This window comes from Schistocerca cancellata, chromosome 5 (genome assembly GCF_023864275.1).
Source record: "Schistocerca cancellata isolate TAMUIC-IGC-003103 chromosome 5, iqSchCanc2.1, whole genome shotgun sequence".
Lineage (NCBI taxonomy): Eukaryota > Metazoa > Arthropoda > Insecta > Orthoptera > Acrididae > Schistocerca > Schistocerca cancellata.
In genome coordinates, this window is record NC_064630.1 from 523,155,592 (window position 1) to 523,299,770 (window position 144,179).

General features: G+C 41.8%; 1 protein-coding gene across 1 annotated transcript; it reads left to right on the forward strand.

Annotated features, from left to right (window-relative positions):
- Positions 1-8,274: 8,274 nt before the first annotated feature.
- Positions 8,275-69,109, forward strand: LOC126188840 (trypsin alpha-3-like). The gene is made up of 7 exons (XM_049930457.1): positions 8,275-8,320; positions 19,684-19,757; positions 30,061-30,149; positions 53,800-53,941; positions 59,813-59,926; positions 60,086-60,232; positions 68,896-69,109. Exons 4-7 carry the CDS (start codon positions 53,816-53,818, stop codon positions 69,040-69,042), a joined length of 534 nt encoding a protein of 177 aa, XP_049786414.1. The 5' UTR covers positions 8,275-8,320; positions 19,684-19,757; positions 30,061-30,149; positions 53,800-53,815; the 3' UTR covers positions 69,043-69,109.
- Positions 69,110-144,179: the final 75,070 nt, after the last annotated feature.

Consider the following 144,179-nt stretch of genomic DNA (forward strand, 5'->3'; position numbering starts at 1 on the left):
CGAGTTTCAAGCGAAAATATACATATTATTTCTGATCCTTATTGTGAAGCCAGTAGCACCCACAGCAAGAGCCGGCTGCCACAGACGGTAAACCGCAACAGCCAATGAATGGGGCTATGGGGCATTGTTGGTGTTCACATTTGGTGGCATTTTACGTCTTTTGTTGTAGTCTTCAATGATTTTGTGGTTTTTCGTGTGAAATGAAACATGTTCATTACTGTGTTTATCATGATGCATGTTCAAACAATTTAGAAACCAACATATATGAAGTGTTGAGAACTGAACATCACGCACGAGTGAAGTTTACCTTTGCCTTTACGTGTTAAACCACAGCAGAGTCTGGAAAGTACGGAATGATTGGCCACTATACACAAACATTATTAAAAATGTATGCATTTCTTTATAAATTTACTTAAATTTTTCACATATTTGTTGTTGTTTGCATGTGACTAAATGCAAATGTTTGTATTTTTTTCAATGAAATAACGTAAATGTCTGCATTCAGTTATAGAGACTGATTTTTCACATGATATCTCTAAATTGTTTTTGGTGAATACCTGGATCGCTGCTTTACATACACGTAGACTGCTAAATTTTCCTTTCTCAACGTTCAATAATAGACCTAATGCTTGCCATAGTGACTATACTGTGAGCGGTGTATTGTGTTCCAACTCATCAGTATTCGAAAATAAGTTTTATTTTAACAAGTTGGAGAACTGGTCTATACTTCATACCGTGAGTCACTGCAGATGGATTTAGAAATTAGCACGGGACACAGGGGAACGTTTAGGTGACCAAGAATGGTATAAAATCATAGCTTCTGTCCTCTGCTTGCCTGAAAACTGCTGATGGTGAAATTGTTTCAGCTCGTGTAACACTTGTATTTAGATACAAAAACACACCACTATTTTAATGATTTTCTAGGCCTGGCTTACCACTAGAATAGTACCAGTATCTATAGAGAAAAATAATAACCCCATAAATTCAAACTATGTATACAGACATAAATCTCATCCCAAAGAGCTACGAGTGTTCCGAAATGTGAACGCATGCGATATATCTTCTTATACGCGGAACCAAGCGAGTGAATGTTGTAACTAAACGTATGTCACTTCATACTGTGAAGAGAAATAGCTTTACAATCTCTAACAAAACAAAACCAGTAACTTTCAGACATTGACTGTGCTTCCTTTCAATTTAGAAAAACACACATGGTGACGAAAAATGCATTACTTTAGTAGTTCCGTAGACGGTATGAAAACCAACAGTGCATCTATAGGCAAACTTCGGGAGTATGAATTAACATAAATGAATCTGTCATATCGATTGAGCAAGCTGTTGCCCAACAATATAAACCGAAAACAAAGTAAATTAACTGTCTTATACCCAAGCTTGCGAGATCTGTGTCCTTGTTTTCCTGCTTCATCAAAAATGTAATAGGGTAGAAGGTTAGAAGTGATAAAATCCCTCAAGAGACAAACTACAAACCAAAGAAGCAACTGCCAACGCCACAAAAGCTTCTACAACAATCATAATTATGAAAATCGAGATATTCAAACATTAAATAGCTGGAAAATACCGTTGACTCGTATAAGTCATCGTGTGACGTCATCTGTGATTTGTTTTCAGAAATTTAATTCTTATATTAAAAGGAGGATGTATACCTCATAGAAGTCGAAACACCAGAAAACAGTTCAAATACAAATAATTACTGTTAAACAACGCCTACTGTTCCATGCACTATATCTGAGTAGATAATACCCTTGTGTTGTTTAATATTTGTCAAGATTAAAGTATAAATCCATTTATGAAAATGATCTGCTTTAGACCGATTTTCAACACAACACGAACGGCGTTAAGGTGCTAGTTATTGAACAGAGAGAACAGTTACAATAGGTTTCACTGTACGCCAAATAGACCATGTAGCTGATATATTAACTGCCGCTTACAGGTACTGTGTGATAAACACACCAGTGAAAGTGCAGCTTATATAATTGTGTGTTGCTGGCAGAAGACATCTAGATCTTTACCAGAGAAACATGATAATCACGTGTGTGCTGTGAAGTGACACAGTACATGTGTATACATAAAAAAAAAATGGTTCAAATGGCTCTGAGTACTATGAGACTTAACATCTGAGGTCATCAGTCCCCCAGAACTCATAACTACTTAAACCTAACTAACCTAAGGCCATCACACACATCCATGCCCCAGGCAGGATTCGAATCTGCGACCGTAGCGGTCACGCGGTTCCAGACTGAAGCGCCTAGAACCGCACGGCCACACCGGCCGGCTGTGTATACATCACGTGCAAGTGAATACCCTGAACTAATTACATATCATCTGATAGATACACTATGCGATCAAAAGTAACCTACACCTGGCTGAAAATGACTTACAAGATCGTGGCGCCCTCCATCGGTAACGTTGGGATTCAATATGGTGTTGGCCCACCGTTAGCCTTGATGACACCTTCCACTCTCGCAGGTATACGTTCAATCAGGTGGTGGAACGTTTCTTGGGGAACGGCTGCCCACTCTTCACGGAGTGCTGCGCTCAGGAGAGTTATCGATGTCGGTCGGTGAGGCCTGCCACGAAGTCGGCGTTCCAAAACATCGCAAATGTGTTCTATAGGGCTCAGATGAGGAATATGTGCAGGCAAGTCCATTACAGGGATGTTTGTCGTGTAACCACTCCGTCACAGGCCGTGCATTACGAACTGGTGCTCGATAGTGTTGAAAGATGCAGTCACCATCCCCGAATTGTTCAACAGTGGGAAGCAAGAAGGTGCTTAAAGTGCTTAAAACATGGGTTTAGGCCTGTGCTGTGATAGTGCCACGCAAAACAACAACGGTGCAAGACCCCTCCATGAAAATCACGATCAGACCATAACACCACCGCCTCCGAATTTTACTGTTGGCACTGCATACGCTGGGACATCAACCGGGCGTTCACCATACCCACAACCTGCAACCGAATCGCCACATTATGTACTGTGATTCGTCACTCCACATAACGTCTTTCCACTGTTCAATCGTCCAATGCTTACGCACCTTACACCAAGCGAGGCGTCATTTGGCGTTTGCAGGCATGATGAGTGGCTTATGAGCAGCTACTCGACCATTAAATCCAAGTTTTCTCACCTCCCGCTTAACTGTCATAGTACTTGCAGTGGATCCTGATGAAGTCTGAAACTCTTGTGTGATGGTCTGGGTAGATGTCTGCCTATTACACATTACGACCCTCTTCAACTGTCGGCAGTTTCAGTCAGCAGCCGAGGTCGGCTTGTACGCTTTTGTGCTGCTCGTGTCTCTTCACGTTCCCACTTCACTATCACATCGGAAACAGTTGACCAAGGAATGTTTAGGAGTTGTGGAAATCTCGCTTACGGACGTATGACACAAGTGACACCCAGTTACCTGACCACGTTCGAAGTTCGTGAGTTCCAAGGAGCGCCCCATGCTATTCTCTCATGATGTCTAATGACCACTGAGGTCGTTGAAATGGAGTACCTGGCAGTAGGTGGCAGCAGAATGCACCTAATATGGAAAACGTATGTTTTTAGGGGTGTCCGGATAGTTTTGATCACATAATGTAATTAACATTGTGTATTGTTATGTATTGTTAACATGTTATTTATTTCGTCTATAATAACATGTTATCGTAGACTGGTGGTGTCCGATGGGACCGCAGTCTGGTGGTGGATGTATGTTTACCGGCCAGGTAGAATGCTCCACACAAGGGAGTAAGTAGCGAGAGTTAGCTGGCCACCAGAAATTTCAACAGACTGCGCTGACATTTGCTTAGCTAGTTGTAAAAAGAGGTAATGACGCTGTTGAATTGTTTCTTTTAATAGTTCATGACAATACCATTGTGACTGATAAGCGGGTATATATGTTGTAATGGATTGGGTAACTGGCCGAGGGAGCTGCTTGATCCGTGAATAGTCAGGTATAAGATTATGAGGCGGTAAGTCAACCGTGAGGTTTGACTTCGAATTAATTTGAATAGAAGTACCAGTTACAACGAGATTTTCTTGATAGACTTATACAAGATCCTGACCATTAGTTTGATTAAGTCAGTGCTCTGCGATGGAAGGTGACTCTTAGAAAGTCTGTGAGATTGTCCAGAGCTACTATATGATGGAGTAAAAAAAACGTAGTTTCTTGTCTGGTGGAATTTAGCAACGGATAGTTTGTTTGATGAGACGTCATTGGTCTTATTACTGTGTTGTACTGATGATCGATTAAAGTATGCTTGTCTCAGATTTGGTTCAGTAATAGCGAAATGGTGACACTACTCAGAACACTATAAGGTAGACGAGTAATTTTTGGTGTTTTGTTGGATGGTAATACTTCTCAGAACAATTTAAAGTAGTTGAGTGGCTTCTGGTGTTTTGTTGGGTGGTGACACTACTTTTAACACTCTTAAGTTATTTGAGTGATTTCTGGTCAATTGTTAGATGGTAATACTGCTCATAAACCCAAAGGCAGTCGAGTGGTCTCTAGTGTTCTGATGGTTAGTAATTCTGTTCAGCCCACTCTCAGTTAGTCAAGTGGTTTGTGGTGCTTTGTTATGTGTTGTGGTTGATACAGCTCAGAAAACTCGGAGATTGTCTACTGGTTTTGTTGGATTTTAAATACGGATTTGGTACATTATGTCGTCTCGAATGCAAGCTTATCATCTAGCACTAATGCTTCTGTTGTGATTATTAAATATAATGACGGTGAGATATTATTGGTTTATGCAAACAGTGGACGAGTGAACAGTAAAAACTAGTTACAACACGAACCATTAGTTGAAGAATGATTAGCGTCATTTTTCTCTTATGAGGACTAGTTACTGTTGCTGCGTAGCCCAATCTGCGACAACGTTATATGGATTCTGTTCAAATAGACTCCAGTGCCTGAAAATGCTCAGCTTTGTTTCGCATTCTAGATACAGAAATGACGTGGCGGCGGTACTATCTATTTAATTTTGAATAGGACAGATTAGTGAAAGTACATTCGGGAACTCAGGTCCTCAAATATCACAAGTACATCTTGTATGTATAATAGCCAGGTTCTTGTTGACAGAGCGTAGTGACAGAGCATAGTGTTACGTACAGAGAAGAACTAATAAAAAAATTTTCCGACTTGTGATATTTCCCTATATGACGTTCACTCACACTGAAATCATCTTGAGATCATAGAAAGAAAGTAAAATGTGCGAACCACTAGTGGTCAGATACTTTAGTGATTACTAATAATCAGTGGTTTCTATAAAGATCACTACCTTGCCCTCTAATTGAAAAGCTAGGTTAAGTTTAGATATTACACTCAAAGGTGAAAAGGAATATGCAGTAGGGACAAAGCTGAAAATTGTTCTTGTGTAATATGCTAAGTTTAAATCTACAGGTTGTGTTGTTGTAGACACATATTTGTCCAGTTTAGTTGTAAACCTAGAAGCAGAAAGTAGTGAAACCTACTTCATACTAACATACTATGGATAAAACGCGAAAAATGATAACAGAAAGGTTGAAAGTCGAAAAACGTATTAGCTCGCAACGTAAGTGTGACCAACTTGTTTAGGGATTAGTGAGGTAATTGTTATAATCGTAACTTAATATTCACGGCATCTAGAAATTTTGGGTCTTGGGCAGATTGCATAAAATCATTATTTGAAATTAATACCCATATTATTAATATTAATGAAGAATGTAAATCACATTTAAATGTTGATCACCGACATATTGTCACAAGAGCTACCATACTTAGTACTGAGCTGACGAGAAACGGCGGTAGAAAACAGTTATTTTTGTGTCAAATTAATAACAAATGTCTATGGAGACCTATATAAGTTATACTATCTAGAAATATACTAATTATTCAATAAGAAATTTGTGAATAGTATTGCTCTTTAGAAGGAATGGCGTGGTAAACTACATTCATGTAGAAGTTGGACCAAAATACGTTGGTCAGAAGATAACGAGTTTCATTGTCATTCTCTTTCTATTGCCAATAAATGGCTCTGAACACAATGGGACTTAACATCTGAGGTCATGAGCCCCCTAGAACTTAGAACTACTTAAACCTAACTAACCTAAGGACATCACACACATCCATGCCCGAGGCAGGATTCTAACCTGCGACCGGAGCGGTCGCGCGGTTCCAGACTGAAGCGCCTAGAATTACTCCGCCACACCGGCCGGCTTCTATTGCCACCTAACAGTAGATTTCCTCTACCACCTACAATGACGAGCGAAAACATTATGACCACTTGCTTAATTGTTTACTATTCCGGCTTCGGAACGAAATACATTACCGATTCTGCGTTTCAGGGATCCGACAGTTTGTTAGTAGGTTTGTGAAAGTATATGGCGTTAGATGTTTGAGCACTGGTCATGTAATTTGCGTAAATAATGGGCCACTGATTTTCCTACGCGGTGATGGTGCCGATAGTGACCCAGATCGGGTCTATGGGATTTACATCAAGCGAATTTTGTCACTGAGACATCAACCTGAGTTCACTATAATTCTCCTCAAACCACTGTGACATGGTTCTGCCTCTGAGACACTGAGATGTATACTGCTGAAAGATGACATCGCCTTCGGGGAAGACATCAACCGTGAAGGATGCAGGTGGCTCGCTGGTGTCAGCCTGTCTGTGATTACTACCACAGGCCCCATGCAAGCACAGGGATATGTCTCCCATTGCATAATACTGCTCCCCCAGCGTGCGTCCGTGGGCGCTGCACGATTCGAGCTGCAGATCACCTCGATGAAGGCGGTTGTGTCAAAGGCCAACGACCTAGTGTAACGAACACCTGAAGAGCCGACAGGTTATCACCGATCGACAGTCGTATCCCGATGGTCCTGTGCCCACTAAAATCGTAGTTGACGACGTCGTTGGGTCAGGATGTGAACACATCAGGGTGATCCACTGTGGAACTTCATGTTCAGCAATGTACGATGAAGGGTGTGCTGCGATGCACTTGTACGTACACAAGCATAGTGCTTTTTTGACAGAAATGCGACAGATCAAAATCTGTCCTACTCTAGAGAGCAAAGAAGCCTCCGAACCCCACGCTCTGTGATGAGTCTTGGACGTCTAACCATTTAGCAGCTAGTGGTAATTTCATTGCCCTTCTACCTCTTTCCGTAGGTGCTAACGACAGTAGCACCTAAACATTCAACCAGCTTCGCCGTTTTCCAGATACCCGTTCACAGTCTCTGCGTAATAATAATTTGCCTGTCGTCAGAGTGACTTATCTCAATGGATTTCCCGATTTGCAACCCATGTCTTCGTTAGAATGAGCCGCCGATCGTGTCTAATCCGTTTATTAAACTTATGTTACCGCGTCTTTTGTTCTCAACGCTACCAGGCGGCATTCAGCGTCGCAGTGGGCAGGGGCCATAATGTTTTGGCTTATCAATAGAGAGTACTGTGTAATAGGTATAGCACCCAGTCAGATTAAACGTTATCTATACGGACGATATATATAATTGATGATGCAGCATTTCATGTGGAAGCCAATATATAGTTGTTATCTGCTCTCACGATAAAGTGTCAGTATCCATGCAAGACTAACCTAATAGAGCCTCTAACTTTCTGCACGCAACTACGTACGGCAGATAGTGGTGCATTTAAGATAACAGAAAAGTATTTATTTGGACAAAGTTCAGATTTTCCATATACAGGATAGACATTTATTTTCATAGCATTCAATACCTCCTCAATCTACAGCTAATTAATACATGATCTCGGAGTCAATTTTAGATGTTAGTTGTAGCAAAAAATGGTTCAAATGGCTCTGAGCGCTATGGGACTTAACTGCTGAGGTCCTCAGTCCCCTACAACTTAGCACTACTTAAACCTAACTAACCTAAGGACATCACAGACATCCATACCTGAGGCAGGATTCGAACATGCGAACGCAGCGGTCGCGCGGTTCCAAACTGTAGCGCCTAGAACCGCTCGGCCACCCCGGCTGGCGGTGGTTGTAGCATCAAAATATGTGCGCTGAGGGCAAACAACTACGTGCGATCTAGCGCACGATCACAAAACTTTGGGGTCTACGTTTCTGTGTTGCGTAACATCTCACTGTGTGTGTAGATCGTTAATCAACTGACCCCTTATAAAGCACTTTCTAACGCTTGAGACGATGAATAACAACGAAGAACAGATTAGATAAAGAGACTATCGAGGAAGAAAACGTACATACCGCCATATCTTTGACCAGCTGTATATAAATGATACCTACATGAAGTCGTATTACAGCTGTCCATTATGATTTCTTTGATAGTGTGCTTGCTCCTGATTTCAGCCAGCCAGTGCTACGGTAAGAGTCTCAGTAACATAGAATTCCGTGTAACGAAGATGTTGGACTTCATAAATGCCGCAGGATAGCTGTATTTCAACATCTTCTCTATAAAGTAAAATTTTAAATAATATTTTTGAGTCGCAACTTGCATAAAGTCATGGGATACTTCCCAATATCGTGTCAGACCACCTTTTCCCGGCTTACTGCAGCAGCCAGACGTGGCATGGACTACATATGGGTCCGCAGCTCGTGGTCGTGCGGTAGCGTTCTCGCTTCCCACGCCCGGGTTCCCGGGTTCGATTCCCGGCGGGGTCAGGGATTTTCTCTGCCTCGTGATGACTGGGTGTTGTGTGATGTCCTTAGGTTAGTTAGGTTTAAGTAGTTCTAAGTTCTAGGGGACTGATGACCATAGCTGTTAAGTCCCTTAGTGCTCAGAGCCAATGCCTAATGCCTACTACATATGGTACTGGAAGTCAGCTGCGCAAATACTACGCCATGCTGCCTCCATAGCCTCCTCCATAATTGCTGAAGTGCCTCCGGTGCATGGTTTTGTGTGCCTTCTGGCCTTCCGACTGCGTCCCGTAAAAGTTCGATGGGATTGATGTCATGGAATCATGGAGTGGAATCTTGGTGGTCAAACTGTTCGCCCGAATTGTTCAGAATTTTCTGCGTATCAATCGCGAACAATTGTGCCCCAGTGACACGGCAAATTGCCGTCCATAATAATTCCATTACTGTGTGGGAACCTAAAATCCATGCATGGCGGCAAATAGTGTCCCAGCAGCCGAACATCCAGAGGACCAAGTCCATTCCATGCAAACAGACCCCGCACCATTCAGGAACCACGCCAGCTTGCGTAGTGCCTTGTCGACAACCTAGGTGCAAGGCTGCGCCATAATCGAATACCACCATCAGCTCTTACCAAATTAAATTGGGACATATCCGACGAGGCCACGGTATTCCAGTATTTCAGTGTCCAACCGATATAGTCAAGAACCCAGGAGAGGCGCTGAAGCCGATGTCGTGCTGTTAGCAATGACACTCGCTTCGGTCGTCTGCTGCCATAGCGCATGGACTGTCCCAATGGAAACGTTCGACGTACGTCAGACATTAATTTCTTGGGTTATTTCACGCAGGGTAGCTTGTCTGTCAGTATTGATAACATTACGCAAACGCCGCTGCTCTCGGCCTTTAAGTGAAATCCGTCGGATACTGTGGGCCTTTAAGTGAACTTTGTCAGATACTGCGTTCTCCGTGATTAGAGATAATGATTGAAAGTTGGTATTCTTAGCATACTCTTGACACTGAGGATCACGGGGTACTGAATTCCCCAACGATTTCCTAAATGAAATGTCCCATCCATCTAGCACCAAATAACATTCATCGCTCAATGTCTGACAATTCCCATCGTGCTACCTTAAACAGGTCGGAAACCCTTTCCACATGAATCCCTTCAGAACAAAAGACAGCTCCGCCAATGCACCGTCCTTTTATACCTTATGTATGCGATACTACCACAATCTGTATTTATGTGTATCGCTATCCTATGATTTTTGGGACCTTAGTGTAATGTTCGTGTGTAAAGTGGCACGGACAATGAAAAAATACGTGATCTATTTGTCCATTCCAGAATGCATTGTATCTACGGCGTTTTTTTCACGGAATTTCCAGACACTGTAGTATTTTTCCCAATTTCGCGAAATTTGAAACGAAACTTCATATAAAGTAGTTCTAGTTTGACTGTAGTTCTGTCTCCGAGACGTATAGTACCACTCTCGTTACGTCATGATTTATTCGTGTCATACTTACATTTTTATATACGAAACGCAAATATTCTTAACACAAGTCTTTTTGATCTGGAGTCAACAAAAACATAGCGTTCTGAGCATCCTCGTAAGAAAACTTGTTTCAGAGAGCTACGTACCTCGTGAATCCCAGAGTAATCTATAAAGAGTTATGTTTTCTTCGGAAGAAACTTTAATTTATACTGTAACCAACGATTTTGAGCACATGTAGTTCCTCCGGTTCAATTTTTATCTACTCCGCATTGCACTCTTCTAGAGAAAATATGCTCCATCAGAGTACGACGCACCATCTTCACTTTAGCGCCTTTCATCATTGGTAGTTTTTAAATTAGTTCAAAACGTTACAACAATCGTTACTGACAGCCAAATGGCTTAAAACGTTTTTCCATTACTTGGTACAAGTTTACCACACTGATTGATCCTCGTACCTTTGGTATCTACTCCACAATGTTTGTGGAGACATTTCGTTTGCTTTTGGTTTAATAGCCACACACACCATCTTTGAACGAGTTTATTGTTACAGATCATATCAACTGTTGCTGCTTTTGCCCCCTACGTGTCGATGCCACACAGCACACAAAGAGCTGCGTGTCTTTCATAGTGCCTAATTTGTTCTTTTCTGCGGTTTCGTCTCAGCACTCAGAAAATTTCTACCACTCATGCAGTATAAGCTATCAACGTGTTTACGTATTTCCACAATTCATTATACATATGTCTGACACAGAATATGTCTTGCTTCCTTTAACTTACAGTAATTTTGTTGAATACAATTTAGAAGCTGGTAGACTTTCATTCCTTTCGTTTATAAATTTCTGTAGATAAATTTTTAATAAGCGTAACTTTTCTAAGCTGGTTATCGACCGTACTCTGCATGACCAGTGATATTCATATAGTATCGCATGTTATCGTTTGTTCCCATTTGTCTGATAGGTGGAATGGGAGAAGAATTTTTCCTCTTATTTCTCTCTGGGTCTAAGGTTATCTTCAAGGTACGAGTATAAGTCAGAAGAGTAGTTAGGACTCCACGGTAGAAGGCCGTTCTTGGCATTAGCTACAAATGAGATATAGGACATCTTTCTCCGTAAAAAATTTTAATAAATTACGCTATGCGATCAAACGTATCCGGACGCCTGTCTGGAAATGACAGTTCGTGGGGCCCTCCATAGGTAATTCTGGAATTCAGTATGGTGTTGGTCCACCCGTAGCCTCGATAACAGCTTCCATTCTCGCAGGCATACCTTCAATCAGGTGGTGGAACGTCTCTTGGGGAAAGGCAGCCCATTCTTCAAGGAATCCTACGCTGAGGAGAGGTACCGTTGTCCGTCGGTGAGACCTGTCACGAAGTCGACGTTCCAAAACGTCGCAAAGGTGTTCTATAGGATTCAGATCAGGACTATGTGCAGGCCACAGCATTACAGGGATGTTATTGTCGTGCAACCACTCCACCACAGACCGTGCATTATGAACAGGTAGTTGATCGTGTTGAAAGATGCAGTCGTAATCCCCAAATTGTTCTTCAACAGTGGGAAGCAAAAACTAGCTTAAAACATCTATGTAGGCCCGTGCTGTGATAGTGCCACGGAAAACAGCAACGGGTGAAACACTCTCCATGGAAAACTCTATCACACCATAACACCAGTGCCTCCGAAATTTACTGTTGACACTACATACGCTGGCACATAACGTTCACCGGGCATTCGCTATGCCCATACCCTGCCATCAGATCGCCACATTGTGTACCGTGATTCGTCACTGCACACAACGTTTCTCCACTCTTCAAACGACCAGTGTTTACGTTCCTTACACCAAGCGAGGCGTCGTTTGGAATTTACCAGCGTGATGTATGGCTTATGAGCAGCTGCTTGACCGTCAAATCCAAATTTTCTCACCTCCCGCCCTTACTGATACCTTACGACTTATCTTAGAAGAAAGGTTAAGGAAAGGCAAACCTACGTTCCTAGCATTTGTAGACTTAGAGAAAGCTTTTGACAATGTTGACTGGAATACTTTCTTTCAAATTCTGAAGGTGGCAGGGGTAAAATACAGGGAGCGAAAGGCTATTTACAATTTGTACCGAAACCAGATGGCAGTTATAAGAGTCGAGGGACATGAAAGGGAAGCAGTGGTTGGGAAGGGAGTCAGACAGGGTTGTAGCCTCTCCCCGATGTTATTCAATCTGTATATTGAGCAAGAAGTAAAGGAAACAAAAGAAAAATTAGGAGTAGGTATAAAAATCCATGGAGAAGAAATAAAAAGTGTGAGGTTCGCCGATGACATTGTAATTCTGTCAGAGGCAGCAAAGGACTTGGAAGAGCAGTTGAATGGAATGGACAGTGTCTTGAAAGGAGGATATAAGATGAACATCAACAAAAACAAAACGAGGATAATGGAATGTAGTCGAATTATGTCGGGTGATGCTGAGGGAATTAGATTAGGAAATGAGACACTTAAGGTAGTAAAGGAATTGGTCGAAGTAGAGAGGACATAAAATGTAGACTGGCAATGGGAAGGAAAGCGTTTCTGAAGAAGAGAAATACATCGAGTATAGATTTAAGTGTCAGGAAGTATGGAGTGTAGCCATGTATGGAAGTGAAACATGGACGACAAATAGTTTGGACGAGAAGAGAATAGAACCTTTCGAATGTGGTGCTACAGAAGAATGCTGAAGATTAGATAGGTAGATCACATAACTAATGAGGAGGTATTGAATAGAATTGGGGAAAAGAGGTGTTTGTGGCACAACTTGACAAGAAGAAGGGACTGGTTGGTAGGACATGTTCTGAGGCATCAGGGGATCACAAATTTTGCATTGGAGGGCAGCATGGAGGGTAAAAATCGAAGTGGGAGACCAAGAGATGAATACACAAAGCAGATTCAGAAGGATGTAGGTTGCAGTAAGTACTGGGAGATGAAGAAGCTTGCACGGGATAGAGTAGCATGGAGAGCTGCATCAAACCAGTCTCAGGACTGAAGACCACAACAACAACAACAGCCTAACTGTCATAGTACTTGCAGTGGATCCTGATTCCAGTTTCGAATTCCTGTGTGTTGGTCTGAATAGATGTCTGCCTGTTACACATTACGACCCTCTTCAACTGTCGGCGGTTTAAGTCAGCAGCCGAGGTCGGCCTACACGCTTTTGTACAGTACGTTTCCCTTCACGTTTCCACTTCACTGTCATATCGGAAACAGTTGTCCAAGGTATGTTTAGGAGTTGTGGAATTCTCGCGTACGGACGTATGGCCGGCCGGTGTGGCCGAGCGGTTCTAGGCGCTTCAGTCAGGAACTGCGCAGGTTCGAATCCTGCCTTGGGCATGGATGTGTGTGATGTCCTTAGTTTGTTAGATTTAAGTAGTTCTAAGTTCTAGAGGACTGATGACCTCAGATGTTAAGTCCCATAGTGCTCAGAGGCATCTGAACCATTTTGAACGGACGTACGACACAAGTGACACCCAGTCACTTGACCACGATCGAAGTCTTTGAGTTCCGCGGAGCGCGCCATTCTACTCTCTCACGATGTAAAATGACCACTGATGTCGTTGAAATGGAGTACCTGGCAGTAGGTGCCAGGTATATATATATATATACATTGAGCTGCCACCTACTGCCAGGTACTCCATTTCAACGACATCAGTGGTCATTTTACATCGTGAGAGAGTAGAATATATACATATATATATATATCCTAGTACTGGGCGTAAAAGTATTATGTTAGCAGTCTCCATAGAACACATTCAAGAAGTGCGTTCAACAAGTGAAACACATTTTTGTGGGCCTATTTCGGTTCTAAAAATGTGGAATTTGTTGTGAGAGATCATGGAGTAATCCCAATTCAGCTCCAGAAGGTTTCATGAAGTTCCGATTGGCTGCGACAGTATATGTATCCCTGAAAATAGCGTTGTAACGGAGGTGAATTCCAACCAGGGAGATGTCATTGAGTTTATTTTCACGGAAAACCAGAGCATTACTGATATTCACAGGTGCTTGCGGAATGTCTACCGAATCATGGCTGTGAACAAAAGCACGTTGAGTCGTTAGGCGAGGCGTCTGTCGTCGGAACGCGTGGACACTCTCTTTCGAGATGCTCGACGGATGAAAATCAAACACACGCTGAACAACCGGACATATTTGTTGGTGGTGCTACCACACTCGACCACCAGTTGGGGTACTCAAAGCTGTATACCCGTTTGGCTACTTGCCGCCTAACAGAAATCCATGAAGAGCAACGAAGGAGCATCTCTGCTGAATCACTTGCGTGTTACGAGGCTGATAGTGACAATATTTTGTCGAACATCGTCAAAGGCGATGAAATATGGGTTCATCACGTCGAGCCAGAAACCAGACGGTAATCAATGGTGATGTGCCACACCACCTCAGTTACAATGAAATAGCTCAAAGCCGGCATAGCCGTAGAGACGGTCTTTTGGGACTCTGAAGGGTCTATTCTGTTTGAGGTTCTGCTGCATGGTGCAACTATGAACTCTGATTTGTACTGTGCCACCCTCAGAAAACTAAAGACAGGACTTCAGCGCGTTCGTTGGCACAAAAACATAAACGAACCCCTCCTTTCCCACGACAACCCAAAGCCTCACACAAGTCTGTGCACCCGAGAGCATATCACAAAAATTCATTGCGCTTTTCTTTCTCATCCACCCTACAGCTTCGATATCGCAGTTTCCGTCTTCAATATGTTTTTCCTGACTCACGTAAATGATGGAGAATTTGCTGGTTCAGTAAGACGTTGTCTTCGACGTCGACCAGTGCGGGCATACAGGCTTTCTTAATAAGACGGCACAAGGGTGTCGCATTAAACGGAGATTATGTTGAAAGATAGTGTTTTGTAGCAGAACAGTGAGTAATAATAAGCTGTATTGGAACCTGAATAAAACGGACCTGGTTTCAGAAGAAAAGAAATGTGGCATTGGTTATTGGACGCTCCTAGTAAAATGTTCTAGTACACCTGCACTGAATCGTAACCTGTCATTCGCTGTTTCTTCAGTTTATCCTGTTTGACAATTCTACAATTCGTATCCACACATTGATACTTACTGCTATCTGCATGACATGGCTATCTCTGGTGGTGTCACAGTAATACTGTGATCGATGCCTACTGCATTCTTACGTTTGGCAAGAGCATAAATTTAAACTTCTCCCATTTAGCAGCTAATGGTCATTCCTACCATCAGCACAGTGTTTTGCCAGTATTTACCTACAAATGATTACGATTTTACCGTATAAAGCTACTTTACAGTTAACTTATTTATCCGAAAAACTGCAGAGTTTCGAGCTTATATATTCTGGTAACTGTAGAAACGACTTGATTGTAACTGAATAAAGGTACTGTTATGTTTATGCTTTCACTACTATTTTCGATTGTTATTCTTATTATCAGGCGGTATTTGCACTGCAGTTAAAACCATCCGATGCGGACTGAAAGTTGTTATCAGAAATCACTGCCGTAGCAGCACTATATTTAATAATAAGATTATTTGCACCCATACGACGATTGATTACATACGTACATCAATGACATCTTAGTATGTGGTATCATATGGTCTACGTTTGTCAGCACTCCAGTATTAGACCTCGTTATACAGTATTGCGTAAGGAATAGTTTCAAACTTCTACGTAGTCAGTCAGTAAGAAATACATACGACCGAAAATGCAGCAGATAGTTTTACTGTTTCACTTGAAACGCCTGCTTCTGTTTCAAGGCAGTTGAATCCAATCTGCATTACCTGAATGAACGAAATATTTTTGGAAAGAAAAAAATTTTTACAACTTATAACATGCAAGGGTCAATTTAAGAGAATTCTAGTTTCAACTTCTAAGAAAGACATCCGGACGACTAAGGGGAAGCAATAGAAATTTCGTTGCAAGAGAACTGAATACTTCATTTAACTTCAAATAATGTCAAAAAAGAACTATGTAAAACAATTTTCAGTTCAATTTCCTGTTATATTTTGATTTGCCGTACAGCCGCTAACTGAACTTCTTGAGCCACGACATACCAAACACACTTTATTTTTAAGTGGAGTCAGCATTTTGAAAAATATTACAGTAAAAAATAAGGGGCAAGCACGTAGAAAATAGGAAATGATCGAGATTTCATTCATAAAGGCATACTCATAACGGACGTTGAAAACTTAGTAAGTTAGTAAAATTATCGGACATACAGATTACTTACCAATACAAATACTACACTTTGGAACTGTGGTTCTCCTAGTACGTTGACGGGAATTTCTACATTACTGTTATTTAAAATAATGTGAAATAAGTGAACCAGCTTGAATTCCATCTAGGTGGTAGAATTAAGGATTTTGTAAACACATTTTACTTATTTAAGGTTATTGGTTAGTTGATCCTGCAACGCAGTTTTGCACGTTGACTTTTACATCTGTGGTGTTTTCCGATGCGTGGGTGTTAAGCTGTTGTTCGAGACATGTTCCATACCTAGCATTTCGTCTGATAATGAGGAGTTTGCTAATGCCTTTCAAGTCTTTATAGGGTCTCATTATGTCTCCATCGCTAGAAATCAAATGGTTAGGTACAGGCATCTGAGTTAAACCAAATATTTGTTAGTGGTCAGATTGCAGATGATGCAACTGCAGTCATGATAACTGATTTCATTTCACGATAAGAGCATGACATCTACAAGTTGAAAAGCGTTTAAGTGTGTCACTGGTGCAATCTCTCAACCAAAAACACAAGTTATGACTCACAATATCGTATGCACATTTAGCTACTTGCCTAGCAACTTGTTTCGCATATCTGTAAATTGTTACTACCGGCAAATTGTCATCGATTTTTAAGTGTCGACGCGTGATGCTGAACGGCTACTACAAGTCTGTTTGATTACACAAAGTTTTGTTCCTTCAGCCTTATCTGTCAACCTTACAGTATTACTTCTCATTCTTACTCAGAGCAGTGAAATTATTCTCCACGCCTCATTCCTTCTGTTATGCTGTCATACATTTCAGTTATTTCATAGTCACTACTATATCTGCTAGACTGTTATTATTACGGCTATCAATTACTAATCAAGTGCTGTGTAAATATTAACTTCACATTGACGATTATCATGCTTAACGATCTAAATGTGTAAATGAGCAAACAAGAAACATACAAATTGCGAAATGCATTGGGCTCGCGAAGCAAGTTCGTACTTTTATCTGATATGTTGGATCTAGTGGTGCAGGGAGTTCCCATGAAACTACTGTCTACAGGATGCCACCATGAGAACACACTACTAACTCTCTACTTCGGAAACTCACGATAATTAAAGAAGTTGCCGGAACAGCGAACATATAGTGCTGGTTTCACATAAGGAACAGTTTTACTCTTCTAAATGAAAGTCAGGGGTTCAGCAACAAGAATTTCTTGACGAAAACACGAGATAATAAAAAAATCCACGAGCGACATAGCTTGGAATAAAAGGTAAACTGAATTTGCAAAGAAGTAATCATACTGAATTAGTAATGAAAACAATTGAATACATACGTATTTTAGCTAGAATATGTGGAGGAATGTATGGAACGAACAGGGTTGAGGAAATAATTGCAGTCATCTTGCTCATGGGGCAACGATACGAGTTCCAGGACTTCAACTATTAAGATGTGAGACTACTCGATTCACACAATACGAGAAGAAAAACCCAAAGATCTTTAGCTGGAAGCATAGGCTCTGTGGTCCATGTTAATCAATATTAAGGTTACACTAACTCCCACATTGCATAACCTGGACTCTAGCCATTGCAACCCTCGTTACTAAGTTTGACGTTACACACTGTCCTTACCATAGATGGCTTGATGAATATAGCTGCCAAAGACGTGATGCCGCAGCAAGTCGCTTCCTCACTTCGCTCACAATTAGTAGATGCAGGTTGGTTGTTACCGGAATGTGCTTCCATCGGCGATCATTGATGATGTTGAAGGCCATTTCACCGCACAGTGCACGATGGAAGACTTCAGCTGGGAAGTGAAACAAGATACTGATCACTGCGGAAACTGGAATCAGAATCAGAAGACCATGACCACAAATCTAAAAACCGAACGATTGCTGCTGAGTTCGGAATATGAACACAGAATGACTGCTGCCGTCTACGAAATATGGAATAGAAACCTGACCTCAGAGCAGTGAGCCCTTTCCGCCTCACGAGCAATCGTGAGGCAGACGAGAGACGAAGCTCTCAGTCAAAAGGATGGACAATAATAATAACTCCCACCAGCATAATCAGCACAGACGAGCCAGTCGAACGTGCTCCCAACCGTAGCAGATATGCCACCAAATCTCAACCATCCAAGCTCCGGTGCAGGTATCGTTTGCCATTGCTGCACGAAAGCAAGTTAGAAACCAAAGGTGTCTTGTTAAGTGCTGTATGCTTTCGCGAATCTCTGGAGAAGATCTTTTCCGTTGTGTAATTCTCTGCCCCGGCATTCCTTAGGATCATGATTTTTATCGATCAGAGTCTTCTGATGTTTAAGTGTTGTCGGGCTTGGCTAGCACTTCATTTTCCAACTCTGCCGAGTGCTCTTGGAAAGCGGAAGCACTCAGCCCTTGTGAACCCAATTGAGAAGCTACTTCATTCTGAAGTAGCAGCTCCGGTCACGAAAGCTGACAATGGCCGGGGAATTAGTGTGTGTTCCCTCCGTATCCACAACCAGTGACGGCTATCGCCTGAGCATAAGACTTCCGAGGCCAGTTTAGATGGAGTTCAGTTTAGTTCAGAGTCTTCTTATTCCCCTTCAGCCAGCGGACTGGTGCCGAAGACTCACCTTATCACTGTGAGGGTTTTTTGTTTTTGTGTTTTACATGTTCCAGTAATACTGTCGTAAACTCCTTTCTCTCTCCCCCAGCACAGTACATAAAACTTTTGACGAAAGCCAGCCTGCTGCTCAATGAACTACGAGTATAAGCACTTGTGTTATGCCAAATGTTGTGAGAATGGAAGGTGATTAAGTCATCGGAATAACTCAGTACATATGAACCCAGCAGTCACTGATTATCCATTTTCGATTAATTTTATACCAAAATAAGAAGAAACTCATGCGAACTCCGAGAGTAGTTTAGCGAAGTATCGAATGGTGAAGTGGAAACCACGCACGATATGCGTACTATGCACATCTTGGTTTATATGAATCGGTAGTATTGCGTACACTATTAATTTTCACTTGAATTTGAACATGAAAAATATGGCAAATACATTACAGAGCTGAAAGTACTGGAACCAAATAAGTATTAAACTACGATATATGACTTAATACAGGTAAACAACCAATTTGGGAAATTAAATAGCAAAATCCATTGTGGATGAGACGTTCACTGGTTTCCAAGAAATGGGTATTATAAGTGACCCTTTATACAAGCTCAGGCAATCAGCTTAAAAATAAATACGAAAGGAATAGTGCAAGGACGATAAGACAAGGCATTCAGTGGCATCAAGAGTGTATTTAGGATCACAGACAGAAAAAAAATTATTCAAGGACTGTTCCCGAAAATTCAGGAGAGCTGGAAACCGTATGAAAACTCAACAGGAACCTGAATGACAAGAATGTCAGTGTGCCTTTATTGTTTCAGGCGCACCTGGCAGGCTGCGTAGCTCCAGAATTTATGGAGGTTCAGAAGCTGCAGAGGGCGAGTTCCCTTTTGTGGTAAAGTATTACAAAATATTCCATAATACATATTGTAGCCTCATTTCATTTTACCTTCAGTGCTGAAAAATGTTGATACACATGTATTTTAAAACTCAGCATATTACTGCTATCATGAGATGTAAAAGCTACCATATATCAGTAACAATTACGAAATTACATCACCAACGCACAAATTTAGTTGTGAAACTTTTTGTACTTTCTGGATGCCTTTTATAGGGCAGTAAAAGATAATTATTTAGCCATCTGTTCTCAGTCCTTACTAAAATCTCCTTGTAATGAGTATTTCCATTTCTTGTATACCTTCCCAGGTGCAGCACATAGAAGCAGATCAGTACCAGTACAAAGACAGCCTGCATTGTTGTCAGATCTCCACCAACGTCAGGATGAATGTGTCCCCTCACTATCCCCACCCACCCTCGCTCCTCATTGCCATCTTCCTGTCCCTCTCCTCACTACCCGTTTCTCTAGGGTAGTTGTGTGACTTCAACATGGCAGGAAAATTCTACTGGTTGTTGATAGGTGAGCAGCCTGCAAGTTTGTCACATTTATCAGACCTAGTCCACGTGACATTCGTAACAGATTAGGTAGTGCCCAAGCTCAGTGTAAAGATTTACTACAGACGGTTATTTAGAAGCACAATTACATGGGAAGTTACGTTGATTCTGCGAATTACTACAATGGGGGCGACGTTTTCACTGGGTAATGACAATTTGTCGTGCCAGTTATAAAGTTTTTGTTACATGATACACATCTGCACTGTGGTTCAGTTTAGAAAGTACAGTGTGGGGATGTGGTTGGCCAGGAAATGAACAATTTCAAAGGCTTATTTCGTGATACACGTGAGTAAAACATTTACACTGGTTCACTTCAGCAGTTACACTGCAGTGAATGAAGGGTACGTTTAGAAAAGCGTTCCATACTCAAAAACGTTGGTTGTATCTATATTTTGGGGATTGCGGCCAGGGAACACAAGGCCATATGTACACCTCGCCTGTCGATTTCTAGGAACAGAATGAACAACAGTGGAGACGCTGTATCCTCATCCACACGCCACAGCCTCTACAGAACGAACACAAAAAGATGATCCAAGATTCACGTCCCTTGCACTGCAACTGCCACCACTACATCAGATACGATCTAGTTTTCCCAGTGTCTGACATCTCACTTAAATATATATCATTGGAATGTCATACGAACACATTAATTTAAACAATTTATTTGCCAGTGAACAGTGTACCATCTCACTATAAATTATCACCCTATTATGACTATACAGAGTTCTCAAGTTGTATTACATCACTCTGATAGTAACACGCTTTCGGTTTAATGTTTTTCCAAAACGTTCGTGTGATGTCACTATAATTTATTAGTGGTTCTGTAATAATTAACTGTAGGACATGCCTATGTATAAAGTATGCCAACCCTTAAAACAATTGTCGTAAACCACTCCATTGTTGTTTTACAATTGTGAATCCTTATCTATTCCTCCATTATAGTTTGAGCTAACAAAGCGATAAGTCGTGAAGACATATGTCCAACTGAGCAGCGATAATGTGAAATAAAAAGCGAGGTAGGTGAGGAAAAATTGACGATCTATGCAAGAAAATGATTAGATTCCAAGCTAGTAGCACAACTCCACAATGAGGCCATTGTGTATGTTATAATTAGGAATCTGATAAGCGTTTGGCTGGGATCTGATGGAAATGCAGTGTTTAACAATTCTAATGAGTCATTACTATGGCTATACGCTTACATGTGACAACATAATGATATAACAAAAGTTTATTTTGTTATTGTGTGATTAAAAAGTGGTGCAGCTCATATGAGGTATTTTATTTTATCATTGTTTAAGTAAGCAAAGATTATACTGTGATTGTGCTCTTTCATTTTACTTTGGTAACATAAAGAAAGCTGTTCTTTGCATGTGTACAAGTACGCCACACAACCACTTGTGTTATAAAAAGCGACGCGCCAGCGTGATGTATAATGATTTTCCAGTAACACCGCTCTAAATGTTGTTACCTCCACCATACACTGTGTGCTAATATGCGCAACCCGTTTCTGAGCAAGATCTTTCTGGTTTGCTATCCCCTCATCGTATCATACATATCCATTTTCTTATACGGTCATGCTGTAGCATGTGTTCTATTACGACAGGATGGGTATAACTACATTTTTAAGCATGTACCATGCTAACTCCAACACGACTGCCACCGTCCCCACAAGCAGACACCGGACTCTCGAGCAGATGGTGGTTGTTCTCACAGTAGGACTCTACGAGGTCGAAGCCTGCTACATGCTCTCTGAGGTGTTGCGCCAGACCACAGGCCATGCCGGCCGCGGTGGCCGTGCGGTTCTGGCGCTGCAGTCCGGAACCGCGGGGCTGCTACTGTCGCATGTTCGAATCCTGCCTCGGGCATGGGTGTGTGTGATGTCCTTAGGTTAGTTAGGTTTAAGTAGTTCTAAGTTCTAGCGGACTTATGACCTAAGATGTTGAGTCCCATAGTGCTCAGAGCCATTTGAACCATTTTTGAACCACAGGCCATATGCCGGCCCCTTAAAGGCCCTATACCAGCAGGCGCCCTACAGCTCTGTGGACGCCACAAGTGGGGAATGACGGCAGCAGCTATGGACTGACATCAGATGGATGTTGGCACATATGCGACTGCTTAAACTGGCGCCAGCCAACACCGCAACTTTTGTGTGTACTCACGATGGGCACGAGCTTACCTTCAGATGAGTGCACAGACAGAGCAGATATTTCATTCATTTCCACAAAATGTCAACAGCACAATGCAGGGCTCACATAGAAATATTTAGTGTAATGCGCTCTTTTTTTACTTCAGGTGCACAAGCCTCTTAAAATTGCTACACCAAGATGAAATGCAGATGATAAACGGGTATTCATTGGACAAATATATTATATTAGAAATGACATGTGATTACATTTTCACTCAATTTGGGTGCATAGATCCTGAGAAATCAGTAGCCAGAACAACCACCTCTGGCCTTACTAGCGGCCTTGATACACCTGGGCATTGAGTCAAACAGGGCTTGGATGGCGTGTACAGGTACAGCTGCCCATGCAGCTTCAACACGATACCACAGTTCAGCAACAGTAGTGACTGGCGAATTGTGACGAGCCAGTTGCTCGGCCGCCATTGACCAGGCGTTTTCAATTAGTGAGAGATCTGGAGAGTGTGCCGGCCAGGGCAGCAGTCGAACATTTTCTGTATCCAGAAAGGCCCGTACAGGACCTGCAACATGCGGTCGTACATTATCCTGCTGAAATGTGGAGTTTCGCAGGGATCGAATGAAGGGTAGAGCCACGGGTCGTAATACATCTGAAATGTAACGTCCACTGTTCAAAGTGCCGTCAATGCGAACAAGAGGTGACCGAGACGTGTAACCAATGGCACCCCATAATATCGCGCTGGGTGATGCGCCAGTATGGCGATGGCGAATACACGCTCCCAATGTGCGTTCACTGCGATGTCGCCAAACACGGATGCGACCATCATGATGCTGTAAACAGAAACTGGATTCATCCGAGAAAATGACGTTGTGCCATTCGTGCATCCAGGTTCATCGTTGAGTACACCATCGCAGGCACTCCTGTCTGTGATGCAGCGTCAAGGGAAACCGCACTCATGGTCTCCGAGCTCATAGTCGATGCTGCTGCAAACGTCGTCTAACTGCTCGTGCAGATGGTTGTTGTCTTGCAAACATCCCCATCTGTTGAATCAGTGATAGAGACGTGGTTGCACGTTCCGTTACAGCCATGCGGATAAGTTGCCTGTCATCTCGACTGCTAGTGATACGAGGCCGTAGGGTTCCAGCACGGCGTTCCGTATTACCATCCCGAACCCAACGATTCCATATTCTGCTAACAGTCATTGGATCTCGACCCACAAGAGCAGCAATTTCGCGATACGATAAACCGCAATCGCGATAGGCTATAATCCGACCTTTATCAAAATCGGAAACGTGATGGTAGGCATTTCTCCTCCTTACATGAGACATCACAACAACGTTTCAAGAGGCAACGCCGGTCAACTGCTGTTTGTATATGTTGGAAACTTTCCTCATGTCAGCACGTTGTAAGGATCGCCACCGGCGCCAACCTTCTGTGAATGCTCTGAAAAGCTAATCATTTGCATATCGCAGCATCTTCTTCTTGTCGGTTAAATTTCGCGTCTGTAGCACGTCATCTTCGTGGCGCAGCAATTTTAATGGCCAGTAGCGTACTTTTACCTGCGTGTAGGTTCCATCACCAATTATAGATCCTCTCCATTTTTCCACACACTGATGTATCACTTATATTATAGTCTGGTAGGTACAGTACATCGTTGCACAGTAAAGCGTTGGATAATGTACAATACTAGTATACAAGCACGGTTTTGGTGACTGTGATGCCATACAGGAATCACTGACAGATTGTAAAAATGCTCCGATTAGGAAACACATGCTGTCTGGAGGTCTGAGTCACAGATCCATGTTCAGACCATGTAAGACATTCAAAAAATCTGTATAATACCTTTTCCTCACAGTAATCGAAGTAAGCCACATCTGATTTATTACAATTATTCAAAGAGCATTGCAGTCTCTCACAGTTTCCTTGCTTTTAAAAGCTGTTCATGAGCTACTTTAATTTCTGTTTGCTGTCCATGACTCATTTATTTCCAGCAACAGGACCTACATACAGGAAACTCTCTCCACTGCTCTATCCAACCTGCCCACACAGTGCTGGCTGATTTGTACAAGTGCACCCACATTCCATACTCCTACTTGACAGGATTGAGCGAACTCGAAGTCAGCCACCCTACAATAACTCGTTTCAACTTGGCTGCATGTGTATAAACCTACCAGTTCATCTAGCCGTCAGTGCAGTGCTGCTGTTCACATTTTATTTGACCAATTGCAGATCAAAGTCTGTCGATGTTGGAATAGTACTTGATGAAGAATTTGCAGTCGTAACTGAACTAGCGCCTTTACAACAACATAGCAGTATTCAGTGCAGTTACATAATGTGGAAGCATTTGAGTGTCCGTCATACAATGAAAGTCAACTCACCACAGAATACAGCCCAAGTGAGGTGTTTCCTAACAGAGACTGTGTAATACTCATAACGGAGCACATGTTATGGATATACATATAGTTTACAGTTATATTTGACGCTTCAGCAAAAGAGTAAGCCTTAAATTCAGTTATGAAACTGTTTTTAAAAACAACACCTATGGGTTCAAATGAGCTTATTTGTGTTCAAATTCGAGTCTAAATCAATCAGTTTTATGGTAAAATCAGAGCTTTTTGTTACAGAATCGGCAAATTGTGTTCCTAAATCAACAAATTTGTGTAAAACATTAGTCAGTTTTACATAAAAAACAGTGAATTTCGGGTTGAAATCAGTGAATTTTATGACACAATCGCTGATATCTGTAGACGTAGTTTGTTTTTAGGCAGCCAAATGACAATTTTTCTTACTAACGGAATTGAAAGAGATCACGAGAAAGTAAAACGTGTATAATGTTTATTAGCTAACGATGAGGCAAGAATTTTTATAACAATCAGTAAACATAGAGCTTCTTATACACTCTACAAATCCAAGATGTATATAACACATGGAAATTATATTTGAGGACCTGTGCAAGATGTGTGTGGGATGGAGGGATTAGACTGTCCTCATAGGGAAAATCATGAAAGTGAACCATTTTGGAACCACAAATAATTTATAACGGCAGCATGCAAGCTTTTTGGAGAATCAGTAAAGTGATGCAACTGGCCGTCTTGGTAACATTTAGCCCTTGGGGGTGAAAATGGCTTATTTTGTTGACTACATACGTATCAGACTTCAAGGAAAATTATGGATCCCTTAATAAATCATGACAACAGTTTCCATGCTTCTTGGAAATTCATTAATATGAGAACATTTAACCACAAAGTGATACATTATAACCTGAGAACTCCACATAGTCAGAACTGATAGATCTGTTATAGTGACATGGTACGCTGTTGACAGATGACAAATTTCTGTAAAGTCAGCTCTCAGTATAACATTCCCGCAACGTATACCGGGTGATTTTAATGAAAGTGCAGCTACTCACAGAGATCCAGTGTCGGCTGTAATTATCGAATGCTGAACTTGGTAGATATTCTAATGCTTTAATGTGGAAACAGATTACAAAGGAAAAAAAATTATCTACATTTTTGGTCACCAGCTGCAAATCTTGCGCTGTGAGTGCAAGACATACGTATATAAATGTTTGCGTAAGTAATGGATTAGGAAGGGGACAATTGGCAGCAAAGGTCAAACAAGTGAGAAAGGCATAACATTGATTTTATTATTAACCGCCACTAGTACAGTTTGTTCAATATTAGCACCAGAGACGTCGACAGTATGTCACATCCGTATTAATACATGATCAACAGATGCTTGCAGCAGTTACAGTGGAATCTGAGCAACGTGTTTCTGATACTGACCTTAAAATCAGGTAGACACAGAACGTGTCGCCGATAAAAGCGTTTTTTTATATCCTCAGAGAAAAAGGAACATAGATTCTGATCACATGATCTTGCAGCTGATGCATACGGAAAACCTTTGCATATAACACTTTCATGGAAGGTTACATTAAGCAGATCTATCACTGGGAAAACAACATCGATGTTGCCCCATCTTTGCTCTTCCAAAGTAGGAATCACGTGCTGCACAATGGGCTCTCGATAATGTGCAGATGTGGGATGCACTTGAAGGGCCCTCTGGGTGTGTTCTCTTCAAAGAAGAACACGAGACATGTGCTGCATGGTCAGGTACAGCAACAGCAACCTGGTCAATAACCTCCACTGGGATGGGACACCTTCCTCTTCCAGGTGCCACACGAAACTCACGTAATAAAGACTTTGTAAATGTACGCTTCCTTTCCAACCACATCCTCATAGTGTAATTGGTATGAACCACAATGCAAATGTGTATCATGTATCGAATCCTTGTTAATTGTCCTGAAAATTGCTCGCTAAACAGCTTGAAGAATTTCCATCTATTGGATAATGTATAGAGTCATCATAATTACCAGCATAAGTGAGCTTATAAATCATGTAATCCGTTACATCTTGCCTTTCATCTTGGACACAATCTGACTACCTTCGTAGAGGTCAGTTGGACTATGTCCAGATGAAACTGGCAACACTGCACAGTCTCCCCAAGTTCCCAATCAATAGGCTGGCACCCTTTGATTTTTTCAGATTTTGAAGTCACACAACTGACTTAGAGAATCAGGGAGGATTGAGGGGGGGGGGGGCGGTTAGGTGGAAAGGGTGACGGGGAAGGGCAAAGAGCTGCCTGCCTCTTAAAGCGACATTTTTAGTTTCCATTATCAGAAGTTCACAGTTTTCAATATGTTACATTATTTTTTAGTGGAACAGCGCAGCGTTGTTGTTGGCATCGCGTTTCAGTAGTTTTTTGAACACTTAAATTGGTACCCGAGATTTGGTTTTACTGGAAAATTAAAATACGAAAATGACCTGAATGTTACTGGTTCATGATGTATTGCGTGAACGTATAAACTGTCGATTGTGCTGAATTTTCTATCTCTGCACTATCTTTTCAGTTTATATATAGTGGAATGGTCGCAGTGTAATACAACAGGAAGTGTGCTGTGATACGCTTTCAACTACTGTTAAGGTGACTAGCGAGTGTGTCTGTGGAGACGCACGATATGGTGGCTGATCCTTATTTGTTTCCAATACTGAAGTACAGTAGTTAAAAATGGCTGCTAAACACTAATGTGACTTGACTTCAGAAGAACGGGATGATTGCTAGAAGTCGATCAAGGGGAAGAGTAATGTGATTTCTGGAGAAAGGTGGGAATTCGCGAGGCAATAGACACACACACTGCTACTAAGCTTGGACGATAAATTAGAGTCAGGTAAACCAATTTTCATAGCATCTGTTGATTTAGAGAAAACGTTTGACAGTACTAACTCGAATACAGTTTCTGGACATCTCAAGTTATCTGCAATTTGTATAGAAACTAGATTGCATTTCTACGAGTCGATGGACGTGAAAGGGAGACAGAGTCGAGAGGAATGTGAGATGGGACTGAAGCCTATCCTTTGTGTTATTTAGACTAAGCTTGGAAAATCAGTTTAAAGGAGACAAAAGAGAACTTTGGAAAAGGAACTCTGGTTTAGAAATAGGTCTGCCGATGACATTATTATTAGAGACAGGAAAGATTTGTAAAATCATCCATGCAGAAACGACAGTGTCACGAAAATATTTGAACACCAGCGAAAGTCAATCATATCCGATGATGCTGGGGGAAATCGATTAGGGAATTAAACATTATAAGTGCTAGATGAGTTTTGTTATTTGAACAGCAATATAACTGACGACAGCAGAAGTCAAGATGATATGCATACTGACAACAGTAAGAAAAGCATCTCTGAGAAAGAGAAATTTAATTTGGAATAGAATTTGAAGAAATTCCTGAAAGTATTTGAAAAAATTGTATGGAAGCTACTGTGGACATAAATCAGTACAAATGGCAAGAGAAAATAAGCTTATAAATATGGTATTAGAGACGAAAACTGATTTGGTGGTAAGATTCAGTAACTAAGTGTAACTACTAGTTGAATTGAAGAAAAGATGGCTTTAAGGCACAAGTTAGCTAAAAGAAGGCCTAATGAGAATGAAATCAAACAATAGTTAATTTAGTAATGAAGGGAAGTGTGTGACGTAAAAGCAGCTGATGACTTCAGTAAGGATATCGAAGTGGGTGTAGATTTCAGTAAGCATACGAAAATGCACAGTATAGAGAAGTACAGATAGAGTCAATCAAGTGTCCAGGCTCCTATAACAACAACAGTAATTCATGGAACAGAAAAACGAAACGTGAAAGAAAATGAATGTAACTCAACATTTCCCTGCCAACCAGAATTATGCTGCACATTTAAGCACGGAATCAAAGATAGTGAAAAGCTGCCCCCTGACTTCAAGATGCTACTTTGGCTTTGTACTTCAGTTGTGATCATAGTCGTGGTTTCCAGGGCAATAATACTCTACGATCATTTCAGTCCCTCTCTAAACTTTACGATGTAACGTCACAGATACACAATATAATCCTCGAGAGCCTTGCAGTACTGTATATTGCGCTGAAACACGTCATCTTATCCTCCCTAGTCAGCTAACATACTCGGCTTTGTTGAAACACATTTAAATGAAGAGCTTTCTCCATTGACTACACACGTTTCGATTTCTTTATATCTCCTTTCTCGCTTAAATATTAGATATATTTCTTAGTGCTTCACTTGCCCTCAGGCTGAATGAAATTGTCAGCTGCCGTAACAGCCAGGTAAACTACAGTGTGGCCGGATCAGAGTCTGTGCTGGTAATTTCTTCAGTACTACTTAATGTTATTTTCAGGTGGTTACATAACAACTAGGATGAATTTGTATTGCACAAGTATAATTGGAGTACCTTCTTGAATGACATTCGATGATTTCCTTATTCCAGAACGAAATTTCACTGTGCACCTGATGGTACGCTGATACGAAACTTCCTGGCAGATTAAAACTGTTTGCCGCACCGAGACTCCAACAGGGAACCTTTGCCTTTCGCGGGCAACTGCTCTACCACCTGATACCCAAGCACGACTCAAAGGCATCCTCGCAGCTTTACTTCTCCCAGTGCCGCGTCTCCTACCTTCGAATCTTCACAGAAGCTCTCGTGCGAAACTTGCAGTACTAGCACTCCTGGAAGGAAAGGTATAGCGGAGACATGGCTTTGCCACAGAAGAGCTTCTGTGAAGTTTGGAAGGTCGAAGACGAGGTACTGGCAGAAGTATAGATGTGAGGGCGGGTCGTGGTCCTTGCTTGGGAACCTCAGATGGTAGAGCACTTGCCTGCGAAAGGCAAAGGTCTTGATGTTCGGGTCTTGGTCTGGCACATAGTTTTAATCTGCCAGAAAGTTTCAATTTCCTTATCGTTAGAAACTAACTCACCCTTTAATAGTTTCTTCTAAAACATGTTAACACTGTTTCAAACCGTGTATATGTAGACAAAATCTTTTAGTCCCAGCTAAGCTCCACTTATATGATCACAAAGGATTGTTTTGAAGATTGGAGCCTTAGTAGCAGTGTTATAAGTACCTAATGAAATGATTTTCTCACCCCGCTGTGACCTAAGAAGCAGAAAAGCCGAATGAATGAAAGAATTTCTTTTGTATAAAGTAGGTAACATAAAATGTGGCGACTTATAATATTCTCGAAACTCTAACAACAAACATTTTTTTAAAATTTGTTTTCAGGTCTACTACTACTATTACGACTATTTTCATTGCGCTGGAACCATCCTCAACGAAAACTGGGTGATCACAGCTGGTAACTGTGTAAGTGGGTAAGGTTTCCACATTTCAGAAATCATTTTCCTGCTAAATAAATTACAGATTTATCTTATTTTAACAGTATTTCATACAGGTGAGAGTAAAATACACAGTGGAGTAACTCTTGACTTGAATGGTAATGCATTTCCGTTCTCTGTTAAAATTAGCAATTGAGTTGTGCTTCACTGTACAATGGGCCCTTTGACACGATGGTCCCAAGTTTGAGTTGACTGCCTGCATCCAACTACAAACAACTACCAGCTGTTGGGAAAAGTGAATCTACGTATCATCTTGTACCCTCATTTTGACTATCATCCCCTAATGTGCAGTCAAATGAAAATGAGACCAATCAAAATAAAATAAGTAAACTGTTTATTGTTTCAAAGTAGTCACTACAGCTGTTAACACATTTATCTTATTGTCAGACAAGGGAGTCAATGTCTTCATGGATAAATGTTTGCGTTTGCCTATGGATCCATGATTGTACCTAGGCGTGCCTTTTTCGTATGATGCAATTTGATGGTCATGCATGTCTTTCTTCATATCTCCAAAAGTATGGAAATTGGTTGGATAGCGATTGTGGCTGTGTGGAAGATTTTCAGTGGAACTTGTACAGCATACTCGGAACACCTTCGCAACACGTGGTCAAACCCACATATTGCCAAGTCTGTTTAGACTATGCTAGCGAAGTTTCGCTGGTAAGTCCTTGCACTTCCTCCACACAGTCCCAAACTCTCTACCTGCTATTTCCATATTACTGGAACGCTGAAGAAAGACATCTGTGGTCGTCATTTTGCATCGAACAAATAGGTGAACGTATGGCTATAATCATGATTCTGTAAACAGATGCAAGTAATTTTCCATGAAGGCACTAACCGTCTTGTATGACAGATGGATAAATGTTAATTTACTTTTTTCTGTTGTGTACAGCTTTGTGCACAATGGAAAGGAGAAGTGGGCTGCAGAGTGGTAGGCAACTGTCGCAGTAGGAAATCTGGACAGTAGCAGAAATGTTTAGCGATCAAGTTAACGCAGAAAATAAAAGATTGACCTGACTTGTACTTTTCCAAGTGAACGAAGACTCATTACAGATAACGCAGCAACAAACAGAGTCCAGCTATCAAAATTTGATCTCGGATAAGCCTCTCTTTAGTAAGCACAAATCATGGTCTACATAACAGCGTCCTGAAAAGCGAAATGGCTCCTCCTGCGAGTGGGCTGAGTGGCTGTCGCCAGCAGTCCTCTACCGGGAGAGGAGAGGGCGCTCACAGTCCAGAGCCACTGCAGGCGTGGCTCAGCCGGCGGACGCCATTGGGTCCCTCGTATCCCATACGACTGCTGTCGGTATTAGAAGGGAAACTGCAGTTCCGTTGCCAACTGTGACGCTCATGGGGTGGTATCTATACGTGATATCATATTTTCCATTTAACTCGTTTCCGTTTGACTGCGATCATATGTATAATGCGCATTCAGAACGAAACGAACCGGAGCCTGTAAAATAAGTACCACTGCTGAAGAAGTTGTGGTCCCTGTAAGAGAGACAGAGGGATTGGGCCCTCATCCACGACTGAACGAGCACGTGCTCACATCGACCATCCACTGCACACAGTAGTGTTGAAAACAACATATTGATATTTCAAAAGAAGAGAAAACGTTTGTAGTACATTTCCTTACAGCGGTATGAGTGTGCAGAAGGAATATTCATCAAACAATCGCGCAAGTATACAAAGAGTACGGGATGGTCATTGCAAGGGTCGAAGCTTCGCACAAACATTTCAAGGAGGGACTTATGCCGTTGACTGAAAACGCATGATCTGGAACGCCACATGACATTTTCTAGCAGGTAGGTGCTGTCATTAGTGAGGGGAGTAACAGCGGCAGTGGTTGCTCCAAGGTCGGACTGAGCATAGGTAGTCCTGCGAAAATGCAGACCTCTCCGAACAGTGGCGCTATTCTTCAACAAACTGCCGTGCCCCTCTCTTTCCGTTGTAAGGAAAGGCACTATGCCCTCTGCCCTTACTTTAAAGCCTCAATTACTCTCTTTTCGGCGTCACAGTAGTGTGTGCAGTGAACGGTCGACATGTGCACGTGCTCGCTCTGTCGCCAAGCGGGTGTGTGACCATGCCCTGCAGCGGCGAGTTTCGGGCCTCAGCTCTCGTATAGATCAGCACCTGCTTCATTAGGCCAAGGCATTACGATCGGTTCAGCGGTCTTCATTTTACAGCCACCGTCTCGTTTGTTTCTTAATGCTCGTTACGATATTATTCCAGAAGTATCAAAGGTCCCCGGAACTTTACACTGTAGTTTCATGATGACTATTGGTAAAAGAGAGTGCTGTGGATGATAAGTATGAGCAAATTTAAAAATTTTACTTTTACTTGTCTGTGTTCGATAATTACAAGTAAAGGAAATTTTGTTGCTTTTATTTCGCCATAGTGAAATATGTCATATAAAATAGTTATGTGGAGCCAATTACTAGGCAACTGAAGTGAAACGGCATTGCTTTGGTGCAAAAATAACTAGAACAATTTTCTATAAACATGATAATTAATTTAATATGTTGTATTATAACGCCATATGCGTGAATATAGTAAAATTTTTGGAAATTCTGCTACTCAGAACGTCTGTGTAATTAGATCGGCCTGTTTCTACATTCATATTACTGTCTGGAAGTAGATTCTTTCTTGATTGCCTCATTAATTTCAATTAAAAGTGTAATCCTCAGGAAGCATTTTTGAATATTATTTGAGTGACTTGGAAACAATCATTAGTTTTATAGTAAAAATTGAATTCTGCAGTACCGAGTCTTCGCTATATTTTTAAGATTACAATAAGTACATACAGGATGGAAATAATTAAACCTTCGGAATGAGAGAGGGTCCAAAAAAAACTTTTGATCGCAGGATAATGAAACTTTGTGGAAACATTTGCAAGGACATGCAGAAGAGAAATAACAAATAAACCATTGAAAAAAACATATTAACTTACTCATGAGACGGAAACATTTGTAAATTGCGTACCATGTTTCGTTTCAGGTTAGAAATGTGACGATAATCTGCATTCACTCCACTCCTGGCCGGAATATCTCACGTGGGACGCTGGCTATCTCCCTAGTTATAATCATCTTCAAAGACGTACGTGCGTTAGTTTCCCGCTGATAAGTTCCGCCCTTCAGGTAATCTCACGGTCAGAGAGCATACGGGTTCAAATCCAGTGAACTCGATGGCCATGCAGTTTGGAACGATCGGCCAATGATTCGGTTTTCTCCAAATGTGTTACGGAGTTACCGAGTGATCTCACGATCAACGTCAGGTGGAGCTCTATCGTGCATCAAAATAGTTAAGTTCAAAGTATCGTTGTCCCGAAGTGTAGGGTTCACATTTTTACGAAGTAGATTACAGTAACGTGTGACATTCACGCTGCGTGTCCTTCGTCCATGGAATCCATGTTTCTCCTACGTCGCCGCACAAGTACCATCACCTATCCGCAAGTGATTGCATTAACGCTACTAACAACACATATCCTGCAGCGCACTGCCTGAATATCATTCCTATGAACTTGGGTGCTCATATAGTAATAATTATCTCTCTACACTGTCTCAATTAAGGAAATTATTATCGCGCAGTAGTTTCAGTGATACTTGTAACGCCATCTTAAAGATACCCTCACCAACGATCGACACCTGCACGCTTTCGGTGGTTCTGACATCGCTGGTCTTCAAGAGTTTACAGGTGCGAAGGCGCTACACGCCAACGACCAGTAGAGTTCGGAAGTGGACCAAGAGAGTGAGAGTGAGACAGAGAGAGAGAGAAGGATAGAGAGAGAGAGAGAGAAAGAGAGAGACATAGTCTGTTTCCGATCGTGAAATTTCGCCTGCGGCCGTGACTTCAGAGAACAAACTGAGGAAGGAACAGTCCGTGTTATAATAGCGAAGAACTATTGCGGAACACTTACATGCTTCTTCAAGTGTTATAACCGACCTGGGGATGACCTATTACGAGTTTATAACCAGTTGTCATGATATCCAGTTGCAGTCATACATTTCGGGTATGTGCATCAGCCATTGTGGTAAGAGGTAACTCATCTCTTTTCCAGGCGACGGTGTTTGAATTTTGAAAATTGGAAGAAGTCATTAACTATTTCGTGTGAGCAGACAAAATAACTTAAATTCCATGACTTGTAAATTTACGTAAAGAACTAATCTAAATGCAGGGCCGGATCTAGAGTATTTTTCCTCACAATCGACTTATCATTTGGCGCCTCCGCGTCCAGCCATCTTTTGCCTCGTACTCTTACACCCATGTCGGTTTTCGCTTCTTATTGTGATAGATGCTAAACGCAAATCTTGCAACTGGACGCCCCTGGAAATCCTGTCAGTTTCCTGCTCCTAGTGGTCGCTACAATCTTCGATACAGCCTGTAGAGGTATCTTACAGCTGTGGCGCTGCTGGCGCCTCTGTCTGCTTGGGGCTTTTGTCGGTTGTGTAAAAATTTCTGCTGTATGGTATAGCGGACAAGTGGTTATCTGCTGGAGGCTGACGATAGAGTGGGCAAAGAAGGCAGCCAACCAGTTGATCACTCTATTGATGAACATGAGCAGACATGGCTCAGCCCATCTGAATCAGACAGACTGCTCGTGACAGGAGGTGATCCTGGGATCGCAGCACACTCTTACAGGTGTGCCGACAGGTGTTTCCCGTGGACGGTAGCGGCGGCCCTGCTAGCATAGCATGCTGGCAGCTGGTGGCTGACAGCTGCACGGTAGTGGAGCGTCAGCAAGGTGGCGTCCCTGTGGCCAGGTTGGACACTCAGGCAGCGGTCAGATTTATTTTTGTATCCCTAAAGAGGCGGCGTCATAGATGCGGCGGCAACCGGTACAGGCTCTGCATCACTAGACGGCCAGGCGGGACCACTTGCTGACAGACTGGTCCTGCTGCTTTAAAGCCCGTGTCCACGTGCTAACAGTTGCGGAAGGCCCCATGTATCGTTGCCATGTCTAAAAGTCTGGAGCTGGATCAATGGCCTGGTGTGGCGTAATAGGCAGGTCGGTCGCTAAAGCAACGAGAGTGTACATGACATCCGCTCACGCGGAAGCGTGGTTGTGTAAGCCATGTCTACTGGTGCTTCTGAGCTCGCAGGGTATTGGCTGGTAACTACTACAAGGTTGCAGGGCTGCAGTCCCAGCTGTATGTGTTTGAGCCGCTACATTCAATCCATCTTTACAGTAATCTTGTAATCCGGTGGTGTGATGGTAAAAGCGACACTTCCACATGTATCAGTGTTTCTTCGTTGCTTGAACAAGACTTTGGTACGTCATTCTTCTCATTTTATTTTGTACTAGATACAGTATCTGACTCCTACGATGCTTTAGCAGTGAATTTCTGCTCTTCTCACTCCTTTCTTCCCCTCTTTTCGTCCTTCACAATTTATAATATTTCACTGTGGTTGAGTGACTTCTTAAAATTAGTACAGACATGACTACTGTTTGCTGACAGGTGGAAGGGAGGTCAAGAGGCGATTTGGGCAACCCTACATCTGAGATGGCAGTACACGATATTTATTACCCTTAGAATTACACGGACAGGTTATTTACTAGTCCTTACAGTTATGAATCGGTGCATCGTTGATGCTAACGATTTCTGAAGTTATCGAGTAGATGTTCCAGCGTTCCACGACCATTCTGTGTTGCTGTCAGCCGGTCCAGGTGAGCCAGAAGAGTTGAGTTCAATATACCTTTGAGGAAAGTCAGATTTTCTTTGTGCAGGATTTCGAAAGGCAGGACATGGAGCTAAATTAACGAGGAACTGGTGTTTTGAGTTTGTGGCGCGGCAGATGAGAGTCAGATATTCGTTACTTCGTTTTGACATTAAGAAGGGACCCTTAACTTGCCTCTGCATGCTTTTCATCTACGTCGCCGTCTACAACAGCCTGAAACCTGGTTTTGCGGTCAGAAAGAAACCGATGGAGAAAACGCTGACCATGATTTCCAGCCTGCAAGTCCACATTACTCTTTGTGCTCACTGGAAGAAAATGTTCTTATTTGGGATTGACTCATATGAATCAGTAACAATGCCTATAAATAAAAGTTTTGATTCTTAACTCACTGATATGGAAGTTCATATGCACAAAATATAGATCTTAGTATTATAAATATTATTTCTGTCGGAAACAGCGCAATTAACAGTTCACGGGCGATTCTCTTAGGGAAGATCCAAGTAAAATGATCTATCGCTCTGACCCCTAATTACCAAAAGTTAATTGCTCGCCTTAAAAGTGGAAACTAATCTCGCCACTTGCCACACGGTTTTATCAACATTACAGGCTTACGCAATATCTAAGCGAAGCAAGAAAGTGTACCGTCCTCGTGAGTTCGCTTCCTACTTTACCCGAAAACGAAGTCTGCCCAGCTCTGGTTTCATGTGAGGCATAACGCACGCTGGCATTTGATTGACGCAGACAGTTTGTTATCTCAGTACGACATGTGCGCTTCCACTACCTCTATGGTTGTATTTATGTAGGGGCACAGCGGAACACCAAGCACATCATCTGCTATTAACCGTCCAAGGCAGAGGTAGCAATATGTAATTGGCTCCTTTCTCAGACACGTATTGATTAATATCACTTTCGTGTAACTATTTACAATTTTATTAATTTTTATATAAATGGATTAAAGTTTGCTTTACTTACTGAAAAACCTGTACTTAGACTGTACTTGAACTTTGCTGGCTAGGATTTTTAGAATGGAACTACAGTAGGACATGACCTCTGAGCTGCCCCTTTAAGATTCCTTGTAACCACTGTTATGGACAACAGATTATTGAAATTTCCTACAGCTGTATTATTAAATGAATGTAATCTAGTTGTGTAACTGGAGGATTCTATTACATATACAAACGGTATTTAACCTACCATGAATTAGGAAATTTCCGTTTAAAATTTGGTTTTTAGTGAATAACTTGAAAATTGATAAATGTAGCTTACTGGTGTCACATGCATAATGTTTCTACATTAAACTGAACCCAAATACGAAATAACGGATATCTGAGTCTAATAATTGGCAGCCTTAGTTTTTCATAAGCACGCCGATCTTAACCCCAATATCGCTCTCATCAAATTGAGACCTACAGCTTTTAACTGTGACGTACATCAGTGTATTCTGAACTTTTATTATTCAGGGCCACGTATTTTTTTTCTTAAGATAATGCATTTTATCTAACATATTAATTTCATCATTCTGTGACTTTACAATGTTAACATTAGTACACTTAAGCATACACTGAATTTTGGAAAAGTAACTTAAATTTTTAATTTCGCTCTTGAATTACGGTGTGGTCCTTTTTATGTTAAGCACAGACACTTTATGATGACGCTTCGCTGCTATTAGTAACTGACCGGCACACTCGCTCCCATCTGTACATCTTACAATGGTGCGCCAGTTTCGCCTCATGCCTCCATTATTTTTGTGAAAAGCGTACATTTCAACAAAATTATGTGTTACAAGTAAATGATACTAGTATAGCACACAACTTTTAAATGACACTGACGTGAGATAAGTTTCCGTTAATGCTGCATCCAGAAAATAAACCATATAAAACATAACATAGCAGATTTTTACAACTCATGTGCTGAAAGTAACACAGGAACATGAAATAAAATTTTCGATTATTACAGTATTAGTTTTGTGATTCATAGTTGTCAGTATTTACCTGAAAGAGAAACACACAAAAAAATTTCGCTCTCTTATAGTTTTCCGGTACTCATTCATTTCACAACTGTAGGGACTATGGTCTGTGTCCTTATGAACCACTTTCACTAAAATACTTGAGGTAGGTGATGGAAAGTCACTATCGTATGTCTTTCTCGAACAGGTAAAGGTGAGGAGTCACTAGGGTTGGTCTTCTTCCCACTTCCATTTCAATGCAGCTTGTAGGCTGCCTTTCGTGGGGCCTTCGTATGCCTGAGAAATGCTTAATATAGCCTAGGCTTTTGTTTTGAATTTACATCTAATGGAGGACAAAAAATATTCTACACTCTGTTTTCCTTCTATAATTTAAGCAATTAATTGAGAAAACGTCAAAAGCATATTTTATTTATAATATTTTTTACTCGAGAATTTATTATTAACTTTCTCAAAATGCTTATACGCAGTACGCTGCATCATGAAATCGTGACGTTACTCTTGCTGACTTTTAGTAGTTACTTCACTATGAAGCTTGAATCATTAACTTTGCAGGAGTGTGTTTTTTTCTTTACTACATTATGTAAGATGTTGGGTAACTTGGAATCTCGAGTAACCTTTGTGTGCTCTATCTCCATATGGCTCAATTATCGTGTGGATTAGCATGCTAAAGAAGTTATTTATTCAACAGAAGTCAGTTTGCTTCGTTAGATGCACAATTAAACAGCCGTTTTTACTACAGCGTACTACCACTCTACAACCTACATTTTTTTAACACACTCGTTTATCTGTATTGTTGTCTGTATGCGTCGATATTTATCTGTTGATTGACCATCTGCCTTAAATAAGATTTTGTTTTCGTCCAACTGCTGAACACTTTTTTTAAAGTATTTTTTGGTTGTGATCCTCACACCGCTTACACACATCTCCATCAGCTAATAGCAAAACATTTTGGCTTTCCTCTGTTGCACCACGTTATTACTCTCTCTTACTTACAGATCACCATACTTCCACCGTGAAAATTATTAATTTATGCAGACTTTGTTCCTTCAAACTGTAGGAAGTTCCAGCTCCAATTAATTTTTCTTAAGCCAATGTTTCATTGTTTTGTTGTTACAAATACTTTATGTGAATCTTCATTATTGTTCCTTTACATTAGCCATTACTTTCCTGTCACTGATGATCATAAGTTACCCACTGTTATTTTAACACTTAGAATTTGCTATCTAAAACTACATCTCACAATATCTTACAAGTCATCACAGGGGCATATCCAACTCAGGAATTATTCTTACTTAGTAGAAGATATCACAAAGTTCAAATGATTCAAATGGCTCTGTGCACTATGGGACTTATCTTCTGAGGTCATCAGTCCCCTAGAACTTAGAACTACTTTAACCTAACTAACCTAAGGACATCACACACATCCATGCCCGTGGGAGGATTCTAACCTGCGATCGTAGCAGTCTCGCAGTTCCAGACTGAAGCGCCTAGAACCGCTCGGCCACACAGGCCGGCTATCACAAAGTAATTGCATATGTAGGTACTACATTAAGCCTTATATTCCTTACTTACTGTAGACAGAACAGAAGAAGAGAATGAAAATCGAATGGAAAATAAAGTTATTTATGGTTTGTTCATTTTAGCCATTAATTTTCTATTACTGACGCTCGTGGGTTACCCCTTGTTAATGCAACACATAGAAATTAATATTGCCAAATACCTCTCACAGTCTCATTTGGGTTTAGTCGTTTTTGGGAAACATTCTTACTTACTACGAAGATATTACAAAGTAGTGGCGTATGTACAACATGAAAGAATACATTCCTTACTTGCTATAGACAGAATAGGTAAAGGGAATGAAACTTGAAAGTGTATATGCCAAAGAGTGCCTCACTCCATACAGAATATAATAGCTACTGTCAATTTTGAAAGGTGGCCGATCTACTTACACCTCTCTTACTTTTTGTGTATTACAAGAGGCTTACCTATTAATCTGAGTAGTCCCTGATATACATGCATAAACTTCTTTGTTTCCATTGAAATTTTCTTAGATTTTCCTTTTGCTTTGGGTAACACTAGTTCACCAACGCTAAGACTAGTGGGGGCAGATTTTGCGTCATTCCATCTTTCATTAACTTCCTGCAAGGATCCATTATTCCCCATTACTCTAATAGGCAGTTCCTGTGCTTCACTATTTCTACCCACATAGTTTCCTATGAAAGGCACTGTCGTCATTCCAGCATCTAGTAAAGTTTGCACTAAGTGGCGCTGTCTAAGTCAGTCTATTTAGTTAAAAGGTTTGTGTGAATCAGCATTTCGAAAACCATAAAGTGATTGATGTAAATGATCTATTACTGTGTTAATATACCAGCTGATATCAAAGTTTTCTGCGGTTCTAGTATAGAAACGTATCTAGTATCGCCAATTATTCTTAAACCACATATTTTTATGACAGTCTTATTTGGAATAGTATCAAAGAATGCTTGCGACGAAGTTTTTGTTTCACTGCCACTGTCAATACGACAATGCTGTGTTATACCTTTGATGTTAGTTCTTGTTGTGGGGTGAGTTATTCTAGTTCGAATAGGATTCTCACCGAAGTCTTCTAACAAATCTTTTTCAGACTGTCCCCAGCTAATTTCGTATAGTTACAAGTACATTTACACTTAGATTCAAGGGCTCATCAATCTTTACATCTGCAGCAGCCTTTTCCAACCTGTCCACCAATTCTAAATCAAAGCACTTGAAGACTTCTTCTTCTTTCGTTTGCTGCACTTCACCTAAAATATTCTCTAGCTCTGAGCAACTACATTCCTGTGCAACATTGCTATCTATAATAATGTCATCTGCTTTTACACTTTATGGCATGTCAATACTGCTAATAAAATTCCTGACATCATTATTATTCCTACCCCATTCATCCAAAGCCTCTGTCTCCTCAAAACCTTACAAAATCGACTGTACTTGCTCCACTGAAACCAGCGCCTTCAGATTTACATCAGTGTTGAAGATGCAAGCCTTCGAGTCTAATACGTAGCGGTTTTAGTTTTTCATAATCACACCGATTATAACCTAAATATTGCTGTCATCAAGTTGAGACCTATTTTCTTTAATTGTGACATATATTAGTGTATTCTGTACTTTTATTATTCAGAGTCACTTTGTTTCTTAAGGTCATGTATTTTGTCTAACATATTAATTTCATCGTTCTGTGACTTTACAATGCTAACATTAATATACTTCAGCATACATAGAAGAAGTTTGGAAAAGTTTTTCTAATATTTATTTTCACTCTTGGATTGTGGTGCAACCCAACCGTTTGTATGCTAGGCACTGCCACGTTCTGAAGAAGTTTCGCTGGTATTAGTGAACTGGGGTAAACCCCAACACACTCGCTCGTATCTGTACCTCTTAGAACGATACAGCTCTTATTTCACCTTACCGCCCTCTAATACATTTGTGAAAAACATACGTTCAAACGAAATTATGTCTTACAAATAAGTAATATTAGTATAGCAGTCATATTTTAAATGAAATTTATTTGACATAAATTTTCGTTAATACTACTCCCATATGAAACAACTCATGTATATAAAACAATATAGGAAGATGAAATAAAATTTCCGATTAATTCAAAATTAATTTTGCGATTTACAGTTATCGCCATTTACTTGAATGAGAAGCACACAAAAGGATTTCGATCTCTTATAGTTTTTCAGTACACACTCATTCCACAACTGTAGGGGCTATGTTGTGCATCCTTGTAAACCAATTTCGTTAAAACAATTTAGGTAGGGGATTGGAAATCATAGTGGTTGGTGTCCTCGACACTCTGCTACAAAAAGGTAAAGGAGAGGAGTCATTATGGTTGGTCTCCTTCTCACTTTCATTTCCATGCAGCTTGTAAGCTGCCTTTTGTGGAGCCTCTGTATCCATGAGGAACAGTCAATATAGCTGAGGCTTCTGTTCTCAACTTACATGTAATGGAGGGCAAAACACATTGTATATTTTATTTTTCTTCTATAATTTAAGTAATTAATTGAGAAAATGTCAAAAAGCATATATTCTTTAAGAAACTTTTTATTTGAGCAAAAATTACTAACTTTTTCAAAGTAATTATTAACAATACACTGCTTCATAAAATTGTGACGCTACTCTAGCTCACTTTTACTTGTTACTTCGTTCTTAACCTTAAATCACTAACCTTCTTTACTTTATTACCTTAGATGTTGCTTTGCTTATAATCTCGAGTAACTTTTGTATGTTCTATCTCCACATGGCTCAATTATCGTATGGATTGGTATGCTACAGAAGTTATTTGTTCACAGCAGTTACTTTGCTTTCTTACATATATATTTAAAATGCTGTTTTTATCATAAGATGCCAATATTCTTCAACCCGCATTTTGTAAAACACTCGTTTGTCTGTATTGTTGTCTGTATGTGTCAATATTTATCTGTTGACTGACCATCTGCCATAGGTAAGATTACGCGTTTCTCAACCCTGTTTACAAGACGTGAGTGAATTACACATCAATTTTCCATTATTCTACCTTCTACATCAGCATACTGACTTCATTACTCCTATCTCTCCCTATTGCCATTTGTCCATATATTTTAATTTCCTCATTATTTACATTATTTTTCGGGAGTGATCCTCACACCATTTACACACACCTCGATTAAATAAGTGCAAAACGTTTTGGCTTGCCTCTGTTGGCCCCATATTATTGCTCTCTCTCTCTCTCTCTCTTACATAAAGACAACCTTACTTCCATCACGAAAATTATTCATTTATACAGAGTTTATTCTTTCAGATTGTAGAAAGTACCAGCTCCAATTACTTTTCTTAAACAGTATTCAGTATTTTGTTGTTACTAACATTTGGAAGGTATAAGATAAATTATATAAAGGTAAGATAGAGATTTAGGAACCAGGTTTTTAATTGTAAGGCATTTCCAGGGGCAGATGTGGACTCTGACCACAACCGATTGGTTATGAACTGAAGATTAAAACTGAAGAAACTGCAACATGGTGGGAATTTAAGGAGATGTAACTTGGATAAACTGACTAAACCAGAGGTTGTACAGAGTTTCAGGGAGAGCATAAGGGGACAATTGACAGGAATGGGGCAAAGAAATACAGTAGAAGAAGAATGGGTAACTGTGAGGGATGAAGTAGTGAAGGCAGTAGAGGATCAAGTAGGTAAAATGACGAGGACTAATAGAAATCCTTGGGTAACAGAAGAAATATTGAATTTAATTGATGAAAGGAGAAAACATAAACATGCAGTAAATGAAGCAGGCAAAAAGGAATACAAACGTCTCAAAAATGAGATCGACAGGAAGTGCAAGATGGCTAAGCAGGGATGGCTAGAGGACAAATGTAATGATGTAGAGGCTTATCTCACTAGCGGCAAGATAGATACTGTCTACAGGAAAACTAGAGAGACCTTTGGAGAAAAGAGAACCGCTTGTATGAATATCAAGAGCTCAGATGGAAACCCAGTTCTAACCAAAGAAGGAAAAGCAGAAAGGTGGAAGGACTATATAGAGGGTCTATACAAGAGCGATGTACTTGAGGACAATATTATGGTAATAGAAGAGGATGTAGATGAAGATGAAATGGGAGATATGATACTGTGTGAAGAGTTTGATAGAGCACTGAAAGACCTGAGTCGAAACAAGGCCTCAGGAGTAGACAACATTCCATTTGAACTACTGACGGCCTTGGGAGAGCCAGCCCTGACAAACCTCTACCATCTGGTGAGCAAGATGTATGAGACAGGCGAAATACCCCCAGACTTCAAGAAGAATACAATAATGCCAATCCCAAAGAAAGCAGGTGTTGCCAGATGTGAAAATTACTGAACTATCAGTTTAATAAGTCACAGCTGCAAAATACTAACACGAATTCTTTGCAGACGATTGGAAAAACTGGTAGAAGCCGACTTCGGGAAAGATCAGTTTGGATTCCGTAGAAATGTTGGGACACGTGAGGCAATACCGACCTACAAAAAATGGTTCAAATGGCTCTGAGCACTATGGGACTCAACTGCTGTGGTCATAAGTCCCCTAGAACTTAGAACTACTTAAACCTAACTAACCTAAGGACATCACACACATCCATGCCCGAGGCAGGATTTGAACCTGCGACCGTAGCGGTCGTGCGGTTCCAGGCTGTAGCGCCTTTAACCGCTCGGCCACTCCGGCCGGCACCGACCTACAACTTATCTTAGAAAATAGATTAAGGAAAGGTAAACTTACGTTTCTAGCATTTGTAGACTTAGAGAAAGCTTTTGACAGTGTTGACTGGAATACTCTCTTTCAAATTCTAAACGTGACAAGGGGAACATACAGGGACCGAAAGGCTATTTACAATTTGTACAGAAACCAGATGGCAGTTGTAAGAGTCGAGGGGCATGAAAGTCAAGCAGCGGTTGGGAAGGGAATGAGACAGGGTTGTAGCATCTCCCAGATGTTATTGGATCTGTATATTGAGCAAGCATTAAGGGAAACAAAAGAAAAATTCGGAGTAGGCATTAAAATCCATGGAGAAGAAATAAAAACTTTGAGATTCGCCGATGACATTGTAATTCTGGCAGAAACAGCAAAGGACTTGGAAGAGCAATTGAATGGAATGGTTAGTGTCTTGAAAGGTGGATATAAGATGAACATCAACAAAAGCAAAAGTCGAATAAAGTCGGGTGATGCTGAGGAAATTAGATTAGGAAATGAGACACCTAAAGTTGTAAAGGAGTTATGCTATTTGGGGAGCAAAATAACTGATGATGGTCGAAGTAGAGAAAATATAAAATGTAGACTGGCAATGGCAAAGGAAGGCGTTTCTGAAGAAGAGAAATTTGTTAACATAGAGTACAGGTTTAAGTGTCAGAAAGTCGTTTCTAAAAGTATTTGTATGGAGTGTAGCCATGAATGAAAGTGAAACATGGACGATAAACAAGAAGAGAATAGAAGCTTTCAAAATGTGGTGCTACAGAAGATTTCTGAAGATTAGATGGGTAGAGCACATAACTAATGAGGAGGTATTGAATAGAATTGGGGAGGAGTTTCTGGCACAACTTGAAAAGAAGAGACCGGTTGGTAGGAAATGTTCTGAGGCATCGGGGGATAACAAATTTAGCATTGGAAGTCAGCTTGGATGGTAAAAATCGTAGAGGGAGACCAAGAGATGAATACATCAAGCAGATTCAGAAGGACGTAGGTTGCAGTAGGTACTGGGAGATGAAGAAGCTTGTACAGGATAGAGTAGCATGGATAACTGCATCAAACCAGTCTCAAGACTGAAGAACATAACAACAACAACAATATTTATTCTGAATCTTACTTACTATCTTTTTACTTTAGCCGTTTCTTTTATGTCACTGGCGATCGTAAGTTACCCACTGCTATTTTAACACGTAGAACTTACTATTGCAAACTACCTTTCACAATCTCTTACAAGTCGTCACGGGGTCATATCAATTATTCTTACTTACTAGGAAGCTATTAAAAACTAACAGCACATGACTACATGAAGGCATATACTCCTTACTTACTGTGGACAGAACAGAAGAAGAGAATGAAACTTGAAAAGGGAAATACAGTTTGCTCCAACTGGAGAGCATACCAAATAGTGTATCTGCCAAAGAGTGCAGACTCCCTACAGAATATAATAGTTTGTAACCTCACCCCTCCTTCGTAATTCTATCAATTGTCCACATTAAGCAGAATCCTATATAATGATTTGAGAGGTGCGAATATTCCAGTAAACTTTCTAGTTTACTTAGCTTGTCATATTGATTTGGCTCCACACCTTCTTGTTTGGGGACTGATTCTTGAAGATTTAAATGACACATCACATCCTCACGGTTAGTTTGAATTAATAAATAAATTAGAAGATTATTGTTGCAGCATTGTTTTACATAAATACATTTCCTCACATTTTCTTATATCATACAGTATTTTCACTTTTCACATTAACGAAGGCGAAATTACATTGTTCACACAAAAATACGTCCGATCTCATCAGAGGCTTACTTACGCCCGTCACTCTCTGCCTAAGCCACCGTATTCCAAACGGTTTATAATGTTTCGTGACAAATGTATTTCTTCAAGCTTCCAGTACATTATTAATTTCAATTGTTATTTCATAAATGAATCCAGAAATAATGACTGTACAGAATTGTGTCATTAGTAATATAAATGTTAAATGTACCAATAAGTCGTAATTTCAAATTTTTCGTGGGAAAATTATTTTAACTGTACATTCAAAACTGGTACTTGTTGGTTATAACACCGAAACAAAAACGTTTTATTAAGTAATTTATTTTCATAAATTTTAGCTTGAAATATAACATGCTATGCATAAAATTATATGAAGAGTTTGAGAAATGCAACTGAGATAATACTGATCTGTCCAAATTTCGAAAAATAATACTGGTATGCTTTGCAGCCATGTTCTAGGGGTAGCATCTTTGATTCACAATCAAAACGTGTTCAGTCCAGGGTTCAAATCACGCCGCTGCTTAAATTTGGGTTAATAATCAGTATTGGCGGCCGAAGACTTCACACATAAGAAGTCACCCTTATTCTGAAATCGACCTTGTCAAAGAGGGCGTAGGAGCTGACAGAGGTTTAGGGCACTCTCTTGTCCTAGGGATGAGGAAATTGCCACTAAAGGCGGAACAATCAGCAATGATCAACGGCATGAAGATGCAGAAGACAATGGAAGCAACGTAAAGTGTATCCACAAGGCATGTGGCCCGTAATTGAGGAAGTGTCATGATGATCTCTCCATTGGCAAAAGATACCGGAATAGTCCCCCATTCGGTTCTCCGGGATGGGACTGCCAAGGGGGAGATTACCATGAGAAAAAGCTTGAATAATCAACGGAAAGACAATGTTCTACGAGTCGGGGTGTGGAATCAGAAGCTTGAACGTGATAGGGAAATTAGAAAACCTGAAAAGGGAAATGCAAGGGCTCAATGTAGATATAGTAAGGATCAATGAAGTGAACTGGAATGTCAGAAGCTTGAACGTGGTAGATAGAATAGAAAATCTGAAAAGGGAAATGAAAGGCCTCAATACAGATATAGTAGGGGTAAGTGAAGTGAAGTGAAAAGAAGACTAGGATTTCTGGTCAGATGAATATAGGGTAATATCAACAGCAGCTGGAGCAGGATTCGTTATGAATAGGAAGGTAGGGCAGAGAGTGTGTTTTTGTGAACAGTTCAGTGACACGGTCATTCTGATAAGAACTGATAGCAAATCAACACCGACAACGATAGTTCAGGTATACATGCCGACGTCGCAAGACGAAGATGAAGAGATAGGGAAAGCGTATGAGGGTGTTGAAAGGGTAATACAGTATGTAAAGGGCTGTGAAAATATAATAGTCATGGGAGACTGGAATGCAGTTGTAGGGGAAGGAGTAGAAGAAAAAGTTTCAGGAGAATATGGGCGTGGGAGGAGGAATGAGAGAGGAGAAAGACTAACGGAGTTTTGTATCAAGTCTCAGCTAGTAATAGCGAATACTCTGTTCAAGAATCACAAGAGGAGGAGGTATACTTGGAAAAGGTCGAGTGATGCGGGAATATTTCACTTATATTACATCACGGTTAGACAGAGATTCCGCAATCAGATACTGGATTGTAAGGCGTAACACTATTAACAGTTCAGATACGACCTCTAGGGGAAGTCCCAAGTAAAATGGTCTATCGCTCTGATTTTTAATCTCTAAAAGTTAATTGCTCGCCTTAAGAGTCGAAAAAAATCTCGCCACTTCCCACCCGATTTTGTCAATATTGCGGGCGGCACATAAACTGTTACTTACCTGAAATCCAAGCTGTACAGGACGGTGTACAGTCCTCGCGAGCTTACTTGCTACTTTTGCTGATAGCGCATTCAAGTCTGCCCAGCTTTGGCGTCATCCGAGACACAACGAGCGCGGGCATTTGACCGACGCGGAGAGTTTGATATCTCGATGCGACATGTGCCCTGCTACTAGGTCTTTCGCTGTATTTATGCAGGGGCTCAGTGAACCGCCAAACAAATCATCTGCCATCAACCGCCATAGGCGCAGGTATTGGCATGTAAATGGCACCTTTCTCGGATACGTATTAATTGAAAGCTCTGTCGTTTAACAATCTACGATATGTTACTTTTTATGTAAATAGAGTTAAGCTTGCTCGAGTTACTGAAGAAGCTTTAGCTAGACAGCATTGAAACTTGGCCGGCTAGAATTTTTAGAACAGAACAGACTGTAGAGCATTGCCTCTGAATTGCCTCTTTAAAGATTTCTTGTAACCTTTGTTATTTACGGTACAGTCTTGAAACTTGGTACGGCAATATTATTTCATGAAAATAATTGAGTGCTATAAATAGAACAGCCTATTAAAAATACAAATGATACTTAATCTACCATGATTAAGTAAGGACGTTTTCGTCCAAAATTTTGTTTTCAGTAAATAACTTGAAAACTGATAAAGGTAGCTTAGTGGTGTCGTATATTTAAGGTTTTATATGCAACTGAGACTACATAAACATTTTCAGCTTTCTGAGTCTGATATTTAGCGGCTTCAGTTTTTCGTGAAAACTTTTCATTGTGACATACATTTACGTATTCTGATCAGTTCTTAACTTTCCTGTTTTATTATATAGTGTCAATTTTTTCTTGGGATCGTTTATTTTGACTAACATATTCATTTCAACATTCTGAGACTTTAAAATGCTAGCATTAAGATACTTAAGCATACACTGCCGAAGTTTGGAAAAGTTATTTTAACTTTTAATTTCACTCTTGAATCATGGTGCAAACCTTTGCATTTTAAGTACAGGTGCGTTATGACAACGTGGCGCTGGTATTAGTGAACTGAGCTAAGCGTTCGCACACTCGCCGGCTTCTGTATCTCATCGTTTGTTTCGTCTCAGTTTATGGTCCCGATAATTGTGGCAGGTAAACGGAATGTGGGAACTGAAATGTCGTATTGCGTACCGTTCATTAGCAGTCCGTACCTTTCAGGCATATGCGCTCAGCGCTGCCGAAATGTGCTTTGTCTTAGTAGGTGGCAATAGCTGCAATCGATTTTGGTACTGAGTGCAGCCAGTGTACCCCTATCTTACGGAAAAAATCGGTTTCACTTGTAAAAATCTCCCTGTGGCATTTAATTACTGGGTTATCGAAGAGAAACATAGTGTATTCTTGTTACTCATGTCCGGTGTATATTCGCTTTGTGGGGTGAATAGTGAGTTGTCCAGCTCAGCAGTGCTGTAACTCCATAGTGGAGAGTAGTACTTTCCCAAATCTCTCATCATCTTAAGTGACATAACTGACCTAGAAAACGTACGTTATAAGGAATCTCCAACCTTGAAGTTACACCCCAAAGAGTGTCACACATATAGTCAGTCTTTTACTACCAACTTACAAAATACCTTCTTATCTACTTCTGTAATAACATTTTAAACACAGTAATTGACTTGAATTAGACACGCTACTGTTGCATTGATAGTACTCTAACCTACTACCTACAAGCAAATATTCCCTGTGAACCTTTCACACAGAAACCGTAATACGTAATCGCTAATTACTTACAGACATTCAGTCCTTGAAACCACCTTATGCTCTTAGGATGGATGCATGTTGGAACACTCTCAGGTACACTCTGTGTCATTGGCTTATTTATACCTTTCTGTCTTCTACTTCCTTTACCCAGTTCTCTTCCTCCTTTGCAAGGAGCTGCCGACAATTGAGGCAGTGCTTCTGGGTCACCATGAAACTGGTGGATTTTGCTCATATGGACAACAGTGATCTGGATAGGGAGTTATACTTTATCATTAACTGCGGATGTCGTTTAGACTACCTGAGAGGATCTTCGGTTCCGCAGAATCAGCTTCTTAGTTTTCCCGTCCGCTACTTGTTAAGTAGCACAACTTACTGCTTCATATGATGTTTAGGTAATTTTGTTTGTTTATTGTGAACGTTTACCTGTGTTTCTAGAGTATTTGAGTTCATTTTTTTCGCGTGATGTCATATCTCCTCTAGCCATTTAGTAATGTCCTGAAGAGATAATACATCCTACCCTGGAGCACGTTGACATAATTCTAAGGGGGAAGGCATTTATCTTCCAAAACTACCTCGAAAGGTGAAAGACCCGCGTCTTCCTGGAGTTTTAATTACACAAACTCACGATATGTTGTCAGAGCGTGTCATAGTTGTTGCGGCTACTATTCACGTAATGACAGGATTTTGCACAATGTCCTGTGTTCTCTCTCTATTGTTGGCCGTTCGCTAGCGATTGAAGAGTGCTTGTTCGCAACTTCTTAACGCGCAATAGTCGACATAGCTGTTTGAACAGCTCACGTATCAAGTTCTTGACTTGGTCTGTTGTTATTGATTCTGGTGTGACGCACTGTGTCTGCCTGTGGGTTTGGTGTGGCGATCATGGTCAAGTAAAGCGAAAAGTGATCACTTATGTTCAGTACATATTGGTTTCCTGCTGGCGTTGAGTGAAAGGGCCAAGGACGTCGAGGTCAATTAATTGGGAACGTTCCTCTGGATCAGGCTGTCTAGGCAATGATATTCGTTGGCGACTCAGTTCGGGTCTTGAACGCAAGGGATGCAGTTTTTTACGTAGTGCTCAAAGTAGCGTTTCCTCTGTGGAAGCCAGTAATTTTCCACAACCTGGCGGTCCGTGGTTCGTCGTCTGCTGTGCCCAGCTAAGATGAAATCATGGGCTCGCTTCAACACTTCGTTCCGTGAACAGGTTGATACAACTATACAGTAGTACACCGTGTTCGCTTGTAAAGCACTCCGTCATCAGAGCTGAACTTCATGTTTTTTATTAATCGCTGACAATCGGATTGGCGCCCGGAGCTCTGCACCTATCTCCAGGTCAGTTCTTATGGATTCTATGAGATGTACTTTGCGGGTTAACCCGTCAGCGTTAACATGTTCTCCAGGTTATACAATAACACAGAATCCAATATGCTAAGCGTTAAGGCAAAGCGGGTTAGCCTACTAGTTGGATACTTTAATCGTAGAAGACATTTTAGAGCGGCGTGATCGCTTGTGACCTGAGAACACCTGCCACGCAGATAGCAACAAAAATATATGACACCAAAAATTACTGCCAGCGTGTCCTTTCCCGTAGTTGAATAGCTTCTTCCGCATAATTCAGTTGCCTGGAAGCATAGGCTGTGTGGTGTTCAAATGGTTCAAATGGCTCTGAGCACTATGGGACTTAACATCTATGGTCATCAGTCCCCTAGAACTTAGAACTACTTAAACCTAACTAACCTAAGGACATCACACAACACCCAATCATCACGAGACAGGGAAAATCCCTGACTCCGCCGGGAATCGAACCCGGGCGCGGGAAGCGCTTGTGAGCTCAGAAAACAGCTGAGACCATGGCTATTCGAGTCACAGTAAAAGATAAACTGTTTTCGATAGTCTGGAAGAATAAGAACAGAAATTTGTAGTTAGCAATTATTTTAATCACTGAAATACTTCTTCACAACACGGAGTCCAGTTAAATTGTACACATTTTTTTAACAAATGTCCAAGGGGTCTTTCTGCCTCAGGAATCTTGGAATATATTTTCTGCAGAAATTCGCAATCCCAAGATATGATTGTACTTCTTTTATTGCTTGCATAAGCGGAGGGTCAGTACGTACCCCGCCCTGTTCAATAATAGGACCTAGATAGCGGAGCTCCTGCAGTAAAAAGTGAGACTATTCTAACCTGAGGGTCACCCGTGTTTCACGCGACCATTCAAAATACTTTCGGCAGACGCACCATATGCACCTGGATGTCCCTGGAGTGTACTGCTATCTCATCTAGATATACTAGGCAGTGCTTTGGTTTCAGGCCTCTTAGAACTCAGTCTTATTTGCGGTACAAAGTCACTGGCGCTTTTTTCATAACGAAAGGGAACCGACGACACTGCAAGTGTCCAGATGGGACTGAAAATACTGTTATAGGCCGATCCTCTGATGACACTTCTAATTGGTGTCAGCGCTGAGTAAACCTAAGGTGGTAAAGTAATGGCATTGCCCCAGACTGTTTTATGTCTCTGTCATATTAGGCACGGGGTAAGCATCAGTGGCCGTTGAATGATTTATAAATTTACAATTGCAGCAGAACCTATAAGCGCTTTTCTCTCGTCTGAGTATTTCTGAGGCTGACCAGGACACTCAGGCAGCGGTTGTTGACTTTGCGGCCCGGTAGAGACAGTGTCATAGATGCGATGACAACCGACGCAGGCTGTGCATCGGATGGCCCAGCTGTATGACTGGTTCTGCTGGTTTCAGTCTCGTTTCCATGTGCTGAGAGTTGCGGAGGGCGCCCAATATCGACTCGCGTTGAAACACCTGGAGCTGGGTCGATGGCCTGGTGTGGCATAACAGACAGGTCGGCCGCTCGTGCGACGAGAGAACACGCGACGTCCCTCACTTGGAAGCGCCCGCGTACGCTGACACCGCTGAGCCGGCAGCGAGTTGGCCGGTGTTTGAGGCGTTGCACTGGGGCGTTCAACTGGCTCTGACTAAACGGCTAACAAGGAAGTACGTTTGATGAACACGAAAAGAGTGTGACTGTTTAGAATCATGGAGCCAGTTCGAGAATGCTATTGACACATTAGTTACCTGTTGTCTTTCCCACAGGCGCTTGGTGAGTCGTTTAAAAAGAAATGGAAATTGCTTTTTTTCTTTGAAAATAAGTTCTACATTGACAGTCCTCTGTAGAAGTGACAAATTTCTTAATCGCATTGCTGTACTAAGAATTCAAAGAAAAAACTGTTTCCATTCCAGATAATTTGTAAGATTTTTCAAAGCTTTTAGCGAGAGCACAAAGAACTACTTCTATTGTCTTGTTCTAGCTTCAATAAAAATGCACTGTCCGTTAAACTGAAAAGAACAAAAATATACAATTTCGTTAACTTTTAATTTGAATCGGAAATCAGTTGTTGCGTAATTTACAAGTTATAACAATTTCCACGGGAAAATGTTGAACATAAATACAAAAAAGTTATACATACTCATATACTGACACATCAACAACGAAAAAAAATCAACAATATGTAGGTAAATTTCTAGAAATTTACCGTGAAAGTAGTTGAAAATTATTAAAGGTGGTCAAAATTTTTATGTAAGAGTCTGGGAGGGAAATACACATTTTTGTGTAATATGAAATAGGATAATCGTATTAATACAGTCATACAAGGGCGACATGAGTTATGTAAAATGTAACACGCTTGTCCTCTATACTTGGATTGTGTCGTTGCTGCTTGTTTCACTTGGCGTTAAACTGGCCCTACCATTAATGTTCCGCTAACAAGTCGATATAAATGGTACATAACTGAATGACTGTCCTTACTGTGTAACTGTCGCTTATTTGGTTCCATGATATAATAGGTACAGGTGTTTAATTATACGTATCCGATGCAACAACTTTGCTCGCCCAGGGGCTGTAAATTCTGAGTGATCTGTTACTTACATAAATTAGAAGTAGTCGAGTGCATAATACATGGTGCATGAAAACTAGAGTAGCACAAAAACGATACTGGTAAGACTTGTAGTTTGTGACTATAGTGAATATCATATTTTGGAAAACTGAACGGTTTGTGCGCGGTTAGTATAACTATCGTTATGATGCTGTGGAAGTCTCTCTTGATGATTCTATAAGAAGCAGTTAAGTCACTCGCCATCGTATAATTAGCTACGAAAATTTCCCTTATGGCACAGTAGAACATGAAAATACGGGAAATATTCTACATAACGAAGCCTCTGTTTTAGGTATAAACAGCTTCCGTTAGAATATTTGTTTTACCGTCTCTTGAGGCATCGCTAACCTCTGTACGTCTTAAAAGATTTAAAGAAACTATCAACGTTAATTTGACTTGGAAATCTGTTTAAATTTTCGTTTTTGGAAAAGTCAAACAATCCTGTAGCAGCGTAGAGATGCAGACGACTTCTTTTTATTTCAGGTACACCGTGGAGGCCATGTACGTCCACGCCGGCACCACCCAGTCGAGCGCCGACTCTGGCGAGGTGGTGGCAGTAACCGACGTTATCGTTCACGAGGGCTTCGATGAGATGGCCTACACGAACGACATCGCCCTGCTCAAGGTAAACTCTCCCTCTGCGACAACCCTCTTTCGTTCCTGGGATACAGCATACCTCACAGGTTTATTTTTATCATTTCTAAATTGAAAAGAACTGCAGCACCAAGAAGGAGTTGTGCGACAGAAATGAAAATTAGCAGGCTTGTTTCTACATCTGGAAGATGATGCATAATCAGATTCCGCCAGTCCAATGAGGACGCAAATCAGTTTTACTTTAAATATATTCTGTAACGGTCGTGAGCGTTCGTTACCTTTGAGATTGGACATGGTTAGTTGATGTTAGTCAAGAAGGCCTTTAAGGCTACAAAGTCACAACTGTGAACATCTCACCGGCTTTCAACGAGATTCTGCAATAGAGCTACGAGAAGCTGGATGTTTCTTCTGTCATACTGAAGGAAGACTTGGCAATAATATAGCCATTGAACATGAATGCTAACAGCCATGGTCACGGGAATGTAAGGTTACAAGAAGACCGGACTTCGGGCTCTTGTGTTGCGCCATCTAGAGGGAAGAACATTGACTTATGGTTAAGATGCGTCTAACTGCACCTGCAGCAGCAATTTGATCGGCAATTGGCATCACAGTGACAAAACAAACTGTTACAAATCGGTTACTTCAAAGACAACATCGAGCCAGATGCCCTGTAACGTACATTCCTCTGGCCCCAAACAACCTCCTTTGGCGACTTCAGTGGTGTCAAACGAGAGGTCACTGGAGGACAGGATGGAAATCTGTTGTGTTTTCTGATGAAAACTGGCTGTGGAGACCAGATGAGGACCTGAACCCAACCCGTCTGTGTGCTAGACACACTGGACCCACACTCTGAGCTATGGTCTGACGTGCGATTTCAAATGTGAACAGGATAACGCACGACCACATACGCGGTTGTAATCCAATGTGCTCTGCAGTATATAGACACGTTGCCGTGGCTTGCTTGATGGTGTCATCTGTCTCCAATCGAGCACATATGGCACATCATCGGTCGATAGCTCCAGCGTCATCCACAACCAGCATTAACCGTCCCGGTACTGACCGACCAAATGCAACAGGCATGGAACTCCATTCCACAAACTGACAATCGGCACCTGTAATACACAATGCATGCACGTTCGCATGGATGCAGTCAATATTCTGGCGGCTGTAGCTGTTATTACTGTACCAGCATTTCACATTTGCGATAGCTTTTCTTCCGCTTATATTAACCTGCAATCTTGCAATGTTACATACACAAATGTATTTCCGAAACTTGATATACGACATTAACTATTTTTTGGTATCGCGTTGCTTTCCATCAGTGTGATAGTATTATTTTTGTGGTTGTTTGGACCACTACTTAATAGTATGTACTGTGGAGTTCTTTTCAATACTAATTTTGTCTTAATTTAGAATTCTTAACACTTAATACACATCGTCTATGCAACGTGATCTAGGCGTTAGCGGCTTACATTGCATATCCAGTGGTCGTCATATGTCGATTAGTTTCCAGAAAATGAAGAAATATATCATCTATGGCAGTACAAAATTTCCGGTGTAAGAAGTCACCATTATCGTGAGAACGACAGTGTCAATTGAGGGTGGCGGAGCGGATAGACATGCAGAGCACTATCATGCCCTTTGAATGGGAAATGTCCCGGAAGGAGGAAGAATCAACTTTGATCAAGGGGAACTGACGATGAGAAGAAGAACGGAATACCAACGAAAAGGTAACATTCCATGAGTTGGAACATGCAACATCATAAATCTATAAGAGGAAAGTAAATCAGGAAATCTGAAAAGTTAAATGCAGATGATAAAACTAGATATAGCAGGAACGAGCCGAACATGGGGTAACATAAAAAATATCACTGAATGGTATGAAAAAGGAGGATTTCATTCGTGTAGCAAGGGAGGGCAATAAGTGAGTAACTGTGGACAATTCCGCAAAAGGATTATTCTCCCTAGAGTCGAAATCAAATAAGTGCTAACAACAATAGATCAGGTATATGTGCTAACGCTACAAGGAGCAGATGACGAGACAGAGAGAGGTGTGAAGAAAGTGAACGAATAATTTATCATACAAAGGAGATAGAAATCTAATAATCACGGGTATTGGAACCCTGTAGTAGTCTAAGCAGCAGAAGTCACTTACCTTAGAAAAAAGGCTAGATAGTAAGAATGAAAGGAGAGAGAGTTCCTCAACTCCTGCAATACGTTACACTAATATCGGAAAATACAGCTGAAAAGTCATAAGAGGAGGAGGAGGAGGATACGCTGTAAACGTGGTGAGAAACTGGGAGATAAGAGATGCGTTTAATCGTGGTGCAGATATCAGATATTGGAGAAGATATAGACACAGATCATATTTTATGAGGAAGAGTGGGCTGCAATAGAACAGAATTGTTGAGGATAATCAGAGTAAAACAATGTGGAATATTGAACTAGTATCTATGTGCAAGTGAAGCTTTTGCCGTTGTAGATGCTGCAATCATGAATTCCACACTTGGTAATTACGTCAGAGATGTAGGGGCAGCTCTGTAAAGGGTAATCGTCGATGTTGAAAGGATATACGTGGGTGAAAGAAATTGAGAGTAATAGAGAAAGGTATTTAACTGATTGACGAAAGAAGGAAACACAAAATATTTCCAGATAGACAGATAGAAAAGTATATGGCATTATTAGTCACTCAGGAATGAAATGAAGACCAATATAGATGATGGCCGTTCTCCAGGTATTACAAAAAGTGGAGGAAAAATCATAAGGAAAGATCTTGCAGAGCGGCGAAACAAGACAATATCCAAAAACCTACAATTGTGCTGTAAACATTTACTTTATAAAAAAGGAAAGAGAAAGCACAGAAACTACAGACCAGGTAGTCTTTATTTAAGTAATTTAACAGTATCTTCTAACTACACACAAAAGACGTGTTTTATTCTGCCATATTAATAAGTTGACTTTATAAATGGGTAAAGCATTGTGGATGCTTTGATAATTATGAATGAAATTACTCGAGTAATTTTGAGATATCTTTTTACACATCTAACCCAACACGACCTGAGAAACGAAGCACTGATTCAGTTGAAGAAAATAAAGTGAGAAATATGTACGTCGATGCAACAGCTCGCATGCGGCTCCATCACAATTATGAGAAATCACAGTTGAAAATTGACGCTTTATCACAGGTGCTAATCTAAGCAATCCCAGCAGAAGTTCTCAGACTGAGTAAATGAAGAAGGATTACGTCTTAAAATAATATATGTAAAGCAGCCTAGGTTTGCTGGCACACCATTGAGTTTGCATCAGGGGCATAAAAATATCAGTATCCTGTGGTGAGAATTATTAGAAAAAGCAGGCCATTAAACCAGTTATATATTACCAATACATAGAAAATAATGTAATACAGAATGACACAGAAGTTCGGAAAGGGGAATCAATTTTAATAAACCAATGTAGGTTATTATGCCAGCTGCCTTTATTGCACCTTTTTCAGACATCTGTGAATGCTGTAAGAAAAGGACAGTAAACAGATAAGACATATTGCTAAATTTCGTTATGCTTCATATTACAATTGTCGTTAAATTACTCAGATGGTGTTGGTGATGTGTGTATCACATTTAAAACCTGTTTCACTCTTTCGACACAAATGTCGAATGTCATACGTCTTTCATATCACACCGCACTTCAAAGCACAGACTCTACATCATCTCACGGAAGTAAACGCAATAACAGCTATCTTCCTGGTCCTTTCATATTCACTTAACAGCACAATGTGTCTTTTGCTTCGCCCAACATAAAAAACGTGTTGCAGAAACGTGGGAAATGAGCGTCCTACAAAGATTACACTTAACATGACATTTTGCAGAAGTCAGAGATTATCGTGAAGTGAATTATGGAGTGAAAGTCATGTGGCTACAGCACTAAATTTTTAATAAAAATATTACATAATGTAATTTGAAACTACTTGCAGCCATTACTAGTAGAATCAATTATTCGTGAGACTACGCAGATGTTTCGAAGAGTCATTAAACATTTTTTTTTTTTGTTATTGATTATATGCCACTTCTAAATATGATCGATACACACGTCGCCAGTACACTAACCATAAAGCAGCAAAACACAAATCTGTGAACTGTTAAAATTGTTTGGAGATTTGCATAATACTAAAATCATTTACATTCATTATTGCTGTGTATAATAGTCGTCTTAGTAAGACGTTTCTAAAACTGTCTCATAGGTTCGTTTTCTCTAAACTAGTACATTAAAATTAAACAATTTAGTCAGCAGTAGAAGTAAAAAATCCACTCTTGCTTAGAAACACAGTGCTGCTCTGCAAAAAATACCGACTGAATTCATGCACATAAAAACAGTCCCTCATTTTATTCTATTGACACCAAACCAAAACTACGAGTAGTACTGGCGAAAAATCCTTTAAAAGTATTTTACATGTGCGTCTGCTCATTTAACATTTGTGGTAGCCCATTTTGAAACATGTCCTTATATGTCTTGCTCTTCCAATATGTTCATGGTTTCCCCCCAGTGTGTTCAGTGTTTAAGTTTTACTTTATGTCCAATATGTAGTGGCTGTTTCCTCTCTTTGTTTCACTCTTTGTGATGTGTTCTTTAATCTCTCTGTTAAAACTGATCTCCATTTGCCGTGAGTATAATTTATTTCAATCCCCTCCATATCTTTTGCAAATGCCAGTTTTAATGAAAGGCAGTTCATTCAGCATTTTATGATGTATACTGTAATTTAACGAGTTTTCAGTACAGAAACCAACTCGAACCTTAGTATTGTGGGTGCTAAATTATCTGTTTCCTTTCAGATGTATTGCATGACAGTGTATTTTAAATTTTTTTCCCTCGCTAAAGTGATATCGTCATATGTCTAACGGATTAAGCATGAGAAAATAACGTTTGTTGATAGGAAAATACCATGGTCATCATTCTCGGTGACCAATAAAAGAAAAAAGTACATGAATTTTTCATAAGAAAAACCTGACGAGGATGCAACAAATAAATTTAATGCATAAATAAAAAAATGCTTAAATTCAGCTCTATTTTCACGGGAAAAGAAATTAAAGTTTGTGTAATTATAAATCCCGGAACGACAAGACTAAGGGTTGCACCAAAGATATATAAGGAGGAATCAATGATTCGTCCATTATTGAGTGCAAAGTTAGTCCTGAGTATTTAAAAAAAAAATCTTAACAGCTTGATTAATATACGTTTTTGATACTAAATTTATGTTTAGAAACTAGCAAGACTTAGCAAAAGAGATTAAACATCCACACAAACTTCCCATTAGCAGAAGCAATACTCATTTTTAGGAAGAACTGATCAGAATATGGCAAAGCCAGTGTGATCAAAACATATTAGTTGACTGTCACATTACAGTTAGTGCTGTTGTACAATTTCTTTTCAAGTGTAAACGTAAAAAGACAACCTAGCAATAGGAAACTGCCTTATGAGCATACTTGTGAACATCTGTTTTAACTGGATAGAAAAGGATTTTTTTTTTTACTAAATTCAAGCAGAGTGCTGATAAAATCAAAGATTACAGTTGATATGTTGATAACACACGCAGCATCGAAGAAATAGTTTACATACTCAAACAGCTAAACTACATTTATAAGAATTTGAAGATTACCTCTTAATTAGAATTTCAAAAGGGCATTAACTTTCTCGTTGTAAAATCAATGTATTAGGAGTTTCATTGGCATCAGTTCGTTAGTTTTCCATGAAAGCGAAGACACTGCTGCCGCTGACATAGTGACCAGGCCAGGCCAGGCCAGGTCGAAGTATATAATGTATTTGAAGACCGGTTCCATCGCTTTCTACTAATGCACAGAAAAGTTCCCCCAGTGGTTGTTAGCTGACAGTGTGGTCTCATTTCTTGCAGCTGGCGCAACCGCTGTCGTTCTCGTCGACCATACAGGCAGTCTCTCTTCCGTCATCCGGCCAGGAGACTTCTCCCGGCACCACAGCCACCGTGGTCGGCTGGGGAACCACCGAGGTGAGTTCACTAATGTTAGGAGGGTAAGGACGAAGTGAGCCTCAGAACACCCCGAACTGTACTTGACGGTGATGATGGTGATGATGATGACCATGATGATGATGATGATGATGGTAACAGCTGGGAGTGAGACAGTGATGTACACCCTATTTGTTTCAGTCGTCCACATCCGTCGCCAGTGCCCTGCTAAAGGTTGACGTCCCTGTGTGGTCGGACGCAGACTGCGCGGCAACGTATGAGTACTACTTCATGTCCCCGAGGGAGACCAACATCTGTGCTGGAGAAGCCGACAGAGGAGAATGTGGGGTGAGTGGTCGTATTTTCTCTTCTCCGTGTATAAATCTACCTGAAAGTTTCTGACTTAAAAACGTCTGCTGTGTCAGGCAGGTGAACGGTGTTCCCTTGATTTTCACTACGCATTGTCCTTCTTCTTCTTTTATTAACCAACTGGAACCATTCTCCGCGTATAAACTTCAAATCCATGCTAATGTTTTATATGTAACTGACTACAAAAGTTAATGTAAGAAGAAATAGAGTATAGCATCACAAAGCTGAGCAGAGGCAAACCTGTAGTCGTGAATTATATTCGTACTTGTAAACGGGACGAATCAGATGTATCTATATTACTTGTATCCATGTTGTGGTCTTCTGTGCACAGACTGGTTTGATGCAGCTCTCCATGCTACTCTATCCTATACTAGCTTCTTCATCTCCCACTACTTATTGCAACGTACATCCTTCTGAATCTGTTTAGTGTATTCATCTCTTCGTCTCCCTCTACGATTTTTACCCTCCACGCTGTCCTCTAATACTAAACTGGTGATCCCTTGTTGAGTCAGAATATGACCTACCAACCGATCCCTTCTTCTAGTCAAGTTGCGCCACAAATTTCTCTTCTCTCTAGTTCTATTCAGTACCTCATCATTAGTTATGTGATATACCCATCTAATCTGGAGCATTCTTCTGTAGCACCACATTTCGAAAGCTTCTATTCTCTTTTTGTCTAAGCTATTTATCGTCCACGTTTCACATCCATACATGGCTACACTCCATACAAATAATTTTAGAAACGACTTCCTGACACTTAAATCTATACTAGCTGTTAACAAATTTCCCTTCTTCAGAAACGCTTTCCTTGTCATTGCCAGTCTGCATTTTATATCCACTCTACTTCGACCGTCATCAGTTATTTTGCACCCAAAATAGCAAAACTCTTTTACTACTTTAATTGTCTCATTCCCTAATCTAATTCCCTCACCATCACCCGACTTAATTCGACTACATTCCATTAGCCTTGTTTTGCTTTTGTTGATGTTCATCTTATATCCTCCTTTCAACACACTGTCCATTCCGTTCAACTGCTCTTCCAAGTCCTTTGCTGCCTCTCACAGAATTACAATGTCATCGGCGAAACTCAAAGTTTTTATTTCTTCTCCATGGATTTTAATACCTATTCCGAACTTTTCTTTGTTTCGTTTACTACTTGCTCAATACACAGATTGAATAGGATTGGGGAGAGGCTACAACCCTGTCTCACTCTCTTCCCAACCACTGCTTCCCTTTCATGTCCCTCGACTCTTATAACTGCCATCTGGTTTCTGTACAAATTGTAAATAGCCTTTCGCTCCCCGTATTTTACCCCTGCCACCTTCAGAATTTGAAAGAGAGGATTCAAATCAACATTGTCAAAAGCTTTCTCTAAGTCTACAAATGCTAGAAACGTAGGTTTGCCTTTCCTTAATCTTTCTTCTAAGATAAGTGGTAGGGTCAGTATTGCCTCACGTGTTCCAACATTTCTACGGAACCCAAACTGATCTTCCCCGAGGTCGGCTTCTACCAGTTTTTCCATTACTCTGTGAAGAATTCGCATTAGTATTTTGCAGCTGTGACTTAACAAACTGATAGTTCGGTAATTTTAACATCTGTCAACACGTGCTTTCTTTGGGATCGGAATTATTATATTCTCCTTGAAGTCTGAGGATATTTCGCCTGTCTCATACATCTTGGTCAGCAGATAGTAGAGTTTTGTTAGGCGTGGTTCTCCCAAGGATGTCAGTAGTTCAAATGGAATGTTGTCTACCCTAGGGGCCTTGTTTCGACTTAGGTCTTTCAGTGCTCTGTCAAACTCTTCACACAGTATCATATCTCCTATTTCATCTTCATCTACATTCTCTTTCATTTCTATAATATTGTCCTCAAGACCATCGTCCTTGTATTGACCCTCTATATACTCCTTCCACCTTTCTGCTTTTTCTTCTTTGCTTAGAACTGGGTTTCCATCTGAGCTCTTGATATTCATGCAAGTGGTTCTCTTTTCTCCAAAGCTCTCTTTAATTTTCCTGTAGGCAGTGTCTACCTTCCCCTAGTGATATGAGCCTCTACATCCTTACACCTGTCTTCTAGCCATCCCTGCTTAGCCATTTTGCACCTCCTGTCGATATCATTTTTGAGAAATTTCTATTCCTTTTTGGCCTGCTTCATGTACTGCATTTTTATATTTTTTCCTTTCATCAAGTAATTTCAATATCTCTTCTGTTACCCAAGGATTTCTATTAGCCCTCGTCATTTTAACTACTTCATCCTCTACTACCTTCACTATTTCATCTGTCAAAGCTAGCCATTCTTCTTCTACTGTCTTTCTTTCCCCCATTCTTGCCAATCGTTCCCTAATGCTCTCACTGAAACTCTGTACAACCACTGGTTCTTTCAGTTTATCCAGGTCCCACCTCCTCAAATTCCCACATCTTTGCAGTTTCTTCAGTTTTAATCTACAGTTCATAACCAATAGATTGTGGTCAGAGTCCACATCTGCCCCTGGAGATGTCTTACAACTTAAACCTTGTTCCTAACTCTCTGTCTTACCATTATAAAATTTATGTGAGACCTTCCAGTATCGCCAGGCTTCTTCCATGTATATGTCTCCTTTTATGATTCTTAAACCAAGTGTGAACTATGATTACGTTATGCTCTGTGCAAAATTCTACCAGGCGGTTTCCTCTTTCATTCCTTCCTCCCATTCCATGTTCCACTACTACGTTTCCTTCTCTTCCTTTTTCTACTGTCTAGTTCCAGTCACGCATGGCTATTAAATTTTCGTCTCCCTTCACTATCTGAATTATTTATTTTATCTCATCATACATTTCATCCATCTCTTCGTCATATGCGGAGCTAGTTGGCATATAAAATTGTACTACTGTGGTAGGCGTGGACTTCGTATCTATCTTGGCCACAACAATGCGTTCACTATGTTGTTTGTAGTAGCTTACCCGCATTCCTATTTTCCTATTAATTATTAAACCTACTCCTGCATTACCCCTATTTGATTTTGTATTTATAACCCTGTATTCACCTGACCAGAAGTCTTGTTCCTCCTGCCACCGAACTTCACCAATTCCAACTATATCTAACTTTAACCTATCCATTTCCCTTTATAAATTTTCTAATCCACCTTCCCGATTAAGGGATCTGACATTCCACGCCCCGATCCGTAGAACGCCAGTTTCCTTTCTCCTGATAACAACGCCCTCCTGAGTAGTCCCCTCCCGGCGACCCGAGTGGGGGACTATTTTACCTCCGGTATATTTTACCCAAGAGGACGCCATCATCATTTAACCATACAGTAAAGCTGCATGCCCTCGGGAAAAATTACGGCCGTAGATTCCCCTTGCTTTCAGCCGTTCGCAGTACCACCACAGCAAGGCCGTTTTAGTTAGTGTTACAAGACCAGATCAGTCAATCATCCAGACTGTTGCCCCTGCAACTACTGAAAAGGCTGCTGCCCCTCTTCAGGAACCACACGTTTGTCTGGCCTCTCAACATATACCCCTTCGTTGTGGTTGCATCTACGGTACCACTATCTGCATCGCTGAGGCACGCAAGCCTCCCCACCAGCGGCAAGATCCATGGTTCATGTATCCATAGACAAACATAAGAGTGGGATCGGGAGTATAACATGAAATTGACAACGAAGTAAAGAGTCGGGGTTTCCAGTTGTGAAAAATTAAGACGTTGATATATCCATTTATACGACGTAAGAGTTAGCAGCACAAAAAGCCATGCTACGTAATCCTCTATCGAAAATGTAGAAAACATGAAGATGGTGGGGTCTCTTTTTGGTATAGCATTCTGTTTACAGTTTCACATGAAATATGAAAAATGGAATGTGAAAACTCTCACCAGTTTAAAATAAATTAATTTTTACGTAACAGGGAAATGGAGTATATACACTGATGGGAACAAGTCACACCATCAAAAGTAATTAATTTAGAGTCATGAACTTTCGGAAATTCATCTTTCTTTCAGGGAAATATATTTGTGTGATTAGCGTTGCAAGACCACAAGTTAATGTAAGAGCGAGGTAATCCATTGCAATTGTGAAATGGTGGTATATTAACAACCGGTGTAGCCACCAGAATGTTGAATGCAAGCATACATACGCGCATGCATTGTGTCGTACAAATGCAGGAAGTCAGTTTGTAGGATGCAGTTCAATGCCTATTGCACTTGGTAGGCCAGTACGACTATTAATGCTGGAGTTGTCACTCCTTAATGGCCCGTATGTGCTCGATTGGACACAGATCTGGTGATCGTGTACGCCAAGGCAATATGTCAATACTCCGAAGAGCATGTCGGGTTACAACAGCGGCATGCGGGTGAGCGTTATTCGGTTAGAAATACGCCCTGGAATGGTGTTAATGAAGGACAGCACAACAAGTCGAATCAAAAAATGGTTCAAATGGCTCTGAGCACTATGGGACTCAACTGCTGAGGTCATTAGTCCCCTAGAACTTAGAACTAGTTAAACCTAACTAACCTAAGGACATCACAAACATCCATGCCCGAGGCAGGATTCGAACCTGCGACCGTAGCAGCAAGTCGAATCACCAGATTCGAATACAGATCTGAAGTCAGAATGCATGAGGTAACCACAATGGTGATTCTGGTGTTATACAAAATCGCAACCCTGACCAAAACATAGATGTAGGTCAAATGTGTCTAGCACGCTGAGAGGTTGGCTGCAGGCGCTCTACTGGCATCCTTGTTACCAACACTTGGCCATCCCTGGCACTAAGACAGAATCATCTTTCATTAGAAAACACAAAAAATCCTTCATCCTGCCCTCCAATGACATCTCACTTGACAACACTGAAGTCGCGAGTGGAGGTACTTTGTGGTCAATAGAATGCACGCTACGAGGCGTCTGGTTCGGAGCTGTCCTTCAAGTAACAGTTCTTTGTGTCACTGCGGTGCCAACTGTTGCTCAGATGCAGTACGATGCACCAGGGTCATACACGGAACACGATGTTCTTCTCTCTCGATAATACCACGTCACCATCCAGAGCTTAGTCTGCGTGTGACCACACATTATCGTGATCACCGCTGCCGTTAATCATATACATTAGCTACATTCTTGCCTAGCCTGTTTGCAATACCGCAGAAGGAACAACCAGATCCTCATATTATAGGTTCTCGTTCAACTGAGCGAGATGTTGACAATGGCATCTATGTAGCCTTAAAAGGTATTCTTGCTGAGATCCTTAACTTATCACATGAAACCTTAAAGGTGACTAATGCTCACCTCTGTTACAGCCTGTATTTAAAGCAAAGCTGATTTGCATCCTCGTAGTGGCACTACTACCTCCACTCTTACGCGATTGGAGCAAAGAGTGAAAAGGCATCATCTTTCAGATGTACGGACACGTCTACTAAATTCCGCTTTTGCCGCACAGCTCCTTTCTAGTGCTGAGATTTTCATCCCGTTACTGTACAGTAACTTCACTTTAGAGAACTTATAGATGACCTAAAAATAATACTGGTCTTAAGTTTGGCTGTTAAAGAAGAATATTTAAAACTTTATACATATTTGGCAACCACGTAATGAGCGATAGCCTATTTCAATAGAAAAATATTTTCATATTTTGAGGGCAGTATCTCCCAACTTCTGAGACAGGTAATTCCGTTTTAGTATGTTTTTCATTCAGGCAGAAAAATTCACTTACTGAGAGACGGAATTAAGCGAAGGTGACTAAACTGAAAGTATTTTCAACACGGTGATACAGTTCAAATGGTTCAAATGGCTCTGAGCACCATGGGACTTAACTGCTGAGGTCATCAGTCCCCTAGAACTTTGAACAACTTGAACCTAACTAACCTAAGGACATCACATACATCCATGCCCGAGGCAGGATTCCAACCTGCGACCGTAGCGGCAGAGCGGTTCCACACTGTAGCGCCCAGAACCGCTCGGCCACTCCGGCCGGCGGTGATACAGTTTTCAGGAAAGAGAATACACAGAGTCTAATTGTATGTCTCTCTGGGGCGCCGTGGTAAGAGCCAGACACTGTTCTATAAACCACTGACGACCGTACTTCAGCTAGACACAGGGTTGTAGACACTTTCAGGAACAGGTATTTGGACGCTCTAGGCTAGTAATGCATTTGGCCCCAACACCCCATTATAAAATCTTACTGCATCAACAGCTACTTTTCTTACAAGTTGTGAGATTTACCAGAAAACAAAATCAAGAATAGAAACACAACAGGATATTACTGAAGTCTGAGAATTTTAGGAATTTAGTTTTTCAATTTAAGTTACATGCTTTGAAGTAATAGTGTCTATTCTCTCGTCTGTGGTTGTGTAACCTTACGTTCACGGGTTATAACCTAGCCACTACATAATTTTGAATAAAAATCATAGGAAACGGCGGCCTAAGACTTCCGGCATTAGATGTCACCCTCGCTCTGCCAACAGGCTTGTCAAACCGGATGGACGAAAGGACTCAGTGTCAGGGCACTCTCTTGCTCTTTTGGCAGGAAACTGTGTTTAAAATGCTGATGACTCAGCAATAACCAACGTTGTGAGGCTGTAGAAGTCAGTGGGAAACACTACATTAAAAGCGCAGTAGGGATACCCACAGGATGTGTGCCATGTAGTTGAAATAGGGTCATGCTGATCTCTCTATCGGCAAAAGATTCCAGCCCCCCATTCGGATATCGTTGAGGGGACTGCCAAGGGGAGGGGAACATGAGAAGCAGGTGGTACAGCTAATAAACGGATAACACTTTAGGAGTCGCTGCCTGGAGCATTTAAAATTGGAACGTTGAATGTAAACTTGAAAATCTGAAAAGGAAAGCTACATGTACTGGGTGGTCAGTGAAGTGGAATGGAAACAACGTGAGAATTATGGTCTAATGAACATACGATAATATCAGTAGCAGCAGAAAATGCAGTAACGGGAGTAGGATTGGTTATGAATAGGAATATGGGGCATAGAGTGAGTTAATGTGAACGTTTCAGTGGCAGGCCTGTCCTCATCAGATTCAGTAGCAAACCAATATTACGGTATACATATCAATGTCGCAAGCAGAATGGGAGGGTGTACTAGAAGTATATGAGGACACTCGAAGGGTGATTCGATATGTAAAGGAATATGATAATCTAATGGTTATGTGGGTTGGAATGTGGTTGTAGAGGAAGTAGTAGAAGAAAGGGATACGGTAAAATATGGGTTTGGTAGTAGAAATGACGGCGGAGTAAGACTGATTAAGTTCTGTAACAGATTTGAACTAGCTACAGTGCATACACGGTTCAAGAATCACAGGGGGAAGCGGTATATTTGGAAAATACCCGGAGGCAAGGGGAAGTTCCAGCTGGCTTAAATAATGCTCACGCAGAGATTCCAGATTCAGATACTAAATTGTAGAACGTACCGAGGAACAAATACCGACTGTGACCACTATTTTGTATTGACGAAGAGTGAATTCAGTTTTAAGAGAATTGTCTGGAAGAATCAGTTTGAAGTTCATGTGTGTGGTGCGATAAGAAATAACGCAGTAAGCAGTTAAGTTGAAGAAGAGTGGATCCCTCTAAAAACATCAGTTGCAAATGGTGTACAGACAAACGTAGGTATAAGGAAGGTAACTACAGAGAAATCATGCGTAATAGGAGAAATTCTTTAATTGATCGACGTAACAAGGAAGTACAGAAATATTCAGGGGACGTACTGGAATATAGAAACATAAATTTAATTAGGAATGAAATAAATAGGATGTGCGTGGAATACGAGGCGAAATGCCTGGAGGAAATGTCAACAAATCGAAATAGAAATGATCGCGGGAAGGACTGAATTATCATATCGAAATTTCAAAACAACCTTCGGTGTAACGAAAAGCATCCATGGTACTAAAAGGGACTGCAGAAGATAAAAAGTGTGGAAGAATGCAGAGGCCTGAATACGTGCAACAAATACTTAAAGACGTTGGGTGCAAGATCTATTCTCAGATGAACATGTTGGCAAACGAGGGAAATTCGTGACGGGCCACATTTTGTGACTCCTTTGTGATACTTTGTGATTCCTGTTTTGTTCGTAAGGTCACGTATATATGTGAAAGGTGCGAATTTATGTTTCATAAAAATCTACACCAAACATCTGAATGGGGTATGCCTCATTGTTTTTAATTATTTCAGAAATTAGTACAGACTTACTGAGTTTCACTCACACTGAAAAAATTAAAAAGGAATTACATTATACCAGGAATTTGTAATTTAATGTTGAAGATGTGATCTAACCTCAATACTAAAACTTCATCTTCTTCTAAAGCACTGCAGGGCACTAAGTCTTACGGCATTTCATACCTCAGCATAATAGCAACAATTGGACCCCTATTGATTTTGAGTCCTGTTACAGCCAGTATCGTGCTTGTTCTTCGACTGAGATGAGGTGATGAGGATTACGGGTGGGGAACAAGATAGCGAAGTACGAACTAGCTGATAAATTGTTAAACAAGATATAAGCCACGGCAGTCGATGCTTGTCTGCTTGTACCTAGGCATACGCTTGATTGTTTTCTTGGATCAGCCGCTGCCGTGGAGTCTTCAAAAGACGGCATTAGGTTCATTTACAGCGTTCCAGGACAATTTAAGTGTTCTACAATATGTGAATATCTTTAAGAATATTTCTTTCTTTTTCAGGGAGATGGTGGTGGTCCGCTACTGGTGAACGGGCAGCAGGTGGGAATTACCTCCTGGGGTGGTTACGACTGTGCCACTGCAGACTCGCCAGGGGTCTTCACTGAAGTTTCCTATTACGTCGACTGGATCAATCAGAACGCAGTGTGAGGTGGAGAGATTCCTGATTTTTTCGTTCTGTGAACTATAGTAACCACAATAATAAGCCTTAAGAAATAAAATCTACTTTGCTCTCCGCATTGTACGTTTATTTCAGTCTGTGTCTAGAAAGAATCAAACCAACTGTAAAAAATCTATGTACACTGCTCCGTGTCGACTACAATAAGCACTGACAAGAGTCTCAGAGTGACCTACTCCTGAAGATTTTCTTTTGAAGGGTTTTTCAAGGCGAAACCAAAAGGACGGTCTCAAACCCTGGTGTTGCCTGACCATGATTTCCTACATGTTTAATTACTGTACTGCTTATTGTTTCTTTCGGTTTTACTTGTACACGTATTGGTCAGCACCGATATACAACCCATAAAAAGAGTGGCTCACAAACAGTGTGGTTAAGATTTTGATTCAAGTATCCTAAGCAGGCAAAAGGGAACAGAATTTTTAAACTGCAATTAAATACTTCATTAAATGAAATCGATAATTGTTAAATGGAGATTCAATGTGCTACTTGTCTCGAGTTCAGAGCGACGTTGTTTTTCAGCGAAGATCATCGACACGCCTCTAAAAATCCTTGTGAGCTGCGATTGTATATGAGAAACTTGTCTAACACGCACGCACAACGCGAGAAGTCTCAACGACCGTTTCGTTCAACCTGATAAAGAGAAAGTCATGAAATCTTTGAATAATGCAAAATTATAGGTTCTGAATCTCAGAGAGGGAACGAAACAGGTGGCGGCAATCACTGGAGTATAGCATGCCCAATTAATTAACCAATAAATCTGAGGATCAATTTTCACCTCGATAGCTAATTTTTTCGGCAATTGCTAAGAGAGCAATGGCTTCTCAAGATGGGCAACAAAGGAGGAGAGGTGCAAATAATTTTCTGTTTTCTAGAAACTGTATTAGTAACAAAATCGAAAGATGGCGGCCCTGTTGAAAAAATAGCTTCTAGCCTTATCATTCAAAGCCGGTTGACGCTAACGAGTCAGCGGAGGGAGATACATTTCGCGATAGGATCTGTTTGGTGCCTTTTCAGAATGGAAAACGTGATGATGATGTTTGGCTCGTGGGGCTCTCAACTGCGCGGTTATCAACGCCCATACAAATTTTCGATCTTTACTTAGTCCAGCCTCGTCACTTTTATGAATGATGATGAAATGATGAGGACAATACAAACACGCAGTTCTCGGGTGGAGAAAATCTGTAACCCGGTCGGGATCGGACGCGTGACCTCGTGATTTAGACGCAGCAACCCTAGCCACTAAGCCAGCCACGCGCTGCGGACTGAAAAACGTGAAAGCTCCTGCCTTCTTAGTCAGGTTGGAAATGTGTGGAGGTGTTGCGTTTTAGAGTCCACCATAACTTAGGTGGTGGGGGAGATACTGCATGCGCAAGTGTTCGTTATTAGTTGCTATTTCAGTAGCGATGGAGCCCTGCTTTATCGAACGGAGCGTCTTTGTTTACGACACCTTATTGTAAACGGTCTTCGGTAGTGCTGACGCAGCGACGATCTCGCATTCAGTTCAGTGTTGGTCACCACGATGCTGTTCCATCTCGCCCAAAAGTAAAATGATGGTTCAACAACTTCAGGACGAGACGAACGGTGAGATCTGGAACAGCTTGGAGAGGTGTTCGGACTGTTATAACATCAGAAAACATAATGAAATTTCGACAAGCTGACGAGGTCAGCCCTCGATGTACAGCAGTACGAAATGCTCGCGCTTTGTTCATTTGAGACATGTCAGTTGACCTTCACATTCATCCTTTTAAAATCATGGTAGTTCAACAACATATTATGCATATGTTGTGCCAGTTCTGACATGCCTTTGGTAAATATTTTTTCAGTTCACATTGTCCTGTTTGCGAGCAACAATATTTTTGTGCTATGTCTTGCCAACTGCTTTGTAATACGTCTGGCTCAAGTGAAGACATCAAGTTTCATACGATGGCCAAAACAAACACTTTTGGATAATGGATCCTGGTTTTCCACCACGAGATATAAATACACTGTTTGGTTTTACTTTCTTAAGTGGCGGAATATCACTGCTTTCACTGAATGTCTTGTATACTACTACCTCAATGCCATGTAATATCTCCTGCAATACGGGATAGTTGGGTTGAAATAGAGTTTTTGAAAATGTACGTACATGTTCAAAGTGAATCACCATGATACATGTTAACAGAGACAGATTACGACTAGTCTTCCTATACTCAGATGCTCTAACAATCAAGGCACTTATATCATCAGGGTGCAGTGAGACTTTCCTCTCCTCCCCATGGGTTCCGTTATCATTGCAGGATAAATCACTTATCCTTGTGGTGAAGGTGCCTCATACGATCAGTCTTAATAGCAACTGTACATTTACATTGGCATGTGGAGAAATTTATAGGGAAATAAATAACATGTGTATAAATCTTAATCTTTTTCCCCTGCTGTATACGCTACATAGCATTAGCGGTGTGTTGTTGGGAATAGTATCGATCTGCGTTATAGACCTGCTCTGCAAGGCAGCCTACATGTCTGGCCGCTTATAGGCAATCTGGTAGGCAACGCACCAAATGTGGATGTGTTGCCTCCCCCCACCTTAGGCCCACCCAATCCTGTCTTCACGCAGACTTCTGCATACAAAAATGCGTCGTTTCCAAGGTGATTACCATCAGTACATCGCAGAGAGCGCACTGCATGGTTTTCAATTACACACTCAGAGTATGCCCCATGTCATGAAGTTGCTGGACATATTCCGGTTTCTTAGAAATGGCATGTTCCACTGTATTCAGCCAACGTGAAATACCTATGCATCTCCATCCCTGATATTCTTACGTACAAATACTACATTTTGGAAAAGACGACATGGTATAATGACGACAGTGATATGTTCTGACATCAGGCTGGAAGGACACCTACCCTGCAACCCTGAGGGAAGGGTGACACTATAATCCAAGCTACGTAATGTTGTATGATCACCTAAAAGACGTCAGTGTATGTGTACATCCTGACACATTGCCCTAGTATCACAATGTCGATTGGTTGCCTATAAGGGCTGTCCTTCCTACCTGAAACGACACGAAATCTGTAACAAATACTGACAGACAGTGAAATCCTTGACATGCTGCTTTGTGATGTAACCTGTTACATGTCTGCTGAGACAGCGCTCAAAAAGAAAGTATGTTACAATTCCCAATGGAACTCTTGCAGTCACTGGCACTGTCTGGCACTCCATTACGCTGTTTGGCGCTGACGGCAGCACATGCATTATGTCACTGCAAAATCTAAATGTACCAAACTTCACAATGGCATGCAGTTGTGCATGATTGAGACATTAACAAATGTGATAGATGCAACAGTCTTAGCAGGTAGGGCTGCCAGTGAATCAGTGTCCATGTCTCGTATACTGCTAATTCAATAGGGAATCCCAGTACCATTTTGTAGGTTACTTATGCCTTACAATTGACTTTATGTATCTTGGTAGATAAAGCACAAGGGTTAAGTATGGAGGTATGTGGCCTCAAGTTTACAGCACCCTATTTCGTGCATGGCCAGTTGTACATGGCTTGTAGCAGAGTGAGGTAACCCAGCAATTTATATATCATGGTACCTATGAACAGTACACATATTGTATATTAGAGTTACTATTATTAACAAATGTGTCCCTACATATAATCTGTTGTGTTTGCATTTCATTCCTCTATGGATATCTAACAGTCGCTGGTAGTTGGTGGAGTCTGCAGCATGAGGATTATTGCTGGGACGGAGCACCATCACACAAACACAGCTGGGGTATTCAGTGGGTGAGAAGAGGATGGACAGCTGGAGAAGTGAGGAGCTGATGGGTAGAGATGGGAAGGAGGAATAGAGGAGTGGACCTAGAGATGTGCATATTATATGTGACATATATGTACACAGATGTGGCTTAATGACTGTGTGTGTGTATGTGTGTGTAAAGCGGAATGTATCTATGTCTGTACGAGTAAGAACCCTTACTGGGCTCTATACCACTGTGGGACAAATATGACGCACAGATGCCTTGCCTCGAGAGAACTAACATAGTGGGGTTTATAAAACGAAATCTCTAATATTTATGAAGACACAGACATGCCTAATTTTCAGGTCCTGGCATGAAGGCTGCTCTGCAGAACAGTTGTGCTATGTGAGAATGGTATTGACCTGCCACATCAGCCAGCTTTTCAGGACATCCTACACATAAATAGCAAAAAACCGTTCTCCTACTGCCAATGTGTACGTTGGCCAGTAAAACAGGTGTGTTATGTTGGAATAGTATAGGCTTCCTTTGCATGGCTGCCTATACATCATGGGAAATAGAGTTTTCAAAGCCTTGGCATATCGGCTGTGCAGCATTAGAGAGTGTTGTACGTGTACCAACCTGCTTTATTGGCCACTTTTTCAGGGACTACACGTATCGATAGGCACGCCCTGGCAGAAAGTTGAGAGTGATAAAGGAGGAGATGAAGAGAGAGGGAGGGCAGGAGGAGCTGGATAGGGAGGGAGAGGGGCAGCAGGTGAAGAGTAGGGGTAGAGGTGCAAGAGTGAAGATGTAAAGACAGAGAGGGAGGGGTAGATACACAGAGAGATTGGAAGATGAGATGGACAGAAAGAAGGGAGAGGATGGACAGAAAAAGCTGGGAGGATGGCGTGGACCAATAGTGTCAGGGAGGTGATGGGCAGGGAGAGTGAGGGCAGGAGGAGATGGACCAAAAGATGTCCGCATTATATGAGACATAAATACAAGCAAGAACTGCAGTGGGGAAAAGGCTAGTATTTAATAAATTATGTTCAACAGTGCATGGATATTATATACTCAGTTATTTCCTATGGAATAGTAGGAATTGTTTAGTACCAAGAATTTGTTTTTATTCTCTTTTTAGCTGATTTAGATCACTGTCAGGTAGCTATACTCATTTTAATAATCGAATTAAATGGTTGATTTTCAATCACAGAATATATCACGCCAGGTAATGGGTGTGATGTATATGTCGCATCTAATTCAAGTCTGTGTATCTCGTTATGCCAGGTAATGGATTTGATCCATATGCCATATCCAATTCAAGTCTGTGTACCTCGTTTTACCTTGTTATGATTGCTTTTGAAGCTTTCATGTACATTGCGAATTGGTCCCTCGGTTTCTACTCTCTGCCTCGTAGGACTTTGTTCTTCACAAGCAGTTACTAAATATTTGATGATCAGAAAGATGAAAATGATACATTACTTATATTCTTGGACAAAAAAAGTTGTTTTAATTTACTTTAATTTTAACTGTTTGAAATTGACTCATGTGGTCATGATCTGGTAACAGGTTTATAGAAGCATTAATGGTTTTCTTCTGCCTATGCATTTACTAAAATAATACGTTTACCTCCATCACATGCGTTTTGTAATTGAGAGGAAACATGGTCAAAAGTCTATTATAGATTTCAAAACTATTAATTAAAAAGTCGGAACTTGTTTACTTAGAGCAGTTACTTGCCAGGTTTCACGTATGTAGTGATGTGTCGTCGCTTTTAGGATGGGTTCTTTGCCTTTGCAAAGTGCGTAAATTTAAGGGATTGTTGTCATTGTTGATATCTTTCTTTTATTTGCCAATAATGTTGATGCAGTGTTTCTAGGTTTCGTAATTTATTAAACTAGTTGTTTGGTTTAGTATCTAATACCAATGCGATTATTTCCACTGCTCTCCTACCACCACCAGAAGAAACTCATCCGAAAGTTAGGTTGGGGACTTCATGTCTGCCTCATCCACCTCCACAGCTCAATTCGTACAGTAAAATCAGGACTACGAGCACAGAAAAAGGGTTTTTACCAACAGGGAATGCGTACTCTTACACAATGCTCACACATGGCCACAGAAAGAATGCATTTTACGCCTAATAACAAACATAGCGACAGTTAATTTCATATCTAAATTTTTTTAGCACATCAGCATTCAGACAGGGGACGTGTCTCTAATTTGAGCATTACACAGGTGCCTATGCGCCGGAGATGACCAATACTCGAAGAGGGCCTGAAATCGACAGAACACAGGCATGGAATGGTAACTTACTCGCATGTGACTTCACATCAACTTTTGGTATGAACTTGGGGACGTAGCAAACTCCAGTGTAAAACACTCAACTGAAGATGATCGAATAACTGTGAGCTGAAATACGGTTGCAAGAAACCGACGTCATCCGGATGCAGTTCCAGAACTTTTCAGAATGCTAATTACGTCATGAACTTAAAGAGTCACAATATGCGTCTCGTCCAACAGCAGCTGCAGTTCTGGGTCGTGGCTTACTTGGAGCTGTATGATGGCATCATCATACTCTTTTCAAACTGAAGAATTCCTCCTGTTATGGCTGCGAATGTGTGGCGAACGGCCTCTCATTTAATCGCCTTATATTTCAAAATGTTGCTTACGGCAAATCGACTCTTTTCGAGAACTGTTACTGCTCATCTGGCCTCTTGGACTGTATTCTGTATTAACTTTTTCCATTCTATGTTGTTAGTGGAAATTTAAAGAATGTGCAAAGCATGGTATACTTGGAAGTTTCAAAAGCATCAGAGAAGATTTCATGTCTGAAGCATTGTCCATTGTTATGGCTGTGATTTTAAATTTGGCAGTAACTGCCTTTGCCGTATTAGAAATATTTTCGACAGTTCATCTTTCTTCAGACTGGAAGAACTATAGAAACTATTACTTTGATTCTTTTCATGTATACACTCCTGGAAATGGAAAAAAGAACACATTGACACCGGTGTGTCAGACCCACCATACTTGCTCCGGACACTGCGAGAGGGCTGTACAAGCAATGATCACACGCACGGCACAGCGGACACACCAGGAACCGCGGTGTTGGCCGTCGAATGGCGCTAGCTGCGCAGCATTTGTGCACCGCCGCCGTCAGTGTCAGCCAGTTTGCCGTGGCATACGGAGCTCCATCGCAGTCTTTAGCACTGGAAGCATGCCGCGACAGCGTGGACGTGAACCGTATGTGCAGTTGACGGACTTTGAGCGAGGGCGTATAGTGGGCATGCGGGAGGCCGGGTGGACGTACCGCCGAATTGCTCAACACGTGGGGCGTGAGGTCTCCACAGTACATCGATGTTGTCGCCAGTGGTCGGCGGAAGGTGCACGTGCCCGTCGACCTGGGACCGGACCGCAGCGACGCACGGATGCATGCCAAGACCGTAGGATCCTACGCAGTGCCGTAGGGGACCGCACCGCCACTTCCCAGCAAATTAGGGACACTGTTGCTCCTGAAGTATCGGCGAGGACCATTCGCAACCGTCTCCATGAAGCTGGGCTACGGTCCCGCACACCGTTAGGCCGTCTTCCGCTCACGCCCCAACATCGTGCAGCCCGCCTCCAGTGGTGTCGCGACAGGCGTGAATGGAGGGACGAATGGAGACGTGTCGTCTTCAGCGATGAGAGTCGCTTCTGCCTTGGTGCCAATGATGGTCGTATGCGTGTTTGGCGCCGTGCAGGTGAGCGCCACAATCAGGACTGCATACGACCGAGGCACACAGGGCCAACACCCGGCATCATGGTGTGGGGAGCGATCTCCTACACTGGCCGTACACCACTGGTGATCGTCGAGGGGACACTGAATAGTGCACGGTACATCCAAACCGTCATCGAACCCATCGTTCTACCATTCCTAGACCGGCAAGGGAACTTGCTGTTCCAACAGGACAATGCACGTCCGCATGTATCCCGTGCCACCCAACGTGCTCTAGAAGGTGTAAGTCAACTACCCTGGCCAGCAAGATCTCCGGATCTGTCCCCCATTGAGCATGTTTGGGACTGGATGAAGCGTCGTCTCACGCGGTCTGCACGTCCAGCACGAACGCTGGTCCAACTGAGGCGCCAGGTGGAAATGGCATGGCAAGCCGTTCCACAGGACTATATCCAGCATCTCTATGATCGTCTCCATGGGAGAATAGCAGCCTGCATTGCTGCGAAAGGTGGATATACACTGTACTAGTGCCGACATTGTGCATGCTCTGTTGCCTGTGTCTATGTGCCTGTGGTTCTGTCAGTGTGATCATGTGATGTATCTGACCCCAGGAATGTGTCAATAAAGTTTCCCCTTCCTGGGACAATGAATTCACGGTGTTCTTATTTCAATTTCCAGGAGTGTAAAATATACCATGAGTTCGTAGAAAATAATATTGTTTACAGGTGTCAGCCTGTCGTGGCCTATGCAGTTATTTTCAGTTTCTTCAAACAATGGGCGTTATGAATTTTGGTAACGTTTACTAGTTTGTAAATTATAATTTATGCGAAACATAAAAATATGGTGTATCCAACGTCATTATTTTATTTGGTGTGACTTGTCTTATAACATTTTCAAGTCTATGTATGGTAGTATTGCAAACGAAAATCGAGGGCGTCACAAAAGAAAATAAATCAAGCTCTAGTCATGAAATAATGGTTATCTGGATACTGACTGATATTCACTTTGATTTTTTGGAAGAATATTTCATCTAAACTGGAAACTGTCATCACTCAAGACCATTTATGAGAGACATTTTCTGGAATTTCAGCAGTAGATTGTAATACTGATCGGCCTCCTGATCCATACCATTTAATAGGTACTGTTAGATGACTGAACTTTTAGATGTGTCTTCAGTTTTGATGAGGAATGAGAAAAATACGGAGTTTTCTCCTAACAGAAAGGACAATTTACATTTTTTACCCAGTTTTGTAATATACATATACCACATGAACCTACTCTAGTCGAGGTTAACATGGGTATCTTACATCCTCCAAAGATGAAAAATATGTTGTACACAAAAATTAAATACTCGCTACAAAAATGTACTTTTTAAAAACTAGAAACTAGAAGTGAGTGAAATGTACAGGCTATGTGTTCTAAAATATATTTGTGTGTAATATATACATAAAACATAGTAATGCAATACACATACTGTTATTATTACAATGAAAGATATCCATGGTGAGCCAGACTCTAAGGGAGAGCACTGAGTCAAGAAGGAATGAAGTCAAACTTCGATCTGAATCGATGAATGAGCCAAGAGTGCTGACATCTGCTCCACACAGAGTCAGCAGTGGTGTGGAAATGGAGAGTAGTGGGCAGTAGGGAAGCTGAAAGTATTTATCAGTAGAAGAGCAAAGAGCTTTAAACTGTAGGGAAACAGAGAATGGGAAGTGGCGAGTTATGTAGAAACAGAGAACAGTGAGCTGCGATTAGGAGCTGAATCAGGGGATGGGACAAGAGCACAGAGAATGGAGCGACCCCAGATCTCCATTTTGAGCTCCTTCCTGCTCACTCATTCCCAAGAGAGCTGCCATGTTCTTTCTTCCAAGCTTTCCTTTCAAATCAGGAGTGCAAGTAAGAGGCAAGAAAGGGTCATTTGTGTCAATTCGATGTTCTAACGAACTGACATCTCTTCGCTTTCTGTTCGTTCAAGGCTGACAGAAGGTGCTCCTGAAGTGAGGTGCAACAACATAGACATACACTTCACCCCATAGACATACACTTCACCCGTGGTGTATTCTTCTGCAACAAATTCTATGCCATACTGACTAACTCAGCATGTTGCAACGACACTGCTGCAGCAGCACCTCCTAGAGTTTTTGTTCTGCTCGCTTGACGTCCCTCGAGGGACATTTCAGATCTGAACGTTTACTGCTCTTTTTTCTGTGTCACCGATCATTCACTCTGGAAAAGTACATGGTTGTTTGAGTGAGTTTGAGTGTAGATCACTGATCTCTAGAAGACATTCCTACTTGGTAGTCGCCCCTATTTGGTGCCCGTACTTGCTGGCACCAGTTCATATTACAGAACCATCAATCTACCAAAGACCTGTAGACCAGTCGCCAAGTGATGGAACTGCTATGAGGAATGAAAGATGCGTTCCCCACAATGGAACCTAACATGATACTGGTTGTAGCCAGAAGCCCTGGAACCAATTGCAGTACAAATTGTAGTGCTGCTAATAATTACTCTCTTATTTCATCTGTTTTATTCAATAAACTATTGAGAAAACACTATAAATAAGCACTAATAGCATTAGTGGTGGTAGGAGTGGTAGTAATCCCTTTGCGATGGACTGAACACAGGGGAGTAGACGGATGAATCCTGCATCACCATTGTGGCAAGGTGTGAATGGAGGAGGCTGCCATTTACTTCCTCATGAAGTGACAACATCCCTGTCGTGTGGATGTCTGTGATGATTGCTTGTACAGTGTAGTGATGGTTTGGTGCTGTTATGGATGTAAGGAAGGGCGAGTGACAACTTGCCATCAAGAGTGTCACATTGCACTCATTTTATAAAACACTGTGTAGAGGTTTCGAATTAAGTCCTAGACATTAGGGCATTGACTCGTGATCAGGAACTTCGTACCACCACTCCTTGTCACCTGTCAGCCAAATATTGGCAGTGCAAATCTTTCACAGGGATATGAACTGGCGTACCTCTTAGATAAGTCCCATCACACAGCTGTGCTGTAGTGCAGGGGACATGAGGAGTGGTAAATGGTGGGAACTTGTGGTACATGAATACTTGTCAACTTCAGTATTATCTATTAATATTACAACTAAGCTTATCAGACAGCACTGCGTTAAATAACAAAACACGATCTTCACTGGAGCGAAGGCACCCAGGAACCGATGTATGCATGCTGATAGCAAGTAACCACTGGCTGCTAGCTCATGCCTGTACTCCAAATCAAGCTGTCATACTGTTGGTCAAGCAAACTTGCAGCTCCACCTGTACTATCCACACTACTTTCTATGTTGCTACCTTACCGAGTCCTTCTTGATTGGCCCTCCACAAACTGACTCTAAGCTCCTATTCCCCAAGACAACAGTGGCCATCCCATTCTCCACAAGAAGGAGCAGCTACCTCAGGTTTCTGGCAGCCAAGAACCACTCGATTCCCTCAAGCACGTTTTAAAAATTGAAGCCCATATGTTTGTATCTCATGCCATGCCTTTCATCATTAATCATTAATCATTAATCATTAATCATTAAGGTGTAATCAGATGAATAACGAAGACTTCACTTAACGAAGGTTTATTCAGCACTTGCACATACAAAAGCGCGGAACGAACTGCCTCCGGCCAGAACACGTACAGTATACATACAGCTTCAGAACATTTCAGTACTATGATTCTTGACATTTATGGATACATCTAGAAAGTACTCGAACCGAATGTAGAAATTAAAATTGTACAGCCTAGGTGAGTTTTGAAATCACGATCCTCCATGCAACAGTTTAATATAATAACCACTTTTTTTTAATCTCATTTTGTTCGTTTTCGTTCGTTACATCTGCTCTGGGCGGATGTCGTAAGACACCCGTTTCAGTTCGTCGTTGATCCATTAACACAGTTATTTATTACAGAGTGCAGATAACACTCTGACGGAACACGCTGAGTTACCGTACCGGCATCAGCTTCTTCTGCGACATTGCTCCCTCCTTAAGGGAACAGCGTCTCGGTGTTACGTCTTCCTAGTATGGGAACGAGTCATCGGTCCTGCTTACTCCGACTCCCGATGACCAATACTTGCACTGGAGGTGATCTACTCAGAACTTCTTTTGCCGTTACGCTCTTCATCACCTTTCCGCTTGTTGCCTGTCGCTGGAGCTTCGAATTTACCCTGGGTTGCAGGATCCTTGTAGGGCTTCATTAGAAGGACGTGGACCGTATCTCTGACCTTTCGTCGTCTTATGTCGGGGTAGACATCTTCAAAGTAGCGCCTGAGGAGCTTCTCAGAGAAACCAATCTTCCGGACAGGAGTGAAGATCCAGACGAGGTCACCAGGCTGGTAGACAACAGGGCGGTGGCTCGTGTCATACCTTCGGTGATCGTTTTCTTGAGCCTGCAGCGTGCGGGGTCGAGCTAACTGCCGAGCTTCCTCAGCACTGGTTAACACCTGGCCGATTTAGTAGTCGTCCACGTCACCAGGATGTAATGGAAAGACAGTGTCCATCGTCGTAGTCACCTGACTCCCATGCATCAGGAAAAATAGCGTAAATCCTGTGGTATCTTATTTGGCGGTGTTGTAGGCAAACGTCACGAAAGGTAGCACCTCATCCCAGTTGTTCTGCTCAACAATGACAAACATTCATACCATGTCGGCTAAGGTCTTATTGAGGCGTTCAATGAGCCAGTTAGTTTGAAGATGGTAGGCAGCCATCATGTAATGAGTAATTCTGCTCCGACGGCTTATCTGTGTCACAAGATTCGACTGAAAAATTTCCCTCGATCCGTAATTAACAACCTTGGGGCACCGTGTTTTAATACAATGTCTTCCACGATGAATTTGGCTACTTCGGATGCTTCGGCTGTTTTCACGGCTTTTGTAATTACAGAGTGGGTCAGATAATCAGTGCAAACAATAATCCATCTATTGCCACTAGCAAACGTTGGAAATCGTTCGAGGAGGTCAATCCCAACCTGCTGGAAAGGCGTTTCGGCTGGTCGAATTGGTATGAGTCGGCCAAGTGGTTTCTCAGGAACTAACTTTCTCCTCTCGCATTCTCGACAGTGCGACACATAGTGACGGACACTGCTAAATAAACCTGGCCAGAAAAATGTCATGGTTATACTATCGTATGTCGTAATAAACTTGGCCAGAAAAATGTCTTGCTTATAATATCGTATGTCTTAATAATATGTCCGGCCACAGGTGTGTCACGGAATTCCTGTAGAACATCTAAACGCACGTGTTTAGGAATCACTGGTAGCCACCTCTTTCCAAACGAATCAAAGTTTTTCTTGCAAAGCAATCCGTTAACTTCTTTAAATAGTCCTTTCATATCCTCTGACCGCTTTAAGGCAAGCACAATTTGAGATATCTCGGCATCCTTCTTCTGCTCAGCAGAGAGATCCTGGAGTGCAGCGAGACAGTCACTATCTTCCACAAAGTGTTGATGGTCTTGCACAGGGTTTCTTGAGAGACAATCTTGGTGTTTTCTTCCAGCTTTGTACACTATGGTAATGTCATGCTGTTGAAGACGTAGTGCCCACCTGGCGAGTCGACCTATTGGATCCTTAAGACCTGTCAGCCAACAAAGTGGATGAGTCTGTAACAAATATGGATGGCCTTCCATAGAGACACTGTCGAAAATCGCACATGGCCAAGATCACAGCAAGATATTATGTTTCTGTAGTTAAGCAGTTTCTCTCGGCTTTTGTAAATGTCCAAGGAACTTAGGCTATAACTTTCTCTTTTCCATCTGAAACTTGCACCTGAACTGCACAGATCCCATACCCACTGGCATCCGTGTGTATTTCTGTAGGTGCTCCCTAATCATACAGACCAAGTACAGGGTCAGTCGTCAGAGCTTTTCGCAGCACATCGAAAGAATCTTGTTGAGCAACATCTCAGATAAATTTAGCATCAGCTTTTAACAACTCTTGGCGTGACCTGGCTTTGATATAAAATTCTTTGATGAAACGACGGTAATAGGAACATAATCCGAGGAAGCTTATCACATCTCTGATACTTTAAGGAATAGGAAATTCCGTTATACATCTCACCTTTTCTTGGTCTGGCCACACACCTTCGTTTGTCACAAGGTGTCAAAGTATTTTGATTTCTTTTGTCACAAAGAGACACTTTCTTGGATTAAGTTTCAGTCTGCCTTGTTGGGGACACTTAAGAACGGCCCTCAGTCTTTTTATATGTTCATCAAATGTCTCTGAGAACACTATAATGTCATCTAAATAACAAAGACACATCGTCCACTTCAGGTGACGTGGAAGATTATCCATCATCCGTTCAAAAGTTACTGGTGTATTACAGAAACCAAACGGTATCACCGGCCGTTGTGGCCGAGCGGTTCAAGACGCTTCAGTCTGGAACCACGCGACCGCTACGGTCGCAGGTTCGAATCCTGCCTCGGGCATGGATGTGTGTGATGTCCTTAGGTTAGTTAGGTTTAAGTAATTCTAAGTTCTAGGGGACTGATGACCTCAGATGTTAAGTCTCACAATGCTCAGAGCCATTTGTAGCCAAACGGCATTACTTTAAACTAATACAGACCCTCAGGGGTAATGAATTCATTTTTCTCGCGATCAGCGTCATATACTTCGATTAGCCAGTATCCCGAGTACATGGCCATGGTTGAGAAAAACTTAGCCCCCTTCAGACAATCCAGTTTATCGTCAATTCGTGGAAGAGGGTATACGTCCTTTTTATCTATCTTATTAAGCTTCCTGTAATCAACACAAAAGCGCCAACTGCCATCCTTCTTCCTGATGAGGACCACTGGTGACGACCATGGGCTCTGTGAAGGCTGAATTATGTCATTCTTCATCATTTTCTCTACCTCGTCGCGAATTATCCGACGTTCCGTTGCTGACACACGGTATGCTCTCTGGTTTATTGGTTGATGGGCTGCAGTATTAATCAGGTGCTTCACCGTCGATTTTTGTAATTTGCTCTTCACCTGTGGATTGAGGCTTTCACAGAACTTTTGAAGAATGGCAAGTAGCTTCTTCTATTGTTCCTTAGTGAGAGCTGGTGACAGTCGAGCTATAAGATCTTGTCTCGTATTGGTAGCGCTAATTTAGCCCACAGACTCAGCATGGGAGGTTTCTATGACGCTCAGCTGTTCTTCAATTAACGGCTCAGCGTTTGCTACGCACATGCGTCTTGGGAGGATCTGCGGTTCTCGGCGACAGTTCACTACACGATCAATTCTAATGGCTGTGTATGGACAATTATACCCACAGGAATGGTAGGTTTTACATATTTCCCTTTATCCAGCTTCAGAAGAGACATTTTGCTGTCGACGAATACTGTTTTATGCAACTGGCGACGGTACTTCTCCGAAATGACTGAATATGATGCTCCAGAGTCCACAAGAGCTTCGGCTGGTAGGTCATCCATGAGGATATGGACGTAGTTTCCTATCATTTTTGCAGTGATCGACGGCGGAGGATTTTTCTATATTTCTCTTTGGCGGCCCTACCTCCAAGGAAGGTCGCACCCTTTAGTTCTCCGGGTTGCGGCGGCTAGGTGATAGGCTGGAGCTTCTAAACGGCGATTATGACCTTGATCGGCGTGTTGGGGGGCGTCCTCTCCAGCGGCTAGCTTGCGGGATGGTGACCTACGTCGTCCTGAAACAACATCTTCTTCTTATCCCAGCATAGTATGTCGATGATTCTTGGATACGATTCAGCTCCCACTCAGGAGCATCTGCTGAACTCCAGCTCCGAGATGTCATCCAATGAGGCTCTGCATGGGCCCTCTCCCAAGGCTTCCAGTTTTCTTCCTCCAAAACGCGCTTTATGGACTTTTGCCATCAACCCACAGTACACACCAATCCAGAAATGTATTTAGCCGACCAGTGCTAGATACTGCAGCGTAGTCGCAATTTGTGGGCCTTATTTTTGATAAAAAGCTGACGTGGCTGCCTCATATTCGAAACCTTAAGACTACCTGCATGTGGAAGCTTGATGTTCTCTGTCTCCTGGCCTACACATCTTGGGGTGAAGACTCTGCTACTCTTCTCCATCTTTAACACACTCTGGTTTAGTCCAGGCTTGATTATGGTTGTCAGGTTCATGACTCGGTGCCTCCTTCCACTCTGAAACTACTTGATCCTCTTCATCACTATGTAGTGCGTCCAGCTATTGATACCTTTCGCACTTGTCCTCGACAGGCTCCTCGTAGAAGTGGGGATTCCCCCTCTACAAATATGATGGGGCCAACTCCTTGTTTCTTGTGTAATCGCCATTCAACAATTCCCTGACTGTCCCACGTACCACATGCGCTTTGCAAAAGAGGGATTTCTCCTTCCTGGTATCCTCCCCTGGGTGGGACTGCCAGTTGGAAAACGTCTCACTTCCCTCTGTTGGTATCTCCACCTACACTCACTGGAAAATTGCCCATTGTATTTCTTAAACTACCCCCACTGGGATGGTGCCTAGACCACGGTTTAGAGGCCGACCTACTGGGTGGTCCTAAGGTCTCTGTCGCCACTATGATATCCCAGCATCTTGTATGTTCCATCCTTGAAAAAAAATGCAATAATCACGTAGTATGTTCAAAACAGAGTTGCCAGCTACTAACAGAGCCCTCCTTTCTGTTTGTCAAGACTCTCACTAAAGCGTTTCAATATCTAACGATTCAATGAGTCGCTTGTAGGACATAGACCGATGCTATTCTCGTCACCCTATCGTCTCTACTATCCATGACTTTCTCTCTGCTTTGGCGGTGCCGCCTGTTCCGTTGCCTTACTCTAGGCGTCAAGTGATGTGGGCATCCCAGGGAATGAACTGGTTGATCATTTAGCTACAGAGGCGGATATTTACTCCCATCACGTTTCATGATTCCAGGTGGAGACAAGCGGATGCACATCAAATGTCTCTTTGCGAGAAAGAGCAATGACATCTAGTGTGTTACTGCTCTCAGTATGAGCTCCGCACAATCAAGGAGTCTACTGCAGTTTGGCCCCCGTCCTTCCACTCCTTTCGGGAAGAGTCCACTGTCTTATAGTGTCTAAGCATTGGGCATATTATGCCTACTCCGTGTTCTCTCTTGCGTAACAATCGAACTCCACAATTTTCCTCTTGAACCAGACTGACCGTATCCCATATAATCGTGGAATGTCCCTGACTTTTGGCCCTCCTTAGTATGTACAGCCACCCTCACTCCTTGCCTTTAAAGTTAGTAGATGATTCGCGGGTGGTTGACCTGGTTCTCAGTTACCTATGTGATCGTGGTTTTTATCGTCAGTTATAAGGTTTTGCTTTACTGCTCGAGTAGGGTTCGAATGATTGTAGTTGGGACCTTTCTTCGTGTGACTCATGTCCATTCCCTGTGCAAAGACAACTCTTTTATCCCTGTGTTTTTCCAGCTTTTGGATTTGGCATATCCTTTTATGCCTTCTGCTGTGTGTGTTTTAGCTTCCTCGCTATATATTTTGAGCCCTCTGACTAGATCCGCCAACTTTTAGCGGACCCTCTATCTCACGCAATTAACCTTTGAATCGCTGGACTCATGACCTCGCCAATGAGTCCAGTTATCCTCCTCAATCATCCACCCGGTGAATCAGTGTGTTGCATTGTGCACATAGTACTGTTCACCATTAGTATACAGTACCTCAGCCTTTCACAGTTTCACTTTTTCCTTCTCATATTTCCTACCTCGATCTTTATTAAAATCAAAATTAACTTAGTACCACCTTTGACTGAATGGCATGTTCCGCTTCGAAAGTCGCTCATTGTATCCCATCCTCGCGGGAGTCTTCTATAGGTTCCCTGCACAGTTCAAAATTACCACAAAGCTCTTCCCGATGATGACTTCCTCATTGTGTCTTAACATTTCCCATTCCATCCCTTTCTGACCATCATCAGAGAACGTCATCAGGTCAGTTTTAGTGTGACATGTCAGTGTTAGTTGAGAGCTATTCCTCAGATATCTCAACTATTCTTATTGCATGATGCTTGAGGGTTGTAACCTATTTGGCAGAGGCCTCGTGTTTCACGCAGGTATACATGGGCTATTGTTAGTATAACTAATCGGCGACGGGCATCTAAAATCTGGCTGCCACTGGATAGTGTAATCTGGTTGCCAACGTGCGTTATTTCTTCCATTCTGAGAGCCGTTGTACTCCTTGAGTCAACCTATGTCCCTCATTATAATTTCTTTGTCGCATGTCTGAGTGGGCTGGTCTATGAGTATCTTGTTGTCTACTACAGTTTTCGCTTGCAGGATACGGTGCGCCGCCATTGCGACACTTGATTCTGAAATATTCCGGGTTATTATCTATCACACTGATAAGTTTTTCACATACGGGAATCAGTAACGGTTTTCAGCATTCTGAAAACAACGTTGTTCGCTGTTGGTCTTAGCTATATTTCTCTCAAAACATTTCTGATGTCTTCCTTGTTTCGTGCTGCAAATCTCCAGACTAAACATTTATTTTCTCAGTCTTTCTTGAATGCATGTCAACCAATACTTGGCGAAGAATGCCTTCTCAAATTCATTATGTGCTGTACAAGCTTTAACTGCCTCACTTGCCCAGAAGGCTATATCACCCTGGTCATGAGATATAGCAAATTAAATTTTCTGTTTCTCATTCCCCTCAAAGGTTTTATGAATACAACTGGGTGAAGAGATATCCACTCTGGGGAGAACATCTGAAATTATTGGTGTTTTAAGAGGCTTTTCTCTAACAGTACCGGTGTTAAAAGTCAGAGATGCCCCCAGTGATTCGGATGAGTAATCTGCGCATGAACTAGCCTGATATAGTTCTTCCCTGTAAATCCTTTTACAGTGCCTTGCGTTACCAAATACCTCATGTTCAGGTTAAGTATTTCAAAAATCACAACGTTTTCTCCTACACTTGCAGTTTGCGCCTGTTTTTAGACCCAAATGTATTTCTCCTGTATGAGTGGTATATTCTTGTCCCACATCGCGTTTTTGTTTCGCCACATTTTTTTTTCACTTGTCAGGCATTTCATCTTTTTACCGCAAACTTCTAAATTGCCATGACTAGAAACCCCCTCCATGTTAGAATGCAAAAAATATCAACTTTCACAAATGATGCATTCACTACACTGACCTCACAGAAACTGTGAGGATGGTAAAATACATAAAATATCAACAATGCAGTATGTTGTAAGCTGATCGCTTACTGATTGTTATTGATTGATGCAGCTGACGTGTGGTACTGAAAATAGAATGTGGCTTCCAATGTATTACTGAATGGAAAAACAACCCAAGTCCATGGAATTGGGATATTATTTCATTCATTTGAAAACATATTGTGACAGTTTTAGGGGTAATAGCTGGAGTGGGAAACTGCTTCTCGGCAGGGACAGATTAAAAGCGAAAATTGACAAATGATGGACTGGTGATGTTTTTACATCCAGTTCTTCGGTTTCAGTTTGGCATGCATTACCTTACCAACTGTGAATGCAGCAGTATGTTGCAAATTACCAATGTATTTACTATGATGTTACTGCTTGACTTTATCAGCTAAAATTCGGTCCGCAATGTGACGATCTTTATTTGTGGCCTAAGAAGTTGTCCTCCATGTGTACCTCGGTCACTGCGAGCTAGATGCTGTTACAGCTTTATTCCAGGTCCACATATGTTGTATCCAGGAATTTGGGGTAGGTTATCAAGAATACCATCTCCACTTCTGTTGATTCATTTCCGAGTGCTCATGTTATGCTACTGCATGGTCTGAGATTTGCTGGTCCCAGTACATAGTACATTGTGAGCATCCCCCCAAAGTTATAGTTTAACGTGTGGAAGGCGAGCCATTACACTGACGCTTTATCCATGTCTTATGACCTGACCTATTAGGTACACGTCCATTCCAGAACTTTTCCGTAACTCCTCCGTGTAAGCATCCTGCAGTTTCTTCAGGATTGCTGCACTTCACTAAGTTTGTTCTTGAATTTGTGCCTGGCTGTTTGGAAACTGTAAATATTTGCGTGAGCAGTTTCGTAGGTAAGACTTCTGAAACATAGCAGAGGTTGAAAATACCGCTTCAGTTGTAAATTACTTTATTTTCACATAACCGGTTTCGGGCTGTTTTATAAAAATAAAAATAAAATAAAGTAACCATCCTCAGGTGCCTTAGCTGTGCTGTGGTCCCCGAGCGCCGCGTGTACCACGAGCGGTGTGCTCCCTATGAGCGCCGACCAGGGAGCGATATATTTGGGCCAGTAGCAGAACACAGAGCTATGCCCTTATGTCCAGAGACTTGGGCTGGCTGAAGCATAAGCGTCTGTGACATCGGCGCAGTGCAGAGTAACACAGTCTCGACAGCACGTCACATCACTCCACATACATTCGACGATGATGGGCAAGTTCCAGTGTCTTTAAGGGGAGCTAGAATGGAAATTTTTTTTTACATTTTCGTATTTTTATATCATAACAAAATATGTAATTTTCCAAGTAGGATTATATACGAGGCCAAACTGAAGTGTTTTTAAGAAACATGGGTTTTATGGCAATAAATTTTCGAATAAAGGGAAACATTGTGTTGAACATATGAAGTTACAGACAATGAAATGCAAGCATCTAGCGAAACTTCCCATTAGTGCTTCGAAGATTAAAATAAAACGTTTTCTCGAAAAAAAGGTATGTAAATGGTAGGTTATGTTATATTCGGATAGATTTACCCATCCTAACGAGGGTGTTAGATAAATGTGTGTTTTGTAAAATATGTAGACGGCCATTTAGTTTACATGAAGCCAGTGAGGTATCAAATAGACTAGCCAGGAAACTTATCATTGAATGTGCCAGTTATATGTAGTTGTTGTTGTGGTCTTCAGTCCTGAGACTGGTTTGATGCAGCTCTCCATGCTACTCTATCCTGTGCAAGCTTCTTCATCTCCCAGTACCTACTGCAACCTACATCCCTCTGAATCTGCTTGGTGTATTCATCTCTTGCTCTCCCTCTACGATTTTTACCCTCCACGCTGCCCTACAATACTAAATTGGTGATCCCTTGATGCCTCAACACATGTCCTACCAACCGATCCCTTCTTCTAGTCAAGTTGTGCCACAAACTTCTCTTCTCCCCAATCCTATTCAACATCTCCTCATTAGTTATGTGATCTACCCATCTAATCTTCAGCATTCTTCTGTAGCATCACATTTAGAAAGCTTCTATTCTCTTCTTGTCCAAACTATTTACCGTCCATGTTTCACTTCAATACATGGCTACACTCCATACAAATTCTTTCAGAAACGACTTCCTGACACTTAAATCTATACTCGATGTTAACAAATTTCTCTTCTTCAGAAACGCTTTCCTTCCCATTGCCAGTCTACATTTTATATCCTCTCTACTTCGACCATCATCAGTTATTTTGCTCCCCAAATAGCAAATCTCCTTTACTACTTTAAGTGTCTCATTTCCTAATCTAATACCCTCAACATCACCAGACTTAATATGACTACATTCCATTATCCTCGTTTTGCTTTTGTTGATGTTCATCTTATATCCTCCTTTCAAGACACTATCCATTCCATTAAACTGCTCTTCCAAGTCATTTGCTGTCTCTGACAGAATTACAATGTCATCGGCAAACCTCAAAGTTTTTATTTCTTCTCCATGGATTTTAATACGTACCCCGAATTTTTCTTTTGTTTCCTTCACTGCTTGCTCAATATACAGATTAAATAACATCGGGAAGAGGCTACAACCCTGTCTCACTCCCTCAAGTACATCGCCCTTGTATAGACCCTCTATATACTCTTTCCACCTTTCCCTTGTTTGCTTAGAACTGGCATATATATATATATATATATATATATATATATATATATATATATATATATATATATATATATACACACACTCCTGGAAATGGAAAAAAGAACACATTGACACCGGTGTGTCAGACCCACCATACTTGCTCCGGACACTGCGAGAGGGCTGTACAAGCAATGATCACACGCACAGCACAGCGGAGACACCAGGAACCGCGGTGTTGGCCGTCGAATGGCGCTAGCTGCGCAGCATTTGTGCACCGCCGCCGTCAGTGTCAGCCAGTTTGCCATGGCATACGGAGCTCCATCGCAGTCTTTAACACTGGTAGCATGCCGCGACAGCGTGGACGTGAACCGTATGTGCAGTTGACGGACATTGAGCGAGGGCGTATAGTGGGCATGCGGGAGGCCGGGTGGACGTACCGCCGAATTGCTCAACACGTGGGGCGTGAGGTCTCCACGGTACATCGATGTTGTCGCCAGTGGTCGGCGGAAGGTGCACGTGCCCGTCGACCTGGGACCGGACCGCAGCGACGCACGGATGCACGCCAAGACCGTAGGATCCTACGCAGTGCCGTAGGGGACCGCACCGCCACTTCCCAGCAAATTAGGGACACTGTTGCTCCTGGGATATCGGCGAGGACCATTCGCAGCCGTCTCCATGAAGCTGGGCTACGGTCCCGCACACCGTTAGGCCGTCTTCCGCTCACGCCCCAACATCGTGCAGCCCGTCTCCAGTGGTGTCGCGACAGGCGTGAATGGAGGGACGAATGGAGAAGTGTCGTCTTCAGCGATGAGAGTCGCTTCTGCCTTGGTGCCAATGATGGTCGTATGCGTGTTTGGCGCCGTGCAGGTGAGCGCCACAATCAGGACTGCATACGACCGAGGCACACAGGGCCAACACCCGGCATCATGGTGTGGGGAGCGATCTCCTACACTGGCCGTACACCACTGGTGATCGTCGAGGGGACACTGAATAGTGCACGGTACATCCAAACCGTCATCGAACCCATCGTTCTACCATTCCTAGACCGGCAAGGGAACTTGCTGTTCCAACAGGACAATGCACGTCCGCATGTATCCCGTGCCACCCAACGTGCTCTAGAAGGTGTAAGTCAACTACCCTGGCCAGCAAGATCTCCGGATCTGTCCCCCATTGAGCATGTTTGGGACTGGATGAAGCGTCGTCTCACGCGGTCTGCACGTCCAGCACGAACGCTGGTCCAACTGAGGCGCCAGGTGGAAATGGCATGGCAAGCCGTTCCACAGGACTACATCCAGCATCTCTACGATCGTCTCCATGGGAGAATAGCAGCCTGCATTGCTGCGAAAGGTGGATATACACTGTACTAGTGCCGACATTGTGCATGCTCTGTTGCCTGTGTCTATGTGCCTGTGGTTCTGTCAGTGTGATCATGTGATGTATCTGACCCCAGGAATGTGTCAATAAAGTTTCCCCTTCCTGGGACAATGAATTCACGGTGTTCTTATTTCAATTTCCAGGAGTGTATATACATATATATATATATATATATATATATATATATATATATATATATATATATATATATATATATATATATTGTAACAAGCGGCACTATGGTCGGCGTCTGTTCATCAGAGGTGCGGCCGTAATACAAATTCTGGAACTAACCACTCCAGTCTTAACCACTGAGCTTTTCTGAGCTCAACCCTTTGATTCTAAGTACTATTATGGAGCGTTTTAGTAATTACAAAATTACCCCAGGTGGTAACAAATCCTCCGCCATCAGTGGCGCAACTAGTCTATCGGATTCTGGGGAGACTAGGCTGAAACGCTATATCCCAAACCAGAGGAAATCGAAGTCTTTTGACCGACTCATGCCCAAGGTCGAAACATTTTTTGGAACTATCAATATTAACTCTCTCTTGACACCAGGAAAACTCTATAAATTAGGAGACACACTAAAAGAACAAAATATCAAAATTTTAGCCCTGCAAGAAACAAGGTTACCTGATGAGAATACCATGGATTTTGGAAACTACCGATTGTTTAAAAGTAAAACAGACAAAAGAATTCTTAAAAACACTCCGCATCTGGGTGTTGCATTCGCAATTTCGCAAGACATTCTTGGCTCTGTAATCGAAGTAAATCCAGTAAACAACAGACTAATGACAATTTCCATGAAATGTGCAAATAAAATGTACTGTTTAATTAACGCACACATGCCTATCAACCAGGAGAATAAAACAAACCCAGAAAAAGTAAATAAGTCATGGGAAGTGTTAGAGAATACAGTCTCCAAAATTCCTCAAAATTATGTAAAGATTTTAATGGGTGATTTTAATGCACAGTTAGGGAAAGAGAGAAAATTTAGAAAAACGGTCGGTGAATTCCCTGCACATAAATGGACCAATCAAAATGGAAAGAGGCTGGTAGAATTTTGCAGAAATTTCAATCTCAAAATTATGTCAAGTCATTTTAAGAAAAAACCTTCAAAACAAAAGACATGGCGATCACCTAACAAGGACATAGGTGAATTCCAAATTGACCATATTGCAATCTCGTATCCATGTCACAAAGAAATTTTAAATGTTCAAGTTCGTAAAGGCGCCAATATTGACTCAGACCATTACTTAACCCGTGTGAAACTAAAGCTAAAACCCCAAAATTTCAACAAAAGGACACCATTAATCCCCAAATTTGACACCAGTAAAATCCAACCATCATTATTAGCAGACGAATTTGACAAAACAAGTGCACAAAATTGGGAACAACTCAAACACAAGATTATCAAAACAGCTCAAGATCAAATTCCTTTACGAAAACACAAGAAACATGCTTGGTGGAATGAAAACTGTGATCATGCAATCAAAGCCAGACAAGAGACATTTAAAGCATGGAATAGCAACAAGACAGAAGACACATATGATACATTCCTGACAACTAGAAAAGACACTTCAAAACTAATTAGACAAACAAAAAGACAATATGAGAATAGTCAACTCTTAGAAATTGAAGAAGATTTTCAGAAATACAATACCAGAAATTTTTATAAAACTTTTAAAACCAAAATAAAGGGGTACCAACCCCAGAATCTTTGCTTCAAGAAGGAAAATGGACAGTTGGCTCTTAACAACCAAGAAAATTGCAAAGAACTTTCTAAATGTTTTAAGAATCTTCTAAATTGCCCCGAGCCCACAGAAAGATTTCCACCAAAAATTCCCCAACAATGCAATCCAGTTTCACTTGCACCAAATGAAGAGGAAATCATTACAGAAATTCATAGGTTGAAAAACAACAAAGCATCTGGTGAAGATGGAATTGTTGCAGAACTTTTAAAGGCAGCTGGTCCAAAAACCGTTAAAGAAATTACTTCAATCATGCAAAACCTTTGGCAAACTGAAAAAATTCCTGATGAATGGAAAACCGCCTTGATTCACCCACTTCATAAGAAGGGAGACAAAACTGGTGTTAATAATTACAGAGGAATTTCTCTTCTTCCAGTCACATACAAAATCCTCTCTCAATGTCTTCTGAACCGAGCACAACAACAACTTGAATGGAAAATTGGCGAATATCAAGCAGCTTTCAGGCCAAATAGATCTTGCCCAGAACAGATTTTAGTCCTCAAACTAATTCTCAGACATCAAAAAATTTACAATAAAAAACTAGTTTGTACCTTTGTAGATTTTAGAAAGGCTTATGACTCAGTGGATCGTGAATCTCTTTTCCAAATTGTGAAAGAACAAGGCCTGGATCCTAAAACCACGGCAATTATCAGAGACACGCTAACTGGTACAAAATCAAAAGTAAAGTTCAGAGGAGAAATTTCAGAACCCTTTGAAATAAAAACAGGCGTGAGGCAAGGTGATGGACTCTTTCCGTTGCTATTTAACTGCGTTCTAGAAAAAGTAATACAAGAGTGGCGCGAACGAAAATTGGAGTTCAAAATTGACCAACCAGTGAAATTAGGACGAACAAATATTCGAATAGACTGTTTGGCCTTTGCAGACGACTTGGTTATTCTAACGCAGGACATCCAAATTGCTCAGAAAGAAATAGAAATTCTTAAAGAAACAGCAGAAAGAGTAGGTCTCCAAATCTCATTTGAAAAAACACAGTATATGACTAGCAACAAACTGGCACCCAAACTTTTGGAAACTAAGTATGGAAAAATCAAAAGAGTTTCGCAATTCAAATATTTAGGTGAAACAATCTCAGAGACTGGTCTAGAAAAAATTGGAAATGAAATTCGTTGTCAAAAGATGGAGACAGCTTTTAGACTTACAAAAGACATCTACAACAAAAAATGTCTCTCGAGGTACTCTAAACTGAGACATTACAACACGGTCATAAAACCAGAGTGCCTTTATGGGGCTGAAACGCTAATTTTAAACAGAAAAAAGGACATTCAAGAAATCCAAAAAAGAGAAAGAAAAGTAATCAGAAAAATTCTAGGTCCAAAACATACTGAAGAAGGAACATACAGGCTAAGAGCAAATAGTGAAATTCAACAATACACCAGCATATATTCGGATATGAAAAAACACAGATTAAAATTTTATGGGCATATTAAAAGAATGGATGCTACCAGACTAACTAAACAAGTAGTGGAATTCTACGAAAATCAAAGTAAAGCTAAATTTGAGACAATAAAATGGATTGCTGCTATAAAAGAGGACATGAAAGAGGCAGATATAAAACAAGATGAAATTCAAGACAGAAAATTATTTGGGCAAAAAATTCATGACTGGGTAGTTGGTCAAGCTGAAAAACCAAAGAAAACTGGAACCACATGGTCTGATGAAAGGAAAAGAGCTCATTCCGAGAGAATGAAAACAATTTGGGCAGAGAGAAAGTCTAAAAGAAAATAACTGAATGCCCCGTGATTGTACTTCGCATGGTCCAGTAGGGCCCAAACGTGAATAATAATAATATATATAAGAAACTACAGTTAATGCCTACAACAATATCAGGGTGTTGAACAATATAGGTGAATTTTCTTTAGCGCTGTTGACCATTTTTAAAACTCAAGAGACTATGTCTGCAGTGGAAACAGTAATTTCAAGAAAACAAAGAGCTATATCGTTAGAGCAGGTAGAAAGATTATCGAAACTCATGGCTCTGATTTTAGAAATTGCTGTGAAACAGGACGAAATGTCGAACGAATTATCAGTCGAAGCTTTAGAAGTAAGGTTACCACAGGTAAATCTACTATAAACGATGCATAAACTAAGTGATGAAGTCGTAAAAATTAAGTGACCGCTAGCTCTAATCTCTGAAAGTGTTGATAGCTCTGAGGTAGAGCAAAAAATATTACTGAGAACAGAAGAAGTCAGTATTCAAAGAATATCAATTATAAGGATAAAAATTTGTAGATGTATTAGCTTCTTCGACATCCACAAAGAAGACATAGGTCACTGAAATAACAGAGACGAAGGTCCAAGAAGCAAGCGGAAAAATAACAAGTGAAGTCATATCATTCAACCACTCAGGTATAAACCGAATTACAAAATGAAACACAAAAATTAGAGCAATATTTACGACGCAAAGCTCTAAACGAGCGAAACAAAAACGTGAAAAAAAGTACCTGAGGTAAACGAAAACCGACCATTTCTGTAAGGTTCACAAACGTTCTCCCTTCTGGACGAATTTTCAATATCTAACTGGTAGCACAGTGTGGGCGGGTGAGCCAGTGAGTTGGATGTTACACAATTCACTGTATAATATGGCGCTGTGCCACGCTTTTTTCTGTGCTACCAGAGAGTATTTTAAACTGACATTGATAAGTGCAAGTGCTTTTGCCTGATAAAAGAAATATTGAACAATTGTTCATATGAGCATTTTGTGGATCATTGCCATGCTTGTGGTCTGAAACTCAGAAAGTACGTTTTGTGGGTGGTTATATTTAAAGAGAGGCTGTGCTTAGGAATTCAGAGTAAATAAGGATTGGCACATGCATGATGAGTTTCAGAAAAGTCTCCGAGGCAAGTACTGGTCTAAAAGAATATAGTAAAATCACTGTAAGGAGGTTTCCAAAATGGCAACATTTCACATCCATCAGGGTAGCTTGATCAAATATTTTGAAAACTATGTCACTGAAACAAGGTATGAGGATGATCGCATATCACAATGTATTGAGAATGTTAAAGACGAAATTGCTTAAACACAAAAGCAAGAAACTAAGCATTTTACCTTAACCTTTAGGGAAAGATGTGTATACTTGATTAGATTGATCTGATTCAGTAAGGCTTGTAAGCAGAGGTCAATGATTTAAAATTTAATAACAACAGCAGTAAGTCACAGGTACTGACTGGTTCATGAAGCATATCGTACAAGAAACATACTGTGCTGGGAGAACAGTGCAGTAACATTACTAGCAATCACTACCATAATAATAACTATTCAAATGAACGCAAGCATTACTACCATGAAAATAGGTACAGTCCTGTTTATGTAAATAAAGGCATTCATAATCAGTGGCAGAATGGACAACAACATCAAACTGATCAAATCTGGTTCAATTAAGCTACTAACAGAAATGTGACAGATGAAGGCAATCACACATCAAAAAGATAACTGATTGTGACCTCAGTACACCATGAGATGATGGGCACGGTGTGTAGTGAGGGTAGTGACAGATCAATCTAATTGACATGTTAAGATAATTGTCAACATATTGGAGATGACACACTACCATGCCACCATCAGCATTATTGCAAATTTAGGGAATATTCTAACAAAAAAGCAGTAGATGCAGATTCTGCAGTTAACTGATGTCCACTGACTAGTTTAAGAGAATATGTGAAGGTATAAAGGTGCAAACAGTACCCATCAGCAAATGCAAGATTCTGGGAACGATAGGCACCAGGTCTTGTAATGTAAAATTGTTGACCCTTCCATTAAAATGGGAAATGTAGCAACGCATTGCATGTTCCTGTTCGATTCTTCAGTGGAGGACTGTGTTTGAGATATACACTTTTTTTTTCAAGGGAACCAAGAATCTACCTTTCTTCTGGGAATTGCCACTTTTTAATTGATTATCTTGTGGTCGATGTGGAGTTGGGGAAAACAGATGATGGCCTTTATAATTATCACTAAGGCTTGAAAGGCAAGCTGATCGGCAGTGAGAATAACTCTACAAATAGCAACCTGAGATAGGTTAATTATATTAAAGGATTATTTTTTATTATTTCCTCATTACAGAGACTTAACTCCAACATAATAATTTACTCGGAAATTGCTATACATCGAATTATTCCTCCAGGTATTTCGATCTTGTGTGTCCTCTTCCTCTGCGGCCATTCTCCTCATTGTGTGCTGTACATTTTGGAGCCAGATGGTCATAGGTCGTCCTCTTCTTCTTCTTCTCCCCTCCGGTTCCCACTCCAGTATCAATTTTGGTATTCTGGCTTCCTCCATTCGTCGTACGTGCCATTCATTACCACTGTAATTTCTTCCTATCCATTACGTCATATACTCTTTCTTTTATTTCCATTCTCCTTGTTATTTCGGTGTTTCTTATCTTCTCTTTCTTGGAGATTCTTGCTGATCTCCTCCATAAGTCCATCTCTAGAGCCTGTAACTTTTTAATGTGCTTCAGGTTAATTGTGCAGGACTCCGTTCCATACAGAAGAAAGGCCCAGTATAATCCAAGGTAGTCACCTTAAAGTCATCACACTTTAAACCCACCATCTTAATTCTTACTCCGTTCTGTGAGCAATAAGACCTTCTCTCTCTATTGAAATTCATATAGTACTGGATTCGAACGTAATTGAAACACCCATGCGTCCAGTAGGGCATATTGGCCTGGTTATAGATGACAGAGCTATCAATAAAATCACTGTCCAGACCTGACGTGAAAACTATGAGTACAAATGGAATGAATTCCATGCAGTTCAATAGGTGACTAGTATTGATCGCGTTGGCTCCTACTGGCAGTTCGTTGTCTGTGAGGAGTCATAAAAGTATACTGCTTTTATAAACACAGGTAGAAGCTATCAGTTTATGGTGTTGCCCTCCAGCTTGAACATTATTTTGTGTCTATTTATATCACTTCTAGTCTCTGCACTGGCATCAGAGTTATTTGACAGGATAACATTTTTTATTGTCGATCTGTTAATAGTGAAAGAAATGTGTAAAAGACATATTGGTATTATAGAGGGTGTATTACATAAATTTCTGAAGGTTGGCATGAAAGACAACTTGCAAATATCAAAATTTGGGAGCGAGAAGAACAAATTCTATAGAAATTTGATGAGACCTCATATACAACCTCAGGACAATTATAAAAAAACGGTCATAAATAATTTTCCAACACAGTGGACTATGAAACAAAAGCCTTCAACGTGTTGGCCTCATTTTATATAAGATTTGTGCCAGACCAGCTGTTAAACTATGAGACAATGTTGAGTTTTCTAAGAAAACAGGTACCCTGGTAAGCAATCTTTAATAAATTGTAACATGCTACATCACCCAGATCTAAGTCATTTGAATGTCGTCTTGCAAGCGATGCCTCCTCTGTAGGTATTGATGCTAGTCTGTTCCAAGTGTGAGGTACATAAAGCTACGGTTTGTCCCGAAGCGTTCGCAAGTCAGATTTTTTATAACTGCAAGCGCGTATATTCAGCTACTGAGGTAGAAGCGATTACAGTAACTTGGACGTTCAAAAGGTTCCACTACTGCCTCGTAGAGAATCATACCAAATTGTACTGTGACTAGCAAGTACTCAATTTTCTGTTGAGCTATAAGCTGTTATATATTTGTTATTTGGATACTCACTGGCCTTCAGCAGTATGATTTCGTGATTATTTGTGTGAAAAGTAAGAACAGTATAGTAACAGACACTCTGTCTCACCTAACAGAAAGATTAGATGTGACACATTTTAATGAGCAACTTCAGGCTTAATTGGATCTTCGCAAAGGTTAGCCACTGCACCGGAATAAGTCTAATTTAAGTCAGGATGTTTAGAGGATCTTCGAAAATTTGAAATTCTGCTGAGTGTGGTTTTATACTGTGTTGGCTGTAATGGGTTTCATGTGAAGAAATATCGTTCATTTTATGCATGTGGTTTAAATAAAACGTTATATTTTAAGCATTTATTTAGACATAATCGTTATAGTAATGATTTTGTATCGCAACCATGATTTACTTATTAATTTCAGTTATCGAAGCAGATGTGTGTGACATAGTACATTAAAAAACCATGAATTTAAAAAGTAAAGGAACTTTTGAAACATAAAACAAATAATTAGAAGAATAATGAGAGCATAAATATTTTCATTAGGTATGTAGAAAATGTTTTGACAGTAAATTTTAACCGCTTTGGTGTTCCAGAAACCAGCTTTATTACACATGGGTGGATGTGGCGTGACAGCTTCTTTAATTTACATTGTAACAATTTTTTTCTTTTTGAGAATTAACAAAAGGCTGTTAGGTACTATGCAAAATTTCAAATTATTACAAATGTTGATTATAGAGTTTTCAAAAAAGTTAATTTCGTTTCAGCTTCTATATTTTTCATGCTGCATGGTTTAGAAGATATTCCCTCTGAAGTAATATGGTGATTTCATCACTTAAAACTGTGTACTTATGACAAAATACTTATTGCAATATATTCTTTATATGTAACAAGTATCATCAAGGTTGTTTATTTGCACTTTGAAATGTTCCCTTCTTTGCTTTGTGGTCCATAGTATGTCTTATTGAGCCTTTGGTGTAAGTAAGCATGGTAAGAAATAGAATGGGTAATAAAATACATAACACCCTGTATTGTCTAAGCTCTATGCAAAAGAACTATGCAGGCGAAGGTGTGCATAAGACGGGTGAGAAACAAAGGCGCCAAGTTTATCATTCTTCTTTGCAAGTTTATACAATTTATTCATGTTAGTGTGTTATTTAATCGTGCATAGAGTCTGATGTGGCATCTCATGTGGAATGGCAGTTTTTTTTTTAAATTTGTGTCTGCAGTTTGGCAGAATAAACATGGAACACTTAATCTCTTAACTCATTTCTCTGTGATCAGAAATTTTAGCGTGAATGATGGATAATGAACTGCAGCTACTGATGACAGAAACCAATGAATAGCACTACCTTCAAGCAGTAACTCCACTGATGAGGATGAGATCCTCAGATGTGTGATGCGAGTAACCTCACCCATGAACCCCAATTCCAATGTGTTGGCATTACACATTTGAACGATAGTATAACCATACTGCCACTAGCCAACCGATATCGAAATGACAATTATACTTGCCAGACAGTGTTCTCAGTGCGAAACAGTAAGCATCAGACACCTTTATAATATATAAGACATTTCACCATTGCTGCAATTAACTAATTTCGAAGGCGCTATATGAGTGTTTACATCTATATTATATTTACAGGGATACTCTGCAAATCACACTTCAGTGCCTGGCAGAGGATTCAGCGAACCAACTTCACAGTAAGTCTCTATTGTTCCAATCACGAATAGTGCACGGAAAAATCGAACACTTACATCTTTCGCTGCGAGCGCTGATTTCCCTTGTTTTATTATTATGATTGTTTCTCTATATGTAGGCGTCAAAAAATGTTTTTGTATTCGGGAGAGAAAGTTGCTGATCGAAATTTCGTAAGAAGATTCCGCCACAACGAAAAAAGCCTTTGTTGTAATGATGCCCATCCCGAGTCCCGTATCATGTCCGTGACACTCTCTCCCTGTTTCGCGATAATACAACAGGTACTTCACTTTTTTGAACTTTCTCGATGTACTCCGTGAATCCTATCTGGTAAGGATCGCAGATCGCGCAGCAGTACTCCAAAAGATGTTGGACATTTTCCAAGTGTTCTGCCAATAAAACACAATCTTTGGTTTGCCTCCTCCAGATTATTTTCTATGTTTTCTTTCCAATTTAGATTGTCGCAATTCTAATTGCTAGGTATTTAGTTGAATTTGAGGCCTTTAGATGAGACTGATTTATCGTGTAACCAAAGTTTAACGGATTCCCTTTACCGCTCATGGGGAGGGCTTCACACTTTTCGTTATTTAAGGTCAATTACTAATTTCCGCACCATTCAGATATATTTTCTAAATCATTATGCAGTTTTTTTTATCTTGTGGTGAGTTTACTAGACGATAAACGACAGCATCATCTACAAACAACCTAAGACGGCTGCTCAGATTGTCTCCTAAATCATTTATGATGATAAGGTATATCAGAGGTATATAACAGTACGTTGTGCAATGCCGATGGTCATTTCTGTCTTACTCGATGACTTTCCGTAAGTTACTACGAACTGTGACCTCTCTGACAGGAAATCACGAATCCAGTCACATAATTGAGAAGATGTTCCATAAGCACGCAATTTCACTCCAAGCCGCTTGTGTGGTACAGTGTAAAAAACCTTTTGGAAATCTAAAAATACGGAATCAATTTGAAATCCTTTGTCAATAGCACTCAACACTACGTGTGTGTAAAGAGCTAGTTGTGTTTCAGAAGAACGATGTTTTCTGAATCCGTGTTGGCTGTATGTCCTATAGACAGTGTCTTCGAGGTAATTCATAATGTTCGAACACAATGTATGTTCCAAAATTCTGCAGCGTACCGACGTTAGTGACAGGCGCTGTAATTTAGTAGATCCCTTCTATTTCCTGTGTTGAATATAGGTGTGATCGGTGCAACTTTCGAGTCTTTGAGTACGCTTCTTTCGCCGAGCAAGCAGTTTTATATGATTATTAAGTATGGAGCTATTGCAAAAGCATACGCTGAAAGGAACCTAATTAGTATACAATCTGGATCAGAAGACTTGCTTCTATTAAGTTATTTAAGTTGCTTCCTCATTCCGAGACATCTACTTCTAAGTTACTCATGTTGGCAGCTGTTCTTGGTTCGAATCGTCTTCTTTGGTAAAGGAATTTCGAAAGCCTACTTATAGTACCTCTCCTTCGTACTTCAACATGTTTCGGACATTGCTAAACTAATCTGAACTGTAGGCTGTATTGGGAGTCATGAGATGCTGAACAGCGAAATGACCTTGCCAGCAGATATATTATGCTTCCCGTTATCAAATAAGTTGTGCTATAGACTGTTTCTCCCGAATCTTCACGATTCCAGTTCATGTTAGGAAGTTTTCATTAGATGGCATACCTCTTTCACCCGTTTAAGAAATTGTAACGGTTGTCCTGTTTCGCCACCAGAAATCTATTGATATTATACGTCTGTGGAACTCGTACAAATGTTTCTTGGGTTGCTGCCATATAATTCTCGACGACGATTTTATGAGCTGCACCTCTACTCGTCCAGACAGTTTGCAGTGTACCAACTCACTGCAACTCTCCCTGAAAAACTGAGACGTTGTTCTACCGAAGGCAGCTGATGCAACTACCATGAATATTACCAACGTCGACACATTTATAAAACAGCCAAAAATATTAATGTAGCAAACGCCCTGTTAAAATGTATACGAAAGACAGTTGTAAAACTGACAAAAATATTAATATAGAGAACGTCCTGTTAAAATGTATGTGGAAGGCAGTTTAATAGTTCGACGTTCTTCATTCGATAAGTAACTGAAAATCTGGACAATGGTGTTGAAATATACGAAGAAAGTATTTCTACATGGACCTTCTCGAATGGTCGAATAACTGAAAATAACTGTATAAAGACTAGCCAACCAAACAAAAATAGTTACTGTCTGAAAATTCTTACGTACATGGGCAGTGAAAGTTGCTTATCACAATATACGACAATGAAAGCCAATGTCTGTTAAATGATTAAATGTCCCATGAGGTTGAGGCTCCGCAGTTTTCCCTCGTCTCCCATGAGAAGTGACTAGATAGTGCAGCTGCATAAAGAAACTTTTAGTCCAGGATGAAAGATAAAAACCAACGTCACGAGTAGCAAAACAAACAGAGACTGTACTGAGGCTTCATACCTGTTCAAAAACCAAGCAATCTCTAACTTACTGACATATTCAACACATTGAACTTATTGCGCAAGTCCATCTTTATTCTTTCACGTCATGATATCACAATTTACATCGATATCTAATGTTTATATATACATGAGAAAAGATTAACGAAAAACTTTCCGTTCCATGTTAAAGAACGAGAAGAAACAAAGGGAATAAGAAAGAAAACATAAGAAAATAACAACAATAGGCCTCTCATAGAAATATAGATAACTAATTACTGATGAAAGTGAAAACAGATAGGTGACAGACTATTTTACCTAGTAAATAAACTTGTCTCCAGTAGAGCTGTTGAAATAAATCCTATCTAGAAATTGTGATTGGCGATGTTAGTGATCTTTCTAAGTAGCGTAAGTATGTAGAAGCTCTTTTCATGCACAGTTTAAAAACCTTTTGTCGCCCTCCTCTGTCGCTCACTGCGTTACGAGAATTGTGAATTAATACATGGCCGATTTACAATCCATTTGTTTCTGTTGTTCGTTGCAAGATTAACATCTTAAGGTGCATGTTTCGTCTTACCATAATTAAACGACTATTAGCATAATTTTCCAGAGAAATATGTTGGTTTAATTTACAAATGAACCTAAACAGCCATAATATGATTCTGATGAACAATATTTTCGATTCACACGACTACTAGTGAAAAAATATAAGTACTGAAAAGAATTTAAGTACTAAAAGGAATTATAATATGTGAAGTATTTGCTTATATGTCAGGTGCGACAGTAGATCGAGATGTTTAACCCTCATTTTCTCTTGGCGCATTTTCGAACAAGCATCTTTGTGATTTGCTTTAAAGATTTATTCCTCTTGTCGTTTACAAGCATAATGACATGCCTCATACCTATCGGTAGTCAGGTAGAACATTGAAATATTAGATCCTTAATTCTGCATTTAAATACGTTTCACATCATACATTGCTCGATGTGGTACATCAACAGATCACGCGAATCGTGAGCAGTGCTTAAAGAAACTGTAAAAACCTCGCGCCATTGTGAACTGGTGCTTTTGAAAAGATGTGGGGATATCAGAACCCCTTGACGGAAAGACTGTACAAGTAAAGTACCTCACTCTCCTGATTGTACTTCTCTATGTAACGCGTCCTTGTATCTAGGTAGTTGTCTGCCAGACTGAATCTTAGACGATAGCACGAGACCAAACAATTCCACAACTACATATCTCACACAGTTATTCTGTTCTCAGACTTAGAGACCGTTAAACATAACAGCAGTTCCAACACAGCGTTATCATCAAACCGCAACAAACCAGTTTATTCAGCATTTATTTAGTTTCCCATATAAGTGGCACATAATCCTCAATGATAACTACTCTCGAACACTTGTGTAAATTTTCAAATCATTGTTTGCATGTATAGTGTTCGACGTAAAATAATTCCAACGGCAGATTCGAAAGACTTGGTTACACAAGTATGTGTAAGAACAAGCCACTGGAATTTTTTATGAAGATAAAATGAAATTCTGATGTCATCGAAACATTTGAAGTGCCTCATATGTAAATGTTTACCTTGACTCACGTTAAAACCTTGTACCTCCACTTTATCTTTATGTTTGTCATTGTCTGCTCTTGGTATCATTTTAATAACACTCAAAGTGTTCACGATATGTGCATATGCAACTGATAGTATCGGTTTATAGTGATAAGACATCCATTTTGGCTGCTCCACTAGGACTATGTTTGTTCTGGAAGATGATCGTTTGTTAATTCGAATATTTCCGTGTCCCAAAAACGGCGCTTTAAGATGCACGGGTTACAGGACGGTATCGCCCAGTTCTGTATGAAGTATATTAACAGTAGCATGGTGGAAGTGGTCAAAATGACCCCTCTCGTACTATTTTCCTTTATTGTCATATCCAATTTATTTACTTCGTTAATGAAAACATATGTCATTAGTAGTTTATTTTTCTCTTTACGATGATGTATTAGGATTTACAAAATATTTATACGTTTTTCGACATTTCATATAGTATACCTAGGACGGTGTAAGGGGTCAATTTGACCCCCCTGTAATTTCTCTTCTGAATATTCGTAAATTATCCACCAATGAGACAGCAACAGTCAGTGGTCATGCAGAGTAGTTGGTGCTCATTGTTGCATCTTGGTACATGTAAATTTCAATCCACAACAGTCTATATTGTGTAATTCAGCTAACACTCATCTTCCACTAAACACATTCCCGGACGTGTATCGTTAATGTAAACTTTTTGATGATTAACTGTTACATCTCTGAGAGAATTCCGGAGTTGAATCGGATATTGACTTCAGTGATGAAAATGATAATTATGTACAAGAGATAAGTGGAGAGATGAAAGCACTCGGAACAAGGAGCGGTTAGTCGAAGAGGATTCATTCGTTGATCTAAATCAGTCATCAACTCTTCCATCACAGCAGGCAAAGTTGGAAGCGTCTGTATGTTTGTTAAGGATGGAACCGCGTGGGAGACTGTCATTTTATCATCTTCCTGAAGAAGGTCGGCTGTGAACATTGTGAAGGAGAGAGGAGGTCTCACAGCTTACGTTTGCCAACGAGTAGACGACTCTGTCACCAGTAACTTCCGCGTTACTTTTGACGAAGCAGTGCTACGTCTCATGAAGAAATACACAGAATGAATTGCTCGAAAAGTACTAAAAACAATGACTGGAAAGTTTTTTGTTTATTTAAGACGCAATCACATGTTTATGACACAGTCATAACTGGTTTCGGCCATACAGTGACCATCTTCAGATTCTAAAGGCAGCATACACTGAACACAGGTTGATGCGTTACAAGTTACGATTGCGTCTTAAACAAACAAAAAAGTTTTACAAAAGAATGAATCATGCACTCCATAGACAAAATGTCAATTTTTCCAAAAACAATGACTGGACTGTGTCACTGGAGGAACTGGAAAAACTGATAGCCATCATGTATGCCATGAGTGCCATTTGTACAAAATGTCTGTCTGTGGATGATCTCTGACCGCACTCATGGGACCTACTTTTATCAAGGATCTTATGCCAAGAGACAGATTTCAGGGGCTTCTTAAATTTCTCCATTTCGATGAAAAATCAACTCGAGCGTAATGTCTGGCAGGCAACAAATTCACCCTTGTATCCGAAATTTGTTGAAAGTTCACTGAAAACTATATTCGTTCTTCTCACCCTCGAGAAAATATAACCACTGACGAGCGACAATTACCAAACAAAACAAAATATGCGTTCAGTAAATTCATGTCCAAGAAACCAGACAAATTTGATCTCAAACTTTGGTTGGCTGTCGATCTAGCGATTAAGAAAGTATGTAATGTTATCCCATACCTCGGCAAAGAGGACACACACAGAGACAAGCAACCACTTAAAATAAACCGTTCTGTGTCTCATGGAGGTGTTTGTAAATCAAGGAAGAAATCTGACGACAGATAACCGATTTCCCTCTCTTCAACTTACTAAGAAACTCAAAGAAAGGAAAACTTCATTAGATGGTACAACGAACAACATCCGCCGCAAAACCCCGATGAAGTCAGGCTGCCCAATGTTGAAATACACTCCATCACCATGCCGCACCATAGTGGCAACACAGACTGCATCATGACTGTGTACCAAGGAAAGAAGAATAAACATGTCGTTATCCTGAATACACTGCATTCTGAAGTAGCAAAAGCAAGGAAGGGAATAAGAAACATGAAACCATAACATTCTACAGCGGAACAAAGTATGGGGATGAACATGGTTGACCAAATGACCCATAAATATGCTACAAAGGTTGCATGTAGGAGATGGCTAATGTATGTCTTCTATAACATCTTGGACATGGCGGCAGCATATGCAGTGGTCATTTACAAAATAGTAACAAACAAACAACGAAATGGAAAGGAGGAGGTTCATACTTCCACCTCGCGAATGAACTGAGGGGGTACGAAAGAGCAAGAACACCAGAGCAATAGGATACAGGACAGTAAACACCTAAAACGCGGGGGAAGTGCCAAATCAGCCTCTGTAAAAGTAATAAGACCAGCCGAAACTTTGCACAGTTCCACAAAGTCGAGTGCGGGAAATGTTCAAATGGTTCAAATGGCTCTGAGCACTATGGGACTTAACATCTGTGGTCATCAGTCCCCTAGAACTTAGAACTACTTAAACCTAACTAACCTAAGGACATCACACACATCCATGCCCGAGGCAGGATTCGAACTTGCGACCGTAGCAGTCGCGCGGTTCCGGACTGAGCGCCTAGAACCGCTAGACCACCGCGGCCGGCAGCGGGAAATATGCACGTAAAACAAAAACGACCTGTGCTAATGCATCTAACAGATTCCAATGACTTTAGTGAGAAGTAATACAAAGCCGTGTGTAGAACACATTGTTGGAAGCTTGTTAGCATTAGCAAATATAAATTTGTGTGATAATTTGTTGTTGCAATCTATAAATAAATATTAATTATCGTGTTAAATAGTTATTGTGATTACTAGGAAAAATGGTATGGGATAGCTAGCCACTAATTTGTCATGTTGTGTGGTCTTCAGTCCAGATAGTGGTTTGACGCAGCTCTCCATGCTACCCTATCCTGTGCAAGCTTCTTCATCTCCCAGTACTTACTGCAACCTACGTCCTTCTGAATCTGCTTAGTGTATTCATCTCTTGGTCTCCCTGTACGATTTTTACCCTCCAAGCTGCCCTCCAATGCTAAATTTGTGATCCCCTGATGCCTCAGAACATGTCCTACCAACCGGTCCCTTCTTTTTGTCAGGTTGTGCCACAAACTCCTCCCCAATTCTATTCAATAATACAGCATTAGTTATGTGATCTACCCATCTAACCTTTAGCATTCTTCTGTGGCACCACATTTCGAAAGCTTCTATTCTCTTCTTGTCCAAACTATTTATCGTCCATGTTTCACTTCCATACATGGCTACATTCCATACAAATACTTTCAGGAACGACTTCCTGACACTTAAATCTATACTCGATGTTAACAAATTTATCTTCTTCAGAAACGCTTTCCTTGCCATTGTCAGTCTACATTTCGTATCTTCTCTACTTCGGCCATCATCAGTTATTTTTCTCCCCAAATAGCAAAACTCCTTTACTATTTTAAGTGTCTCATTTCCTAATCTAATTCCGTCAGCATCACCCGACTTAATTCGACTACATTCCATTATCCTCGTTTTGATTTTGTTGGTGTTCATCTTATATCCTCCTTTCAAGACACTGTCCATTCCGTTCAATTGCTCTTCCAAGTTCTTTGCTGTCTCTGATAGAATTACAATGTCATCGGCGAACCTCAAAATTTTTCATTTCTTCTCCATGGATTCTAATACCTACTCCGAATTTTTCTTTTGTTTCCTTTACTGCTTGCTCAATATACAGATTGAATAACATCGGGGACAGGCTACAACTCTGTCTCACTCCCTTCCCAACCATTGCTTCCCTTTCATGCCACTCGACTCTTATAACTGTCATCTGGTTTCTGTACAAATTTTAAATAGCCTTTCGCTCCCTGTATTTTACCCCTGCCACCTTTACAATTTGAAAGAGAGTATTCCAGTCAACACTGTCAAAAGCTTTCTCTAAGTCTACAAACGCTAGAAACGTAGATTTGTCTTTCCTTAATCTTTCTTCTAAGATAAGACGTAAGGTCAGTATTGCCTCACGTGTTCCAATATTTCTACGGAATCCAAACTTATCTTCCCCGAGTTCAGCTTCTACCAGTTTTTCCATTCGTCTGTAAAAAATTCGTGTTAGTATTTTGCAGCTGTGACTTATTAAACTGATAGTTCGGTAATTTTCACATCTGTCAACACCTGCTTTCTTTGGGATTGGAATTATTATATTCTTCTAGAAGTCTGAGGGTATTTCACCTGTCTCATATATCTTGCTCACCAAATGGTAAAGTTTTGTCAGCACTGGCTCTCCCAAGGCTGTCAGTAGTTCTAATGGAATGTTGTCTACTCCCGGGGCCTTGTTTCGACTCAGGTCTTTCAGTGCTCTGTCAAACTTTTCACGCAGTGTCGTATATCCCAATTCATCTTCATCTACATCCTCTTCCATTTCCGTAATATTGTCCTCAAGTACATCGCCCTTGTATAGACCCTCTATATACTCCTTCCATCTTTCTGCTTTGCCTTCTTTGCTTAGAACTGTGTTTCCATCTGAGCTCTTGATATTCATACAAGTGGTTCTCTTTTCTCCAAAGGTCTCTTTAATTTTCCTGTAGGCAGTATCTATCTTACCCCTAGTGAGATAAGCATCTACATCCTTACATTTGTCTCTATCCATCCCTGCCTAGCCATTTTGCACTTACTGTCGATCTCATTTTTGAAACGTCTGTATTCCTTTGTCATACATCAAAATATTTTAATTCTTTTTGAGCGGTTGTGCAATATGACAAGAAATATTAAATGAAAACGAAACGTTGCTTTTGGAAGTTCTGTGGACGCCCCAGGTTCTCCACATCCAGCTGTTGGCCATCGAGAGCCATCCTTAGGGGTGGAATGTTCTCCATATTCCTGTCGTATGTGGTCTCGTCTTATCACGCCATCGAGAGTAACACACGACCGAGAGGGAAACTGAACACAGCAGTGAACAATGTTCTCATGGAGGAATACATTTCCGAGGGGCCCTCCACGACCTGGGGCGACTCCAGCTCCAGTGAGCTACACAAGATGGCCATACAGATGGGGATGGCGGAGAGCAGGAGGAGTGGTGGACGACATGTCGCCACCAGCAGCGCGGGTTCTCTCGACAGGGAGTCTGTGTCTGACTTGGTGTATGACGACTCTGTGTCACATGAACTAAACGGGACCAACGAGTGCGCCGACGACAGTGACAGAGAAGTGACGGCATGCTAATTTGGGCTGGTGGAGCAGCTGATCCGCACACACCCAGTCTGATTCCTTTCTGGCATCCAGCAAGCAAGCACCTTCCATCTCTTGTAGGGAAAGGAGAAGGGAACATCATGTTGCGAAGGGAAAGACAGCTGGAAATGGTCGCTATTTTATTTCTCCTTGCAGCAGTCGGCGGGCCCTTAATAGAGCACTATAACATCCTCTCGCTCATCACGAGCTGTTCTCAGTGTTTAGATGGGCTCCCTCTGGAGCTGCCAATACCTCACGCTCTGGTGTGAAACAGGCACCAGCTACGTTCCCTGGAATTGCTAGATTAGGAATTCTTGTGGAAGCCAATGGCCAATCTTCGCCGTCCAGAAGTTTCTGTGCACCAGCAGCAGCATCCTCAGCAGTGGTTGGCACACTAGGCATACTACTTTACAAACAATTAAAACAGAGATAAAACTTGATCGTCTAGTATGTGAGTCATTAGGTTTTACAACGTTTCACACATTTTTTCCATAAACAGAAACAAGAAGTGTGTCCCATTACAGAGGAGAACGGAGAATAAGGCAATGATTATCCATAATCGATTGGGTTATTGTATAAGATGCAGGGCCCACTCTACGAAGTCATCAGTTCCTAATTCGCAAAACAGGCCCATAGAGAATGTCATTTGCTAAGCACTAGTAAAAGCTATTACAATGGCTTATGAAAGGAGAGGCTGGCTAGATCATTGGAGTGCGGAGAATTAAAAGCTCAGGAAATGTGTACTGAGGCTGAAAACTGGTCTGGCTTGCATACCTGAGAGAGCGGTGGTTCTCTAGGCTCATCTGAAGCAAGAGCTGCTGACCATCCACCCCACCGTTCACAGCACCACACATACGAGAGGTTTCATTCATACACTCTTCTGAAGAGACGTAGAGGAATATGTGTGTGTGATAGAGAAAACCACCCCCTTGCGTCTAATATGCACTGTGTTTGACAACTCAATGTAATTTGTCCTTTTCGATCGCCTACCTCTATACCACCTTGAGAATGGGGTATCGTTAAGTGCAGCTACTTGCGAGAAAGCGTTAAACGTAAAATGCATGTTTATTGCATTTCAGCAGAGCATGTTATGTCTTGAATCGAGATCGTAATTACGTGTCTCGTTTACACAGTTCAGTCGATTGACTCAGGTCAAAGTAAGTTTCAAACCTGTAACACGCGCACTGTTACAGTATGCCAAGAAAACCTGCTAGCACGGAAATGTTCTGGATTACCTACACCGACATTCATAGCGTGCCACTGTGAAGCACGTGGTAGAGGGTTCTTCCAACTCTACTGGTTATTAGAACCTCATCCTGTTTCATTCATATACGAAGCATGAAAAGAATGTTTGCCTTAACGTATTGTGCACACTGTAGTTAGTCTAATATTGTCTACGCTATCCGTGCGGGGGTGAAACATATTGGGTTATTGTACAGTGCTAGATTCTTCATTTATAGATGATCCTTGAAATTACATAAGTAGATTTTCAAGGAATGCAGTTAGTAAGTTGGTTAGTTACATTTTCTATACGTCATATGATTCATCCTTCTGTCGAAATTATGTGGAACAAGTCAATTTAGAAGATATGTATACATGATTACGGTTGACATAAATGAAGATATAATTATGTTCAGTTCTACTATGCAACCTTTTTTTCTTTTTGGCTACCAGTTTTTAAATGTAAATTCACAAGCACTGTAGAATATGTTCTCCAAGAAAAATGATTTTAAATCAGATTTAAAATGTGATTCACTACGCACACGCATTTTATGTTATTGGTAAATAATGAACAAAATTTGTGGCAGCATATTGAATTCTTTCTGACCCACTGACAGCTTTAAGAATGGCCAATAAACGTCACTTTTCCCTCTGGTGTGGTAGATATGTACATCACTGTTCTTCTCAAATTGTGATGGATTATGTATGACGAATTTCACTGGCGAATATATGCACTATGTCGGAGCAGTTAAAATAGCTAGCTCCTTGAAACAGTACCTTCGTGACGTCTATGGATGAACAACATACAGTCATAGCCTGTGCGGCTGGTCCCGGTGGATGTTCGAGTCCTCCCTCGGGCATGGGTGTGTGTGTTTGTCCTTAGGATAATTTACGTTAAGTAGTGTGTAAGCTTAGGGACTGATGACCTTATCAGTTAAGTCCCATAAGATTTCACACACATCTGAACATTTTGAACGAACAACACACATTATTCTTCCTTTTCTCCTCTGTGCAATAAGTATTTTCCTTCTAAGTGATGAGTTAACTCAGAAATCATATCCCGTACGACATTTTTAAGAGTAAATATGCTAAATATATAAGGGATTTAATACGTTTGTTTCCGTGGGTAGCAAGTCTACGAAGAGCAAAAGTAGCTGAATTTGATTGCTTGAGAAGCTCAGTTATGTGCTTAACCCAGTTTACGTTTTCATCAATATGTACATGCAAAAAATATGGAGCACCCAAACCCATTTACTGACTGTTGGTATGACTATATTTGATATAGAGCGCGTTTTCCGCTTTTCAAAACTTTGCGTAAATCCATTTTCAGAGAACCACTTCATAATTGCTTGGAAAATGTCATTTAACGTCTCTTCTGTTGCTTTCTCTCCAATGAGACTAATCATAACCCTCGTCTCGTGAGTATCTTCAAGCATCTACCATTTTAACTTTACAGCATCTCCATGATGTTGTCCCAGCGGTCAGACAAATCTGTGGCCAGTCTCGCTGCATTTCTTCGTATATGATCGATAACTCCTGATAGTACCGTGTGGTATGGGTGTCAGACGCTTGAGTTATATTGAGTCACATGAGTGTTTTGTAATTAACGTCTTTCATATACTGATTGCACTTCTTTATTGTCCTACCAATCCGGCGTCACTGGACGTTGGTATCCTTTGGTGCGGCTGATTAACTTCTTCATTGACGCGCTGATTCATCTAAAATCGGAGAGCTGCTGCCGCCTACCAACCCCTCGGCCAGCCTTACGACCGCCAGAACAGCGCTGACGTGGTCAGTTGTGCATGAAGGACGGTAACTGTGCCTCGAGGATCACTTTCAGTGACTCTTAAGGATTTGTCAAATTCCTGATGACTGTCGTAGAGTAGAATGCAGGTGGGTAGGTATTAATTCAGATATGAGACATGCTGTCCTGTGTGTTCAACAGGGAAGTAGGGCGGTCATTTTATGAGCTGGTATCATGCATAGATGTCCGAAATATCTGATGGCTTTTTAAGGTAATTTCATTTCTGTGTACTTTGGAGGCATTCAGACTCATCCCAACTACTGTCCAGTTCTTCAGTCAACATTTCGGCTGTGAGTTCGTCTCAAGACGATAACACAGGAGTACACCGCATCCACATCATGAACACTGCTCTTCACAAGGCAGAAATTAATTATTGAGTGGAATGGTCTGAGGTCTCTTCTTCCTAGCCACCAATCGAGCTTGCTTGGCAACAACTGAAATTTGCAGTGATCTGTCGGAGGGGCCCTTTCCACACACTTGTTGGCCTCAGGAGGGCCACTTCGAAGAGGGAGATAAGCTTGAGGAGGAACGTCATGACCACAATGTGAATATCATGTGATGAAAGGTCCACGCGTACTGCAATGCTGCCGGCCGCGGTGGCCGATTGGTTCTAGGCGCTTCAGTCCGGAACCGCGCGATTGTTACGGTCGCAGGTTCCAATCCTGCCTCGGGAATGGATGTGTGTGATGTCCTTAGGTTAGTTAGGTTTAAGTAGTTCTAAGTTATAGGGGACTGATGACTTCAGATGTTAAGTCCCATAGTGGTCAGAGCCATTTGAACTGCAATGCTTCTGGTGAAGTAACATACTACGAAATGTTATCCAGCAATAGATTTTGATTTCACACACTGGATATCCCTAATGTTACATCACATATTTGCTAATCTACAGCTGATTAAAATTATTTACATCCAAGTCAGTATATCAATTAGCTCCTGAACTCAGTATCCCTATTATATAGTTATTTGACTATCATGATACTGTAGAGAAAAGGAATTATCCAGAAGTAACCCTCTCACGATCACGTGAAAGGTGTATTATTTTCCTTTTTTTGTGCCGTCATCTTCCTGTGAGAGGTTTGCTCAAGCACGGTGCTACGGAGGTGGATGCAGCAAACCTAGCGGATACTGTCCGTGAATATGGGGCGGTGTGGAATTACGACGATCGAATTTGAAGTGCGTGCCAAAATACTGATAAAATTTTATGGACAGAATACAGAAAGCACAAGAAAGGTGCGACTATTGCACATAAAATAGTGGAACAAGATTTATCCGGCAAAGTTCCGAACATGATTCATGACCGTGGTGTTCTTGGTACTAGTCTTGTAGATTAACAGTCGGTGCCGACAAACAAATGAATTATTGTAGATCTCTTATTCCATTTAATTATTTTCCCAGAGGTCATCCACAACAACAGAACGACTCATTCATCCAGAGTCCACCACGATACTGAACGTAAAACAGTGCTCATCAACATACCTTTCCAAATATAGAACGCAGATTACATCAATTTCTGAATAGGAAAACTATGAAATACAGTGCCCAATAATTATATTAGAAGTTGCACATTTCATTTTTGTAAAGAGGTTACATTAAATAAAGAAATAGACCCATTGCGCAAATAAATAGTACACTGACATTTAACAGACATAATCCTTAATGATCCACTCTTGTTGTAACATGTGCAAGGACGTGCACTTATGATCTGACTGGGGAATGAGGAGGGGTTTGTTAATTATCTGGAGCTCCAGGTTTGGGCCAATTATGGAGCCGCTTTTGGAAATAGTGTCCATAGCTTGAAATGGGTACTCAGTATGTCTGTCGTGGGTTCTCATCCGGGAGTTAAAGAAGGCCCTACCTCTATCGACCGAGACTACAGCGTGCAGTCATCTGCAAGTTGTTGCTCATGAAACAAAAAGTGACGCCTACCGTGTGGGTTCTTAGACCTCCCTCAGTTCGTACGGGCGGCTGGCGGCCGTGGCAATGGCTCCTGGCGTTGTTAGCGAGATGCAAGCGGAGCTTGCAGCTGATTTGCTTATAAATGATTTCGGTCATTTGGTTTGGAGCAAAGGGTCCATCGATTCTATGATGATCTGCGCCAATGATTTCTGGATCTGCGCTATGGGATGGAGAGATGTAGTACACTCCTCAATAGATCATGTGAGCGTTAGGCAAAGGATGGACCTGCTTGAATAGGAGAGTGCTTGTCGGATGCATGTGGTTTTTTATTTAGGCTAAGCGATAATTTGAAGTCCTCTGATGAACTCCACCAGTCAATACACAGAGAGCAAAAGAAAATCTCTGACAAGACACTTCGAATGTACAAATTTGAATATAAACTTAGGGGAAATTGATACAACTCATCCCACTCAGAAAATACTTATAACGAAGCAAGACGAGCGATCGAAATCTATTTACTTTCACTTAACAACAAGAGAATGATCGTTGAGTCAGGATACTACCGTCATAGTGAGAATAACAAGCTATATCTGTTACTAGTGGCTAGAGGAAACACGTAAAAGTTTTTGGACAATTTATACGATCTTGCAATTTAAATCACGTCCGGTTATTACAGATCCTTATTTGCTCTAATTAATAGACACAATGCACAAGTACTTAACACAAAGACAAATTTTGTAAAAATCTAGATCGAATTCACACAAAAATAACACTAACTCTGTGGAGAGATACCAAAGAATATGGAAGACCATGTGGAGAAAGTAGTCTTCCTCGCAGACCCATTTGTCCAATACTGTCAATAAAATAATTATGGAATTGTGATAGAAAATTAGACAACACGACCTAGCGCGAGTGTGTGATATTAATGTCACACTGGACGTCGCGAAGACTGCATGGAATTTCATTTCGGCTTTCCAGGGAGCACTTTTGGGCACTGGCCACTGAGGTAAGTTTCGTTTCTCGCGAATATCTCATCGTGCACAAAGTACCAAGTGACTGGAAGTAAGTTAAGCTGAAATCCATCTTACACGAAGGGTAAAAGAACGGACCCACAAAATTACAAATCATCGTCCTTATCGTCTGTTTGCTGTAGAATTCTTGTGTATACACAATAAATTTCCTCGAGGCGGAAAAGCTCCTGTCCACGGATCAACACGGATTTAGAAAGCATCGTTCATGCAAAAAACAGCTTGTTCCTTCCTCGCAAAGTATCCTGTGAACCATGGCTGAAGGGCAACAGGCAGATTTCCGGGAGTTTTTAACACAGTTCGCACTGCACACTGCTAACGAAGGTGCTAGCATACGGAGCAGGTTCCCAGTTATGCAACTGGCTCAAACACAGGCTCCAGTAAGTTTTCCTGGACGGCGAGTGTTCGTTAGAGGCAAGGGTATCGTTAGGAGTGCTTCACGAAATTGTGAAAGTACCTCTCTCGTTCTCTACGCACGTAAACTAGCAAACTAAAGCAGCAAATTGAATCTGTTTGCTGACATAGAGTACGGGAATGTGTTCTCGTAGAGTGGTTGTAAGAGGATACTTGATGACTTCGATAGAACTTACATTGGGTTTGATAATCGGCAGTTTGCTCTGAATACATGAACATGTAAGCTATTGCTGATGAACAGAAAAAACAGTGCTGCAGCGTCAGAATACAGTATTACTGCTGTTCTTCGCGACGCATTCTCATAGGCTAAAGCTGTAGGCGTAACACGGCAAAGCGATATGAAATGGAACGAGCGCATAAGGTGAGTTATAGGGACGATGAATTGTCAACTTCGGTTTATTGGGAGGATTTTAGGAAAATGTGGCTCTTCTATAAAGGAGACCGCGCTTAAAACACTTCTGCGACTCGTTCTTCAGTACTGCTCGAGTGTTTGGGATGACTACCAGGTCGGATTAAAGGAAGACTCCAAACCAAGGTTACGAATAAAAAATTGAAAGAATATTTCAAAGTAGTGGTAACGTAGAAAACATCAGTGAATGCTGAATGACGCTTGGCAGTGGCGAACAACCTACAAACTTCCATATAGTTTCCTCAGGGATGAAGTCGTGTATGTCACTGTATAATAACGTGGGCTTTCGTTAGAATACTGGTTAGTAGTGTGAAAATTGTCTGTGAAAAGTGAAAGATTTTTACTGTTAGGTGTGAAAGAATCTCTCGCATTTAAGTCCTGAGTACTTTTCATTGAAACAGGTATACATAGGAATAGCCCAAAGTGAGTGCATTGAGAAAGTATGTTTGCCTCACGGAGAAAAGTGTCTAGAGAAGAGAGTTTGGCAGATGATGGCTGTGGCGCAGAGGTAGAAAGCAGCCCTCCCGCCGTTTTGGTATTCCCTGCAATGAAAAAATCAAAGGAAGGCGATCTAAAGATGCCAAGTCAGAACGTCGACAGTACTGTGAGTATGTTGTTACACTTGATGGGCAGCGAGACTAGATGTTGTGCAAGTGGGTCGACAGAATTCTGTCACCCGTGGACTCATAGTTATCCTAGAGCATTCACGTGCCAAGAATTTACTGCAAAGAATCAAATACGAATACTTCATATTCTGGAGGTATCCCTTTCACAGCTTTTTGTGAACGCTTACGCGCTCCATCTTCTCGTTCACGAACGTGCCCTGTGCTATTTACACCCTAAATGGAGGACTCATTTGTGAAAAGAACAATGAAGCGGGAGGAAGCTCGTCGGTGGATTGGAAAGGTACTGGGACCACAAATAAAATTTATATAGACAACAGCTTCTTAAAAACAATCGAAATCCCTACGACGAGAAAAAAACACCAAAAGGGTGGTCACAGTAAGCAAAAAATATTTGAAAGTTCAAAAACCCTGCAGCAGAAATAGTTAACGAGTAACAGAAATCAATAAAAACCGAGTAAAACGGCGTAATGGCAAATGAGAACTGATTAGCACAGCAAAGCCAAAAAAAAAACTCGAAATTTTGATTTGCCGCAGTACAATGACTTCCAAATCAAGACCAAGCGAAAATAACCTAAGTACTCGGCAATGCTGCTAAATTGAAACAAGAACACCGTGAATTCATTGTCCCAGGAAGGGGAAACTTTATTGACACATTCCTGGGGTCAGATACATCACATGATCACACTGACAGAACCACAGGCACATAGACACAGGCAACAGAGCATGCACAATGTCGGCACTAGTACAGTGTATATCCACCTTTCGCAGCAATGCAGGCTGCTATTCTCCCATGGAGACGATCGTAGAGATGCTGGATGTAGTCCTGTGGAACGGCTTGCCATGCCATTTCCACCTGGCGCCTCAGTTGGACCAGCGTTCGTGCTGGACGTGCAGACCGCGTGAGACGACGCTTCATCCAGTCCCAAACATGCTCAATGGGGGACAGATCCGGAGATCTTGCTGGCCAGGGTAGTTGACTTACACCTTCTAGAGCACGTTGGGTGGCACGGGATACATGCGGACGTGCATTGTCCTGTTGGAACAGCAAGTTCCCTTGCCGGTCTAGGAATGGTAGAACGATGGGTTCGATGACGGTTTGGATGTACCGTGCACTATTCAGTGTCCCCTCGACGATCACCAGTGGTGTACGGCCAGTGTAGGAGATCGCTCCCCACACCATGATGCCGGGTGTTGGCCCTGTGTGCCTCGGTCGTATGCAGTCCTGATTGTGGCGCTCACCTGCACGGCGCCAAACACGCATACGACCATCATTGGCACCAAGGCAGAAGCGACTCTCATCGCTGAAGACGACACGTCTCCATTCGTCCCTCCATTCACGCCTGTCGCGACACCACTGGAGGCGGGCTGCACGATGTTGGGGCGTGAGCGGAAGACGGCCTAACGGTGTGCGGGACCGTAGCCCAGCTTCATGGAGACGGTTGCGAATGGTCCTCGCCGATACCCCAGGAGCAACAGTGTCCCTAATTTGCTGGGAAGTGGCGGTGCGGTCCCCTACGGCACTGCGTAGGATCCTACGGTCTTGGCGTGCATCCGTGCGTCGCTGCGGTCCGGTCCCAGGTCGACGGGCACGTGCACCTTCCGCCGACCACTGGCGACAACATCGATGTACTGTGGAGACCTCACGCCCCACTTGTTGAGCAATTCGGCTTTACGTCCACCCGGCCTCCCGCATGCCCACTATACGCCCTCGCTCAAAGTCCGTTAACTGCACATACGGTTCACGTCCACGCTGTCGCGGCATGCTACCAGTGTTAAAGACTGCGAGGAGCTCCGTATGCCACGGCAAACTTGCTGACACTGACGGCGGCGGTGCACAAATGCTGCGCAGCTAGCGCCATTCGACGGCCAACACCGCGGTTCCTGGTGTGTCCGCTGTGCCGTGCGTGTGATCATTGCTTGTACAGCCCTCTCACAGTGTCCGGAGCAAGTATGGTGGGTCTGGCACACCGGTGTCAATGTGTTCTTTTTTACATTTCCAGGAGTGTAATTTAAGCTACGGGTACGTTCATTAACGAAGTAACAGTTCAAGGCTTATGCAAAATTATTTTTAGATCCTAGAATGACGGCTTGTGACCCATATTGAAAAGAACGTAACTGCTGGAATGATGGACTGTACTTGGGAATTTCATCAAGCCGCCCACGCTGAACCAAAAACAAAATTTTTACGGTTACTACAAAGTTTTCATACACTGGACTCTAGCAAGAACGTGTGCAAGTTAACTGAAGTAAAGGCCACGCAGACATGGTTTCCGATCGTTGAAGGTGATTTAAGGTTTGCCTGATATTCGCCTAAAGTGCAAGAAATGCATATACTGAGATTTACAGCACAGTGGACAATCCAACAATAAGCATAACTTATATTAAAGAGTGTCTATAGGTGACGTTTCTTAGATTTACTAAAAAAATGAAAAGAAACCATTTTCATAAAACTAGTTGCAATCGAGACAACTGAAAAATTTTAGGAAAGATAAAACTTCAACTTCATGGCGACAGGAGAGCAAACAATGGTAGCAGCCGATCAAATACACAAACAGACTTGGCGAGGACCAGCAAGCAGCAAAGTAAATACAGACGCCATAAATAATATCACAGAAGTGATAGTTCGAAGAGGTAGTAAAGGACAAGTAGTACAGATTTGATGTAACTACCTGGCCACTTCCCTTACCAGAACGGATACCCGCTAATAATCATATTGCAAAGCTATTTTGTAAATGTCGCTGGAATCTTTGAGGCATATAACGAATCTCCTCACAAGCGATTCATTAAATAACGAGTAATCCGTTCTGCAACAGAATTAAACATTGGTCTACTTAAATATAAGCTAATATGCTGGATTTATTTGGCCAAAACGTTAGATAAATTGGATCGTCCCTAAGGACTAAATAATACTTGAATGAAATGTCAAAAGGAGCAGAGGCTGACAACTTTAAATTAACATTCTTTCCTTAAAATTCATGACACTAAGTAACAGAAATTAAACCACAAAGTAAGTTACAGAAAACTCGCGAGCACGACAAATAAGATCACAGCAGGGATTTTACGGAGTGAAATTAACGAAATCTCCTTGAAGACACTCCAAGATGCCAACCCTTTTCAGGTACGTGGCGAGTAGACAAGAAACTTGAGCGAAATAATAAATCAGATCTCAAGTACGATGAAAAGGAGCTAGGATGCAGTTACTGAGCACAAAATTAATCCCATTTATCAAAAGATGTCAGGCTACCCGTGGTCTAGGGGTAGCGTCTTTGATTCATAATCGAAACGTCTTCGGTCCTGGATTCGAACCCCGCCACTGACTAAATTTTGATAAATAATCAGCATTGGCGGCCGAAGCCTACCGGCATAAGAAGTCACCCTCATTCTGCCAACGGCCTTGTCAAAGAGGGCGGAGGAGTGAATAGAGGTTCAGGGCACTCTCTTGTCCTAGGGGTGGGAAATTGCCCCTAAAGGCGGAACAATCAGCAATGATCAAAGACATGAGGATGCAGAAGGCAATGGAAACCACTGCATTAAAGACACGTAACGTGTATCCACAGGACATGTGGCCTGTAATTGAAGAAGTGTCATGATGATCTCTCCATTGGCAAAAGATTCCGGAATAGTCCCCCATTCGGATCTCCGGAAGGGGACTGCCAAGGGGGAGGTTACCATGAGAAAAAGATTGAATAATCAACGAGAGGATAACGTTCTACGAGTCGGGGCGTGGAATGTCAGAAGCTTGAACGTGGTAGGGAAACTAGAAAATCTGAAAAGGGAAATGCAAAGGCACAATCTAGATATAGTAGGGGTCAGTGAAGTGAAGAGGAAGGAAGACTAGGATTTCTGGTCAGATGAGTATCGGGTAATATCAACAGCAGCAGAAAATGGTATAACAGGTGTAGGATTCGTTATGAATAGGAAGGTAGGGCAGAGGGTGTGTTACTGTGAACAGTTCAGTCACCGGGTTGTTCTAATCAGAATCGACAGCAGACCAACACCGACAACGATAGTTCAGGTATACATGCCGACGTCGCAAGCTGGAGATGAACAGATAGAGAAAGTGTATGAGGATATTGAAAGGGTAATGCAGTATGTAAAGGGGGTCGAAAATCTAATAGTCATGGGCAACTGGAATGCAGTTGTAGGGGAAGGAGTAGATGAAAAGGTTACGGGAGAATATGGGCTTGGGACAACTAATGAAAGAGGAGAAAGACTAATTGAGTTCTGCAACAAGTTTCAGCTAGTAATAGCGAATACCCAGCTCAAGAATCACAAGAGGAGGAGGTATATTTGGAAAAGGCCGGGAGATACGGGAAGATTTCAATTACATTACATCATGGTCAGACAGAGATTCCGAAATCAGATACTGGATTGTAAGGCGTACCCAGGAGCAGATATAGACTCAGATGACAATATAGTAGTGATGAAGAGTAGGCTGAAGTTCAAGACATTAGTCAGGAAGAATCAATACGCAAAGAAGTGGGATACGGAAGTACTAAGGAATGACGAGATACGTTTGAAGTTCTCCAACGCTATAGATACAGCAATAAGGAATAGCGCAGTAGCAGTACAGTTGAAGAGGAATGGACGTCTCTAAAAAGGGCCATCACAGAAGTTGGGAAGGAAAACATAGGTACAAAGAAGGTAGGTGCGAAGAAACCATGGGTAACAGAAGAAATACTTCAGCTGATTGATGAAAGAAGGAAGTACAAACATGTTCCGGGAAAATCAGGAATACAGAAATACAAGTCGCTGAGGAATGAAATAAATAGGAAGTGCAGGGAAGCTAAGACGAAATGGCAGCAGGAAAAATGTGAAGACATCGAAAAAGATATGATTGTCGGAAGGACAGACTCAGCATACAGGAAAGTCAAAACAACCTTTGGTGACATTAAAAGCAACGCTGGTAACATTAAGAGTGCAACGGGAATTCCACTGTTAAATGCAGAGGAGAGAGCAGATAGGTGGAAAGAATACATTGAAATCCTCTATGAGGGTGAATATTTGTCTGATGTGATAGAAGAAGAAACAGGAGTCGATTTAGAAGAGATAGGGGATCCAGTATTAGAATCGGAATTTAAAAGAGCTTTGGAGGACTTACGGTCAAATAAGGCAGAAGGGATAGATAACATTCCATCAGAATTTCTACAGTCATTGGGGGAAGTGGCAACAAAACGACTATTCACGTTGGTGTGTAGAATATATGAGTCTGGCGATATACCATCTGACTTTCGGAAAAGTATCATCCACACAATTCCGAAGATGGCAAGAGCTGACAAGTGCGAGAATTATCGCACAATCAGCTTAACAGCTCATGCATCGAAGCTGCTTACAAGAATAATATACAGAAGAATGGAAAAGAAAATTGAGAATGCGCTAGGTGACGATCAGTTTGGCTTTAGGAAAAGTAAAGGGACGAGAGAGGCAATTCTGACGTTACGGCTAATAATGGAAGCAAGGCTAAAGAAAAATCAAAACACTTCCATAGGATTTGTCGACCTGGAAAAAGCGTTCGACAATATGAAATGGTGCAAGCTGTTCGAGATTCTGAAAAAAGTATGGGTAAGCTATAGGGAAAGACGGGTCATATACAATATGTACAACAACCAAGAGGGAATAATAAGAGTGAACGATCAAGAACGAAGTGCTCGTATTAAGAAGGGTGTAAGACAAGGATGTAGCCTTTCGCCGCTACTCTTCAATCTGTACATCGAGGAAGCAATGATGGAAATAAAAGAAAGGTTCAGGAGTGGAATTAAAATACAAGGTGAAAAGATATCAATGATACGATTCGCTGATGACATTGCTATCCTGAGTGAAAGTGAAGAAGAATTAAATGATCTGCTGAACGGAATGAACAGTGTAATGAGTACACAGTATGGTTTGAGAGTAAATCGGAGAAAGACAAAGATAATGAGAAGTAGTAGAAATGAGAACAGCGAGAAACTTAACATCAGGATTGATGGTCACGAAGTCAATGAAGTTAAGGAATTCTGCTACCTAGGCAGTAAAATAACCAATGACTGACGGAGCAAGGAGGCCATCAAAAGCAGACTCGCTATGGCAAAAAAGGCATTTCTGGCCAAGAGAAGTCTACTAATATCAAATACCGGCCTTAATTTGAGGAAGAAATTTCTGAGGATGTACGTCTGGAGTACAGCATTGTATGGTAGTGAAACATGGACTGTAGGAAAACCGGAACAGAAGAGAATCGAAGCATTTGAGATGTGGTGCTATAGACGAATGTTGAAAATTAGGTGGCTGATAAGGTAAGGAATGAGGAGGTTCTACGCAGAATCGGAGAGGAAAGGAATATGTGGAAAACACTGGGAGAAGGGACAGTATGATAGGACATCTGCTAAGACATGAGGGAATGACTTCCATGGTACTAGAGGGAGCTGTAGAGGGCAAAAACTGTAGAGGAAGACATAGATTGGAATACGTCAAGCAAATAATTGAGGACGTAGGTTGCAAGTGCTACTCTGAGATGAAGAGGTTGGAACAGGGAAAGAATTCGTGACGGGCCGCATCAAACCAGTCAGTAGACTGATGACCAAAAAGAAAAAAGTCATCATGGTTCACAATACGAGCAAACTTGCTTCTTCGAGCGGTCGAGTAGACGCCATTTGAACAACAAATTAGAGTGATGGTCCGGAAACACTGCATCGGGGTCGTTGCCGCTCTCCAGCTGTGTTCAGCCAAAAACGAGTGTCCACACGTCCCTTGTAAACGCACATTGTTAACCGTCACCGCTGCCAGACAGTCCCTTACATATTGCTGTACGAGTACGGGCATACATCCCGTCTGCCGCTGCTTACGCGCGCCAAGCTCCTTATGGTCTCCCAGCAACGGGAGAGAAATAAATGTAGCCCATATACAATCAATACTTGTGTCCGTGTGGCACAAACATTCCTCCCTTCGTCAGCATTCGCCTGTAGGAGAGGTATTCATAAGGGTTTCATGTATATGTGGTGTCAGTTCATTCGGACACGTCTGGAAGAACAGACGCCAGATATATGATTAAGGCAAGGTTGGCCTATGATCCCTTCAGCGTAGATACACACCACTCCCGAGTTCTCACAGGAATCGTCGAAATACCGCGAGTAATGAGGATAATGGGCAGCGGCACTACGTCAGTAGCGTGGGTGTGGTGGGAGGAGTGCTAGGATAGTCTGTGCAGCTGTGATGAACACTGTCTTCAGGTGACTGAGTGGTGAGAGTGTCTGCACACTGAGCAAGAGACCTGGCATCGAATCCCGGGCAGGCATGAACTGCCAACTTTCCCCATTGACATAACTAATGCCCACTAGCAGCTAAATGTCATTATTTCCATTTAGTGATAAGGTTTTTAACTAACACATATGAAATAATCAGATTACTATCATGATGTGTAATTTCATTAGTTAGCTTCTGTGCAAATTAACCCTTCAATGCGATTCATTCTTCCCGAAGATAGATTTGCTTTAAATATACGCTCTACCAGTCGTGAGCGTTCATTACCTTTGATATTGGATATGGTGAATTACTGTTAGTCAAGAATGCCTTCAGGGTGACAAAGACATCATTATCAACAACTCACTGCGTTTGATCGAGATCGCGTAATACGGCTACGAGAAGTTGATGTTCCTTCTGCGATATAACAGAAACACTTGACAGGGATGTAGCCACTGCACATGATTACTGGTAGTAATGGTCACGAGAATGTAGGGTCACCAGAAGAATGGAGCCCGACGGCCACGTGGCTCAAACGACAGGGGAATGCCCTCATTGCAGCCCACTCACGTTTAGTGGTAAACTGGGCCACTGGATGCACCGTCAAAAACTTAACACAAATCAAGCTTGGAAATAGGGAGAAGGTATACTGAGCAGGGGAAAAAGAAGAAAAATAGAAACAGTGAAGGTTTAAGTACAAGATGTGCAACATCAAGCAAACTGCGAAGACTATGGTGTCGTGGGTGTGTGGTCATGTTGGACTCCGAAGCAGGTGACCAGCGTTCAAAACTCTCTCGTATCCTATTTCTTTTTCACAGAATTATGAAATTTCCACCAGGTTATTGAGGTTTCTGTTCTCCTTCATTAAGGAAGTGCCAAAAAACTAAAATTTTTCTCTGTAGTCTTAACAGTTTTCACACTATATGTTTGTTACAGAATATGAGTCACGTGGTAAGGATATATTACCGCCGCGAGTAAATGTGATGCACAGTGAGATCAAGCGAGATGCCACACAGAACTTTCACATAAATAAAATCAACAAATAAACGGATGTGATCCGTGTTATAACAAACGAATTAGTCAAAACTTCCCTAACAGAACACACGACACATATCATGTCGTGCTTATATGGAAGAAATAGGAGTTACGTACGTCCGCAGGTCCCTTCCTTATACCTCGCTGTTGAAAACGGACGACACACCACAACACAGACTAAAATTTCAGTACAGCGAACAGACATGGCCATGTCTGGACAGACAGTTCATAATTTTCTGAAAAAATAAATATATGGGACACGAGGGATGTTTTCATTCGCAACCCGACGTCTGATAGGCACCATGTCCCGTTTCCATTCCCCAGGAAACCAGGAAAACCTAGGCAACATGGAATAGAGGTACAGTACAATGAACTCGACTTTTTTTAAAATTTTTACCTTAATACCACGGTGAAGAGCAAGAAACCGACGTCGTTGAGAGGGATACACGGCAAGACGTCAGACATAGTGAGACTATCGACAGATATGTGGAACACCCAGCTCTATGGTGGCTTAAGGAAGACACTACAAAAATAATTGAGAAAAATTGTTTCTATTTGGGATTGCGGACAACTGCACAGTGGCGTTTATTAAGGAAGCGCCAAACCTCAAAGATTTTTCTCGCCATCAGCAAACAAGAAGTGAACTACGAGTCCAGTAATCCACTTCACGAGATTCGTCTTCGCTAGCGGGGAATATTCCGCATCCGAGAAGAGGAGCGGTTGAGTACATATCTGATGGGGAGTCATACGGGTAATTACTGCCAGCATCTGTTGCACTAAGTTCCAGACACCTCTTGCCGATCCGCGCACCGGGCGATGCTCGTCCGTGTCCAAAATGACGCAGGCGACACACAACGGGATGTCTGCGAGGTGAAGGCGTGACGGGCATACTTGCTTCCCATAGACGGTAAAGAAGTCTTCGAGGATGTAAATTGTTGGCAATATTGCAGTAGGGGTGTAGCTCAGTTCGAGGAAAGAGTGGCGGAAGTAAAAGAAGGGTGGAGGGACGTTCGAAAGCGGGATAGGTGCTCAGTGAGACTATGGTGCAAGGGTTTCCAGCAATCGGATGCTAAGACACATAGGAAAACGGCGCCACAGCACCATGTGAGAGCCAACGAAGAGGGCTATCGCTCTGTCAGGGACAAGATAGAGACCTAAACCACCTCTGTACGGCTAGAGTGTAAGGGTCTCGTACCTCATCTTCAACAGGAAATCGTGGCAATAATGTGAACCCAACGCCGCTACCATGAAGAGGGCACAGGCGGCGGTAGACGAAGTGTATGTGCCACATGGGGGATACTTGACGCCAAATACACGTTTACATGTTTTGTCGGTTGCAAAAAATCGAGTGCTCGTAAACGGTGATCTAAGAGTCCAGTTCGTAGAGTGAACAGTAGTCACCTGCAGTTGAGGGCAATTGTGCGCCGCAGATCATTTGCGAAATCGAGGCCTAAGCATAGTATACTTTCAGTTACACGCAAAGGAGCAGCGCTGTCCACAGGAAGCCTCACACCTGTAGAAATGGCGTTCGATTTGTGGACGGTGAGGTAGCTACAAAGAGCTTCTCCGTAGGTGGTAACCCATTCCAGTGATTCCATGACCTCAGCACTGCTGTCCATCATCAGTCACAAGAACATTAATCAAAGGCCTCCGACGATGCCGCCGTCCGCTATCAGATGATATTTTGATGGACACCGCTGCACTAACCCATCGTGTGTGCCTGCGTTGACCATAGCTCCCTCAAGTTGACTGTGAGAGAGGGACGTGAGCTGTGTCTTGGCAAAAGTCAACATCACCTAACGCTCTGGAGAATACGTCACTATACACCAATGGAGAACGGTGACATACAATTGCTAGGTTCGTTGCCGCCACGCTGCGACCTCCGTTCTGTAAGGAACCGTGGTCTTGTGGAAGGCAGGCCTTGCGCGGAGCACCCAGCATGACAGGGCAGATTGATATCCATCACGGCGTCGACGACAGGCTGTTCACATAGCCTCGATAAATTTCCAGCGGTCGGGTGACATAGCTGTTGAGTTACCATGGTACCCTTCGGAGGCAGAGACTGATTGTACAGGTACATGCATCATGGTCAGAGAACGAAACAAGCTAGTCCTCAGTAACCTTCATCCTACTGACAGTATCTTGGGAGATGTAGAAACAATCGAAGCAGTTGGAAGAACGGCCAGTGAAATGCGTAAGCTCTACAGGAGAGCTGTAAATCAGGAAAAAATTAGCATGATTATATACCACAGAGATGATCAGACAGTGGCCCAGAGAGCATCCCAGAGTGCCCCAGAGTGCCCCAGAGAGCATCCCAGAGTGCCCCAGTGAACTAAAACACCAAGAAGAATCGCTTCCCGGCTTTTGACAAGATCAATGTGTAGTAATATGTTGTATATGATAAACTAAGAAAATAATAACCCACCCACCTCCCTAGGAGTCGGAACTCCTGCAGCCATATGATGGATAAATAAAGGTAAATATGTGATTGCAATGATTAATGATAAACGAGAAAGCTGCATGGCTGTGTAAACCATGCTGTTGCCTCTAGTTAAATGAAATGATGTTGCGTCGTTATATACGAGCACTATTTTATTGTTCAATTTACAGTTGCGAAGCATCCTTATCTATCCCGTGCGATTTTTTTTAAAGACCTAAAATATTAATTATCTATAATCTAATTTCATATATATATATCATTCTTAATGATGTGATGGGTGCGGGAGTTCCGACTCCTGGGGAGGTGGGTGGGTGTTATATCATGGCTGTGTGCGCCACCATCTTGGCGGGTGACCTTGAACCGGACTTAGCCGCAGCACGAGGCGCCGCGCAGGATCGCGCTGGAGTTTTAACTAAGCGCGATCCGCAGAATTGCTGAGTTTCCGCTGCCGCCATTGCGCTACTGAGCGGGCTTACTTCCTGCCACGCCCAGATAAGCTTATCGCAGTGACGTATTGGGGTGCTCTTATCAGTACTTGCAGACTGCTACTGCATGTTTGGACGACTTGTAGTGCTCGTATATAACGACGCAACAGCATTTCATTTAACTCGAGGCAACAGCATGGTTTACACAGCCATGCAGCTTTCTCGTTTATCATTAATCATTGCATTCCTTGAACGAGCTTCGCTCGGCCGCCGGAAGGGCGCGCAGGATCGCGCTAGAGTTTTAACTAAGCGCGATCCGCAGAATTGCTGCGTTTCCGCTGCCGCCATTGCGCTACTGAGCGGGCTTACTTCCTGCCACGCCCGTATAATCTTATCGCTATGACGTAACGGGACTCTATATCTCGCTCGTGAGGCAACAGTACGCTCATTCGACTCGAGGCAGCCGCACGCAGCACACAGCCATGCCGTACAGGAGGAGGACGTATAGAAGGAAGAACAGGATGCCTGTCTACAAGAGTGTGGCCAGTTTTTCTATTACTCCAAATGAGACTGCACAACAAGAACTTCTTCAAGGACCTATTACATTTGTTGGTTGCAAGATTCAATTTTCTTGTACTACTACAGAGGTTGTTAGTGGCAATTCGTGGTTGACGATTGCTGTATTACGTGGAGGTGATTCACCACTTGGAGGTGCTCCCAAGGATCCAGAAGGCTGAAGTCCAGGAGAGTTCTCACTTGCGTCGCGCACAGAGATGGACGTGGTAGTGGCTCTTTGTGGGCCTGGGTTGCACTTGAAATCGTCTCCCATGGTGAATACATCCTGCCGACCCACGAAAAGTGGCATAACTGTATCGGAACTGAATCGTTCACGGTGGCGAATCGAACTAGATGACTCATAGACGTTGATGATCCTGACGCCACAGAACTTGAGAGCATCAGGCAGACAGGCCACTGTATCAGCGAGGATCCCGTCACGTAGGAGGATCGCCACCCCACAACCAGTAGAGCAAGCATGGGAGACATGTGCTGTAAAACCACGGGTAGGACAAAACGTCGCAATGTGTACCTCCTGATGCAAAGCAACATCAATCTCCACAGGATACAGTATTTCCTCGAATAAAGCTAGATTGCAGCGTACGAGAATGGTATTGACACTGATCGTGGCTGCACGATAAATCTGAAAAGTTGCCATCGCCGGTAGGACAGGCAATTCAAACAGTGGGAAAGCATGAGGAGTTCTCCATTAGATCGCTATGGAAGAGCATTCACTGTGACAGGGAGGGAGCCGACCCAACCAAGGGGGGTCCATCGCTCATACTCGTCCAGAACGTCCATCATCAGCAACGACGTCGTCTGCCCAGGACACAGGCGTCTCACCGCTCCGGTTCACTGGAAAACTAAGTGCGCCCACATAGAAAGGGAGGCAACTGAATCATACGCAGATGGGGGAGGATCAGTGTCTTAGGTGTACGCTGAGTGGAGATGGAGATGGGGAAAGGCATAGCGTTATCAGGTGCCAGGGCGCTAGAGGACATCACATCATCAGTAGCAGGGTCGTCATCCTGTGCACACATCCGATGGAGGCAGTTATCGGAAGGGGTACGGTGTTTCCTCTTCCGTTTCCTCGGCGGACGTTGGTTCCTAACATATTGTCCCGAGTCGTATGGCGGGTGGCTGTCATCCGACATGTGGCCAAACGGCAGAAAAGTGAGGTCGGTATATCTTCATAATCAACAGCCTTGGGGTCAGGACAGACATCTTGCGCCGACGGTCGTCGTTCGTTTGTACTGCCTTCGTCAGCAGCGTGAGAGAAACAGGCAAAAGGTCCAACGCGTCGGCGAGAGGATTCGACATCGGTACTGGCTGATTCAGAGTGCGCGCAGTAGGCAACCCCATCGTGGACGGATGAGATAGAGATAATCAGTGGTTACTACAGAAATACGTCTCCGATCGACGTCTGAAACAGTGTACATCGGACAAATTCAGAACTGACATGGCCTTTCTGCCCACAACCTGATCAAAGCCGCGGCTGGCTATCGCACACGACGAAATACCTGCAGCCGTCAGTAACCAAGTATGATGGACGTGTTTCCGGTCCGTAGTTCAGTTTTTATCCGCCGGACACCGTTAATAAGATGGTTGGTTTCGAACGTCTTCCGCGTTTCAGCAAAACGACTACGACGATGCCGTAAGGTTTAAAGGCGGGCACCACAACGCCCGACATACCTCAAACGGGATACTGAAAATCCCTAACGTTCGGTGGCCAAAACCAACTTGATCAATCAAGACATTCCCTAAATGTCCGTCAGAGCATCGAAGCGTGAGATAGTTAGCATGGCGCCGCACAAAGTCGGCACACAGCTCGTTGTTCGCCAGCTTTATGTACAGATCTTGTGTCGGGAGAGGCATATCATCCGGTGTAAACCGTTGTGATTCACACACCTCCGTTCGTCCATGATCAAACAGAAAAGTTAATTTCATTGTGGCTTAGCAGTAAGCAAATACCGTGATGGTTGATAAAGGCGGGCACCAAGATAAGCTGCTACTCGTAAGCAAACAAACGCGCGCTCACTCACAAGCTGCACAACAGGCGACACGCAGACAAATCGTGCTCGCCTCACCACTGCCGTAGAGAGATTCAATGATATTTGAACACGGACCTCCATCTTCGCAGTCCTATGTCGTGACCACACAACTACAATGCCTTGGTTGTTAAAACGTACTCCATGTAGCATATCTTTAGCCTGAACCGTTCATTCCCTCTGTTTTGCTTCTTGTTTCACAGTTCAGTACACCTTCTTCCTGGTTTAAAGCTCGATCTGTGGTCAGTTTTTGACGGGCTACCCACTGGGCAATCTTACCACCAAATCTGTGGAGTGTGCGATGGGGCGTTTCCCTTGTGACAGTGTGGATCATCATGTTTGGCGTATCGTTCTGGCGCATCGTACTGCGTCTGCAGCAGGAATTTGAGCAGCAGGTGGCATACAGTAATATAACAAACTGTTACAAACTGGTTACTTCACCGACCGAGACGTTCTGTAGCGTGCATTCCAATGATCCTATACCACAACCAATGACGACTTCTGCGCTGTCAAGCGAGAGCTTAATGGAGGACTGGGCGGAGGTGTATGGTGTTTCCTGCCACGGTGTAGGGTACGCAAGAATCGTGACATGTGGCATTTGTGTAGAACAAATAGAAATTACTTAGGTCTGAAGCTCCCTTCCCTATATCCCGCTGTTGAAAACGGACGTCAGACCACCTTACAGACATAAACTTGAATACAGTGAACAGACATGCCAATGGCTGAACTGACTGTCCCTAAGTTTGCAAAAAAAAAAAAAAAAAAAAAAAGTATGTGGTGCACGAGGTTTTTTTTTTCGCAACCTGATGCCTGCTCACCATATCCCGTCTCGACTCCCCAGGAACCAAGGAAAGCGTAGGGAACATGGAGTACAGTACAGCACAACGAACATTAGTCACTTATTTATTTATTAGTATCATCATGAAGAGCAGGGAACCGACGTCGCAGGAGCAGTGAACGCCAACACGTCAGACTTACTATCTACGCATATGTACTTATATGAATATGGTGTCTGTTCTCTCGGACATGTCCGAAAGAACTGACAAAATGGATGACCTGCAGCCGTCTAGAATGAAATTAGAATTATATATTAATACCTTCAGCTGCTGAAGGACGTTGACAGGTGAAAATGTGTGCCCCGACCGGGACCCGAACCCGGGATTTCCTGCTTAGGCTACATGGCAGACGCTCTATCCATCTGAGCCACCGAGGCCACAGAGGATAGTGCAACTGCAGGGGCTATCTCGCGCACGCCTCCGCGAGACCCACATTCTCACTTTATATGTCCATACACTACATTCGCAGTGACCCTACCCAACACACTCATTACTGGTGGAAGAGATTGTTACCAATTCCCGTAAGAGTTCCGGTAATATGTGTTCATTCGCACAGAAGAAGAAGGTCATGGTCGGCATTGTCAGAACTATATACTTATATGGATATGGTGTCTGTTCTTTCGGACATGTCCGAATTCCTTCTATTTTGCTCCTTTTTTGACAGTTCACTACACCTTCCTCGTGTTTTCACGCTTGATGTATGTTTAGTTTCTGCCTGCCTATCCGCTGGGACATCTTACCACTATATCTGAGGAGGGACCAATAGGGAGTTTCCGTTGTGAGAGGGAGGAATATCATGTTTGACGTGCTGCTATTGCGAATCGTACTGCATCTGCAGCAGCATTTTGAGCTGCAGTTGGCACCACAGTGACTCAACGAACTGTTACAAATCGGTTGCTTCAAGGACAGCTCCAAGCCAAACGTCCTGTTGCGTTCAAACCACTGATTCCAAACCACAGCCATTTGCGACTTCCGTGCTGCCAAGTGAGAGCTCGTTGGAGGTCGGAGTGGAGTTCAGTTGTGTTGTCTGATGAAACCTGTTCCTGCTTCGGTGCCAGTGATGGCCGTGTATTCATTAGAAGGTGACCAATTAAGGGCATGCAACCAACCTGGCTGTGCACTAGACAGATTGAATCTACAACTCCAGGAGTTATGGACGGGGATGTGAGTTGGTATTACAACAGCAGTGCACTTGTAGTTATCCAATGCAGCTGGACTGCAAATTTGTACGCCGGTCAGGCGACTGGACCTATTGAGCTGCCATTGAGGAACAGGACTGCACGGGGTGCTTTCCCATAGAATAACACTCGCCCACATCCTGCTGTTTTAAGCCAACATGCTCTACAGTGTTTCAACATGTTGCCTTGGTTTGTCTATAGTCGATAACATATAGGACATCATCTGACAAGAGCTCGAGCATCATCCGTAATCACCATAAACCGTCCCTGTATTATCCTACAAGCATGGATCGTCTCCCCACAGACACCCAGCACCTGTACAACACATTGCGTGCTCTTTATCATGCTTGCATTTAATATTCTGGTGGCCACACCGGTTATTAATGTCAGGAATTCCACTTTTGCAATGGCTTATCTCGCTCTTACACTGACCTGTTATCTTGCAAAATATTAATCACTTAATATGTTACCTAGACAGACGTACTCCCGAAAATTCATTACACAACATTATTTATTATTGTTGTTGCGATTTTTTCCGCCAGTGCGTGTTTCAGGAAGAAAATAAGTGAGTTTTAGTGTGATGGTTCTCGCGGTATGTTAGGTAATAAGGAAGCGTTCCAGTTGATTTGCGATTACTGTTCAGCAACGGGATTTTTGTTACGATAGTGGAACGATAATTTGTACGAGACGCTCTTATACTCGTACGTATCTTAGTTGCTGAATGGTTGGGGGGTCCATAGGTAGAACTCAAGAGTAAGGTACGGCAGTCTGGGACTGGCATTGAACCTAAAGCTGCTTTGCAACTTTTTGTATAATATGGTGAATGCTGTGTCACCATGATAACGAGATCGCAGCATAACCTGACTGACGTCACACCAGTGTTCGATGCAGACTGAGCGCTATGGTGAAATTTGCGTCCCACCGAGTATGGCCCAGCGCTTCGAAGACACTATCCCTAAGTCTAGCCTTGAATGCGCTCTGGTGTGGGCAGGCCACATCAACCGTGATTCTTGGTTTAGTCTCAGGAATAGTTCTGCTGGGAAAACTAATGTTTTATGCTTTTTCAACACCATAGGCACAGCTAGCTAACGACCTGCACTACAGTTGTGATACTTTTCAGCCAATCGCCGATTATAATGGCATCAAGATCTACTCTACAGAAGGTTTCCTAGTGAAATGTGACTGGCGAGTTGAGGCATAAAACTCCTATACATTGTGACAGAGTTACAGTTTATGATTGTGATGTTCTACTTTTAGCTGTTCCGGTTCCATCTATTCCTTCACGTGGGCCCTATACTGATTTGCTTCGACACACCATCTTACTGCTCGATCAGATGCATGCACGTCGAATGTGAAGCAGCACATAAATGCTTGTAATGATAGGATTTTGAATTATAAGATTGCGACATTTGCGAATTAGTATAGGAATTACATCATAAGTAGCTACGATTTTGAAGAAGAAGCTTGGTTAGATGCTGGCGTCCTTTCTTTCGTGACCCTCTTTTGGATGCTAGTTAAAGAGTAACGTTTTTCCAGCTACCACTTGAATCTTGTACTAGCAATTTATTCCAGAGCTACACTTATGTAGGTGATTCGTTATATTAATGAACAACAGGCGTCGTGACTGTGCTCTTATTCCTTCTTAAATGTTGTGGCACATAGCTATCGTTCAGAATTCATCGTGCTGAAGTTCCTGCTAAACTATAGGGCTTGTTTCGACTCCTATATCACGTGTCGACTTCAGTGTGTTGGTGTCCTTGGATGGTATTGCTACTTTTAAAAAAATAGTCGGTCAGAAATCATGTCCTAGGCCGTATATAAATAACTACACCAGTTTTATGCATCGTGAAGTTCATGACTGCAATAATTGAATATCACAGTATCTCAAGGTTGATGAATACTTATCCTCTTAAAATTCGACGATTCCACGTGAACTTACCACGTCCATCCTCGCGCTCAGTTTTTGAGTTGTTAAGTGTTAAATTTTAAGTCTTTATTTACGCAACGGTTGTTTACTGGTACTTTTGATGTAATCTTACGGCTGGGAAATATGGACGAGAGACTCTGCGAAGTGCAAATCTTAATCATGGTCATTGATATTCCCGAATATTTATCTTGAAACGATGTTCAGATGTTATCTTCTCCTTTGAAGAGGTTTTCCGCTGCACATGCACATACTCTGCTCTGTGTCAGCTGCAGGATAATAGTGATTTCCACTTAAGTGCGTCGATCCTTTCTTCATAATGGTTTTTAGGTACACGATTACATGAAATAATACACTCACAATTATTCCTTGTGAGTTACCACTTATTATTTCCGATTTTTGGTTCAGTATCAACTGCTGTAATACAACATCACTATTGACTGCCCCACAATCTTCCACTATATTAAGTACTTAGGTAAACAAGGTATGTTTAAACTACTTTGTTCTAATATAGCTTGTTAATTAATTTCCTTATTCAATGCCTCGCTGCTCTCATGGCCACATTATTCTGTCTAGAAATTCTGAATTATCTCAGTATTTCTACAACAGTACCACTTCTGTCACCGCCGTTGTCTCTCACTTTCATCGTTCTCGACAGCGTCAGCCTCTCTGTCTATGTTGTGACACAACCCTGGCATACACCTCATCGGTTTCAAAGGCCATAAGTGGCTCGCTTTTTATCACTGGTTGCGGTGCACTACTTCACGCAGTTTGACAGTGATTGCGAGGTTATTTCACACTTTTTCCTTTCCTTACCACTGCTTTTCCTAGTTGAAGTTCTAGATACAACTAGGGCTGAGTTCAACAAAATTTTAACTACCCATTTACCTATACAATATTATTAATTATTTCTGGATGAATAAATGTATGAATTGACATCGCCGGCTCAGAAGAGATGTTCATCTTGCAATTCTTACGCTTATGTATATTTATTACGCAGTCTGTTGCACCTCAGTACATATGAACTCTAAATCTGAAACTTCCCACCAGGTCACTTTATTATTCTATTACGTGTCAGCAAACACTGGATGAAAAGTGAACTTTAATAGCATGTTGAATAGCAGGTCACACGGAAAGTCGACAAAACAAAGCTAACAGCCACTTACTGGTGATAATGTAATACAAACACTTGACTCTTGGTGGGAGTTGCAGCGCCTTGAGAAGCATTTGATAACAAGTACTGAAGTAGATTCGATAAAGAGACTGGAAATTACAGACATCGTACGGCTGGGGTTGAATTATTGGTTCCACAAGTGACTAATATAATAAAACTAGACGAATTACGACACGTCAGGGTACATTTTTTTCCGTGATGACTAAGAAAGGAAACGGAATAGTATGTGATTGCTCAGTACTTCCGGTCGAGTCTCAGTTTGTCCGAGCTGATATCAATAGAAAGACGCTTATAGTACCTTACCTTTCAAGTGACACTTCGTTCTCGAGATTGTCACATTAAATTGTCATTCTTGGTCGGTAAAAATGAGTACTAAACTCAGGAATGTATGATGAGTGATGAACTTGTTAGTGACACAATAATTTGACCCCACTGTATTGTTGGCAAATTTGAAAGTATCACTTTCATGTCCCTGATATGTCAAGGTTCTAAATAATTGGACATTTAACATTAAATATCAATGTGTAGTCTAGCTTCGGTTACCAAACTCGAAAAAATTTTCTCCTATATTAACCCAAAGATTTTTTCATGGCAACATTATAAATTCTGCATGGAAACTACGGGACATCTTAGTTCATTACTGATGACTGTGGGTGTTCCATCAGAGAACTAATGCTCAGCAATCTTAATAGTTACACACGAGCCTCTGAAAATATTTACACTTCATTTGAACCAGTACCACATCTACATCTTCAGATGCATGATTACAATTTACAGTTAAGTGCGTGGCAGAGGTTTTATAGAAACACCGTTACTCTGTGTGTCTACCGTTGCACTCTGGAACAGCGTGCGAGAGAAAATAACACTTAAATGTTTTCTTGTTACATCTGATACCTCTCATTTTATTGTAATGATCATTTCTTCCTAAGCAGGTGTGTGCCAACAAAATATTTTCACAGTCTTAGGGCAAAGCTGGTCATGGAAACTTCATGTGAAGGTACTGCCGCAACGATAATCGTCTTTCTTTAGTGTTTGACATCTCATTTCGCGAATCACATCCGTTGCATTCTCTCCCCTCTTCCGAGCTAACACAAAACGTGTTGCTCTTCTTTGAGCTTTTCTGGTGTCTATCGTCAGTCCTCTCTGATGCGGATCGCACACGGCGCTATAGCTCTCCAGAAGTGTGAGTATGCCCAGGGCAGGTAAAATGGCCACTTTGCTTTATTCTCTTACAGATTGCTGAAGTTTTCTGGGGAATATTTCCAACTGTTCAAAGAGAATTCTTTGGTTTTTTCAGTGAGTTTATTGGCTCTAGGTGCGAGCTCCACTGCAGTGAAAAATTTTGTTTCTTCTCTGCTGACTTAAGGCAAGTACAAATTAATTTACATCTATTAAAAATACATATTGTGACAATGAATTGCTAGAAATGCGAGTGCAAACTTATCTGTTATTCTTCAGAACCATGTTTATCAATTTTCTCGACTGTTTAATTGAGTATTCAACAACATTTAGCTTTATGGCGTTTAGTGGGGCATACGTGCCGGGTACCTGACAGGGCAAAGTGACCACTTTGTAATTTATTTACCTTACTTGGAGACAATGGAAGCGATACGAAGATAAGCTAGATGTCAGGCTCAGAGATCGGTACCAGAAGTTGTGTGTAGACAGAGTACCAACCAAAACACGTATTTAGTTTGTGCTGTGTACTGTCGTCAAGCAGAACATGAGTAAATCGTAATTAAAAGTAACACCAGAACTACGGGGCACAGGAAAGGTTATCTGTGAAGGACTGTTTCTAATATTTTGCGTGGATGAGTTGGTAGTGTGTGAGGTCGTGATGCCAAAGGTTCCGCGTTCAGGCTCCAGTGCTGACAATTTGTTATAACTGTTTACACGTGAAGCTGTTGCATGAGAGTAGGTTTGGCTGACGTGTAACAGGACTTTTAGGAGTTGTAGCAGTCTTCTTTTGGCAGTCTGCTTTGGCTTCGTGATGAAAGGAGCAAAAATATGGAGTATATTTGTATAGATAGGTGTAGTGCTCTGTTGAACGTGTGCGACAGAACAGGCATCACTCGTGATATGCAGCTAGTGAATTTGTACATTCACAGAATAAACATAAACAATACGAACTGTAGAATAAGGAAACAGTTTCGTCAGACGTGCGGAAGTATTAATAGCCCAATATCGCAATTTGAGGCACAACACATAAAAAAATAAACTGTCGTCAGTGGGGTATGAACCTATGACTCTTAATAGGACGACATAACACTCTACCAACTTCTCCTCGGAAGCTACACGGAGTAGTTACAGCTACGCTTTCCCTGTGCCCCTTAATTCTAGTGTTAATTTTAATTAATGTTTCTCTCTGTTCTGCTGGAGAACAGCACATAGTACGAACTAAATCAGAGTTTATGTTGGTACTCTGTCGACATACAATGTCTGGTACCGAACTGAGTATCTGACATCTGAAAGTTTGGGGTAAGAAGAAAGCTATAACAGATTTATATTGTAACGATACGAAAGGCGGCATTGACACAGTCACTCAAACGGAAGGGAAATTTTCATCTGTAAAGGCCGATATCTCTTTCAATACTGTTGTGAACTTTTTTTTTTGGTCATCAGTCTACTGACTGGTTTGATGCGGCCCGCCACGAATTCCTTTCCTGTGCTAACCTCTTCATCTCAGAGTAGCACTTGCAACCTACGTCCTCAATTATTTGCTTGACGTATTCCAATCTATGTCTTCCTCTACAGTTTTTGCCCTCTACAGTTTTTGCCCTCTACAGCTCCCTCTAGTACCATGGAAGTCATTCCCTCATGTCTTAGCAGATGTCCTATCATCCTGTTCCTTCTCCCACTGTTTTCCACATATTCCTTTCCTCTCCGATTCTGCGTAGAACCTCCTCATTCCTTACCTTATCAGTCCACCTAATTTTCAACATTCGTCTATAGCACCACATCTCAAATGCTTCGATTCGCTTCTGTTCCGGTTTTCCCACAGTCCGTGTTTCACTACCATACAATGCTGTACTCCAGACGTACAGCAAATCGTATCATTGATATCCTTTCACCTTGTATTTTAATTCCACTCCTGAACCTTTCTTTTATTTCCATCATTGCTTCCTCGATGTACAGATTGAAGAATAGGGGCGAAAGGCTACAGCCTTGTCTTACACCCTTCTTAATACGAGCACTTCGTTCTTGATCGTCCACTCTTATTATTCCCTCTTGGTTGTTGTACATATTGTATATGACCCGTGTCTCCCTATAGCTTACCCCCACTTTTTTCAGAATCTCGAACAGCTTGCACCATTTTATATTGTCGAACGCTTTTTCCAGGACGACAAATCCTATGAAAGTGTGTTGTTTTTCCTTTAGCCTTGCTTCCATTATTAGCCGTAACGTCAGAATTCCCTCTCTCGTCCCTTTACTTTTCCAAAAGCCAAACTGATCGCCACCTAGCGCATTCTCAATTTTCTTTTCCATTCTTCTGTATATTTTTCGTGTAAGCAGCTTCGATGCATGAGCTGTTAAGCTGATTGTGCGATAATTCTCGCACTTTTCAGCTCTTGCCGTCTTCGGAATTGTGTGGATGATGCTTTTCCGAAAGGCAGATGGTATACCGCCAGACTCATATATTCTACACACCAACGTGAATAGTCGTTTTGTTGCCACTTCCCCCTATGATTTTAGAAATTCTGATGGAATGTTATCTATCCCTTCTGCCTTATTTGACCGTAAGTCCTCCAAAGCTCTTTTAAATTCCGATTCTAATACTGGATCCCCTATCTCTTCTAAATCGACTCCTGTTTCTTCTTCTATCACATCAGACAAATATTCACCCTCATAGAGGCTTTCAATGAATTCTTTCCACCTATCTGCTCTCTCCTCTTCATTTAACAGTGGAATTCCCGTGTTTCTATATTCGAAAGGTGACGGCTATCTCAGATTAGAAAAAGTCGCATAAGAGCGGCAACTATGAACATGCAAATCAGGTCTGCTGTAAATACAGGCTGCAACGGTAGTAGGCGTTAGTTATTTTTGAGGAAGGACGTGGTGGATAAATGTTAGTCAAGTTTGCTTTTAAGGCGCCATGACGCCGTTATCAACATCTCACTGCGTTTGAACGAGGTCTTGTAATACGGCTACGAGAAGCCGACGGTCCTTTTGGATGTTGCAGAAAGACCTGACAGGAATGTAGCCGACGCACGTGATTACTGTCAGTAATGGTCACGAGAATGTAGGGTCGAAAGGAGAACGGAGTCCGAACGCCCAGGACGACCATGTGGCACTACTGACAATGGAATGTCCCCATCGCAGCCCCCCTCAGGTTTAGGGGTGAAATTGCCCATTGGATAGCCTGTCAGAAACTGAACACAAATCAAGCATGGAAACGGGGAGAAGATATACTGAACTGCGAGGAAAGAAGAAAAATAGAACCAATGAACGGTTCAAGCTCAAGTTGTGCAACATGGAGCGAATTGCCAGGCCTGTGGCGTCGTGGTTGTGTTGTCACGGTGTTGGACTAAGAAGTCGGAGATCCCTATTCAAACCTCTCTATACCCCTTTTTTTCACAAAATAATGAAATTTCCGCCCGGTTATTGACGGGTCTGTCCTTCTGTTGTCTTGGCTGTTGTCATAGTATTCATTGGTTGCCGAATATGAGTTATGTGGTAAGAATGTATTAGCATCGCAGGTACATTCGGTCTGTACTACAGTGAAGCGCCGAAGAAACTAGTATAGGCATGCGTATTCAAATACAGAGATATGGAAACAGGCAGAATATGGCGCTGTGGTCGGCACGCTTATGTAACATAACAAGTGTCTGGCGCAGTTGTTAGATCGATTACTGCTACTACAATGGAACGTTATCAAAATTTAAGTGCATTTAAACGTGGTGTTATAGTCGGCGCACGATCGATGGTACCAGCATCTCCGAGGTAGCGATGAAGTGGGGATTTTCCTGTGCGACCATTTCACGACTGTGCCGTGAACATAAAGAATCCATTAAAACATCAAATCTCCGACATCGCTGCGACCGAAAAAAGATGCTGCAACGGGGCCAACGACGACTGAAGAGAATCGTTCAACGTTACAGAAGTGCAACCCTTCCGAAAATTGCCAGACTTCAACACTGGTCCACCAACATGTGTCAGCATTCATTCAAAGAAACATTATTGATATGGTCTTTCGGAGCCGTGGGCCCACTCGTGTACCGTTAATGACACAATGCACCATACAAATCTTCACTGCCCTTCCGCCTGGGCCCGTCAACACCGACGTTGGACTGTTGATGACTGGAAACATGTTGCCTGTTCGGAAGAGTCTCGTTTTAATTGTATCAAGCGGATGGACATGTACAGGCACTGAGACAACCTCATGAACCCATGGACCCTGCATGTCAGCACGGAATGTTCAAGCTGGTGAAGGCTCTGTAATGCTGTGGGGCGTGTGTAGTTGGTGTGATATGGGACCCCTGATAGCTGTAAATACAACTCTGACGGGTGACACGTACGTAAGTATTCTGTCTGATCACCTGCATCCACTCATGTCAATTGTGCATTCCGACTGGCAATTCCAGCAGTACAATGCGACACCCCACGCTTCCAGAATTGCTACAGAGTGGCTTCACTCTTCTGAGCCTAAACTCTTCCGCTGGCCACTAAACTCCCCAGACATGAACATTATTGAGCATATCTGGTACACCTTGCAACGTACTGTTCTGAAGAGTTCTCCACCCCACACCCCCACGTACTCTTACGGATTTATGGACATCCCTGCTGGATTCATGTTGTCAGATCCCTCCAGCTCTACTTCAGACACTAGTCGAGTCCATGTCACGTCGTCTCGCCGCACTTCTGCGTGCTTTCGGGGGCAGGTGTAATAGGCAGGTGTACAAATTTCTTTGGCTCTTCAGTGGACGTTACAACAAAGTAATTCAAGAGTCAAAACTTACATGTGGGTAACATGTGGTACTTAGGTAGAACAAATAGGAAGTACGTAGATCAGGTGGTCCCTTCCTTATACCTCGCTGTTGAAAACGGACGTCACACCACGACATAAACACAAATTTGAATACAGCGAACAGATACGCCGAAGACCGGACTGACAGTCCATAATTGTGTAAGAAAAAGATATTATGTTTGGCAGTAGGAACTTTTTTTTTCGCAACCACAGGCCAGGCCACCACGTCGCGTTTCCATCCCCAAGGAACCAACGAAAGCGTAAGGATCACGGAATAGAAGGACAGTGTAACGAGCATAAATTGTTTATTTATTTATTAGTAACACCATGACGAGAAGGAAACTAACAGACTCAGTGAGACTATCGATGCATAGGCTTTCGGAGAAGAGCATGCCGATGACCAGAGAATATATTAGTTCTAAGTGTGGAAGATGTGGGGATCAGCTCCTCACAGCAGGAATACCTCAGCTCTATCTTGGGTTAAGATAAACACTACAAACAAACCCAATTAAGTTCATTAAGGAAGAGCTAAAATGGAGGATAAGTTATCCCCCATCACCAAAAAAGTACTGAACTGCGTGTACATAAATCCACTCCACATTCCTCCCTAGCGGGAAATGGTTCAAATGGCTCTGAGCACTATGGTACTTAACTTCTGAGGTCATCAGTCCCCTAGAACTTAGAACTACTTAAACCTAACTAACCTAAGGACATCACACACATCCATGCCCGAGGGAGGATTCGAACCTGCGACTGTAGCGGTCACCCGGTTCCAGTTAGTAGCGCCTAGAACCGCTCGGCCACCTCGGCCGGCTAGCGGGAATTATCTCGCGTGAAGAAAGAAGGGCAGTTGAGTAGATATCTGTTGAGGAGTCATATAGGTTATTAGGACTGTCAGTTGTCGCACCAAGAACCAGAAACCTCTTGCGGATCTGCACGCTAGGCGATGCTCGACCCTGTCAAAATATGACAGGCGACACACAACGGGGTGTCTGTGAGATGAACCCGTCAAGCTGTGACCGGGATACTACCTTCCCATTGGTAGTAAGATACCAAGCGGACTGGACGTCAGTTTCAAGATAAGAAGCGCACATCGATCACCGAACAGCACGCCAATCCACGTGAGGATTCTTCTTCTCAAATACATACGGTGAGCTGTACTGCTGAAGAAGGCCACAGATCGCCTTTGTGGATATCAAGGGCGTTGGTAGTATCGCAGTACGGATGTAGCTCAGTTCGAGGAAGAAGTGGCGGAAGTAAAAGAAGGGCGGCGGGACGTCCGAGAGAGGGATAGGTGTTGACAATGAGTGTGGAGCAAGGGCTTCCAGCTATAGGCTGGTAAGGCACATAGGACAACGGCGCCACAGCAGTATGTGAGAGGCAACGGAAAGGGCTATCGCTCTGTCAGCCACATGATAGTGACCTGAAACACTTCTGTACGACAGAAGAGAAGAGAAAGTCTTGGAAAACTAATGAACCTAATGCCGCTAGACTGCGGCAGGACAAGACCGGCGATAGAGGAAGTATGTGTGCCACAGGGTTCGAGTGTTCGTGAACGGTGACCTTAGAGCCCAGGTCGTAGTTAGAACAGTAGGTGCCGGCAGTTGAGGGCAATCGCATGACGGAGATCACTTGTGAAAACGAGCCCTAAGCATCGGACAGAATCATCGTGGTAAACCGCGAACATGGCCGTCCGTCTAAGCCGTGAAGTGAACAGCCAGGTAAAGACCTTTGTGTCACTGTTGAGCAACGTCAGGGGGCGGTAACCACTTATCAGTGAGTTACCCTGCGGTTTGCGGATGGGAATGAGGTTACCGCCGAGGAAACCGTGTAGAATCGGCACGAGAAGTGACATATGGTCCTGACAAATTTCATTCAGCGCTGGCGCCAGCAGGGGACGAAATGTCCGATACGACTCGTGGGAGACCGCGAAGGCCAGG

What these genes read in the sequence shown, in the direction of transcription:
- LOC126188840 (XM_049930457.1), top strand. Translation starts at nt 53,816, where the DNA reads ATGTACGTCCACGCCGGCACCACCCAGTCGAGCGCCGACTCTGGCGAG. An exon ending in TCGGCTGGGGAACCACCGAG is followed by an intron (nt 59,927 to 60,085) that starts GTGAGTTCACTA and finishes TATTTGTTTCAG; the next exon opens with TCGTCCACATCCGTCGCCAG. An exon ending in CCGACAGAGGAGAATGTGGG is followed by an intron (nt 60,233 to 68,895) that starts GTGAGTGGTCGT and finishes TTTCTTTTTCAG; the next exon opens with GGAGATGGTGGTGGTCCGCT.